Source organism: Podarcis pityusensis (genome assembly GCF_964106645.2).
Source record: "Podarcis pityusensis genome assembly, chromosome: 10".
NCBI classification, from domain to species: domain Eukaryota; kingdom Metazoa; phylum Chordata; class Lepidosauria; order Squamata; family Lacertidae; genus Podarcis; species Podarcis pityusensis.
In genome coordinates, this window is record NC_138035.1 from 31,066,755 (window position 1) to 31,210,933 (window position 144,179).

The following is a 144,179-nucleotide window of genomic DNA, read 5'->3' on the forward strand; positions in this document are numbered from 1 at the left end:
TCTTAAACAAACACCCAGAAATGCCAGGAATTCAGCCTAGGACTGAAATCACTTCAATATATTTTATGGGAAGTGACTCATAAGTGGAGTTAAATAAAGAAATACTCTGAATCACCCAGATGTCTCAGGGTCTGTAATGTTTGAAAGCACACCAAAACACTCTTTGCTGGGCATAAGGGGGGGGGGGGCAGAAGGTTAATCACTAGTAGATCATCAAGGGTTTATGACTCCCAATGGTTTAACAATATTGACCCTCCAAAAGCCCCTTTCCCATTCTAAATGAGGCTGCTGAACAAAGTTTTAACAAATGCTGTGACCAAGCAGTAATATTTCCTATTCATTTGTATGCAGCTAGGGAAAATATTACTATATTTCTATGCTGCCCTTCCTTCAAGGAGCTCAGGGTGACTGACATACATGGTGTCCCCCATCCCTCTTTATCTTCACAAGAATCCTAATGATGGAGGTTAGAGTGACTGGCTCAAGGTCACCCACTCATAGATGAGTGGGGTTTTAAATTGGGCCCAACACTCTTCATATTTACACCACACTGCCTCTATTGAATGTTAGACGACCACAGTGGGTGCTTCCTCCACAAATAGTCATGGCTACCCGAAGAGAGGAGAGTTGGGGTAGCTTAGCTAGGTGTTTGAGAGGGAGAGGAAAAATAAGTTCTGGTATAATTTGGTCCAGTTCTCTGGGGGAGTTGGAGTGGGTTCAGGTGGGGATGGCAAAACCTGGATCCCTATCCAAGTTTTTCAGGCACTGACAGTATGACTTCATTATTATAAATATTTCATTTTTCTCTCCTGAGTACGATCTAACATTCTGTAAGAGGCTTTGCACAATGTGATGCCAAATCTGACTCCATCCTAGACACATTACTGTCATGTGCTTCTGTAAATATTATCAACTGGAGGTGGAGAGAGCAAAAGAGGAAATGAAAAAAAGCATGGAGAGGAACAGGGCTGCAGGAGTCAAGACAACAGGGTTATCATCTTTACACATAAAATATACACAACAGTGTAACATTATCTTCCTCATCCTGTTTGGTAGTGAACAAAAACAGATGTGATAAAAATCAGCAATATCGCTGTCTGTTGTTGGAGGTAATTGTGTTGACTAATTTAAACCAGATTTTTTGGGGGGATAAGGTGCTATGTATAATGCTGGCTAAGGAGATGAGAACTGCAACCTGAACAGGCATTAAATTGAGAACAAGAGGATGAGTGATGAATTATTAACTCTTCTTTTCACGAATGCAAGGTAATGTTGAATGCAAGGTGTGCTCTCTTAAGCCTGTGCAGATCGACCACTTTGAAACCACTTTTCTAGCCAAACTTTTAATTCAATCATCCTACTCTTAGTACATACAGATTTATATCTTGCATTTTGAACCATTTTGTTATCAGTTGTCATGGATGGCAAAGATTAAGGTTTTTCTTTAAACCAGGCATCCCCAAACTCGGCCCGCCAGATGTTTTGGGACTACAATTCCCATCATCCCTGACCATTGCTCCTGTTAGCTAGGGATGATGGGAGTTGTAGTCCCAAAAACATATGGAGGGCCGAGTTTGGGGATGCCTGCTTTAAACTGTTCACTTTTCTATTTATAATGTTATGCTGGTATATTCTAATGCTAGTATCTTATAGGAAGTATGCAATAACTTAAGGTATCAGAGTGCTACTCCAGGTTTTTGCTCTGCTATTCCACAATAAATCATGCACATTGCTCAGTCCCACTAATCTATGTCTCTCTCCCATCTAGAAAGGGAGAATTCTAAGTAGCATAGCTCAGCCTTTAACCTGAACAATAAAGCATATATTTTACTAACCACAAAACCAGACCTGCCAACTCTTTCGCTTTGGCTGGTAAACACCTGGTTTTAAAACTAATTTCTACCATTTCAGAAAAAGGAGGTTATTGTTTTTCATCTTTTTTGGGAAACTAACTTCTAATTAATTTTAAAAAGTGATCTTCAGTCTTTCCCTGTCTTCTGGTCGGTTTCTACTGTGAGACTGCTCCCTAAAAGAATGCTGTTGTCCTCTAAGTCTAAAGCAAATTGCCCAAGAGCTGAGTGAATAAGCACGCACTTCAGCATGCTTGCACAATAGGACTCATAGTCTCTAACTAAATTCAAAGACTGTGCAAATTGGTTGGCTCTGAAAAATATCTGAATTAAGTTATCATTAGCTGGACCTTAGTCAGAGCCTCTAGTAGCTGAGCAGAAGAATGTTTCAAACTACTGATCAACCTTAAATCGTATCACATGCTGGCTTGTAGTAGGCCCTGCTGCTGTGTATCAACAGCAGCCTGACACGCAGACATTTAACAGGCAAAGTCCCCCCCTGTTAGTGATAAATGGAGGGGGGGGTTGGATTTATGTGTGTCATTATGCTATTAAAAGCAGAGGATCTGAGCCAGTAAAAACTGGCAAATCTCTGCAGGGGCCACATCAGTTTGCAAGACAACAAATTAAGGTCTTTACTTAATACAATTTTAAACCACACATGGGTGTAGCCAGGATTTTTGTTGGGGAAAGGCTTTTGTTGGGGGGGGGCAGAACCTCAGATTTGTATTGTTTTGTATTGTTTAGTAGGGGCAGCTGCCCCCCCCAGCTATGCCCATGTAACCCCAATCATGTTGCACATTGTATGTATAACTTGCCAAAGCTGCCTTTCTGAAATTCATTATTCTTTTCTGAATGTAACAAGATTGAAAGACTGACTCTTTCCTGCAATATCCTTTTCGCTTTACAGTTTCCACTACGTGCGTGGCTTACAAGTCAAACAAAATATCTTTTTCCTATTAATACAGTCTCTAACATCAGCTAGAACTTGTCTCCTGAGTGTACCAGTGGGGGACCCATTTCATAACGTGAAGGCATGCAGAAAAGTATTTTTATTGGCAGCTCTAGAGCCATTGAATTTTCACGTACTGAAGACTTGCAGCACTTGTTGGGTCTCTTATTTCAGCGGCCCTTCAAAGAGCTGGTGCTAAGCTGGAGGATGTAAAAGTGCTCTTGTCCTCTAGATGTAAAAGATAGATGCATTTATTTTTAATGCTGCATGACCAGAATTGGCAAACTGTTTTTCTCCAAGTGTCTCAGCAAGTACCTGCTGAAACATGAAACAAAGTCATCAGAAGTTTAAGCAGCATTGCTGAGCCAAAGCTAATCTGCCCTGCTACATACAGACATCATGCTGCTGTCATAGGCAAAGATGTACAGGACAGAGTCTGTGACATCAACACAGGAGAAAAGCAACACACAAGCATGCAATGCCAAGTACTGTACTTTTTTTTTTTATAGAATAGCTTTTAACAAGTGGTTTTTTTTATCTTTGATGAAAAGTGAATGTTTAATTTACTAAACAGGATTGCTCTGTAACCCTCCTTTTCCAAAGAAGCTCTAGTTTACAGACAGCACTAATAATATCCTGTTCATTTACCTGAGAGCAAGTCCCATTGAATTATGGTGAACTTGCTTTTGGAGTAAAAATGCAAGGGTTCAGGTTGTTAGGTGGAGAGACCCCAGGCAGATAAGGGAATTTCTTCCTGTCCCAAACGAAATAACCCTGGATAGCTGTTCCTTGTTTAGCTTTCAAGCCATTAGGAATATTAGTCACACAATTTCAACATATGAACTGGTGTTTTTCTTCAATATGGGGTTAGTTTTATGATTTTAGCCAGTGTGGGGTAGTGTTTAAAATGCCAGAGTATTCAGTCATGAAGCCCTTTGGGTGACCTTGGGCCTGTCAGTATCTCTCAGCCTAAACTACCTCACAGGGTTGTTGTGAGTATAAAATGGAGAAGGGGAAGTAATAGACCAGCTTTTAACACTGTGTTAAAAACGTATTAATAAACAAATAAATATTATCAGCACACACTGCACTACAAAAAGCAGCTGCATGAAAGAAATTCAAATAGTGTCTCCCACTGGGTTCAGGGGGGTTTACGTCTATGTAAGTGTGCAAAAGCTTTAAAGCTCAATCAATGCACCTTTTGGCACGACTCTGGCGAAGCCTGTACTGTATAAGCATATATACCCCCCGCCACGGAGTCTCTGAGGTGCAGAAGCCCCCAGAGGCCTGCAGAGGCCCACCCCCTCCCCGCTCCCTTCGCCCCGCCCTCCATGTTGCCGGGGCTGCGCGGGCAGGGAGGCGCGCGCGCTCTCTTCCTCCGAAGCTCGCGCCAGCCCCATGACTGCCGCGAAAACGGGAGCGCGCCTGGCTTGCCGCTGAGCCCAAGCCTGCCGCTGGTGCCCTGGCTGCGAGCGTGTTGCTCTCTCCTCCATCGCCAGCCAGCCAGCCAGGCAAGCAGGCGGGGCGGTGAGCGAGAGGCGAGCCGGAGCGCGGGCTGCCATGCCCAGCTAGCCTTTCCCTTGCCTCGCACACCACCCTTGCGGCACTGCCTCCGCTAAGGCTGCCCCTGCACGGCGCGCCCTCCTTGCCGGGCAGCGCGGGCTGGCTCGCTTCCCCTTCTCCTAAGCATCCCGGCCCGCCAGTGCAATAAACTTTTCGCTGCCGACAGAGCGACCAGCAGAGAGGCGGGTCTTGCCCCGGGGTCGCTCCCAGGATGGAACAGGGCGCGTACGGAGCGGGCAAAGCCGGGGGCGCCTTTGACCCTCAGACCTTCATCCGGCAACCTCACACGATCCTCCGGATGGTTTCTTGGGTAAGGACTCGGAGGACGCCTCCCTGGCCGCGCGGGGGAGGGAAGGCCATTGGCGTGGGAAATAACAAAAACACGTGCAAAACAATCGGCACGTCTGAAAGAGAGATCTGCAGAGAGCCCTGGGCGGGCTTGGCTTGGCTGTGGGGTTGATCCCTATCCTGCTGACTGAGCACCCAGGGCAAGCTTTAAATGACACTCAGCGGGGCTTTAAGGAGGAGGAGGAATGTCCTTCCCAGCGCGCGCGCGCGCGCACGCGAGATCGTGGAAAGGAAGATTAGGAAAGCCCAGCGCCGGGTGGTTGGATTTGGGGGACCGACTTCTCGGCTTCCCCTGCCCCGTGGGGCGAAGGAGATCGCGGGGTGGGGGTGCCGGCCAAGCGGGCAACTGGGGGGGGGGGGAATCCTGCATCGCCGCCTGCCCAAAGTGACCTCTAAGATGGGAGCAAGGCCGTGTCTTCGCTGTCATGGAGCCCCCAGCTCGGCTTGCTTCTTCCATCTCCGTTTTCCGTCTCTTGTGCAGCACCGCTTCTAGTCAGCGGCGGGGCGGCAGTGTTTGCAAACTGGTGTTCTCTGTGTGTTTGTGTTGTGCAGACTGTGGAGCGCACAGCTAGCCCGGCAAGCAAGGTGTAAAATGGCATTGTGAGCGCCCTTCCCCCGCCTCTCTCCATTGCCCAGATCTCTCCGGGTGAAGGGTTTGGAAAACTAGGAAACATGCCCTCCCAGCCGCCTTCTGTATTGGAGCCTCTCTCTCTCTCTTGTTTCTTTCCCTTTCCTCCTCCAAAACTACTGCCAGCTTCCTTTGAAAGATGGAAATGGTTAAGCCGGTCCTCCAGCCTCGTAAGCTTGACGCTGCTATTATTAAAGGTTCATCAAAACATGCAGAAAATGAGAGAGTTTCCCATAACCTGCGCGATGAGCTGTTAATGGTGAGGCAGTTGGACGAGAGAACTGCAAAAGTGATTCTGAATTTCAGCTGCCCTTTTCCTACCCCTTCCCTTAATTTATTTCCGTTGGTTCCTTCTTATTTCATTTACAGAGGATGGGGGGCGGGCAGGGAGAGAAGGGTGCAAATGCGTGGTGTCCTCCTCCTCTTCCAAATCCCCCCCCCCACCGCTGCTCCACCTTCAATTTTACCGTGTAGCAAATTTTATGTAACGCCGTGCATGTGTGATGGAGGAAGCGAGTTGATGGGATCCGTCAGCAAGAGGAGGGAAGGAAGGCTGCTCTCTCGACTGTGCGGCTCCCTCGGGGTGGGGGGAGGTCACTTATCTTGTGACACTTTCGCCATGGCCGCCCGTGTGTGCCTGGAGCATTTGCAAGAAGGTCACTGGGATTAAGGGAGCAGGCTGCAAACAATAAGCTGGAGGGCGGGGGAGAGAGATTTGTCTCTTGTAGGAGTCTGTAGGTAGAGAGGGAAGGAGGACACAGCGAGGTAAAGCAGATCTTGGAGCTGAGATGCCTTCTTCTCACCCTCCCCCAGTAGGCCAAGAAAGAGAGAGAGGGGGAGAGTAAATGTTGGATAGGGACAGGGCATCTCTTGTTGTGAGGGTTGATGGTGTAGGAGTTTAGCTCTCCTATTGCAGCCATTAAGGCAGGGGTCAGCCTGGTTTATATTGCCTGGGCCAGATTGGTCCTGCGGAGAACCCTCCGTGGACTGGATTCTGCACCCACGTGAGCACTCACACCCATGATTTTCAGCATCTGCGTGCGTGCAGACATGGTTTTCTGCGTCTGTTCAGATGCCATTTTCGGCGCCGTGGAAGTGAGTCCCTGCACTGTGCTGCGCCAGTTTAGCACAGCGCACGAGCAGGCAACTCAGTTCGGGGCCGGTCAAACGACCTCCGCAGGCCACTTCCTGCCCATGGGCCTTAGGTTGCTGACCCCTGCATTAAGGTTAGCCCAGGAAGTTGTCTTTAAGTGTTTTGTTCATCTCACCCACTATTTGTCTACCTTTTGCAAGCACAGCATTTGTCTTTTACATTTATATCCCACCTTTCTCAAGGTTCTCCCCCTCCCCATATTCCAAATAGTTGTTGCTTTTGTGCAAAGAGAGAGTTAGCAGCCTCCCCAAGCACAACCAGTGTGCTTGCCACCTGTTTTTCTGTCGACTGCTGGCTCCCCTTCCCTTCCTGTGCTGCCTGACTGCATGTGACTTGGGGGAAATGTTTGGAGATGAGAGGAGGAGGAAGGAGCTCTGCAGAATTGCTAGCAGTGCCCTGAAGAAGGGATTAATATGGTTGGCTGGTGTGTCTGCCTGGGCTCATTTTGCAGTGCTGTATGCTAGTGTTCGAACCAGAGGGCGGAAGACATTCTAGCAATAATCTCCTGGCTTTCACATCCGCTGGTGAAATTCAACATGATGTGGTGGAAGAACCTTTTTTGCTGTTGCGCAAACACTTGAATGAGGCAAAGCAGCAAAGAGCACAGGTGACAGCGCTGGCCCAATTATGATTGACATGACGTTAGATGGGACACTTCTGTCCTTGATAATCTGGGACAGAATGTTCTCCCCTTTAAAGCTGTGACTTCATTCTGTTACTGCAGGGCTTTCCAAGTACAGGAGAAGAGAGAGGGTTTCTGCAGTCTGCTTCTTTCTGCTTCAGAATATCACCTTATTGGCTCTCTTCACGAAATCAGATGACTTCCCAGCTGCAGAAAGAAACCCAGCATCCAAATTTTTCTTGGATGTCCTCCTGTTTCCCCAAAGCCACCAACTGTCTACTGCACCTTGACCTTGGAAGTGACTTTGATACCCTTCTATTTCTTGTGATAGTGTGTTACTTTGCTTTGCAAAAACACGTGAGTTGCAGAATAGTGGAAACTCTTAAAGACCATTCCTGTGCATGTTTGCCTAGGAGTAGGTCCCATTGAATTAAAGGGGCTTACTTCAATGTGCATGAAAATCTCAGAAATTGGAGTAGTGGCTTAGCTGAGCAAGTCAAGAGATGGAGAAACTTAGAGCCTCATTCCTCCCGCATTTGAATGTTCTTCTCTCCCATATGGTAAAAGTTCATTCTTTGTGCCTCTCACTCATTTTTCACTCCTGTACTATAGGTTACAATTTCACTTGCAATGCAAGCTTAAGCACGCTTACTCGGGAGTAAGTTCCACCAAGTTCAGTGGGACTTCTAGGCAATGTATAGCTGTACATGTTTGAATCCAGTCATATCATTAGAAATGTGCTCGGTACATTAACTTTGCATGGTAAAAAAAATCCCCCCTTTCTCCATCAAGTCTGAAGTGCTTAATAGATGAGGCACACAATATTAAATTTGTTAACCTATTTTTTCCTTTTTTGTCTCAAGTATATTGCAGTGGTGGCCAGAACAGAATTTGTACCCTCCATGCTGTCTCCAAAACTTTCAGACTCTTAACTTAATTATTTTTGCCCCCCTCCCCCCAATTACTGCGGCAACATTTTAGAACTTTAAGGTGCTTGTTTTTTAAAAGCCATATTCTAATCCTCATGGCAATAATGGCAAGGCTGAAAATGCAGTGGCAATGCCTGCTAATGGAGCCATCTCCAACTTGGTGCCTGCCAGGTAAACACCGCCTTGCTTGCTGGGGCTGATGGGAGTTGTAGTCCAAAACATCTGGAGGGCTGTGTGAACTAAGTTCAGTTTTTTCAAGTCCCAGAACCTCCAGATGTAGTTCATGAACTGCAAGGGAGTGTTCACTACTGGGGCTTCTGGAACAATACATTGCCGTGTAGGTACAATCTATTGATCAGTTGTGGCTGTACCTGCAGCATTCCACCTTCGAGATGAGCTTCATGACAAGCAAAACAAGCCAACCCATACAGATTCCCAGTGTGGCCCTAACCCTAGTCCTCAAAGGAAAATAATGAGATACCTCAATGGTTAGATGTGCAGACGCATCCGATTTGCAGATTTCTGATGTTTCAAGCTTTGTTTGTTTATACGGAAACTCATATGGATGCAGAAGTTGGGAGATTTGTAGGCCCATTCTATCCACAGTTAAGGAATCTCCAGTTGGGAACGGTAGTGACTAAAAGAAGACAAGAAAGAGCTTCTGAAATTCCTGGCGCTTTTCTAGAATGCCACTGTAGAGCTCAAATCTCCACAAGAATCTGGGGGGCAAAGATTGCGGGACAGAAAATAACATTAACAGACCAGCCCTATGTATGCTTACTTGGAATTAAGCACCACTGGGCTCAGTGAGGCTTAGGACTAAGTAATTGGGCAAAGGTCTGCAAGAAAAGACTGCACACTCAATTAAAGGCATTTTGAGCTAATAGTGACTTCACAGCTGCTCTGCAGTTGCCAGTTTCTCAACCAGCCGCTGCAGCTGTGCCTTTAGCAATAACTTGGTGTGCAGATATTTAAAAAGTAATAGTGTTTTCTCTCCATCGTGTGAAAACTTGCAAATGCTGGGATTTATTCTGCACCTCGAGCTGCACAGGAGCAGACCACATTGATTTTCATGGTCATTTGGCAACCCTAATGCTACACCTGTCAGATGCAGTGCAGCATTTAGAAGCCCATGATCAGGAATACAGAAATAACCCCACTCTTCTGTGAGGTGTCATTGGTGGCAGCAGTCCAATTTGAACTGTGTTTGGAATTCCTATTGAATTCAATGGGACTTCCAAGTATAAATATATTTCAGGCTGCATCTTTAAATGACCAGGCCTTGACATATTACCATGCTGGTGGTACTAACACTGTTGGAGTGATAAGATGCCACAGAAAGTAGGGCTCAATATCCTAAGTGGTTTTTAGAAGAAAGGAAACCTGTCTTCTGTTACACCTGCGCATCCTGAATGCTAGGTGAGATTATATTTGGGCGTGAAAGATACCTTTAATTAACTGTATAGGTTTTAGTTTAATCCAGTGTTTCTCAACCTTTTCTTGACCGTCTACCCCTTCTGACCTTGTTTCCTTCCTGTGCCTCCCCCCCCCCCATGTGTAGCCAGGGGGAATATAGGGGGGCAGCTGCTCCCCCAATAAGTAAAAATCAATACAAATCAATGGTTCTGCCCCCCCCCAAATATTGACTATGCCTATCAGGTAAATAAGGTAGCTATTTAAGTGTTTTATTTGTAAATAGAACTTGTTTTATTTATAATTTTTATAATTTATACAACATACAATTACCGGTTGTTGTTGTTTAGTCGTTTAGTACAGTACATAAAAAAAGGAACATAATGAAATATTGTTGAAGCAGAAAAACATAGATCACAGAGCTGGCAGGGACTCCAAGGTAGGAAACTCAGCTAAAACATCCATGATAGATGGTCATCCAACCTCTGCTTAGAAACCTCCAAGGAAGGAGAGTCCAGAACCTCCCAAGTGAGAGCCATCTTCCATGTATTATAAAAAGTAAACAACACTTATTTGGCCCCAGTTATTTGACACAGAGGGTGAAACCTACAGATACAGTCCAAAAGGCACATGGGGAGTTCTGTATATATGGGAGAATTTTGAAAAGCAGGTGATCCTCACTGACCTGGTGCAAAAAGATGATGTCATCTGGAGCAGCCCTGGCTGCCTAGATAAAACACTATAGTCCCACACGCCCTTACCTGGGAGTAAGGCCCGCTGAACTGAGTGCAGCTTTCTTCTGAGTAGACACCTAGTTATTTAGTAGATGCAAGTCAGCTGCACCAGATGACCCCGCTCAGCTAGGCACTGTGGTGGATTTCATCCTGCGCCTTGCAGAGCCGGGCTGACAATGCCAACGGGCCTAGCACCCACTGGCAACATCTAAAGGCACCGATCCAAGAAATGCACATGGCAAAAAGGAGTGTTAGGCCCTGGTGGGCTGTCCCCTTACCTGCTTGTGATTGGCCAAGCAAATAGCCAGCCAATCAGGATTTTTTTATTTTAAAAATGTGGTTTCCCCCCTTCACTTCTCACTTCCCTCTGTGGCCACCTAGCCTTGTGCTGTGGCCTCCCATTTATGCGATTTTCACCTGTGCCCCCCTTGGAATATCCTGGGGCCCCACAGGGGGCCATATGGCTCCTGGTTGGGAAACACTGGTTTAATAGTGAATTAGATCTGCACAAGTCCACTTACGACCAAAAATAGTTCTGAAAAGAAAACAAAAACCCTCCATTTTTTGATGATGTACATTTATGCCATAGCAGGAATTACCTTAGTAGAGACATTCCTTACTGCATAGGAGAGGAGCAGGATCTTAAGAAGGCGATCTGCAGTATTTAAAAGTATTAAATACCGGTATATATTTAAAATAACTTTTTTAAAAATAATAAAGTGCTGCCTAATTAACTGAGGGTGGTTCTTTTTAGTGAATTAGCACCTTATGTACAACCAATTGGAACTGCCTTCCAGATAAGCCTGCAAAAGCTGCTACCCTGCTCATTCCCACTTACTTCATAAGTCACTTGTAGAGCATTCATGGCCTCAGCAAACGAGTAAAATAACCAACACATTTTCACATTTGCAAATGCTACTCTGCTTGGTCACCTGGAGGTAATTCTTATCTTGCTGAAGGTGATCAAGCAGGAAAGCGACTGTTTCTAAGCCTCAAATAGATCAGCTGCTATTTATGGCACTAACTTTTATAAATGCGAATGCTCATGGCCAGTGGTATACCACTGCTCCCAGTAGCCTTCCTGTTAACGCTACACACACACACACACACACACACACACACACACAGCAAACAGCACTTGCTTTGAAGCTATCTGGGAGGGCAAGTTTTCATTGTTTACCTTTCCGAATCGGTTTTTTTTTTGCATGCAAGGCTATACACAAACAGAATAATATTGGCTGAAGTCATAGGAAGAAACAGGCCTGCCTTCCAAATCTCCCTTCTTCAGTGTTGAGTGTGGAAGTCAAAATGTGGCTAGCAAGATCCTTGTAGTGAGGTGTGCCTGTTGCGTGTGGTTCAGGTTTTCCAGTTTGCCTGGGGAGCTCTTTGTTCACCAACAGCTGCACTCTTCCTTTTAATAATAATTGAACAGCTTTGTGGTGTGTCTTTGTTTTCTGAATGCAGTGCCTTTTGAAGTGGCATATGTTCAAGGAAGCTAGCACATAAGACAACTCCGTGTAACAGGGGAAGCTATGCTTCAAATCATGTGGGAGTTGGCAACCTTTTGGTGCATATTTGCAAACCAGAGAAACTCTCATGGGCACTCCAGAAACTGCCACTTATTCCACTGGCTACAACAGGATACATCCTTCATGCCTAATTTCAACAGGGGTGGCAACCCTCTGGGAGCAAGGGAAGGCCTCATTGGGCCCCTTTGTACCTGTGGCTGTCATGTTGCCAACCTCTATTAAAACACAACATGGCCCCTAATCTTCAGAAGAGGGTTTTTGTCTTTTTGTGTTAATGGAGCCTTACCTGAGAATAAGCCTCACACAGTGCAAATTAATTATGAAGCCTGGAATTGTGATGCAAAGGGCAGACTTGATAAGCTTTCCCCCCATAGTGCTTTCCCCATTATTATCAGGAAAATGTTCCTCCACCTGCCTTGCACATGTTAAAAAAGGCATGGGAGCTCTGGTGGAGAAAAGATTTGGCAGCCTTATTTGTCACATGATCTACAGCAATCATTCCTGTCCCCTCCATTTTGCAATTTGTCTCTGGGTACATCAATATATCTGGCACTGAGCAAGCTGTAGCTTTATAGGTTACACATTCACATTTTATTATAGCATTATGTGCTGTTTCATGAGATCTTATTCTGGACATTCATTTAAAAGTTCTTTGACAGGAACTGCATCATGTGAGTAGGAAAATGGCTGTCTGGAAAATCGTAATAATTGTATGGTAATGATTGTTAACAAGCTGCTGCCTGTTTAAGGTTTTTTGTTTTTTGTTAATCTGCTTGCAGAATAGGGCTTTTCAAAAAATAGAATCCAAGCCATATTTAAAGCCCACCTTTTTCACTTGGAAGTATTTAAATGTAAAAAGACCTTTGCAAGCTGTCTATAAAATAGAGCAGAGCTGAACTTTCATTGCAGCGCAGAGGGAAATAGCACGGAGGGACGAATCATCGGGCAAATGGGGATATGCTGTATTTGTTTTCGGGAAATGACAGAGAAAGTGCTCCGAAATGAGAAGGGCTCATGCATGAAGCTTAAATGCTGAGAAAGATTGGAGGTGGCAGCTGTACTGTGAATTAAATGTGAGCTTGCAGCAAGTTGTGGGAGAAAAGGTACCCCTCGTTATTTCAAGCAACATATGCAGAAACACAGAATGTTTGTTAACGTTGTGAGACTGTTGCATTCAAACCGAACCTCTTGGTTGCAATCCTATGCACCTGTTAAGAGGGTTTTTTTGGGGGGTGGGTAGGCAGTATGCCTGAGCCCCTCTTCTAATTCTTGGATCCAGCACAATTGCTGGAATAGCCAAGCCAGCATAGTAATGGCCCACAAAGTGTGGGTCATTAAGGGAACAAAGGGAGTGGCTCTGTGCTAGAGAAGAAATGGGTGGGCCTCTCCCTTCTACAAGTCAGTTACTTAGAAAGATAAAAGGCCAGAATGGAGAGTTGAGTTATGGGAGCTAGAAGCTGGAACAGCAGAGAGAGAGAGAGAGAGAGAGAGAGAGAGAGAGGAGCGCGCCATAGCCATAGTCATACCTGATTTCTGTTTGAATCCAAGGCTGTGACTATCTGAGAAGCATGACCCTCTTGGGTTGTTAATGCTATGAAGCCTTCCATCGTAGGCTCAGGTTGTGCAAATGAACCATATAACCTATTGACACTGCAGTCTCCGCTGTGTCTCATTCCAAAAGGAAACAAACCCTGAGTAAGCGCCTGGAACCCCCGGCATCTTGCGCCACTCAGAGGTTGGGGTGGCATGCAACAAACCTTTATCTAAGTCCAATTGCACTTGATAGGATTTACTTCTGAGTAGACATGGAAAAGATTGCCCTGCTAGTAACAGAAACATTATCGGACATTCCAAGCCACATAAGCCTTCATATTGCCCTCATGAACTTCCCATTTATGTGGAGGAAAATTCAAAGATTCAAAGTATGTCTTCGAATGACATCACATGGAAGAGGGAGGCACCATGAGTCCCAAAGTAAAGAGAATAAGTGGTGTGCAATAGTCTGTTCTGCTAGTGCAAGATACTTCTGTTGGTGGAACAGGACTTTCCTCTCTGTAGCTCCCACCCACCCAAATCTGCTCTGGAGGGTTGTAGAGCTTTGTGTACAACCCAGTGACTCCGATGGGTTCAGCAAGCATTGTTAAGCAAAGCAATGATCCCAGTGAGTTATAAGCAACAATCCAGGGCATCTTCTCCAACCTGCTGTGTTCTATATGTTGTTGGACTACATCTTCCCTCACCCCTAGTCAGCATCGCCAGTGGTCAAGGATGATGGGACTTGTAGTCTGACAACATCTTGAGGGTACCACATTGGGGAAGGCTCCTTCACTGAAATGTTTTCAGAGCTTTGGGACGTGGGTGGCAGTGGAGCACCCTTTTGGAGCAAGGGAGCCACTGTGGTGCAATGGTTAGAGTCCAAGAGGAGGAGTGGAAGACCCGGATTCAGAGTCTCCGCTCTGCCAGAAAGCTTTGGACCAGGTTTTATCTCAACCAACCTCATGGGGATAGTGTCAGGATAAAATGAGAAGGGAATCAAACTGTTTTTGCCATCCTGAATTTCTTGCAGGAAAGGTGGAATAAAAACACCAAATTGAGAGTTCTAAAATATTCCCCAGTGAAAGCTTGAACATTCAAAACTCAGGATCATTGTATTTGACCAATACCACTTCATATTCCCACTAGGATAGTTCTTACTTTGTTTGAAAAAATAAATAGCAAAGAAGTCATTGTTCCCTCGTAATGGCATCAGAATCTCTCCAGCATACGGTTATTGGGTCCAGAGCTCAGGATTCCTCCAGGGCTTTGGTTACACACAAGGCAGAAATGACAAGTTGTCTTGTGATACCTTAAAGGCCAACAAATTTGTCAAGGCGTAAGGATTCATGGATTTAAAGTATATTTCCATCAGATTCAGTAAGTGTTATCCTGAGTTGCAGGTACATTGTTGGAGTTCATTAGGCTCTGCTTTTTGCAGTGCTGCAGAGACAGGAGAAGCCACGCCTGCTGAGATCCTACACCTACCCCAAATGAAACTTTTAAGGTCCAAGAGCTCTCTTAGTGTCTGAACCTTGTACACCATTTAGCATTGTATCAGAAATACAGATCAGCTTCCAGACTGCCATCAGATGCAATAAGAGCTGATGGGTCTCTGATTTAAAAAAGAGAGAGCAGCAAAGCAAACTCTGTTCCATGAGTAACGTTGACTTTGGAATTATCAACACAAAAGAAGGGGGATTGAGAGAGACTCTTGCTTTAGTCAAATCAGGCAGACAAGTCTCCAGGTAATGACTATCCTTGAGGACTGCCCAAGGCAGCTGTATGGGTCATTAGCATCCATAGCAACAGTGGAACGTACCTGCAGTCTTATTTTTCCTGCAAAGCTTTCTGCCAGCTATATGTCTTGTGCTGTTGTCCATTCACAAAAGTCAGCCAATTACGAAAACATTGCAGTGCTTTTGAGAAATATTATAAGCCTTTCCTGCATCCCACCAGCTGGAGCTATCCTGGGGTATAGGGGCAACTTCTGTGAATCTTCCCTGAGGTTTTATGAACAGCAGCAGTAGAGCCATCAGATCAGACCCCTCCAGATGTGTTGGTCTAAAGCTCCCATCAATGCCAACCAGTGTAGCCAATGGTGAGGGATGATGAGAATTGTGGGACATTAACATCTCCCTTACACTGGGCCAGTTGAACATCTGGACAAGGGGTGGGGAACATTTGGCCTTCCAAATATTGAACCACAACTCCCATCAGCCCCAGCAAGCATGGCCAGTGACCTGAGATAATGGGAGTTGTAGTTCAGCAACAGGTGGAGGGCCAAAGGTTCCTCACATGTGATCTAGCCCACTGGGTTGGGCTGTACAGTTCAGTCTGTCAGGATGTTAGCTGTGCTGAAGGAAGGAAGCCAGGCAGCAGCTCTCCGCAGGCTCAGACAGGGGTCTTCTCAGTTGCCTGATTCCTGGTCGTTCAAACCAGAGAAGCTAGGAGTTGATCCCGGGACCTTCTGCATGCAAATCATGTGTTCTGCCACTGAGCTCTGCTCCCTCCCTGCAACTCGCAATCGAGATCTCTTCTGCGGAGAGGGATATTATTATTGTTCCCCAAGGCTGACAGGTCCACAGGGCTCTTGTCTCTTCCAGATTTGCATGGAAAGAACAGTTCCTCCGCTGTGCCTTTTTCCATCTTAGAGCTGCAATGATAGAAGTCCTGCCTGGTAGAAATTATTCTTCTGAGCAGCTCTTAAAGGTACAAGAGCAGACTTGGGATCGGACCACCTTACATGCTCCCTCCTTGTTTTTTCTTCTTCTCTCTGGCTAGGTGTGGTAAAGATTGCTTAAACGCAGCCTTTCCCAGCCTGGTGCTCTGCAGATGTTTTGGGCTGCAAAACCCACCAGCCCCTGCCGGCACACCTGTCCCAGCTAGAGCTGATGGAGTTGCCAAAAATATCTGGAAGGTCTCAGGTTGGCAAGGGGTGGGTCACAGTAAAGCAGCTGCTTTTGTAAACGTAGCCTTAGACTAGGCCTTTGAGAGGCTACCGCAGTGGGATCTAGTCATGGCTCCAGATGAGTCTCCAAGGGAACAGAAATGGCTCTGTGTGCTTCCTTCATTGGTGCTGATCTCTTCCAGCGGGTGGTAAACCAGCTAATGCTGTGGGATCAGCAGTTAAGCTGGGGGAGTGGGCAGGGGATAGGGGCCAGATGCAGCAGCTTGTAAATACCATTCAAAGGCAAGGAACAAACAGTGGAAGGAGAGTAGGCAGCAGTTCACATCCTTATCAGTTTGCTGCAGTTCAGTCGCTTGCTCTCTGCGGGCGATGAAATGTTTTTACTGTTTGCCTGTTTGAGGGGCGTACTGTATATCTGAAACAACTACCGTATTTTTCGCCCTATAGGACGCACTTTTTCCCCTCCAAAAATGAAGGGGAAATCTGAGTGCGTCCTATGGGGCGAATGCAGGCTTTCGCTGAAGCTTGGAGAGCGAGAGGGGTCAGTGCGCACCAACCCCTCTTGCTCTCCAGGCTTCAGGAACACATCCGCAGCCTAGTCAGTTCCCGCAGGGCTGTCTAGGCTGCGGATAGCAGCCTGCTTCCCGGAGCGTCGGGCGCGCTGAAAGCAGAGCGCCCGGCGCTTTGGGAACACATCCGCAGCCTAGGCAGCCCTGCGGGAGTTCCCGCAGGGCTGTCTAGGCTGCGGATAGCAGCCTGCCGCCCAGCGCGAGGGGTGCCCTGAAGCAGAGCGCCCCTCGCGCCGGGCAGACATCCGCAGCGTGTTGGAGCCCTGCGGGAGTTCCCTGCAGGGCTCCCCACGCTGCGGATAGCAGCCTGCTGCCCAGCGCGAGGGGCGCCCTGAAGCAGAGCCGGACAGACATCGGCTAGCCCCACAAGCTCGGGGGACAGCAAGGAGGTGCAGCGCCGCCATCCCGCTTTTCTTCGACCTGGTTCGGTTTCCCCGACCTGGTTTTGGGGGGGAAATAAAGGGGGGGGAATTTCCTTTATTTCCCCCCCAAAAAACTAGGTGCGTCCTATGGGACGGAGCGTCCTATGGGACGAAAAATACGGTAATGGCTTTGAAGAGCAACGGTTCAGATTGAGAAATGGAACTTGCATTAACCCTGCCTTCTCCTGGCAGCCCCACACGTGAACTATGGTGGTTCCACATAGTGGTGCAAGCCAAGTAATTTTTGACTCTGGACTTCATGGTCTCGCCAACGGAGGGGACAGTTTTCAGTCGGTGCCAATGTGTGTTACTTCATTTCCTTCTAAATGTTGCAAGGCAGTCCAGCTGTCTTTGGGGCTCCTTCTGCACATTCTGCTGAGTGGAACCCCAGACTTTTGCCCTGAAGTCTTGCCCTTATGGCACCATTGGCTCCACACTGGCATTTGTTGCAGCAGTCGCATAATTTGGAAGGCTGTTGTACGTGTGTCTGGATCAAAGCTGACCCTATGCATGTACTCCAGTGTATGCCACTCACAAGTTACCTATTTGCTTTGGGTAACCTCAGTATTTCCAGTAGTGACTGTAACGTGTGGTGAACTGGCCAGCGTGCTCCTGCTGTTTGAGTTTCTTGGCGCTCGTGCTCAGTTCTGCCACCAAGCATGTCTCTGGGGGTGTAATACGGAATCCTCTTATCTTCAAAGTCCATATGGCACAATTTTGGATGGATGCAGCATAGATGTTTCTGAGAAGCATAGCTTGGGTTGGTTCTGCTCTCTTTCTATTCTAAAAAATATGCACTTAACAGCATGGAGTAACTTAAGAAATCTGAAAAGGAGGATTGGGGCTGGAATCTGACCTCGCTTCCTCTCTCTCTCAGGTTATTCCAGGTGATGGCTCAGACGTATTATCAGGGAAGCGTGTGTGAAGCTTTGCTGGGGCACTCCGACTGATTCTGTGTGCATAATGGATAACATCATTTCTTAAAACAGTTAATCCAGCAGCATTTTTATGATAACAATAAAAGCTTCTTTTTTAAGCATATTTTTGGTGTATATGCCTTTGAGGTCTTTTTGATAATACAGTCGTACCTTGGAAGTCAAACGGAATCCGTTCCAGAAGTCCCTTTGACTTCCAAAACGTTCAAAAACCAAAGCATGGCTTCTGATTGACTGCAGGAAGGTCCTGCAGCCAATTGGAAGCCCCGTTGGATGTTCGGCTTCCAAAAATAGTTTGCAAACCAGAACAGTCACTTCCATGTTTGCAACGTTCAGCAGCCAAAATGTTCGGGAACTAAGCTGTTCGAAAACCAAGGTACGACTATATATGTTTTTAGGGAGTGGCCCAGATCCCAGATCTTCTGTGGTGGACCCCATATTTCCTATCCTTCTTCTCCTCTCTCCTTTATAAAAATAATTTTTACTTTGCTTGTAGGGTGGCTGGACACCATGCTAATGAGACCCTAAACTGCCCACCAACTTAATTTCCCAGTGGCATCTATACATCTAAATTGGCTTATGGAAATGTTATGGAAATTCAAGGCCTTTGCCCAAAGTGCTTCTAAGTACCCAACAATACCCTTGCTTCTAATAAAAGTGTGTTTGTTGAACTGCTACCAAACACTTTCATCACCCTTAAAACAGTACTTGCTTAATAGCCGCTCTTTAAGTCTGAAACTTGTTTTCCAAGAGATCTGCTAAATTCTGAGCATGGGTGTCACCCAGAAGGGATTTATAACTTTTTAAACATTTTGTTTTCAGTGGTGGGGAAACGCTATAAGGATGTGTTAACCATTAAATGTTAAATCTACCGTATTTTTCGTTCTATAGGACGCACCGGCCCATAGGACGCACCTCGTTTTTTTGGGGGGGAAATGAATAAAAAAAATTATTCCCCCCCCTGCGGCTGCCGCCCCAAGCCTCGCGTGCTTCGGGCTGCAGGCTACCGCCCCAAGCCTTGCGCGCTTGGCGGGACCTCTTGCCGGGCGCGCAAGGCTTGCAGACACTCGCCCGAAGCACGGGGAGCCCTCCGGAGGGCTCCCCGTGCTTCGGGCGACAAGCTGCAGCCCCAAGCCTTGCGCACTCGGCGGGACCTCCTGCCGGGCGCGCAAGGCTTGCAGACACTCGCCCGAAGCACGGGGAGCCCTCCGGAGGGCTCCCCGTGCTTCGGGCGACAGGCTGCAGCCCCAAGCCTTGCGCGCTCGGCGGGACCTCCTGCCGGGCGCGCAAGGCTTGCAGACACTCGCCCGAAGCACGGGGAGCCCTCCGGAGGGCTCCCCGTGCTTCGGGCGACAGGCTGCCGCCCCAAGCCTTGCGCGCTCGGCGGGACCTCCTGCCGGGCGCGCAAGGCTTGCAGACACTCGCCCGAAGCACGGGGAGCCCTCCGGAGGGCTCCCCGTGCTTCGGGCGACAGGCTGCAGCCCCAAGCCTTGCGCGCTCGGCGGGACCTCCTGCCGGGCGCGCAAGGCTTGCAGACACTCGTCCGAAGCACGGGGAGCCCTCCGGAGGGCTCCCCGTGCTTCGGGCGACAGGCTGCCGCCCCAAGCCTTGCGCGCTCGGCGGGACCTCCTGCCGGGCGCGCAAGGCTTGCAGACACTCGCCCGAAGCACGGGGAGCCCTCCGGAGGGCTCCCCGTGCTTCGGGCGACAGGCTGCAGCCCCAAGCCTTGCGCGCTCGGCGGGACCTCCTGCCGGGCACGCAAGGCTTGCAGACACTCGCCCGAAGCACGGGGAGCCCTCCGGAGGGCTCCCCGTGCTTCGGGCGACAGGCTGCCGCCCCAAGCCTTGCGCGCTCGGCGGGACCTCCTGCCGGGCGCGCAAGGCTTGCAGACACTCGCCCGAAGCACGGGGAGCCCTCCGGAGGGCTCCCCGTGCTTCGGGCGACAGGCTGCAGCCCCAAGCCTTGCGCGCTCGGCGGGACCTCCTGCCGGGCGCGCAAGGCTTGCAGACACTCGCCCGAGGCACGGGGAGCCCTCCGGAGGGCTCCCCGTGCTTCGGGCGACAGGCTGCAGCCCCAAGCCTTGCGCGCTCGGCGGGACCTCCTGCCGGGCGCGCAAGGCTTGCAGACACTCGTCCGAAGCACGGGGAGCCCTCCGGAGGGCTCCCCGTGCTTCGGGCGACAGGCTGCAGCCCCAAGCCTTGCGCGCTCGGCGGGACCTCCTGCCGGGCGCGCAAGGCTTGCAGACACTCGTCCGAAGCACGGGGAGCCCTCCGGAGGGCTCCCCGTGCTTCGGGCGACAGGCTGCCGCCCCAAGCCTTGCGCGCTCGGCGGGACCTCCTGCCGGGCGCGCAAGGCTTGCAGACACTCGGCCGAAGCACCGGGAGCCCTCCGGAGGGCTCCCCGTGCTTCGGGCGACAGGCTGCTGCCCCAAGCCTCGCGCGCTCGGCGGGACCTCCTGCCGGGCGCGCAAGGCTTGCGGACACTCGCCGGGGCTGCAGGCTGCTGCCTGCAAGCCTTGTGAGCCCGTGGGAACTCCCACCAGGCTTGCAAGGCTTGCGGATAGCTTCCTGAAGCCTGGAGAGCGAGAGGGGTCGGTGCGCACCGATGCCTTTCGCTCTCCAGGCTTCAGCGAAAGCCTGCATTCGCTCCATAGGACGCACACACATTTCCCCTTCATTTTTGGAGGGGAAAAAGTGCGTCCTATGGAGCGAAAAATACGGTATATGTATGATTGAGTATATTACTTTATATTGATAAAATGGCTGTTATCCCAGCCTGAGGGATTAGGCTAGAAATAATGTTACTTTTATAAATGAAGTAAGAAATAAGAATATGCAAAGGAAGAAATAATCCCGTTCCTGGCTCTCTGGAGGTACCCAAAGCTTGCAACTGTGAATGGCTGAATAGAAATGAAATGGGAGTTGGATAATCTGTAGCCAGCAGCTTCCTCGTTTTTCTTGCTGTGAACTTGGAACTCTCTCTATATTTGGCAAGTGGTCCTGCAAATGCAAGAAAAGCTTTTGCTTTGTTCCATCCGGGGTAGATTTGATTATAAATCCAGCGAGGAATATTATGTAACAGAACAATTTCCTTTTCATAACTCAATTTATAAAATTTCAGCAAGGGAGATATTGTAGCAGCCTCGTGACTGACGGGGAATCATGGTGAGTTAAGGGCTGGGAGCAAAGAGGCATGCAGAGCCTAACTGAAAAACAAGATGGGCATCGTAGGATGGCGAGGGAGAATGACAAGAGTTCTTCCCATGGTGCTCAAGGAACATTAATGGGCTGAGTTGCAGAGGCATCACATGATACTCAGGAGGGCTTAATAGCCTGCTCCAAACGGGTATCATGCTGCAGGCATCACATGGCACTCAGAAGGTTCATCTACGCTAACTGCTCAGTTTACTGTGCAGTACTGGGGCCAGAAGGGGGGAAATCGCACGTTTGCAGGCCTTGATTTCTGGAGGTGGCAATGCAAGGAGAATACAGTGGTACCGCGAGTTACAAACGCCTCAGGTTACAAATGCTTCAGGTTACAAACTCCGCTAACCTGGAAGAGTTACCTCGAGTTGAGAACTTTGCCCCAGGATGAGAATGGAAATCGTGTGCTGGTGGCGCAGCAGCAGCAAGAGGCCCCATTAGCGAAAGCACACCTCTAGTTAAGAACAGTTTCAGGTTAAGAACGGACCTCCGGAACGAATTAAGTTCCTAACTAGAGGTACCACTGTACCTCACCATAACAGTTTGCTTTAGGGAAATAGATGGATATGCAAAGTATTTTCCAAAAGAGTTGGCAAGCAGAGTAAGGAAGCTATGGGGGGCAGTTAAAATGGTAAAGGATGCTTAAAATTGCATCTTCTGGACACTGGAATTCTTCCCCAGACCTCATCTGAATTTAAAGTCTTCACAATGTACAGTATTCACATTCACCAGGTTCCTGATCCGGTGCGTGTTGTGAGAAGGGTTTTTCTTCTTTCCCATGTGCACTGATCGGGTCAGGAGGCAGGCAGCCAATTCATTTTGCTCCCAATCAATAGCTAGAAGTTCTCTTTTTTATTATTATTATGTGGCCAGATCATTTTTCATTGCTAGAAACAGGGTTTAGAAAACGGTTGCTTCAGGCAGACAGCTTCAAGGGGAGCACAGTTTTTCTCCCTTCTCTCTATGAATAGAAAAGGAAAGAAAACCGCAGTCCAAAATTGAGTGGAGCAATTCTGACTTCTTAGTTCAGGTATGGATGAACCATTATCAGTAGTGTTGGATTCTGTAAGCTCTGAGAAGCCTTGTCTGGGTTCTGGAAATAGACTCTTTCCATATCAAGGTATACCTCGGATTGTTCCTTTCTGCACTTAAAGTACTATTGGGCATATTTATTTAAGGAGTTTTATACCGACTTTTACCAAACAGTTGACAGGGCAGTTTGCAAATTCAAAGCAAAATACATAATATAAAACTAAAATAAGAACTAGATTCAGGTAGGTAGCCGTGTTGGTTTGATGCAGTCGAAATTAAAAATTAAAAATTGTCCAGTAGCACCTCAGATGGCATTCTTCAGATGGCATCTGAAGAAGTGTGCATGCACATGAAAGCTTATACCCAGAACAAACTTAGTTGGTCTCTAAGGTGCTACTGGACAATTTTAATTTTTTAAAATTAAAATAAGAACTGTTTCAGCAATCACCTAATTTTGCAATTCTGCTATTCCTCATCCCATTTCCTCTCCAACAAAGGCCTGGTGTGTGTTTACCTGTTTCCTAAATGAAAGCAGTGATGCAGCAAGGTTCACCTCCGTGGGGAACTTATTTCAGAGTTTCAGAGATGCCACTGAGAAGTTGCAATTACAGAACCCCTTGCTCTAGATCATCAGTGGAACACCAAATGTTTCCCCTCCACTGTTCTTAAAGGACAGCAGATTGATATGGAATTCTATGGAGTTCTAATTGTATTAAATATATATATATACAATATAAGAAACAAAACAAGCAATAACAATACAGTTACAGCATCTAGCACAGCACATTGGAAGGCAGAAAAAAAACACATTAAGCAGTCTATCAAAACAATCAGCAATTTCCAAGTGGTCCATGGGGTTGGGAGAGTTGGGAAAGTGCAAATGCATTGCATTGGTGTGTGATTTTGGGGAGCCAATGTTTCAGAGGAAAATGTTTGCACATAGATGATCTTGTTGACTACTCCATGATTACGATGCTTGCAAAACTATATCTGAACGTTTTCCAGAGGTACAGTCAGGTTGTCTGTATACTGGGATTGCTGAGTGACTGCAGATGGGGAGGTAGAACACCTCCCCAGTTTTACAATTACTACTCTGGGTCTTAATCTTTATAAAAAGCCTTAAATAGCTTGGGAGCAGATTACCTTAAGTTACCACTGGCTCCCAAACAAGCCCGTCCTGTTATTAAGACGTTCCTCAAATGGACCCTCTTCCCCCACCCCATCAAATATCAGGCCATTGGAGGCCTATGTGGAAGCTTTTTCAATGGCACCGCCCTGACTTAGTAACTGTCCCCACAGAGACTCTTCTGGTGCTGAGGCTGATGCCTTTCCAGTGCAAGGAGACTTAAAAAAACAAAAAACCACACAGCAATAGTTGCCGTGTGTTTTAGCATTAAATAAATGAATGGGGATTGGAGAACTGTAGCAGTAGTAGTCGTAATATTCAGCTAAGCAAAGGAAAGTAGGCGGTTGGAGGAATACTGAGCTAACAGATGGGAAAATAGATGGCAGAGATGGCAGGTGGAAGCCTGAGTGGGTGCTTGAATCGTGGTGGCGAATTACTAGTTCTGGGTGACTTAGAAATAACACTGCTTCCGTTCTCAGGGATCTTCCAGCTGGATTAGCTACCAGCAATGGCTGAAAGCAAGGAGGGGCTGTTCAGATCCAGGGAGCTTCTAAAATAGTGCATTAAAACACCTGGGGTACAATCCAGCCACACACTGCAGCATAGTTAAGTCTTAGTTTGGCTTAACTTTGCCCAAGCTTTCCCTCCACCATAAGATCAGACCCTGTCTTATGTGTTTGAACCTTCCGAATTCCTGTTCTATAAGCTATTTTATTCATTTTAGGTTGCATTTTTGTCTTGGCTGTCTTTTAATACTGTGTACTGTGTAGAGCAGGCACAGGGAAACTCGGCCCTCCAGATGTTTTGGGACTACAACTCCCATCATCCCTAGCTAACAGGTCCAGTGGTCAGGGATGATGGGAATTGTAGTCCCAAAGCATCTGAAGGGACAAGTTTGCCTATGCCTGGTGTAGAGACTGGGGGAAAATACTAAAGGCTTTATAAATGATTTTGAATAAATCTTCCATTTAAATGAGTTGGGTTTTACAGGTGCTTCTGCCTGGCTGGTTTGTATCCCCAGCGTGTAGAGTGAAATCTTCTAAACCCCTCTCTCACCTCCCCACACCCAGCTCTTCTCCATCGTTGTGTTTGGTGGCATTGTGAACGAAGGCTACGTCAACCGGCCGGATGAAAAGGAAGAGTACTGCATCTTCAATCGCAACCAGAACGCCTGCAACTATGGCATCACCGTGGGAGTCCTTGCCTTCCTCAGCTGCCTTCTTTACCTGGCGCTCGATGTCTACTTCCCACAGATCAGCAGCGTCAAGGACCGCAAGAAAGCTGTGCTCTCTGATATTGGTGTTTCTGGTGAGCTCTCCAGCAGATCAGTACCGCAGGGGTTTCCATACGGATGGTGTGTTTATACCATGGTTCTTTGTGAAGAAGGCTGCAGTCCTGTGCACGCTTGCTGAGTGTATGTTTCATTGTCCACAGAGGGGCGTAGTAATGACGCCTAGGATTGGGCTGCACAGAGGCCTGTCTTATTTCATAAACTTACTGATAAGCCACCACAGTTGGAAATGCCTCTACCTCTTTTCCATTATCTTCATTTCCCCCTTCCAGTTTTTATTACTGGTTTTTCTTCCTGTTTCACCCAATCGGGTTGGGGAGGACCCTAGTTCAGTGGTGAATGGGGCAGTTAGGTAATTTATAGATTTGATTTAACTGGTTTTATGGTCCTGTCCTTTCCTCCCATTTAGATGCTAATGGTTCAAAATAGGGTAAGCCAGCCCTGCTGCATTTGGGAAGGGATCAGCTGCTCATTCTGTTGAATGAGGCCCTAGATCTCTGCCCTAAAGCCCTTTCCTGACGGCAAAATTGTCCATGATAGGACACAGCTTTGGCATGCAGAAGGTCCTAGGTTCAGTCCCAAGCATCTGAGATGGCTGCTGTCAGTCCAAGGGTCTCAAGTGTAAAACTGCTCCATACATCCCTATTTATTTAATTGTTTCCTATTTTATCATTTATCTGACCAGTTCTGTATATGTTATCTGTCCAACGGATGGCAAATTGGTTCATGTCCTGGCTGACCTGTCTTCAGATAAGCCACTTGACCTGCAGTGTAACTTCTTCTGTGCTAAAGGACAAGGATCGATATCTGTACAGAACAAATTGATTTAAATGACGCCCACGTAGATCAGGATCTGTCCCTGCAGAATAACTGCAAAATGTTAGTTCACGCTGCACTACACTAGTTGGCAAGACTGTCTTAGGCTCAGTAGTTTGCACCTGTCACTAGTAAGGTCACCAGTGAGCCAAGATTAACCCACAAAATGATCATTGATTGGTCATGTTCATGTAAGCAAGAGTACACAAATAATTCCTGCAGAGAAAGGCAAAATGACCTACAGGGGAGTTGCATGTTAGTTTTGGGCTTGTTTCTGTAATGAATAAAAGTAGTTCGAGAGGTTTTGCAATCACTCCCTCTCCCTATTTCATCCCCCGCCCCAGTTAGAAAGTTCATGTTTTGTGTGAGAGCTCTTGGACAAAACCAGAAATGAGAATGGCAGCTTTCCAGATATTTTAAGTGCAGGGTGGTGGTATGTTGGGTTGCAGAATTACCTCCTAATTGCTGGTGAGCTTTTTCCAATCAAAACAAATATGAATCCAAAGTCACTTTCGAATTCACCATATTAAAGCACCATTGAAACCAGTGTGCCATGCACTTTCTGGGGGCTCTGAAGGACTCTGTTGAACTCCTGACTCTCATAGCAAGGCCCAAGTTATTTTCTGCTTCCTGTGAACCATAAGAACCAAACTGAAATGCAAGTGCAATGGGGGAGCAGAGAGGCAAGAGTCAGCCTGGGGCTGCGATGGCAGTTCTCTCTCAGCACAGGGAATAGTCTGCCAATGCAGCCACCAGGATCCTTGAAGTGGAACAGAAAACCGCTGCAAGGTTTTAGAGCTGGAGCAGCTTATGTGCACCTAATATTTTCAGCCGGAGGGTTGTAGAGCCAGGAGGAAAATCCTTGCGCTCATAACCACATCATCTTTTGTATGCCTGGCTTCTCTGGCTCTCGCTCTTTTCTCTCCCATCCCCTCCATAATTAATGCAGAGCTTCTTGTTTTGATGCTTTCCTCCAGTTCTCTCTTCATCTGTGATTTCATTATTATTTCTAGCCTGTTGTATGCGTCTCCTTGATCCACTCTCTCTCCTTCTCTCTCTCTCTCTCTCTCTCTCTTTCTCTTTCTCTCTTAAGCCTAGTTCTAATTCGTGGGTGAGTTCTTGCTATGATTCATCCATCCTTTGTCTCTGTGAGCATCAGTCATACAAACAGGCAGGTGATTCTGACAACATGGTAAAAATGCCCATAGGATTGGGTTGGACCCTAGATCTCCTTTCCGGCTAGCTCCTTTCCGGCTGTGCATTGTAGGGGGAAATTGGTAGTGGTGAGCAAGTTACCTTTCAGAGAAACCAGCCTGCCATTACTGATCTTCTCAGTGAAGAGCTGGCAAAGATCCAGGAATCCTCAAGGTTCCCTGGAATGCCATTTGGAAACTGCAAAAAGCGCTTCTCTGCCTCTTAGGCCTTCCATCACACAACTTCCAGCTATGAATATAAAGCTCTCTAGGGCATTAAACAAAATGAGTTAAACATTCTCATTGCAAGAGGTGAATCACAAAGAAAACATGGTTTTAAATAAATAAATGTCTATATAAAAAGAAAGGAGTAAATATATATATAGAAAAAGACTATACATGAACACACACACACCCCTTTCAGTTTATCCTGGCCTTTAACAGATATACATTGGCCCACCCTATTCTCCTGATGTAAATTGTTTTAACTGTTTTTAATGCTGTATTAATATATTCTTGTAATCTGCCCGGGGACCTTATGGGTTTTCCAAGAAACCATAGAATCATAGAATCATAGAGTTGGAAGAGACCACAAGGGCCATCGAGTCCAACCCCCTGCCAAGCAGGAAACACCATCAGAGCCCTCCTGACATATGGTTGTCAAGCCTCTGCTTAAAGACCTCCAAAGAAGGAGACTCCACCACACTCCTTGGCAGCAAATTCCACTGTCGAACAGCTCTTACTGTCAGGAAGTTCTTCCTAATGTTTAGGTGGAATCTTCTTTCTTGTAGTTTGGATCCATTGCTCCGTGTCCGCTTCTCTGGAGCAGCAGAAAACAACCTTTCTCCCTCCTCTATGTGACATCCTTTTATATATTTGAACATGGCTATCATATCACCCCTTAACCTCCTCTTCTCCAGGCTAAACATGCCCAGCTCCCTTAGCCGTTCCTCATAAGGCATCGTTTCCAGGCCTTTGACCATTTTGGTTGCCCTCCTCTGGACACGTTCCAGTTTGTCAGTGTCCTTCTTGAACTGTGGTGCCCAGAACTGGACACAGTACTCCAGGTGAGGTCTGACCAGAGCAGAATACAGTGGCACTATTACTTCCCTTGATCTAGATGCTATACTCCTATTGATGCAGCCCAGAATTGCATTGGCTTTTTTAGCTGCCGCGTCACACTGTTGGCTCATGTCAAGTTTGTGGTCAACCAAGACTCCTAGATCCTTTTCACATGTACTGCTCTCAAGCCAGGTGTCCCCCATCTTGTATTTGTGTCTCTCATTTTTTTTTGCCCAAGTGCAATACTTTACATTTCTCCCTGTTAAAATTCATCTTGTTTGTTTTGGCCCAGTTCTCTAATCTGTCAAGGTCGTTTTGAAGTGTGATTCTGTCCTCTGGGGTGTTAGCCACCCCTCCCAGTTTGGTGTCATCTGCAAATTTGATCAGGATGCCCTTGAGTCCATCATCCATGTCGTTGATAAAGATATTGAATAAGACCGGGCCCAAGACTGAACCCTGTGGCACCCCACTAGTCACTCTTCTCCAGGATGAAGAGGAACCATTGATGAGCACCCTTTGGGTTTGGTCAGCCAGCCAGTTACAAATCCACTGAGTGGTAGCATAGTCAAGACCGCATTTTACCAGCTTCTTTACAAGAATATCATGGGGCACCTTGTCAAATGCCTTGCTGAAATCAAGGTAGGCTACATCCACTGCGTTCCCTTCATCTACCAGCCTTGTAATTCTGTCAAAAAACGAGATCAGGTTAGTCTGACATAACTTATTCAGAAATCCATGCTGACTATTGGTGATCACAGCATTCCTTTCTAGGTGCTCACAGACTGTTTGCTTAATGATCTGCTCCAGAATCTTCCCTGGTATTGATGTCAGACTGACTGGGCGGTAATTATTTGGGTCCTCTCTTTTCCCCTTTTTGAAAATAGGGACAACATTTGCCCTCCTCCAGTCTGCCGGGACTTCGCCTGTTCTCCAGGAATTCTCAAAGATGACTGCCAGTGGTTCTGAGATCACATCTGCCAGTTCTTTTAAAACTCTTGGATGCAGTTCATCTGGCCCTGGAGACTTGAATACATCTAAACTAGCCAAGTATTCTTGTACTATCTCCTTGGTTATTCTGGGCTGTGTTTCCCCTGCTGAATCATTTGCTCCAAATTCTTCAGGTCGGGCATTGTTTTCTTTATTGGAGAAGACTGAGGCAAAGAAGGCATTGAGGAGTTCAGCCCTTTCTGTGTCCCCTGTTTGCATTTCACCATCTTCTCCTCTGAGTGACCCCACTGTTTCTTTGTTCTTCCTTTTGCTACGAACATACCCATAAAAGCCTTTTTTGTTGCTTTTAACCTCTCTAGCAAGCCTGAGTTCATTCTGTGCTTTAGCTTTTCTGACTTTGTGTCTATACAAGCTGGCTATTTGTTTGAATTCCTCTTTGGTGGTTTCCCCCCTTTTCCATTTTTTGTACACATCCTTTTTTAATCTTAACTCAGTTAAAAGTTCTTTAGATAGCCACCCTGGCTTCTTTAGGCACCTTCCATGTTTCCGTCTCATAGGTATTGCCTGAAGTTGTGCTTTTACTATCTCCCTCTTAACAAACTCCCAGCCATCATGAACTCCCTTTCCTTTTAGTATTACTGTCCATGGGATCTCACCCAGCACTTCCCTAAGTTTTATGAAGTCGGCTTTCTTAAAGTCAAGAAATTGAGTCCTAGTATGCTTGGCTGCTCCTTTCCGCTGTATAGTAAACTTCAGAAGAGCATGATCACTCGCGCCTAATGATCCTTCCACTTCTACCCCACTAACCAGGTCATCAACATTGGTTAGGACCAGATCTAAAATGGCTGTTCCTCTTGTTGCTTCTCCCACTTTCTGGACAATGAAGTTGTCTGCAAGGCCAGTGAGGAATCTGTTTGACCTTATGCTCTTGGCTGAGTTTGACATCCAACAAATATCCGGGTAATTGAAGTCCCCCATTACTACTATCTCCCTTCCTTTTGCATGCTTGGCCATCTGTTCCAGGAAGGCATCATCTATGTCCTCCGTTTGGCTTGGGGGTCTATAGTAAACTCCCACAATGAGGTCACTGTTATTCTTCTCTCCCTTAATTTTGACCCAAATGCTCTCACTTTGGCTTTGAGGTTCTAAATCTTGGATCTCTTCACAGGTATACACATCCCTGACATATAACGCCACTCCTCCTCCTTTCTTGTCTGGTCTGTTTCTCTGAAATAGATTGTATCCCTCCATTATTACATTCCAATCGTGGGACTTATCCCACCAGGTTTCAGTGATGCCTATTATGTCATATTTAGTTTGCTGTACCAAGAGCTCAAGCTCATCTTGTTTATTTCCCATGCTTTGCGCATTAGTGTACAGACATTGAAGTCCATTAATCATTCCCCCGTGTCTCTTATTTAAGGATTTTTTCCTCCCACCACTAGGTCTGCGTGCTGTTTGCTCCATTTGGTCTATGACATTTGGATGATCATCTTCATCAATTGATAGACTCCTACCTTCAGGAGTACTGTCTCCCTCCCCCACATTAGTCAGTTTAAAGCCCTCCTGATGAGGTTTCTGAGATTTTTGGCAAAAACATTCCTCCCAACCGTTGTGAGGTGCAGCCCATCTCTTGCCAGAAGTCCATCTTCAAGAAACTGCAGTCCGTGATCTAAGAATCCAAACCGTTCCTGTTTACACCATTTGCGAAGCCAGCTGTTCACTTCCACTATTTTTCCCTCTCTCCCTGGGCCACGTCGTTCAACTGGGAGGACAGATGAGATGACAATTTGTGCATTTAATTGCTTCAATTTCCTGCCCAGAGCCTCGTAGTCTCTTTTGATCTTCTGGAGGCTATTGCTTGCAGTGTCATTGGTCACAGAAGGAGCTTGGCAATGCCCATGTCTTTCTTAGGTAATACAGAGGACTGATTTATAAAAAGCACTTGGGTTCCAACATAGGATGGTGCCTTTTGAGAAATAAATCAAAAGTGCCAGCAGGCAACACACATTATTTCATTAATGTTACAAATTGTTTCACTTATTGTCCTTTAAGTAAATTGTCTGCTCGTTCTTAAGACATCCTCTTCATTCAATAAACTGGATTCTAGCTCTCCTGCAGTTAATGACGTCAGCGTGAAAGGGACATTGGCTCAGTGCTGGTTCATTTTTCTGCTTGTAATTAAGTTTGCAAGCTTATCCAGGGACAGTTTTCTTTCCCTTTAGCAAGTTCCTTAGTGCAGCAAGGCAGCATACAGCCAGGAAGAGACTATATTAGTAAGGAGCACTCGGACACAGTGAAGGGTAATAAACGGAAGCAAATTTTAAGCTTAATAGCTCAATCCTCCTAGCCATCATTACTTGGAAGTTAGTAAGTAAGTACACTTGCTTGTGAGCTAATAAGAGGCTGAATTAAGAAGTTCCCAGTTAAAATCAGGCCTCTGCTATGAACTTTAAACAAGTCCATATTGATTTCACTGGTCTTAATCTGAGTGAGTTGGCTGGATACCCCTTGCAGTACTTCATATGTTCTCAAGAACAATATGAATGCTGAGCTTTATTATTATTATTATGTAGTCTCTACTTTAAGACTGGAGACAGAGATAGCTTGGAAGGAAGCTGAAAGTGGTTTCAGAGATTCCACTTATAATGGTGTACCTATACGTTTCTTTTGTCTTAAGGTGTACCTATATGTTTCTTTTGAAATACTAAAACCTGCAAAACCTGTTTACCAGTGGAGGACGTGGGAGTGAGGCAGCCACTGCTCTTCTAAACTGCCTTCAGTGCTTTGAAAAACACATTGGTTTGGAGCTAGACTTAGTAATATGTAGAGTAGATCCACTGAAATCAAGCAGGCTAGCAAGTCCAGCCCATTGTCTGTCTCATCATACACAAGGCTCTGTTTCTATATTTCTAGAGTGGTTTTCTTTCTTACTTACTGCTTCCTGGTGTTGCTTTTCTATGCATTCCTAGTTCATGTACAACTCTTCTGGGTATAAAGCCCAGCAACCAGATCATACCAGGGACCATTCAAAAGTATGAAAAGATTCAATGACACATTTTCTCCTTTAAAACAAACAAGCAAGTCCTGGGCTTTTGGCAAGAGTCCAGTAGCTGTGTCTGCAATCTGGTGCAGTTGATTTTGGAGCTGTTCATCCTTCAGCTTCCAAATACAATGTTTAATTGTATGGCTCAGTTCTGCAGAGATGCTGCATTTCAAGAATAAATGAGCAACTGAGGCTTCTTTTTTTGATGCCCGATGAATTAAGTGGACAGACCCATTGGCCTTACTAGGTACTTAAAGACTGGGGATGGTGCATTGGACCCTTGACCAAGATTTGCAATAAATAAATAATGCACATGTTAATTTTTAAGCAATAAAGATGGCAGGTGGCTGGGGTGTAACCTGCACTGTGCTTTGCAGTTTGCCCAGCAGTCCCGTAAGCAAAGGGGATTTTTTTTTTAAAGAGAAGGAATGGGTGACATATCTCACAGCTAGAGGAGGAGCAGGAGGACACAGCCTTCCACGAAGCCCTGCGTCATCTGGTGATGAAGAGCCAGGATCCTGCAAATAGGCCAAGGAAGGGCCATCCATACACAAGGGTGAGATCAGCCTACTTTGAGGCTGAACAGGTCCCAAGCCTGAGGAAAAGGTGGCGCCTCAAATGCCAGATTAAACCCTGTCTCTTCTGGAGAAGTGCTCAACTACAGGCAAGGGATCCTCAGGAGTAAATAGATAGATGTCTCCTTGGGTATAAGGCTCTCTTTTCTGGAAGCAAAGGGAGCCAAGAGAAGTGGACAAAATGCCAGGCAATTCCTTTGGATAAATCCACTGTGCTGTTCACTGCTGCTGAAACTGCCTTCCCTCATCACTCCAGAGCATGGGTAGGCAAACTAAGGCCCGGTGGCCGGATCCGGCCCAGTTGCCTTCTAAATCTGGCCCGCGGACAGTCTGGGGATCAGTGTGTTTTTGCATGAGTAGAATGTGCCCTTTTACAGTATTTAAAATGCATCTCTGGGTTATTTGTGGGGCCTGCCTGGTGTTTTCACATGAGTAGAATGTGTGCTTTTATTTAAAACGCCTCTCTAGGTTATTTGTGGGGCATAGGAATTCGTTCATCCCCCCCCCAAAAAAATATAATCTGGCCCCCCACAAGGTCTGAGGGACAGTGGTCTGGCCCACAGCTGAAAAAATTTGCTGACCTCTGCTCCAGAGGATGTCACTTCCTTACTTCTTTCATTTATTATTACATTTATACCCCGCCTCTACTCTGTGGTGGTTTAACAGTCACTCCCTCTTCCCAAGGAACTCTGGGAATTGTACCTCTATGAGGGGACTGGGGGTTTCCTCACAACTCTCAGTTCCCTTAACAAACTACACTTCCCAGTATTCTTTGGGGTAAGGGGAGCCACATCTGCTTAAAGTGATACGATGCTGCTTTAGATGTATAGGGAAGTTGGGGCCTAAATGTTATGAGGGAACCATGAGACTGAGAAGGTGATAATTTTGCCTTTTAACCTGCAGTTCCATATCAGATGCTCTTGCATAAGGCTACTCAATTGGACTTGGTCCCAGTATGCGAAATAGATTTGTAGGGCAGCCTTCCTCAACAAGATGCCCCCCAGATTCTTTGGACTACAACTCCCACCAATTGACTACAACTCCCATTCAGCTGATGGGAGTGGTAGTCCAAGCCTTCTGGAGGGCACCTGGTTGGCAAAGCCTGCTGTAGGGTATTTGTTGGCTGGGGGAATGCAACACCTTCAAACTCACTTAAACCTTGTCCTCCTGCTTCTTTTGATGGTGGTTTTTCACAGGCTTGTGGGCCTTCCTCTGGTTTGTCAGTTTTTGTTTCCTGGCCGACCAGTGGCGTGTTTCAAAGAAAGAAAACAACCCATTCAACGAAGGAGCAGATGCCGCCCGAGCAGCCATCACGTTCTCTCTCTTTTCCGTCTTCACCTGGGTGAGTAATACAGGCCCAGACCTGGCTAGCAAGCTATGGATGTCATTCGCAGACAACCCTGTTGTCTCCACCTCCAGTCTTACTAGATGCAATGCAGTTCCCTCATTTCAGGCTCCAGCTCCACCAACTAGGAAGTCACCTTACAAGCCAAAATAATCACTGGCCAGAAAAACAAACAAACGTTGGGCAGTTTCACCGGCCATACATTTAGTTGCCCACATCTCTTTGAAACCTAACAGTCCACAACCACATAGGAAACCCAAAGAAAAGATGTAGCCAGAAACTGCACACCAGGTGCCTCAAGTAACTATGGCAGGGAGGTCATCAGAACATGAGATGAGCCTGCTGGATTTGTGCCCCACAGACCTCCAGGCAGCAGCCCACCTGACAGGAAACTAGCATAGTGACTGCTCCCTACCAGGTGAGCTGCCTCTGGATGAAGGGAGGGGGTTGGTTGCCCTTGACAACTATATGGATAATGCCAAGAGCGAAAGGAGGCCCTCCAGCGGCATCCCAGCCCTTCCCCTCTGCCAGAGAGACCTTAGACACCTTTCCCCTTTTGTTCCACAGGAGTCCTTATTTCAGTTCCAGGGCCTTGCTTATGTTCCTTCACCAGCTCTTTTCTCTCACGCCCACCCACCTCTTCCTTCCTGTTCTCTCCCTACAGGGCATCCTGACCTTTCTGGCCTTTCGGAGACTCGGAGAAATTACTTTTCAGGAAGAATACAACACACTGTTCCCTAGCTCTCCGCCAGTGCTCCCCTAATCCCAGTCCCCATTAAAAATGGGCATATCGGGGAGGAAATTTTGGAGTGAAAGTATTTCTGACTTTCAGTCTCAGGGGCAGGAAGGAAGATAAGAGAGAAAGAGGAATAAAAGATACGCAATTTGTGCAGCTGATGGGGTGAGGAGAGAGGGGGAGAAAGAGAGACCACCAGCACCCCTTGGAATTGTGGAGGGCTTCACCTATCCCCTACCTCTTAAATAGTTCAAAGTACACCTGCGTACTGTTCAGGGTTCCCTCTTTTGTGCCTTCTCTGCTGTGCCTTCTCCCCAAATAACTAATGCCAAATAACAACCATGTGCCTTTCTCTCTGCCTCAGTCCTGTCTTAATATGTTTAACCATGATGGGTCACTGCTGAAATCAAACTTCTGTTTCTCCTCATGTCCTCTTGGCTCTCTCTTCTCCGGGCACAATCTTCAAGCTGACTATGTCACATCCACACCAAGCATTTAAAGCACTCCTATACCACCTTAGCTGTCATGACTTCCCCCAGAGGATCCTGGGAGTTGTGGTTTACCAAGGGCTCTGACCTCACAGACCTACAATTTCTAGCATCCTTAGCAGACTACAGTTCCCAGGATTCTCCATGGCTGTTAAAGTGGAGCAAGCGTGCTTTAAACCTGTGGTGCAGATGTGACCTGTGTCAGAGGGCAGCTGAAGAGCCACAATCCCTGCACCTCCCACACTCTTTGTTTTGCCAAACAGCATTGCACAAACGAAGGTTTAGTGATGGAGCCGGGCCTCTGCACAGCTGCCTTGAATGGCCGTGCGGTTGTGTGTGCGTGTGTAAAATGTCAGTCTTCCTCCGATCCCTAATCCGTAGTCACCCAGGGCAAGTCCTTGGAAAAGTCAGATATCTTTCCCCCCAAGCCACTGCTGCCGTTCCCACGCTGATGCTGCCAAACTGGCTACCCAGCCCTGCACTGAGTCTGCCACCCCCTTTAATGAGCAGGAAATTGGCCTGGGCTGAAGCCCTCAACAAACCTAGGCTTCGTAGAGGCCTTGTGTGCACTAAACAAGCACATCCAATCCCGGAAAGAGGTGCCGCCTTCCGTGTGGTGAATTGGAGCACCCACATTAGTGCTGCCTTGCTTCTGCCAGACTTTTTCATGACGACAGCGAGATACATACAACAGGTTGTGGAAGCAAGCCTTCTGCCAAATCATCTCCCACTGAAATGAGTTCCTCTCCCCAGTTGCTCTCTCTCTGTGGCTTCTTTCCTGAACTTGTACTCTCTCTAGAGTGTGCCAAATCTTCTTCTTGCTGTAGGATGTATTTGCGTTTTAACTTGTTAATTACAGTATGTCTCATGCGCTAAGTTAATGTCTTGTGCACTAACCACTACTAATCCGGCTTCTGTTTGTTTCTCCTCGGTATGCTTCCCTTTCTCTCCCCTCCCCCGCCCCCACCAAATGCTCTTTCCCTTCCGGAAACCTCTCCCGCACTGCCGCATCCTCTCTTAAAGGTGGGCCAGTCGTTCCTGGCATTCCAGCGATACCAGCTTGGCGCCGACTCAGCCCTCTTCTCCCAGGACTACACGGACCCGAGCCAGGAGGCTGGCATGCCTTACGCTCCCTACACAAACGAGGATGACACTATAGATAGCATGGGGACGTACCAACAGGCCCCTTCGGCAGATGCATTTGATGCTGAGGCACAGGGGTACCAAGCCCAGGACTACTGAGAGCCGGTGGAGCCCTCCCCCCTCCCTCCCCCCTGCCCGCTCCCCTCTGCCACCAACAAGACAAGGTGCAAAACAAGACACAGGTGCATCAGAGTCAGAGGGGGCTCTTGGCCGCTCTCCAGCCTTCTGGGGTCTCTGTTTTTATTTCTTGTTTTTTTAAAAAAAACAGGGCGGGTGGGGAGAAGCAACAGCCCTGACACCTCTTCCCCACTTCTGAATTCGCCACCCAAACCAAATTGTTGATTGCAAAGTGTTTTACGGTCCATTCTGCAGCGCAATGTCGCCCTCTCTTTGTAGGAGAAACTGCCAAGGGCAGGAATTCACCCTTTTCTGTAGGGGGGGATGGGGTGGGGGAAGCATGGCTGCAGGGCAGGGGGGGCGGGGAATGACTGGCTGAGGTAGTATCCGAGGTTGACATGTCTGTGTGTGAGTAGTGAGAAGAGAGAACAGGACTTAGACGGGTAGGCAGACCTGGGAGAGTGAGTGAGCATGCAGGCATGCAAGGGCGAGTGATGTGTAAGCTTTGTGTGGTATCAGTGATATCAAATAGGACTGTGATTTGCCCTTTACCTGAAATTTCAAAGATTCACATCCATTCCTTGCCAGAGTTGACAGTATTGAGCTAAAAAAGGATACTCGCTTCGCTAAATTTCACAAACATTTTGACCCCAATAGGAGTACTTGTTTTTTCTAACTGGCTATGTAAAGCTTTCATAACAAGCACGTATTGTGCTTGGGTGCTCGCTCAGCTTGCATTTTTGGAGAAGCCATTGGGAGCACCCAACTGCAGTCTGAGCCTGTGGCAGAGGTATCATACGACTGCATCACTAAGAGCAAAGTGCAGGTCAAAGTTAATCCCAGTTGAAAAAGTACAAAGTGGCTGTGAGCATTTGTTTTGGGTATGAGGCAGCTCTTTCTTCCCAGGAGAGGAATATAATTCCCTACCCATTCCATGTCAAGCTAACACATGGTCTGATGAACTGAAATAATTTGCTTTTGATTTTTTTTTTAATGGAGGAAAAGTGTTGAGAACCTGCAAGGAAGTCTGCAAGGAATTTTTTCCGGCACAACCAAAATCCACAGGAACATGCAGTTTTAAAGGAACATGCAGTTTTAAATGTTACTCCGGCTGTGTCTTATTTATGACTCAACACAGGGTTGGACTAGACTGAAGTGGGATCCCAAATCCAGGGCAGAGGCGATTACATGGAAGAGATTGCCATAGGCTTACATAGTGCAGAGCAAAGTTCAATTGGGAAAATAGCTACCTACAATGGTTTGGAAGATCTTGGCAAAAAGGCTTAGATTATTTGTAATCTGGACACATCAGAGCACTGGCAGAAATGGTTCAATGTGCCAAAATTTCCGGAAAATATTAACCCATCTTCACCGTGTTGTAAATCAAGCTTCCGTTGATCAAAATTACTATAGCTTTGTTGTAGCTCATTAGAAAGCTCCCTGCTTCCAAAGCTGATTTTTGCTCTCGATTTATATGAAATTTGTCCTTCTGTACAAAGTATCGGGGAGAATAAGCCACACCTACAGCTTGATCCAATACACGTTTACTTGGAAATAAGCCTCAGTCAATTCAGGGAGGCTTACTTTTGAAAAAATGTGTCTATTGGATTACATCCTAAAGGTGTTTTTGCACATACACGTAATGATGAACTTCTAAAAAGAGGTGTATCAGAACCTCCCTGCAGACCACATGTAAAGCATCAGTTAACACAGGACCATGTTAAGATGTCATGGTCAGCTGCATTGGACTAGATGATCCTCAGGGTCCCTTCCAACTCTATGATTCTATAATTTACTTGGTGTGCAGTGTAGTAAAGCAGAAATTATTTACTGTAGGGTCTTCCCCAACCTGGAGCCTTCCAGATGTTACGAGCTACACCTCCCAACATCTCTAGCCGACATAGCCAAAGATCAGCAATGATGGATATTCCAAAACATGCAGAGGACTCTAGTCTGGGGAAGGCTACTTTACTACATGTTAACTTGTCATGTAGAAGTACCCTCTGTGACTGCAATCCTTGAAATGAACAACATCATGGAAGAGAAAGAATTAATGGGACTGGCTTGCATGGACACTGGGCTATTCAAGCTTACAACCATGGCAGCCTTTGCCAAGTGGCAAATTTGTCCACTGGACAAATTCCCTAGCTTTCCTGGAATTAAGAGGGAAGCCAATTTAGCTCCAGGGCTGAGCAGACCATCTGTCACCCTGCTATCTTTGTGCTCAAGAAGAATGAAACCAGAGTTTCCATTTGGTGAACACATTGCCATGCTGGGAGAAAAGACGGTTGTGTTAGTAAACTAGAGCCTGAATATTCTAGATTGGGTGAGATAAGTGAAAGTGCCTGCCCTGTGTTATGCTCATCTTCCGTTACCCCTTCATGAGCTAAGCATTCAATAAATGGTTGAGAGAGCTGCAAAGAGAACACACCCCTTGCTTCTAAAAGCATCTGTGGAAGCATATTGACATCGCAGCACTCTCTTATTTCAAATTAATCTATTTGAAATAGTTACAAGCTCTCCCATTCGCTTCTTGTTATTCCTGATCAGATGAATAATCATTCAATCTGTAGATAGCAATGCATTAAAACATTTGGTAGAAAAACCTCCCATAGCTCTTTCTATGTATCTGATCCTTTCAGCATTACCAGAAAAGAAAATGAAAAAAGCTGTCTTGGCCATTTGTGTTTTCACACAAATAGGGAAATACAATGTGAAAAGTGACCCAAAGTGAGTAGGGTGGTGGCATTTGTTTGCTCTAGACTCTCTGCTGCCTTCTGAATCTTAATCTCTTGGTTCCTGATAGCTGGCACTCGGTTCATGTGGCTCTAGCTCAGGCATGTTACATTAAGAGTTTCATGCTTTCAACATCCCAGGAGATAATTTCCTTGCTGGTCAGCTGGAAGACTTAGTGAGCTAAGGACTCTATAGTTAGGATGAGATCTATGGATTTCTACACCAGAACATCACAAACCAAGGCACTACATGGGCCCTGTAAATGTTTTAGTCTGCTCTGGGTGATTGCTTGCCAGTGGAGTATATTAATGCAACAAGAAGTAGGCAATCTTGTTAAAAGAATGTTTTATATGTGCTCAGAGCCACAGTGGCTGCATAAAATCATCTGTGGAACATAATTAGCAAACACCAACTAGTTCCAAACTTATTAATCATCCATTTGTAGAAATGCCTGCCTGCTTCTAGTTGCATCATCATGCCCCAGTGACAAGCATTTTCCCAGAGCCAGTCTAAAGAAAACAGTTTTGCAGTTGACTGGTAAGAAATATATCCTAGAGGAAGGCACACAACAGGCCTGAAGAACATTTTGATTGTAGCATTACAATGTAGAGATCAGGAACAGAGCACTACCTGTCAGGAATGCAGGGAGTGCATAGCTCTGAGCCCAGAATGAAGAATCAGTGCTCACCTGAATATGCCACACTAGTTCCAATACTACATAGTCCTTCTCCTATGTAAAGAGAAGCCTGCTTTGGGTCTTCCCATTGCTGAAAGCATCAGATGCAGTCACCTGTATTTTATGAAGCTCCCACAATCTTGGTATTTAACGTATGTGTAGTTGGCCTTGCCAACATGACAGGAATAGGTTGGTTTGACCAATTTGTAGTCGATTCTCTAAGCTGATGCCCTCCAGGTGTTTTCGACGCAGTGCTGGCTGCGGCTGATGGGAGTTGTAATCCAAAATACCTGAAGGATACCAAGTTGGAAAAGGCTGCCATACATTTTTTAAAAATGTAAGCGAAGAACAGTGTTTGGAGTAGATGTCATTTGGCCACTGTTTCACTTTGCCAGGACCCAGCTAGGAAAAAGATAACTGAAAAAGACACAGCTGTGGCATCAAGAGAGAAGCCTTCCTTTAAATAGCATGTTGTTATTTAAATTGAGAAGACATGGGACCTCTCTCAAGGGATGCAATGGGAAGGAGCCAGTGTAGTGACAATGGGTCTTCCTCTGGTGTGTGGTTTGCATGTTGGTGTGAGTGTGGGTGTGTGGAATTGCCTCTAGATCCCCTGTTGGTACCTCCTTTCTAGAGATCCACTAAATACTGTGTGTGGCTAGAAGCCGGCAGGGAGTGAGACAAGGGGTATAATAGCCTGTTACTCATAAAGCACAAAGAGGAACAAAGTCTCTCGCTTTATGGTCCCAAGAGAAAGCAATATTGTACAGGGCTTGAGGGAGGGGAAAATGTTCTCCATCCCAGAGTTCCTCTTCTATTGGGATGGCCTAATATTTAGGCTTGCGGGTGGGTGGGTATTTTACTGAGTGGGTTTCTTTATAACTGTGGTCAAGGAGAGGTCTTTTCTTCACTCTCCCCCTGGAGGGAAAGAGAGAAACATGGGATTGGAGGGTAGGGAGGGGGGAGGAACCCAGTGTTGCAGCAAAGTTTTATGGGAGTCCATTGCATGCTTTTCACGTGGGGGTGGAAGGGGAGATGGTCCATTTTTCAACATCTGTTCCGTTAGCAGATTTATAAATGGGTTTTGCCTTGGGGAATAGACAAAGACTGTGTTAAACTACATACGTAAAAACTGAATCCTAACTTGTGCAATGGGGATTGTTTTTACATCTCCTTCCCTGTCACATATGGATAGATTCCTAAGACCAAACAGAAATGCTTTTCCTGGTTATGCACAACACACTCACAAAACTACGAGAATACCCTGCACATAACTCTGGTGGAACATGTCAAGTTCAGGGGGTCCCAGTCCAAGAAGAAAGCATGTGAGGCCATGGATTGCAGTTAGTGCTGGCACACCTGTAGAATTGTTGTCACCATGTGTGATAAAACTTTCACATGGAAAGAAAACTAGGTTCTACTCCTGTCCTGGCCAATGGCCCATCTTGGCCTTTTCTCCTTGCTCTTTGATGGTTCCCAGTTAGTATTTGTTGGTATATTTTCTGTTTTATCTGATTGGTGCAAGAACAGTTGTTTTGGGTGTGTTCACAGCAGTTTTAATTGCACAAAGAGTGTCCATATAGCCAGAAAATGTGTGTGACGATACTGGTTATCATGCTGTGCAAGCCCGTCTGGGCATCCTTCAGTGGGCCAGGCATTCCATGCATCTGAGGAGATAATTCTGGAAACCCAGAAATTGCACTCCAGCGATTGGTATTTGATTATGCTGCTGGAATACCTTTGTATCCTGTGAAGCTACAGTCTAGCACTGTGTTGCACATAAATATTTGCCATATATGATTACTGCAAACCATTTCATAGTTTATAGAGCAACTGAATTATACCAGTCTTTCCCTCAGTCAACACGTCAAGTGTGAAGGACCAATGAGCATCACTTGCACATAGCGGACATGCAGGGAGCTGGGATCAAGTGTTGCTTCCTGATACATCCCCGTGTGTGTGTGTGTGTGTTACCAACACATACCTGCCTTTCACACTTTGTGTTTCCCATGGGAAACTCTTGACATAATCTGCTGAGTCAAATGTGAAGCAGTTCTAAATTGATGTTATTAAAAACCCATTCTCATTGTGCTTGGATACTGCATGATGCTTCTGTAGTGTGACTACAGCTTTGAGTTACTCAGACTCATGGAATGTAAGCCATGCACACAGAGAGAAATATTGTTAAGCACATGAGACATCTCCCTGTCAAAACAGTACTGTCAACCAGGGCCGTCCAACTTCTGACCCACCAATCCAAATGTGGCCCACCACCAGCCCGGTAGTGCGCCCTTCAGGTGTTTTGGGTCCCAAGCGGGCATCAAAACCAAGAGTGTTTATTGAACCTACTGGCTTGAGATCTGTGTTTACTGGTTGATGAGTTGGAAGTTCTGTGTGTCTACTGTAGTCTTGTATGTGCCCCACACACCCATCTCTAGATAGAGGACCTTCTGATGCACCAATATCCAAGAGTGCAAACCAGCTCGGTGTCATTCCAGTTCCTTAGCCAATGCAGCAAAAATAAGGTCTCCTTTTAGCTCCAGGTAGGCATATGAACTTACTTCATTCACTTCTCACACATCTTGGGAATAATGGAAGAGAGACTCGCTATTTGATGCTGCCAGTCCCCCATAGCTTCACATACACGTGGGCAGAACCTCGTATGCCTAGACAGGCAGTCTGGTCTTAGGAATCTAAACTGGAACATATTTGAAAATACGAAATCATAGACCTCAGTTCATTTTGCCTCATGCGACGCACACAAAGACTTGTTCTGACATTCTCGTTGCTCCTGGGGCATTTGATAACATCGTGGGGTCTCTACAGCCCTCATCTACAGCATTACTGCCTCTGTATAGTATATATATTATATATGTATAATATAAAACTATGCATATGTATATGCATACATATGTGACAATGAAAGGGTGGCCTGCTCCATACAGGATCTACAAAACGTCTGGTGAACTACAAGCCCTACCCCAACTGGCCCATTTTTTCCTCCAGTATGTCTCCCTCAACTAACATAAACCCTGGCACCTGTGTTTACGACGTCCTGTATATTTGTGGTTAAAAAAAGTGAAGGTGGTAACTACTGGTGTGTCTTATCAATAAAGTTATTACATTCAAAAACAATTGTAATGGTGGTGTTACGATTTCTTCCCCCTGGGTTTAAACGTTACATTGATCATTTATATCTGCATTTGAAAACCTTGTACAGTGTGTTTTTCCACACATCTGCACCATATAATTAAAGCACTGGTTCACCACTTGTAACGGTTGTGTTTCCACTGCCCACCCCCACATTCTTGGAAACTATAGTTTGTTAAGGGAGCTGGGAGTTTCTTAATTCTTGCCACTGGATTTCCCATTGAAAGAGCTTGTCCAGTGAAGAACTTGCTCTCAGAGAGCCATTCTTAGCATAAGTAGACAGCATTGGGTTAGTCAATATGGTTTCCTCCAGATGACATTGGACTCCAACCCCCATCATCCCTAACCATTGGTCATGCAGAAAGGGGCTGGTGGGAGTTGAAGTCCAATAACATCTGGACAGCACCATGTGGGCTCCCTTGACTGATGATCTGACTCAGTGGAAGACAAGTGCATATGAAGTTGAGCAGTATCAAATACTTATGTACCCACTTTAACAGCTGCTGAAGGAAAGACTTGGTTAGGTCTGGAACAGGAGGAAGTATTGAAAAGTGACCCTCTGAGTACGTGCAAAGTGGATTTCTCTTAACTCTGGAGCAGATTCACACTATACATTTAAAGCATATTATTTCCTCCCAAGAATCCTGGACACTCTAGTTTGTTAAGGGTGCTGGAAATGGTAGGTCTGTGAGGGGGAACTTCAGTTCCCAGAATTCTTTGGAGGAAGTCACAAGCTTTAAATGTGTGTTGAATATGCTTTAAATATAGAGTGTTGATCTGCCCAACAACTCATACTCGGCTGGTATAAACAGATTTGAGTGCCACCTACCCCTTTCTAAAAATTAGCCATGAGTTAAGGCTATGTAATGAGTAGTCTTCCCATATAGCCTATGGTTGCTGCTGATTAATGCCGCTAGCAGTGACATTAAGATGTCCTGTACATACCTATTTTGGGAATTAGCTACATTGAACTCGGTGGGAGTTTGAATAAGCATGCAAAAGATCAGGCCACACTTCTGCCCGTTTGTTTCTGACTGCTGGCTGGCTGTTTCCAGGCATAATTCATAGTGCTCATGCTAAATGATTCAGGCCCCAAATATCTGAGAGACAGCTTCCTTCTGTGCATTGCCTTCAGGTGTTAAAATCAGTGGAAGGGGCCCACTTGGTAGATCCACTACCCCCAGAAGTTCAGAAAGTGGTGGCCCAGGAAAGGGCATCGTTCTCTGTGGCAACCCCTGTTTGCTCCCCACAGAGGTGCTTCTGGTGCCTTCACTGCACAGCTTTCAGGGAATGCTGAGGTAACATGTCTTTACCCTGGCCTTTGATGTGTGTTTTCTGAACCCACCTTATTCCTGTGACTAATTTGTTCTAACTGTTTTTAATATTGAAGGGCAGGCAATAAGTTTATTTATTTAGGTATTTATTTTATATAATCTCCCTCTCTACAGTTGCTTAGCAGTAAGCCCTATTTACATCAGTAGGGCTTGGTTCTGAGTACACCACCTTAGGGTCATGCTGCATAGGACACAGGTAACCATGGTAGCTTCAGAGTAGCGTAGGCTTCGCCAGCTCAAAACTTTTTGATCTCCCAGTAGGTGACACTTATATAACCCAAGTGAAGTAGCTGAGTGCAATAAACTTTATATGAACCATGGGTTTGCACAAGAACAATTTCTCAATTCCAGGCTTCATTGTACTGGATGCTTCTGAGTTCATTGTGTATGGCTGGAACTGCCTCATAGATCACCTGCCTGTATCACCACTGTCTGCTCCTTAAACCTACCTTTTTCCATGAAGACCATGAGACACACAGAGAGAGAGCTCCCATGCCCTACGGATTCTGTTGTCAAGTCTAATTATCCATCATCGAAATAAGCTTATATTCTTCCTCTGCTTCCATCTTCCTCCTGTATCAAATGTTAAGATTGTAAGCTCCTCAGGGCAGGGACACTCTGCAGTAGTGCCACACATATTGATGGTGCATAGGCGGAGCTACAGCACAGCCTGTCACTTCACCACTGATGACGTCCACCACAAGTATGGGACAGACTTGTACAGCCACAACAGCTCAGTGCATGCAAAAGATTCAAGATTATGCCTTTGCTACGTTCAGGGTCACAACCAGTCACTGCACACTGAGCCAGTGGTCTGATTCGTTATAAGGCAACTTTCTTTGTTTTCGGGTGTGTGTGTGTGTGTAATTAAGATGCCAAAGGCAACTGGCACATTGCTGCCCACTGCACCCTTCCATCACCATCGAGAGCCTCTCTGCCCCCTAGCCCACCCCCTTCCAAGAACGGCTTGGAGAAGTGGTTGTTGCTATTCAACGGCGGTCTTTCTGCCACCTCCGGGATCACAGATGCCTCCCTTTGGAATACTAGCTGCTGGGGAGGAGCAGCAGGATGCGGAAATGGAGCTCACGTCCTGGCTTCCCAAGAGGCGCCTGTTTGGCCAGGGTGGGAAATAGGATGCTCAGCTAGGGGGCCCTTTGGTCCGATCCAGCAGGGTCCCTCTTATGTTCTGTCCGGAATACGCGTACAACCCACCCGCCGCGTCCCCTGGAATGCCTGCAATTTCATTTTTTGACCTGACACAGAACAACTTCCAGCAAGCAGGGAAGAAGATGGGAGAGTCAGTCGCCTGCGATGCCTCCCTCCGTCCTCCTGGGGGCGCTGTGACCGGACTTTTTGTGTTTTGTTTTTTAAAGGCGCGACGCTACGCTTCCTGTCCACCCGACGGACGCTCTCGCCGCTTCCTCTCGCTTGCTCCTCCTCTCCCTTGCCAGGGGAAGGGCGGAGGTTGATGTTGCTTCTGCGTAAAGATGGCGGCGGCGAGGAGGAGTCTCCTGCAGAGCGTGAGCAGCCGAGCCTGTTTAGGGGGGCGCTATGGGCGGGAGCTCTCCGGGGCCAAGGGGAGGGTTCGGGGCCCCTGGGCTCCCCTCTCGAGGATGCGGCTCCCGTCTTGGGAGCACAAGGCGAGGGTGGCAGCCTGGGAGCGAGAGAGGGAGGGTGCGAGAGGTGGGTTCGTGTATCTGTGCAAAGCAGGCATGGGGAGCCTGTGGCCCTCCAGGTGTTTTGGGACTCCAGTTCCCATCAGACCCAGCCAAAATGCCCCATGGAGAGGTATGGTGGGAGCTGGAGTCAACCAGCCTGTGGAGGGCCAGGTGCAAAGAAAGAGGCGTGTTGCTCTCCTGCCAGAGCCAAAGAAAAACAGGGCGCCTTGTGCCTTTAATAACGAGATCAAGGGAAGGTATTTGGGACAGGTGCAGCTCACAACGGGAGCATTGAAAAAAAGCTGCACTTGTCAGTCACTCTCTGCAACACGGTGATATAAGTTCTGCTGTCCTCTGCTTCTGGTTAACCGGCTCCAGGGATGGGAGACTATGACCCTCCAGAAGTTGTTGGACTCCCATCACCCCCTCCATCCCCAGTGCCAGCATGGCCCATGATGGGAGCTGTGGTCTCCACAAAATGGGCGAGGCAGGAGGACAGGTTTTCTGTCCCTCTCCTGTTCCCTCTACCATCATCATTAGCACCACTAGCTGCAGAGAGTGTAGGACGGGTGTAAGGATGCCAGTGCCAAACTCCTAAAGGGTTTGTTGAGTTGCATGGAAGAAGTAATTTCTTCAGAGGCTGCTGCTTCTCCAGTTGCCATACCGTGATGGAGAAAAGCTGCCCCTGGGAAAATTTTCTCAGCCTGGGGTTTGAGATGTGTGTCAGGGGAAAAACACCGATGTAAGTCAGAAGTTAATGGTCCCCAGATAGGAAGTCTGTGGTTGTAATTATTTGTCAATATGTATCTGGGAAGAGCAGAGAGGTGGTTTCCTCAATTCCTGATGTTTTGATCAGCCGAAGATGGTCTCTTTGAGGGGAATAAGATCCTCCTTTCCTCAATTTTTTGTGGTAGGGAAAGGAGGGCATAATAGAAGAATTGAAATCAAAGTGTGATGCCCACAAGATGTGCTTATTTAGTACTCCTGGTCCTCACCATTCCCATATGCTTTGCTCAAGTCCCCTTGCCTGTGACTTCTCATCTGTCTATACTCCAGAAAAGGATCACAGTAGGGTTCCTGAGGACTGCATGGGGTACCCCAGCATATCTGTGCACTGGTGCCTGTCCAACTTTGTACCAGCTTTTCAGAGCCCCTCTTTCAAATTTGTGGATTAATGCTAAAATATTGACCCTAAAGCAAAAGTATGTGCGACTGTGTGTCTCTTGAATGTACAGAGAGAATTGTGCAGGTGTTTCCAACCCAACCCAGTGTGGCCCACCAAACTGAATGCATTCATCAGCTACGTATGGCAGTCTGTCAGAACCTAGATCAGGGACCCCAAATTTATGTTCACTGCCGTCCCTACAGGGTTTAGTTGGACGTTGGAGAGCCAATCAACTAAGGAGATTTTCTCCTTCCCAATAGATGTAGGGAGGAAAGCAGGGACACATTCATTGGCTTGGTAGATAGAAGACTGACATGTACCTTGGCAAGCAGTTTGTGAGTCTCATGGCTAGATCTTTTGGGCTTAGTGGGCCTTGGAAAACAGTGTTTCTCAAATCTCTGGTGAGCCACAGTACAAGGTGGGATGTGTTCATTTAGTGGGGTGTGCAGACCTTTTTCAGATGTTGGCTTTCCTCAGCAAATCATAGTCTTTCCATGGATGAGCAGCATAATGACATGCCAAATATCCACATGCGAGCAGGAAATTGGGCCACTCTGCATCCCAATCACTGCTGGTCCAAAGGTACTAAAAAGATTAGTATGTAGAGAGAGTAACGGTTGTGCAAAATCAGTGACAGTAGCTCCAAACCCATGCAAAACAGGTACCTCTTGTACAAAATTCTTCCTATGATTCTATCTGGATGACCCCTTATAGTCCCATAGTTCTGTAGAAGGACAGTGATGTCACTTCTTCCTCAGACCATGTATAAGTACAGAGGGATGGTACAAGTTCCCTACTGCGGGGGTGGGGGACCTTTGGCCCTCCAGATGTTGCTGAACTACAGCTCCCATAAGCCTTGACTATTGGTTGTGCTGGTCAGGGTTGAAGGGAGATGTCGTTCAGCAATATCTGGAAGGCCAAAGGTTCCCCACCCCTGCTGTACTGGGAAAGGAATGTTACCCTTTCCCCTTGCAGAGAGAGCTGGTTTACATCCCCCCGCTGCTCTGTAAACAAGAGTTGTGGCGTCCTGAAAGGCAGCTGTTTAGAAGGCACAAGGAAAGTGTTCAGAAATATGTACCAAAATAATCCGAATTATGCTCAGAGAAGCATTTATGTGGCAAGAAGGCTTTACTTCTCTAGTTGCAGTCATTAAAATGCATCAAACGTATCTGGCTTTGATCTGCAGAACCAGCTATGTATCTGAAATATGTTTCACATATCTTTTGGAACCTAATGCTAGATGAATTTTGTGTGTGCTTAATTTGTGGGGAGAGGTATGAGTGAAGGAAGACAAGGAAGCTGGGTTAGCAAAGAAGTAGCAGGAGGAGAAGTGTGGGCAGGTAAAATAAAGTATATAACTGAATAAAAAAGAAAGGCAACAAAGGGATCAGCTGCAAGTGGGAAAGGGGACTCAATAAGAGTTTGTCAGCTATCTTAAAGTAGCACCCTAATTGGGAGGCTAACTCTTCAGCTGATGTATAGTCATTATCCTTGTGGCTTTTGCTGGAAGAAGTTCATTGGGGCTTCTTTCTTACTCTGTTATTCAGGAGCAGCAACCAAGTTGGACAGATGACTTGCCTCTTTGCCAGGTCTCCGGTGTGGGTTCAGCTCCTAACCGTTCCTATACCACAGATGGAAAGGGGACAGAAATTCACCCCTTAGAGGATAACTGGCTGAAATTCAGGTAAGCAGCCTGTAGATTTGGGTGGAGCAGGGCAACAGAAATAATGGCATTCATTCAACAAGCCCACTTTAACCCAGCAATATTTTTTGTAGGGGACGCCAAACTCCCATCAGCCCCAGTTAGTATGACCAATTTGGCAATGATGATGAGAGGTGTATTTCTGCAACACCTGCAGGGCATCACATTAGAAACTGCTAATTTATTGAATGACCTGTGGGCCAGGTTTTTACTCCCAAACCACAGGCTGAATGCCATGCCTTTAATCGTCCCTTTCCATCCTGACCCTCTTTGGCAGGAGTGAAAATGACTGCTACCTCTATGGGGTCTTCAATGGTTATGATGGCAACCGGATCACCAATTTTGTGGGAGAAAGACTCTCCGCAGAGCTCCTGTTGGGCCAGCTGAATGCAGACCATGATGATGCTGATGTGCGCAGAATACTGCTGCAGGTAATGGAGTTTTTTCTTTGGAAAAAATCAGTCATAAATTGGTACTTGTTGTTGTAATTAAAAGCTCCTGAGTGGTTTGTAAAACATGCAAAGTTTTGATGTTTTATGCAGGGAGAAATAAGTTTGGGAGATTCTGTGCAGTTAGCAGTTCAAAGCTTCTGTTCTAATACATAATTTTGTGTTGCCTACCTTCTGGGCCTCCTCAGGCTTTTGATGTGGTGGAAAGGAGTTTCCTAGAGTCCATTGATGATGCACTAGCAGAGAAGGCCAGCCTCCAGTCCCAGCTGCCAGAGGTAACTTCTCTTCCTAGCCTTAAGGAAACATCATTGAATTCAGGAAGCGGTAACAGTTCATTTTCTTCTTGGAAGGACCTTGGAGCCTGCTGAACGAATTTGAAAGTGTGTGTTGGGAGGCAGGTGGCAGCAAAACAGGCTTACTCCCGTTTGCGGCATTTGATGTTTCAAACTCCCACCTTCATTGGTGCTTTTTGAAGAATTGGTGGTGGTCTCAGAAACACTTAATGGCAGAGAGGTTAAAATTGGGACCTGCCAGAGTTGATGTGGCTCCTGCAGTCTGGGGTGAGAAACAGTCAGTGCAGTGACCTCATCTGTTCATTTTGCACAATAGGCACTAAACTGCATCCTTGTACTGCTCGCTGAATAATACAGAAGGGATACCACTCCTTTGGTTTCCTGGTTTCAAAATCACTAAAGTGAATTTCAGTCCCCACTTCACCTATAAAGCGTGCCTGTATGGCGAGAAAAAAATCCTTTCACAACCCTGATGAAAGTATTTTAAGGAGTGGCTGATCTATGTTGAATGAAATACGCTCTGTATTATTTAAGAGCAGGCATAGACAAACTCCGGCCCTCCAGATGTTTGGGACTACAATTCCCATCATCCCTAGCTAACAGAACCAGTGGTCAGGGGTGATGGGAATTGTAGTCCCAAACATCTGGAGGGCCGCAGTTTGCCAATGCCTGTTTAAGAGTAATCTGCCTAGAGCCTGTCATGACACTGTACAGCTGTTTTAATGTGAAAATGACAGACTCCTGTAGTCCCTTAAAGACTACTGCATTTGTTATGAGACCAGCTTTTGTAGACTAGTGCCCGGTTCACCAGATGCCTGAAGCTGGCAGGTATCTATACACCTGGGTGGAGGTGTGCAAAAAGTGGGATCAAATGTTTTGGGTATGTCTAGAGAAGGCTTCAGAAATGCTGCACTGATAAATTTTTACACAGGCTTCCACAACCCTGTATTCTAGGGGGTGCCCCATCACCAGTTGCCTTCCCAGTACCAGAAAATCATGGAACGGCTGAAGGCTGTAGAAAAGGAGATCTCTGGAGGGGCCATGGCTATTGTGGCAGTCATCCTCAACAACAAGCTCTACATCGCCAATGTAGGTGTGTTCCTCTTCAATGCCGTTTTTTATTTGGGCACTTCCTGGTCACAGCACTGAAGGATGAAGAGTTAGAGCAGTTGCAGTTGGGTTACTTTATCCTCTTTGTACAAGAGTAATGCTTCACTGACATCCTTACAGAGCCACTAAACCTAGTTGCCTGGGTAAATACAACCGGGAAGGCAGGAGAGATGAGATGTTGGCATTGACAAGCACTGCTTCCAGGTTTTGCTGGAGAGGGGTAGTACTGGGTTGCACTTAATAAGCGTATGTATTTCCTCAGGTGCCTCACTTGTCCCCCTTTCCACCTTTGCAAAATGCACTCCTTCTCCACAGGAACAAACAGGGCACTCTTGTGCAAATCTACAGTAGACGGGTTGCAAGTGACACAACTCAACATGGACCACACCACAGAGAATGACGATGAGCTCTTCCGCTTTTCACAGCTGGGTGAGTGTTGCGTTCCTGGAGCAGCAGAGAAGTAAGTCTGGGAGAGGATGGGCCTTGGTGAGCCAACAGAGTAGGGGTGGCTTTAGCTGTGGCCCTCCAGGTGTTATTGGGCCAGAACTTGCATCATTCGCAGCCAGTGTGGTCAAGGGTCAATGAAGATGGTTGGTGCCATGGGCCATGGGTTCCATGCAATAGTTCCATTGCAACCGTGCAATAGAGAAAAGGCTGCCAGAGAGGAGACTTTTGTGGTTATTTCCCCACTTCTGTGGCACATCACTATCATTGGTGGCTTTTGTGTTTAAAAGTGTTTAAATGACCAAGTTACAGTGTTAATGCCGCCTCTTCCCCATAACAGGGAATACATGCTGGATATCAGAAATGATCAATAACTGAGGGATGAGGTAGCTTTCTTACTTTTTCCTCATACTGAATCTGGGTGGGGAATTGAGTTGGAGAACAAATAATAAAAATAAAAACTGACAAACAATATACAAAAATTTCAAAATTATATAAATAGATGTAATCAGCAACTAAACAATTCTGTTGTAAGATAAACAAGCAAAACTACAGCAACAAATGTTAATATTTCCAATTTAACTAACTTTCTAGGTAAAAACAAACAAAAAATCTGTACAAATTAAACAGCCAATGCTTTTACCAACAGTTCCCACCCCATTTTTTACTTGCAACAGCCCACTGACTCCATCTCTACCTCTGACACAAGGAGGGCCCCAAACTGTGGCTTTTGAGTAACTTAACCTCTTTTAGCGCAGGCTGTCCAAACCACCCTGGCTTTCATGCTGAGCTGAGTGGTATGTACTGTTGCCCACAAGCATTGATTGCAAAAAAAACCAAACCCCTCCCATGCCTTATCCACTGTAGCAACAGTTATGGGTTGTTGCGCATTAACTGCCCCCTAGAGGGCGAGCTGCTAATAATTGGTGCATGCTTCAAAATAGGACAGTGGCTTACTCGCTGCCCTAATCAAGTTTTTTACTCTTCAAAATACTTGGCCACCTGCACCAGTTTTTTCACCAAACAGTTATGAGACCAGCTCTGTTGGAATCCTTGTCCAAACTGAAATCCTCTTGAGGCCCATAATGCAGTAGGGGCTCGTCAAGGAGAGCCCTCCAGACTTTCTTCTCTTCACCATTGCAGCCAACTTGCACACCTGCATCACACTCTAGTGGAGCTGTGAATGTTACTGCTTTCTTGCCTGCTTATTGGCTTTCTGCAGCAGCAGCTGGTGATAACTGGTGATGATTTGCAAAACTCACTGTAACGGGGGGGGGGGGGGGGGCTGTCTTGCCCATGTTCCCTCCCAAACCTAGAGCCAGCACTGCAGCAGACTCTTCTGGCACCTTAAAAACTAACGAGTTTTTAATAGCATAAGCTTTCATGAACTAGATTCCACTTTGTCAGATGCAGGACATGTAATCCTCTGTTGACATGGGTGTAGGAAAATAAAATTATATAATTATTATTACTTTTACATGAAATCTACCTGTGGACTGAGGGTAACTCATCCTGCACTGTATTCCCAAAGAAAGCTTAAGCCAAGATGGTGGTTGATACTGAATCATTCTCATAGCGAGTTCAGTTATGAGTCCAGTGCCTATTAAAGAAACTGAGATTCTTTCTTCCAAGGAAGAGCTGTGACACAAGTAGAGTTGAGTGCAGTGGGGATTCATCTGGCTGGCTGTCTAATTCTGTTTTCACCAAGTGTAAAAGATCTCAGGCTGCATCAAAGCACCCTGACCACTTCTGAATGCATGTGCAGACTTCCTTTCTTGTGTGAATATATTACAGATGAAAAGCTCCTCGCTGTCCTCCATTCCTTAGTTGAGTTTATTCTGTCTTCCCTTGTTCATCTGCTTTTTGTTCAGTCAAAATGCCTGTTTAGCTGGGGGTGAAGTGGGCTTCCTCTTCTTGCCTTGGAATGTAACTATAGGACACATTTTGGATCTGCCCTGAAGTCAGTGAGCTGATTCTTTATCTGCAGGTTTGGATGCAGCAAAAATAAAACAAGTAGGAACCATATGCGGGCAGGAGAGTACCCGGCGCATCGGGGATTATAAAGTCAAATATGGCTATAGTGATATTGAACTGCTGAGGTGAGGCAAGACCCAATACTTGGTCTTACTTTCCTTTCCTGTCTTTGCTTTTGAAGACATAGCTGTCTCTGACACTCTGTCCAGTACTAACTTAGTTCTTCTCCCTTTGCAGTGCTGCGAAATCTAAGCCAATCATAGCAGAGCCTGAAATCCACGGAGGGCACCCACTCGATGGAGTCACGGGCTTTCTGGTTCTGATGTCAGAAGGGCTCTACAAAGCTCTGGAAGCAGCTCATGGGCCTGGGCAAGCCAATCAGGTAAGAGTGCCAGGGCAGCTTTAAATTGACCTTGGAATCCTGTGCAGGTCTTCAGGTTGACTCTGTCTGCACAGCGTACATAGATGCACCCATTATTAGATTTCAAATTTGCCCCAGAGTGTTTTTGCTCTCTGGGCTCATAGTCCCCTCTGGGTAGCCCTAGGCTACAGAGATGAGCAAGGCTCATAGTTATAAGTACATAAAATCCGTTGTGCGGGAGAAGGCCAGAGAGGTGAAGAGGATTCCTAGGGACAACTTTTTTCAGGGAAGTGAAATCACGTTCCTGCAGAAAATGTTCCCTCTACTTTCCATCCCTGCTGCCCCAGCCAGTGGCTCTGCCAGGGAGGAATAAGGAGTAGGTTCTGGTCTGCCTGCTACATCTATTGAACATTGATTCAATAGCTGAACTATGGGATTCCCTCCTATAGGAGTCAGTGACAGACACCAACTTGGAAGGCTTCAAAGAGGTTTAGACAAATTTATGGAGGAAGATAAGGCTGTCAATAACTACTAGCCACAGAGGCTACGTTCTGCCCCCACAGTTGGAGGCTGGATGCCTCTGGATGCCAGTTGCTGGAAATCACAGGTGGGGAGAACGTTTTGGACTTCCCGTAGGCATCTGATTGGCCACCTTGAGAATCCTGGGCTTTAGGCCTGATCCAACACCTGATCTTCCGTTCTTATCCTTACATTTAAGTCCACCATAAAAAACTGCAGGCTTCTCCTTTCCTCCACTTCCAGTTGCAGGACAGGGAACGGAGGAGACAAGAGAAGGTAGTATTTATTTAATGCTGCTTTAACCTCCCCCCAAATAAGCAAATGTAAAAGTTGCAACCCACAAGGGTGGACGTGAAAGCCGCCTGTAGGAATGCAATGAATGCCTTCACCATTTAAACACAATGCATCTTTCAAGTAGTCGAAGAAAGGCACCCTAGAGGGTGACGTGTTGCAGCCTTTCCCCTAAGGCTGATTACTTGGGTGCCCTTCAGATGTTCTCCCAGCTGTTTAGGAGATGCTTATCCATCAGAAGCTTCCAAGCAGCTTCTGTGAGAATGTTTGAAGGGCCCATGCGCATGGGCAGGGCCACATTGCATGGTTCTTTCCCATGGAATAAGTCAGCACAGACTTGCTCCACCTGGTAAGATGCCACTTCCGTGGCTGACATCTGCCCCAGTCAACCGGGAGGTTGGGTCCTTTAAACATTAGCCCAGCTGCGCAGGGCCTGCTTCTGTACATGGCTGGGAGAATATCTGAAGCAGCAGCTCCAGTTTCCCCACCCCTGACAACTCTTTCTCTTTCTAGGAGATTGCAGCCATGATTGCCACAGAGTTTGCCAAACAAAGCTCACTGGATTCCGTGGCTCAAGCAGTCGTGGATCGAGTGAAGCGCATTCACTGTGACACATACGCCAGTGGTGGGGAACGGTCCAAGTTCTGTGCTCGGCATGAGGACATGTCGCTGCTGGTGAGGAATTTTGGGTACCCGCTGGGTGAGATGAGCCAGCCCACACTGACTCCGACGCAAGGTATGGGGGAGCTCAGTGTGCTTGTATGGGAGAGGGCGCAAGGCAGATCAAAACTGTTCTGCCCAACTGTGTGTGTGACAGATAGATAGGCAGACAGGTGTGCCTGCATTTATGGTGAGCTTGTGGGTGCTGTATTTGTAGTCTCTCTCACTGTGTGTGTGTGTGTGTGTGTGTGTATGGATGCTTGGGTACATTGGCCGTGCTCTTTATTTGCATGTGGCCCTTGGGGATGACTGAGCATTAATGAGTCAGAAAAGATTCATCATCCTTGTCTTGGAGAGTGATCTTTGCCCATGGTGTCCCAGGAAATTCTTCCCACTTGTAGAGGGACAGAGGTATGGGGTTTTCTGAGAATCTTGGCCTTCCTAGTGCTTACAATGTTTTATTCTGCATGTTCAGGAGGTCGAGTTTATCCTGTGTCGGTGCCGTACTCCAGTGCCCAGAACACAAGCAAGACCAGCGTTACGCTATCCCTTGTCATGCCATCCCAGGGTCAGATGGTCAATGGCGCCCACAGTAGCTCCACGTTGGATGAAGCCACGCCCACCCTCACAAAGTAAGTGCCCCTTGCTCAGACCAGCTGTCCTTTTGCCCTCCTTTTTGCTGGAGGCAACATTCCACTTCCTCTGTTAGCTGCTTCTTAGGCCTAGCAGTGGAGGCCTACTAGCCGTTTCACTTTTAAACCCGTATGATAGGGGCAGGCAATCTGTGGTCCAATGGCCTAATCTCAGAAACCCTCTTTAGATGATGAACAAGAGTGTTCTGTCCCTCCCCCTTGAAAACATAACCAGGTCATTCATATCGGACAAAGCTCAGCTAAGAACAAGCTGCTGCCTTTTAGCTGCTTCCCAGAGAAAGAGTGGGTTGCCTGGTTGTTGCCCAGAAAAATAGAGCGATGGTACTGCTCTTGGCTGATCTTAAGTGTTGCCTCCTTTGGCTGTTCAGGGATAGGGACAAAAATATGAGCATGCAAAAAAAAAAAAAAAAGGACCCACCCTGTATAGTTGTAGAATGAAAAATCAAATCTATTAGCAGTATTTGCTGAAAGTTCCTCTTCATCATTATAAAAAAGCAGAAGTGGCTTGGATAAGAAAGGAGAAACTTCTCTGTGTTACACAGAGGTGCAAGATGAGAGGCTTTTATTAATAGACTGTATATGCATTTACATTTTTAATGCCCTCTTCACACTTAAAGACGTTTCCAGTGGGTGCCTCAAGCCTGCATTTTGCAGGTTTGTGTACTGATACAGGTGCTCACATCAGGCAACCGGGATTGTCTGTGATGCTCTGTGACAGTCAACCTGGGCCCTCCCCATGATGTCGGACTGCAACTCCCATCAGCTCCAGCCAGCATGGCTAAAGATCAGGGATGATGGGAGTTGTAGTCCAACATCATCTGGAGGGCTGCAGATTCCCCAGAGTTGAGGGGAGAGGCCTTAGGTTGCATTTGCTGTGTCATTTGTGCTGACTGAAGGTTGCTTCTCTTTCTCTTTCCCTCCCTGCAGTCAAAGCCCAACAGTGACCCTCCAGTCTACCAACACTCACACCCAGAGTAGTAGCTCCAGCTCAGATGGGGGCCTCTTCCGTTCTCGCCCTTCCCACTCCCTCCAGCCGGATGAAGATGGGCGTGTGGAGCCCTACGTGGACTTTGCAGAATTCTACCGCCTCTGGAACATGGACCACAGTGAGCAGGGAGCACTTACTGTGCAATAATGCGCCGAGACCAATCCCTCCGAACCCCTGTCAGGTGGGGGGGAAATGGAGCCTGGCAAGGCAGGAACAGTTCACCGCCTGACAGCCCACCTTCTGCCATTAAGGAATGAGGTCAATGCTGGGACTGGTCGCTCATAGCATTTGTTTCTCATCAACTTGTCAGGGCATGTTAACACGTCCCTTTTCTAAAGGTCCCTTCCACTGTGAAACCTTGTGGGCATTAGAGAGGGTTGTGACCAACCTCTCCTGTACCTCCAGTATTACAGACAGTTGCTCTGTTGCGGAGAAGATGACAACTCAGATGTCTGGCAGGAGAGGTACTTTGTGTGCATATAAGCTGCTGCTGGAGATTTAGGTGTGCCTCATGATACTGATGTGTTAAGTCGATGAAGGATACCTCTGTTCTGCAGAATAAATGGTAACTTATAGCAAATGCTCTGGCCAGTTATGTGATGTTAGTTTAAGAAATGGTATTAACCTCAGCTACCTTAGTTTTTAGTTGCCTTTGGGGCCCAAGACCTAGATGGAACAGGGTGGGCAGACACACACACACACACACACACACATGCACACACACAAAAACACAGACAGAAACACAGACAGCTCCTCTAATTCATCATCTACAGGTGATCCAAATGTCATTTGCAGTTGTTAGAAACGAAGGTGGGGATGTTGTCTTCTGTTTTGGTATCCAAGATGCCACAGCCACTGTTAAATGCTTCCTTTTGTATCCAAGATCACAGTCAGGTGAAACAGGCAACATTAGAAAGATTTGGAGCCAGATCTAACCTCTCTGCCTCTTATCTGGGTGTTCAGAAGATTCTCCTGACTTGCTTAGAAGGAGTGGCATGTTTTTCCCCATCATCATATACAGGTTTTGGAAATGCTTTGTTGCTCTCAGACGGTCATCATGTAAGAATTCCTTCTGGGAAAGCAGCTTAGCAGACCCACCATGCATGCATGCTAACAGGAAAAACGGCAACAGAAGACTACTGTTGTAGACTTCATGGCACCAAGTACCCTGGGCTCCTCTTGAAGAAAGAGCAGGATATAAATTTCATTATAAATAAAACAGTTTTAATTTTTTCTTAGAATTTCTAAACTACTGTTAATTTTCTTTGCTGGTTCTATTCTGGTTTGTTTTACAAGGTATTTGTTTTTTTAAAAAGAATCTTAGATTTTCATTATTCTTTGCGTTTTACAGTTCTTACCTTTACTGCAGAGGTGCCTAGCCTGCACCCCTTCAGATGCCATCAATTGACCCCACGAGCCACAGCCAGCATGACCAAGGGTTAGGGATGATGGGAATTGTAGTCCAGCAACATCTGGAGAGATCCAGGTTTCCTACACCTCCTTTACTGTAACTGCCCAGAGAACTTTTGTTACTGGGTGATGTGGAAGTGTTGCAAAAAAAAGCTACATTTAACTGCAACAAAACCCAAACCAACTGTGTGCATCCCGCAGAAAGGTGAGGCCAGAAGGAGAAAGCGCCAGGAGGTGGCACTAGCAAAATATGCTGAAGCTGGATTCGATGCAGTTTACAGGAAGGCTGGAGGTTGCTTTAGCAACACCTGCCTGGAACACGGGAGAGTGGGCGTTCTTGGACTGGGATCAGGAATATTCTGATAAGCAGCACGTGCTGCAGGGTCAGGATCACACGAGTGGGCTGGACTCCCACATTGTGGCAACATGCCCTCAGTGCCTGCGTGGGTGGCAGTTCCTGCGAGTGGCAAATACGGACGCAGTTGGCTGCACCTTACTAAACTTGGACTAGCCCCAACACTTTGGCTCACGGCCTCTGACTGCTTTCGCTGACTCAGTCCTGGTGAGAAATCCGCTCCACTGCCTCTCCTGAATGGGACAGGGACAGCTGGGTGGAGCCAAGAATCCCTTTGCGAATTCTTTGGAACCCAAGGGGGGAAGTGGGCTTGAGCAATGTGCTGAAGCAAGCAGGGTTCCAAACAGCAAAGCAGTGAGGGCTGAGCCCATGGATTGACCCACCGTCAGATTGAGCCATCTTGGTGTGACCCTCAGGGTCAAATCAAAAGGTGAATTGTTAAGGAGGAGGGTTGTGCAACTTGGGGTTTGCTATAATTAAAAAGCTAAGCCGTAACCAAGGCTAAACTGCTTAACCTGTTGCATTTCCAAGGTGCTGCCTGTGCAGTCTCTCCACTCTCAGAGACTAGAAATGGGCATTGCATTAACTGAAAATTTAGGGGTGCACCTCTTGAAGGACGGCAGAGCAAGTGCTTGTTCATGGATGCACAGACTGTAGATTCAGTTTCAGCACATGACAATCAAGCCACCTCACCCCAGGAAAGTTTTCTAGCTGTCTAATGTCACTGAAGGCCCTACAATGCTATGCTAAGCCCTAAAGTTCCAGATTATGAACCACCTTTGTTGATGAATTGGACAGACAGATAGAAGCTAAAACAGAAGAATGTGAGAAGAGGCCCAAAGGCCTACCTACTTCAGTGTCCTGTTCTCACAATGGGCAACCAGAGGCCTAGATGGAACCCACAAGTAGGGCATGTTGCATTCAGTCTGCTGTGTTCCTTGGACGGATATGGTACATTACAGAAATTCCCAGGCAGAGAATTTGCTGCTGGGATCCACCAGCTGCCACTGTGTGGCCCTTTAGATCAGGAGGCAGTGGTGGAAAGCTCCCACAGACACCATTGGGGGTGTTCCTCCCATTGCAAACAGCAGGCATGGAAGGGGAGATTTCAATCGAGACTCCCATGGGTACAATTATTATAGCTCCCCTCCCTTCCTGCCATTGTCCAGATTTGATTTGGCCCCTTTCAAAATAAAGCAACTGCAAGGGTAGACTATGACAAATGTCAAGTTTAAGGCTTAATTCCAGTTTGGATATGCATTTGCTGGGTGGCCTTCCCTGAGCCATCTTATTTATGGTTCTACATCAATAAGAAGGCATAGGGACGGCACAGATGAGTCACTCAATTGCCTTAAAGGTAAACTATACAACGACTGCAAAGCATTAAAAAAAAAACTGAGACAGAAATGGTTAATGAACATGACAGATTATCTGTGTTTAGCAACTTAAATATTCTACTTCCTCAAACTTCTAGGTCGCTTTCCAGAACTTGCATATTTATTCACTTCCTTGCTTACTCTCTCTGTTTAGCACATGCCCCATAAAAATTGTTCCTAGGATGATGTACAGACATAAAAGAATAAAATAAAAGCACAGTTCTGCAGGAATGACCCAAGTGACTAACAGAGAATCCTGGAGTTATTTCTGTCTTCTGTGCTATGACCAATCACCTTGTTGCCCAGCTGGACAAGTCCCTCCCACCCGCTTCTAAGTACAGAGGAACATGTTTTACCAAATTAGCATTTTGCCTAGTCTTCATCTGCATACTTTTCTACCACAATTTCTGCTCACCCTGATGATGGGCTACAGATTTCTGTAAAAAATAAATTTGAAGTTGAATTCTATCAGCTGCACCAGTGGGGAATAGCTTTCCAATATAGAGAGATACGAGTATGCATGTGGCTTTCATTGAATTCTGGCTTGTTTTCTTTTGCTGCCAAACTTCCTAAAATTGGTATTATGCAGGCTCCAGATGTTTTCACACATGCATGCTTCACCCACAATGATCAATCACACTACAGTGCAGGCTTTGTAGACTGTAACTGATGCAGTTCATTACTGAACATATAAAATTAGCAAACATGAAACCAGCCTAATTGCAGAAAAAGCAAGTTTGGTATAGTAGAAAACCCATAATACACCACAACTGTGGAGGAACAACAAATGCATGAACTCTGCTTATTGTCAGATAGCAGTGCAGTGGAGATCAGCCAGAATCTGATGGAAGCCATACAGATGCCAGTATGATTTAGATAAACCATTTTAATTCCTTACTTTTTACCAAAACTCACCAACAACCCTGTTACCTTTCCCTGGCCCATGTCCTGTCTATCCTTGTCCTTGCCAAAAATACTGTGGAATCTTTGAAACCTCAAACATTGCGATCACGGTACGGTGTCTACTTACGCACCACCCAAAAAGGGAAAAAAAGAGCTGCAGATCTGAATACAATTTACATCAGCTAATTTATATTTTAAAGCAGAGTCATTACCTTGCCAACAAAGGTCCATATAGTTAAAGCTATGGTTTTCCCAGTAGTGATGTTGAAGAATTGATGCTTTTGAATTATGGTGCTGGAGGAGACTCTTGAGAGTCCCATGGACTGCAAGAAGATCAAACCTATCCATTCTTAAGGAAATCAGCCCTGAGTGCTCACTGGAAGGACAGGTCCTGAAGCTGAGGCTCCAATACTTTGGCCACCTCATGAGAAGAGAAGACTCCCTGGAAAAGACCCTGATGTTGGGAAAGATGGAGGGCACAAGGAGAAGGGGACGACAGAGGACGAGATGGCTGGACAGTGTTCTCGAAGCTACAAACATGAGTCTGACCAAACTGTGGGAGGCAGTGGAAGACAGGAGTGCCTGGCGTGCTCTGGTCCATGGGGTCACGAAGAGTCGGACACAACTAAACGACTAAACAACAACAACAACAACAGCAATTTATATTTATAGATGCACATTTAGAAACTTCGTTATTATTTAAGTAAAAATATAATTCCTCCCATCATAGAAAACTGAGCAGGTGAGCTGTGTGCCTGCACAGTTTGCTCTCTAGATGCTAACCATTGATGGCAAACTTTTGAGGGTTTTTAATATTTCAATCTAATTTGGCCCAGCCAGCTGTTCAAACAGAGGATCCCTCCTACAGAAAACAGTCGCCTGCAAAGTAGGACAAATGGCCGCCCTGATTCAGAGCAATGTGTGCAAATGAAGATGTATTTAATGACATAATTTCTCTTGAGTGCAGATTGGCGATTTCCTTTTCATAGAATTTGGATACCTTTCATACGGAAAAGTACCTCCTGTACCAGCCGCTCATTAGGTGTGTTGCTCATGTCTAATTAATGTGTCTTTATTTTTACTTTAGGCTAGTTCCCATTGAAATAAGGCAGCCGGTGATTAGCAGTTCCTGACAAGGTGCAAGAACTGTTAAAACACAGAAGGGAGGGAGGTCAGGCTGCACTCACCGCTTTGGCGTAATTGCCTGCTTTAGTAAATATAGGCATTAACGTAGCTGTAATACCAGCATGGGGGCCTGCGCTGATGTATTCATGCAGTGCCATGAGAAGGAGAAAGATCCCTTCCTTTAAATGCTACAGAGGGGTTTACAAATCGAAATAATGGGCCCACAGGGAGGGTGTGGGTGAGGTGTGGAAAACAGGATACCGTAAGTCTAGAGGTCCATGTTTTAATATCGTTCATTAGAGAGGTACAAGGAGAGACAGACAAAAGGAGCGATCAGATTTCCCAACGCCATTCCAGACGTATCGGATATGTATCACAGACGTAGGCGGGTGGACCCGAAACGACAATGCCATCCCGGGGAGTCCAGAACAAGGCCTCAAAATGCAACGTGATGAAACCCAACCCCGACGAAAGATGAATGTCCTGCTCTGGAGGGGGGGGGGGAGAGAAAAGGCCCAGCTGGGAGGTTGGGGACAGCTTTGCAAAGACTGTCGAGAATGCGCCAGCGAAATGGGGAGCGCGCAGGGCAATGCAGGTGCAGGAAGATGAGGAAATGGGCAGGACTTTCCATCGCCAACTAGCTTCATTGAGCAATGTCAAAACAGCCCAGTCAGTAACCTCAGGATGGTGTGGGGAGCAAGAGCGGGAGTGAGGTCGAATGCAGTTCTTCTGCTCTTCAGAATAAGGCCTGGAGTGGAAAAGGCGAGGGGGGGGGTGCAAATTGATATAAGGCTGGGAGATGGAGGCACTAAATGCCTGTAATTTAAAGCAGATGCTTCTGGAGGGGAACCTCAGCACAAAGATATATGCATTCTCAGAACACCTTGAGGGGACGGGGGGGGGTAGGCATAAATCAAGAAAAGTGATTGCTCCCAGACACACACATACACCCCTGGGTGGGTGGGGTGGAGCGTGAGGCTAAAAGAATAATGTGCCCAAAGCAAAAACCATGTTGTGGGAATGTAGATATCTGAAGATGGATTATGAAAGTGGCTGGGACCCACTTTTAGATCCTGGAAGGGGGAAGGGCCTGTTCGCCCCAGTCTCCCTCTCAGCCTGGTGAGCTCATCTCTGGAGTCCCCAGCTGCAGATCAAGCTGGGTCCCAAATCAAGCAGGGACTTGCCAATAAGTGGCTTCCTTTCCCCGTTGACCTTTGAGCAAATGTCAGCCCCATCACTTCAAGGTATGGATTTGCTGAGCTCAGGTAACAAGAGAGTAAATTCACTGTGGGGTGGGAGTCGTGTTGCTTCTCTTTTCTCTCGTTACCTTTTAAAAAAATCTTGCCCTTCCTTCAGAGGTGAGCAGCATCTTTGTCTCAGTATAATCCTGCACCGAAGGTCCACCATGAGAGCTTCATGCTTGACATATGATTTGATCCTGGCTTTTCAGTGTACTCCCTTAATCACACTGCATCTTGACTGTTTAAATGGGCACGGTACCACTTTAAATGTCTAGTGCAGGTGGGCCATACGGGTGGCAACCATTATGCATGGGGGTTTTGTTCCTGGCCCCCATGTGCGCCAGCAAAGCGTGGAGAAGCCCACCCTCGTTCCATTCCACCCTGCCCCAATTCTGCCCTCTTCCTGGACCAAAAGGACCTGTGTCAATTGGATGCACGCAGATGGTCGCCACCTGTACTCTCATCTCTGTATAAGCTTTGTGCAAGCAAACCAGGAGGAGTGTTCAACATAAAGGTTGTTTGGAGCATCCCCTACTCTCACGTATAGCATCTCTTTCCTCAATATAGGTACTGCTTGCTGCTGTGTATCCAACATTGGCACACACTTCCTTGCCAGTTGTAACAATTTGACCTTGGAAAGTTTTTCACAACTTTTCGATCCTGCCCCCCATTTTTATCACAAGGAACGGTTTTGTGCTTCCCTGCCCAGATGTATGACATACAAGAAGTGTTTCTTTAACCTCAAATATGCTCTCTGGGTTGCAGGAGGCCCAGCAGAGTAGCCTGTGGAGACTTCTCGCCATCCCCCAGAAGAGGAACACAACCACATGTGGGTGAGCCAAAGGCTGACAAAAACAGCAGGGGCCTAATCCCAACGAAGATGGGATCCAACACAAACAGAGCGAGACGATGCGAGTGGTTTCATCTGAGTGCTCCCACCCAGCAGTCTCAGGTCCAAAATCAATATATAAACAAAACAAAATGTGTCCACTCGCCTTTCAGAAATGGCACATCTCTTTCCAAAGAGACTGAAGTTCAATAGTTCACTTGTTCTGGAAGCCAGGTATTTAATCTGGCCCCTATCTACTTCATTGTTTAAGCCCACTGTGATGTGGTGGAGGGTACTTTTCTTTTTAATTTTATTTATTTTTCGCCTTTTTTTTGCTGTGCTGGAAGAAGTAACTTCTCCAGACCCAAATTAGATTGCTTGCTTATTATTACTTGCACAGGGGAAGGTCACAAGAACACAACCACACTCTGTGCACATTCTTCTTCTTTGGCGATCACTCGTAGCCAAGTGAGATTGTCTTCCATGAACACAGTCTTAATAGTGAGTCCATAAGTGACTGTGGAGGCCAATTCTGGATCCACACATCCTTCCACAGTGGGGACATAGGTTTCTGGGCGGGAGTTGATCATGGTGAGGGTTTGCCAAACGTGCCTTCCTCTTAGCTCGTTTCTCCCTTTCATCTTGAATTTGAGCATCTTCAAAGTCCATGACACTTTTGGTAAAGGCTGTTCTCCAGTTCGAATATTTGCAGACCAGTGTTTCCCAGTTGTCAGTGTTTATACTACATTTTTTTAGATTTGCCTTGAGAATCTTTAAAACTCTTTTGTTGCCCACCAGCATTACGGTTTCCATTTTTAAGTTCGGAATAGTGTAGTTGCTTTGAAAGACGATAATCAGGTATCCAAACATTGATGTTGAAGAATCATCGCTTTGACACTGGTGATCTTTGCTTCTTCCAGTGCACTGGCATTAGTTTGACTGTCTTCCCAAGTGATATGTGCACATGGCAGGGCTCTGGGGCTCTTCCCCCTGCTCCCCAGCGCTGCAGCTTCAAAAATTAGGATAGCATCAAAAACAGTCTGTGATACATCAGACGGTCTGCCAGGCACAGAACTAAAAAAGAAAACCTTAAACACACATATACGTCCTCAGTAATCTTGCAACAGCAACGTAATTGGGCAAATGTGAAAAGCAATTGCAAACTCATAATCAGTTGTATGTGGAAGGGGATGCAAGCCCCTTTGAGAGAAGTTAGCTGGTGCTGGTGGCACTGCATATATCCTGGAAATCCCATCACATGTTAGAATATCATCTAACATGAAGCTATTTAAACAGATGCTGGATTTTAGGCTCAGTACACAACACAAAAGTGGGTCTGCTACAGGGCCCAGGAGGTGGGCTGAGGTGGTGGACACACTGCACACCCCGCTGTTGACAGAGAAGAGGTGACAGCAGTGAGTTCTGGCAAGATCTTGCCCAAATCTCACAAGAACTTTGTGCTCTGTGAGAGCTTGTGAGATGTCTCCAAGATCTCACCGGAACTCACTGCTATCACTTTGCGTGCATCACCACACAACCCAGGCAAGGGAGGCATTTGATGGTAGCAGGACAGCAGCTTCCCATTTTGCCTCAGGCGACAAAACAGGACATACTGCCCCTGGTCCACTAAAAGGTTTATTATATATTTATTTATGTCACCATCTTTGGGTTGGATCCATACCTAGTCATGCTTAGAGGATACTGGTTGAAATTAATGGAACTTCAGTTAGTCATGATGACCGCTAATTTCAAGCCTTCTGCTCTAATTATGACTAAGCCTTCTGGATCCCACCCTTTTCCAAGAAAGTATTTTACAGTTTTCATTTTGTTTGCTACCCTTTTCACACTTTGCTTTGCCCGGGTTACTCATTCCAATTCTTTCTTTGCTGCCAACAATAGCAAATATTTTGGCAAGATCCCAAGCCACAAAAATGTGTTCATGATGGGGATGGAGTGTGTTGTCAGGGCAGGTCAAATGCATAGCGGCACCTCATAACTTTACAGATTAATACAGAGTCAACTTTGGATCAAAGACTTGGTAGAGGACCTTATTTAACAAGAAACACATTGAAAAGTAGTTTTATCAAAATGACTATCACCATCATTTGTTCCCCACCAAAGGTATCTGTACACAAATCAATAAAATACATGTAACAGAATAAGAAATACAAACCTGGAGGAAAACAGAACCAAAAATAATCAAGCAGCCCCTAAGTTGTGGAACTGGTTTCCCACAGAGGTGCGTCTTGCACCTTCCTTATACAGATTTTCACAAATGCTGGAGACACACCTGTTCATCCTACTTTTGAAATCTGAGATGCATATTTTTAAGACCCACCTAATTTTTGTAATTTTAAGTTGTTTTCAATTGTTTTTAATATTGTGTTTTAGTATTAATGTTGTGTTTTGATTGTTGCAACCCGCCCTGGAGCAAAAGTGTGAAGGGTGAGTAATAAACTGTAGCAGCAACAACAACTTAACAGGAAATATAATGTTAAACCACAGAAAGGCCACTGTAACCAGACTTGAAAGCCAAGTTACAGTTTACACCAGTTTAATTAATTGTCACGATTTTCCAGAGAGAATCCCGAGACTATGGCTGCATAGACACCATGCATTTAAATAACATCCCCACCGCCACTAAGAATCCCAGGAACTATAGTTTTCCCCTCACAGAGCTACAATTCCAAGCACTCTTAGCAGACTACAGTTCCCAGGATTCTAGGGGCCGAGGGCAAGGAATGCACTTTAACTGTGCTTTAAATTCATGGGGTTGTATGCAGCCTGCAGTCTGTGGGGGACAGGGGAGATGCCCAAAATTCTGCTGCAGAATGTTAGCCCTCCCTCCTCCACCCACTCCTGGCAGAACTACAGTTCCTTCAGGCTAGGGAATGACTTGACTACTAAACCAATTCAAGTTAGGATAGAAAGATACGCCCTATGTTTTCTCGCCTTCCATGCTTCCTCAAGGGAATCAACTGCTTACAATTATGTGCCTTCCGCATTGGAGGAGAGAGGTATTTTTGAAAGCCTCAAGCACTCTCACTTGTTCCTAAGAACTGTTTAGCTGCTAATCTGAGCGCTGTGGTTTGTGCGTGTGTGTGTGTGTTTATTTTTCAGCCAAAGGAGGGCTTGGTTTTACTCCCGCTGCAAACCACAGGAATTTTGCCATGGGGTTCTATGGAAATAACACCTGCCTCCCTTGATGCAAAGAACAGAAACCAAGAACGATGATGTAAGTTCAGAAATATAGCAGGAAAACAACAAAAGTGGAAATCCATCCCATGAATCCCAGTCACAGTAAAGACTTGCTTATACAACCAAGGCTCAGGACTGAATTAGGCTGAAATAACAACACTCATTCGCACAAACAAGGGTTTCTTGGGGATTTCAGCTGCTCATCCTTGCTGTCTTGGGTCATTCAAAGGTGGTGTGTGCTTCTCCAGGGCTGTCTATTTCAACCTGGCTCTTTCAGTGCTCCTGGACTATGGCACACTAACCCATTTGGAGTAAAATAATGTAGCTTTTCTAAGTCCAATGCCCTTCATCCTCACCCTGCTGCTTTCAATCTAGATTGATCCCAGGTCTTGCAACCCACAAGCGTAGGTTACCTGAACACATTTGAAAACCCTCCCCTCAGTTAGGCTCTCCCTGCCCTTTCCTCCCAGAACATGCCCCAAGTGAATGAAGTTGGGAATAGTGATGGCGGTCTTTGTGTATTTCCAGCCACAGTGTCTTTGGGCAGGTGTAGATACAGACCCCATTGCTAATGTGCCAAATACACAAAGAAAAACTGGGGTTTTGTGACCTGTTTGCAATGTAAGGCCCCCATCAGCAAGCAGCCCAAGAAAACACATGTATTGCAGTGCTGGCTCAGACTTAAGGTCCCTTTGCTCTAGCCTTCTGTCTCCGAAAGCGGGCAGCCAGGTTAGGAACATAGGAAGCTGCCTTATACTGAGACAGAGCATCGTTTCATCTAGCTCAGTAGTGGCAACATGGATTGGCAGCAGCTCTCCAGGGTTTGGGGCAGAAGTCTCTCCGTCCTACATGGAGATTCTGGGGACAGAGGGGGACATTTGAACCCAGGAACTTTTGCGTGCAAAGCAGTTGTTCTGCAACCAAGCTACAGCCCGAGTGTGCTTAACTTAAATAGAAGGCTACATCTAATCTATCTATTTATCTATCTTTAAAAAGGGAAGAAAGCACCACTGCTCCTGAAAAATGCAGCTCATTCAAATTCACATCACTGCACCTGAAAGAGACTGTTTCACTACATCAAGGTGGGAGGGAGAAGAGGGAGAGAGAGAGAGAAAAGCTGAAAGGGGAAAAGAAATTACTGGCACAGACTAGGATCCAAAGAATCTCAGAGGTATTTGATGCCTGAATGCTCGAATCAAAAGCCATTGTCAGCAGCCAAGCAGTCAGAGTCAGTTATTTATTTAAACACAGAACTGGAATGTTACTCAGGTTGTCTGCCAACAGCTGTCAATTGGCCCAAAGCTTCTGATGGGGATGAAATCCTGCATGGGGCAACAGAGGCAGCCCCACGTGAGAAAATGCCAACTTACAATCTCCCACTTCAAAATAAATAAATGAACAACCCTCAGAGACATTTCTAATGCATCCATAGAGAGGAGACCATGCTTTAAGACTTGTAACTGTTTAAACGTTTAGTTTTGTAGGATAATGTCTTTTTTCTTCCATACATCTTTACTAGTGAGGTGCCCGTCCATCATTTTGACAGGCAGCTTGTTGGGGAGCCTGTATATTGCAAGATTCCCCAAGCGGTGTATATATGGGGACTAACCACGCCTAGCAACCTCACTGTTAAGTTGTGGGTAAACATATCAGACGACACAGCGATTCTTCAAACAGCTCTTGTTTATTCACAGGCCAGAACAGAACTGAACTGAAGGGTTCAGTCAGCCTGCTTATATAGAGCTCCAGTACAACGTTACTGTAACAAATTTCTAAAACTATCCAATCACTGAACGTCACTTTTGATCCTTCATTTGCATAACTATCTACAGTATCCCCCTGCTGGCCCAGGGTGAGAACTTCAGTACATAATACACACACTATCATCTGACACTTTCAGTGTGCCAGAGAAGAGGCTCTAAGTGTGCTCCAACAAATACATGCAGAGATCTTCCATTTGAGTGGATCATGTCTGAGCCAGGATTCTCTCCACCTGCCTCCCAATGGTAGTGTAGTATTTAAAGATGGACAAAGATGCACCTAGACACCGGAGCAACCTCTGCCACAATATGAAGTGCTGGGTAAAATTGCGCCCCCAAAGTCTGAATCTGATCTTTCATGGGGAGTGAAACTTAAGACTTCAAAACATCTGGTGGCAAAGCAGTGGCCCCATGTATCAAGCTGCTTTGCAAAACCAGTTCAGACTATTTACTTCCGTAAGAGAAAACAAGCCCTTCAAGATGTTGCTCCAAACCTAGGTGAATGCCTTCTTGAGCAAGGAGGGGCACTGGGCCAGAACCACGCTATTTCCTAAATATCTTCAGCTCCAACACCAATGGACAGTCTTTGAATGCCTGCCTTGACCACTGTAACCCTCTCAAGTCTCCAGTGAGGATTAAGATCAGGGTGAAAATGAGCCTAGTTTCGTCCCTGCCTACAGCACAGAAGACAAACGTAGCTTGCTTTGAATTGGAATCTAAACCATTAGGGCAAATGGGACATTGCCCCACCAAGCCCAGCTTGCCCCCACCTGCCTGCCTTCTCACAGTAAGTCAGGTGGTGCCTCTGCCTATCATTGGCTTGGACTTTGCCTGCTGTTCGTCTCCCTTCTTTCCGCCCCACCAGGCTCAATAATCACTAGCCACCACTGTTGGGACCTCCTAAGTTGAAATAGTTGGGTTTAATGTCCTTTTCCAACAGAGCATCAGAAAGACATAGCATTTTTCTCCCACTGAATAGGGACCAAATCGAGGAGCATTATTAAAATGGGATTGTGCCATAACTGCTCCACCACCACCATAAACACAAACCATCAGGAATGTTCAATAAAAATTACATCTGGAGGAGCCCTCCCGCACCAATTTAAAAGAGAAAGGGTGGGAAAGCTTGTAGAGAGAAAGTGTTTCAACAAGAGAGATGGGATTGGGGTGGCTGTGAATCGATTTGTACTATGAACCATTGATTTGTACTGTGGGCTGCTAAGGCAGTTGAGAACATCAACGATAAAAGCTGAACTCCTAAGTGGTTCAGAATAGTGTGCAACAGCCAGGCTGCTAGCTCCAGAGACACCAGATATAACACAGTGGTACACAAAAGTCTGGAATATAACTTTTCTTTTTACAAGGTTAACAAGATATTCAAAGCGTAAAGAAGATTGAGCTGGTAACAAAATTATTGGCAGATAAGAGTTCATTTTTAAAATTATTGGAATCTTAGATTTCAAGGTAACATTCAACAGTATGTTTTGTTCAATTTAATTTAAAATGAATCAATAGTAGGTATTTTACTAATTTTTTTCTTATTTTCCTTATTTCCTTACTATTCAGAAACATGTAGCATTTTGATTATTAATTACATATTATTTGATTGTTTTTATGTACATAGCAGCCATTTATTTTAAAACAAAAGAACTACTACTATTACCAATAATAATAAAGCGATCAACCTACAATTTGGTATAAACATTCTGATCACATTTTCCAATGCTATTTCAGCTGCATGGGCTAACAATGGTTTTCCAGGCTCAATTAAAAATGCTAACCATAACCTTTAAGGTCTTGGACTAGAATTCCTTAGGAAACCTCATCATTCATACAAACTTGCTCATATACTTTGTTCAACAAATGAAGCCCTGTTGATTTGCCCCCATCACCCGATATATGGCAGGTAGTGTCCTGAACCCCAAGCCTACCTGGCAGCAAGTCAGTATGTCAAGTATCCAGTCGGGGGTCAAGCCACATGTCCAAAGTCCAAAACAAAGTACCATCTCACAGTGGTCCAGGAGCATCCAAGTCAAGGTCCACCAACCTGGGCAGTGGAGCAGACACAGCCCCTCAGCTCTGCTGCCCTTTTGTACTTCGCCTGCTGATTGCAGCATCTGGGCTTGATGAGACATGTGACCCTCACCTGCTCCAAGCCTCCTCCAGCTGAGGAGTCACACACCTCTTCCCAGAGCTAGCAAGACCCACCTGGCCAACTAGGGAGCTGGGCTGTGGGCCCTTGCCTGCCTCAGCCTCCTGCAGTGCCCAGCCTGCTGCTCCCTACACCTCAGAGCCCTCCGTGTTCATGAAAAGAGGGGCCTCTCTGGTAATGGGTCCTGCTGTTCTGGTTCCTGTGCACTGACCCCCATCCCCTCATCATCCTCCATCACCTCATGAGTACTTCCTACACCAACCTCTCCTTCCGCATCCCCAGCTTGCTCCAGTGTGTCCCACTCCCAGCTACACCCCTTGCCAGGATCCTCTGCCTCTGCCTCCTCATTGTCCTGCCAGTTCAAGACAGGTGAGGACCCAAGGAAGGGTCTTTTCAGCTGCTGCAGCATCACATCCATGCCACGCATTTGAAGCATATTGCTTCCCCCAAAGAGTCGGATGAACTTCAGCTTGTTGATGGCAGAGGCAGTTTTAGGGTAGCATAACCAGTTCAGCCACACTGGGAGCTGCAACAATGATGTAGAACGGAGTGCAAGAGGCAAGGGTGGGTGGGTGTGCTGAATGTTAATGTCACACGGGGTGCTGCTGAAATTTGAGGACCCCAAGTCTGCCACTGTTAATGGTGAACTGTAGTTCCCAGGATTCTCTGGGGGAAGCCACATGATTTAAATACATGGAGTGCCTTCCCCAAAAAGTTAGCTTTCCAGCGAGCAGCCAGAACTAGCCTTTTTTACTCAGTGGATTGTGTTTTTGTAAAATAATAACAAATAAAAACAGAAATGTCAGTTTATGGCCTCTTGTCAGCTATTTTATATGTTTGTTTATTTGTTTATTAATTGATTTGAACCCTAGTCTCTCAGGTCTTAGTGCAACACTCCAGCCACTATACCATGCTGCAGAAATGTGGGGGACTGAATTGGAAAAAGTAAGTAATGGAGAGAATCTGACACCGACAGATTCAGCCAGCCCTAACGTCTACCTGTTGGCATCCAAAAGTTGCTGCAGAAACTTTCTGGTTCCCATTACCTTTTCGGGAATATTTTGAAGCGTCTACTACCTGCAGCCTCCGTCTATGGAAATGCTCTAGGTCGTGTTCCCCTTCTCATCAACACACAGCAGACAGGATTTTATGTCTTAGGAGCGTTAAGAAGCTTCAAAAAATATATGTAGAAGTGTTACCGTTGCTGAAAGCAAACTCTGCTATTAAAATGTGGAAGGGAACACATGAAAGATGAGATATGGAACAAATCCCAGCTTGAATCAGACAGTTCGGGGACCGGTTTAGAGCCTATTGAGCACCAGCTAATTTGCTATTCACAACATGCAGAAAACAAAGCCAAGCCAGAATGGCCCTGAGGTAAAGTTACTCTGTGCTGCATCCGGAAGAGATACTGACTGCCGCATCTGCTCAGATGCTGATCTGAAAACTTTCTGCGCCTGCTGTCACTCCTTTGTGTCACCACAGGAAGAGAGGGACCAATACAAGAAGTCACTGTTGCACGTTACAAGAATGCAAGGGTTGCAGAGGTAGATGACTGAAGTGTGCATTGGCTCCTGAGAGGTTTTGGACCAGGTGTCTAGATTTGGAGGAAGGCAGCAGTGGTCACAAGAGGTAGGGATGGGCACCAACTTGGAGGACTTTAAAAGAGGATTACAGTGGTACCTCGGGTTACATACGCTTCAGGTTACATACGCTTCAGGTTACATACGCTTCAGGTTACAGACTCCGCTAACCCAGAAATAGTACATCGGGTTAAGAACTTTGCTTCAGAATGAGAACAGAAATCGTGCTCCGGCGGCGTGGCAGCAGCAGGAGGCCCCATTAGCTAAAGTGGTGCTTCAGGTTAAGAACAGTTTCAGGTTAAGAACGGACCTCTGGAACGAATTAAGTACTTAACCCAAGGTACCACTGTATACAAATTCATGTAGGCTATGGATGCGGGTGGAACTGTGGTCTAAACCACAGAGCCTAGGACTTGCTGATCGGAAGGTCGGTGGTTCGAATCCCTGTGATGGGGTGAGCTCCCGTTGCTCGGTCCCTGCTCCTGCCAACCTAGCAGTTCGAAAGCACGTCAAAGTGCAAGTAGATAAATAGGTACCGCTCTGGTGGGAAGGTAAACGGCGTTTCTGTGCACTGCTCTGGTTCGCCAGAAGCAGCTTAGTCATGCTGGCCACATGACCCGGAAGCTGTACGCCGGCTCCCTCGGCCAGTAAAGCGAGATGAGCGCCGCAACCCCAGCAACCCCAGAGTCGGGCACAACTGGACCTAATGGTCAGGGGTCCCTTTACCCTTTACCTTTACCAATAACACCATAGGCTTCTTCCCTCCCATCCTTAAATTTCTCTGCTCTTTACAGTTGGGTTAGGTTAGATTCAGTTAGGGAGGTTAGGTTTGTTAAATTTATACACCATTAAAAAACTGAACTGCCACTAACTCCGTGCAGAGACAGTGGAATGCTCTCCCCTGAGAGGCTTGCCTGATACCAGTGTTTCTTTTTCTATGTACCAGACAAAAATGTTTTTCTTTGCTCAGTCTTTTAAAAAAAGGAATGCAAAAAGCATTTTAAATATTCTTGACTGCTGTTTTATCTGTGGGCTCATCTTTTATGTTCTTGCAAACCACCCTGGAAACAATTTTGATGATGGGTGGCATGAATATATTTCAAAATAAATATTCTCAAAAGGTTTGCATGATACAAGTCTTTGAACTGGACTTGACTGCTGGCAGGTCAACTGTTCCCAAGGTTATACTCAATGTCATAAGCTCTGTCCTAAACCCATCACTTCATAGCATCACGTAGGACATGACTGTGTCCCAGCTCCCAGATGTATACTGAAGACACACTGGATCAAAAGAGAGATTTCAGACTGTGGAAAGTCTAAAAGGTCTAGGCTTTTTAGGAGAAGTCCATGGATGCATAGACCAAGACATACGTCAGTTTCCAGCCATGTTCTTCCCTTTTCTCTGTTGCTCATCCCATCCTGCTCATTACCTTCCTGTTTCCATCCTGCTAACAATGTCCCCCCGCTGTGCAAAGTACTAGATATTTAATTTTAAAGTTTCCATCATATGGATTCACTGCAATAGCCCATTCCCCTTTGAGGAGTGATACCCATGGCGACACCCCCAAGTTGATCTCTCAGGTTGATCTGTAAACCTGCCCCTTGTATAGCAGCTCCAGAGGACCACATCTTGCAAGAGCATAGATGTCTCTGGCACAGTCAACTGTGCCAACAGCGAAGTTTCGATGGCTTTACTTATCTGATGTAAATGAGCTCACACTTACTACAAACACCTGATGCTTCAGGTGACACCCCTTTTATGCCTTTAACATGGTGGTGGAGAACCCAGGGGCCACATTGCATTGTGGGAAACCTTCCAGGGGTTGTAGGCAAAGTAGGTCTGGCCAGACACACAGTACTCTTCGCCTTTCATCCAAGCAAGCAAGCAAGTGGCATTTATCACCATTCAAGGACATATTCCAGCCAGAGAAAATCACTAGAGAAGTACAGAGAGCAGAACAAGTGAAGGGTGTGCCTGGGAGGGGACTGGCTAGATAGAAAGGTCTCCAAGGTGACTGAGGTTGCATCACTTGGAGAGACCCAGCCAGCGAAGCTTTTGCCCATCCGTGCATCTCTCAGCCAGGAGAAGCTTCGCTTGATTCATGCCCGTTATGTGCAGCCCAAGAGCCTCTATCAGCAATAAAGGTGGCAGCACTACCTGTCAGTGACCTCGTGTTTTGTTTTTTTCCGATGGTCCACCAGCTATTCATGGCTCTTGTCATCTGATAGCTGTTCACTGGCCTGTGTGAAATGAATTAGTGGACTTTGCTTATTGCCTAATGGGATTCATGTTTGCATAACACAAACTACCAACACAATTAGGCCTAATTGATCCCACTTGCCAGCAGTCTCAGAAGAGCACTCAAGGATGAAACAGGAAAGAAAGACCACGATGACTAAAGTTGCCCCTTTGTCTTTCTGTGGGTGATCCCCACTGAACCAAGCCTGAAGAGTTCATCCTCTGTTGGGCTATGCAGGGAATATGCAGGCCGTGAGGTCCAAACACACCCTTCCTTTATCCTGGGGCCATTTCTATTTTCTGGTGTCTGTCCCTAGTAAATCGCTATGGGCATTATTAAAGGATAGTTGAGTGGACCTGAGCCCCGGGGTACTTTGCGCCAGAGATCTCTTGTCCACCCACCACCTTAGTTTGCCCGGAGATATCTATGCATATAAATTACACCTGCAGATTTTATGAAAATTTGTGTTAGTTTGGGCCTAGCAATGAATTGGTCCCTTCAACTCTTTTGCTTTTAAATAGTCATCACTGTCTGTTCCTTTTGCATTTCATCTCGCTCTCTCTCTCGGGTTTCCACCTTTGGTTGGGCAAAATAAAGAACAAGTTGGGCCCTAAAAATTACTTTACCTGATACAGAAATGACTTACACATGGTTTCCAGTGCTTCATTCAATGAAAGAAACAAAAGCACTATTATTTACAACTGTAAGAAGAATATTGCATATTACATGCATAGCTGGCCTTTGTAATGCCAATTCGTTTGACACAAACCAGCACAAAACATCACAGTTGCATGGTGTTCACCCCAACTGGAGAGCAAGAATTTGAGTTGACTCACCACCACCTTTGCAAGGACGGAGTTTTAGGGGGTGGGCAAGTGCCCTCGCCTTTTAACTGCTACACTCTGCTCAGTGATTTCTTTATCTTCTGATCTTGCTGTTGGGCTGGCCACCCTTCCTTCTCTCTGCCCATGCAGACTCTCCATGGGACTAGATGGGCCAAGTTTGTGCAAAGTGCAAATCCACTCTTGCTCTCTGCAACCCACCTCTGCTCGCATCCCACTCTCTCAAACACACTCTCTCAAACTCCTCCTCTTGGTCCCTTCCTCTGCCCACATGCCATTTGAAGTCCAAACAGGACTCCCCCACCAAAAAAAAGGACGATCATGTTTTTCTAGGGATGGGTGGCAACAACCCTACTGTGACCACTTTCCCCTACTTCCCCACCCCCCCTGCACAACCAAGTACATAGGTGCCAGTCAATCTGGGGCTACACTTCCTGCAACTGATACAGTAGGCTGTAGTCCGCAAAAGCTTGTGCTGTAATTAATGTAGAGTGGTACCTTGGGTTAAGTACTTAATTCATTCTGGAGGTCCATTCTTAACCTGCAACTGTTCTTAACCTGAAGCACCACTTTAGCTAATGGGGCCTCCTGCTGCCGCCACGCTGCTGGAGCACGATTTCTGTTCTCATCCTGAAGCAAAGTTCTTAACCCGAGGTACTATTTCTGGGTTAGCGGAGTCTGTAACCTGAAGTGTATGTAACCTGAGGTACCACTGTAATGTGACTGGTCTGAATCCCACTGAACTCAATGGTGCTTACTCCCAGGTAAGCAGGGCTAGGATTGCAGCCCCAGTCTTTAAGCTATCAGAAGACTCTGTATCTTTTTCCAGCTTGTGGGATCTGGTCATCCCTGGTAAATCACAGTCCAATTTTTTTGTCTTTTGAAGATCAGTTTGATTATTATTTTTGTTCCATCCTTTTTCAAGAAGCTCAGGGTACATAAGTAGTTCGCACATCTCATGAGGAAGGGTAGACCAGGACATAGTGACTGGCTGAGGGTCACGCAGTAATTTCACGCCTAAAGAGGGATTTGAAGCCAATTCTAGTCCAACACGCAATCCACTACACTGCTTGAAGTTTTGTGAAGGTGAGTTGCTAGCATTATCATCCCTCAGGGATCAGCTCCTAATTCAGGATCTTTAGAGCAAGGGCTGGGGAACCTGTGGTCTTCCAGATGGCATTGGACTTCAGCACCCATCATCCCTGTCCATTGTCCACACTGGCAGGGACTGATGAGAATTGGAGTCCAATGGTATCTAAAGAACCACATGTTCCCTATGTGTGCTTTAGAGGTTAAATCTCTGAGTGCACCTTGACTCTAGTGTACATGTAGGTAAAAGCATGAACATGAATGCTAAAGCACCATGTGCAGTGCACAGCTTGCCCTTTCACACTTTGAAGCTGGTATATTTGGAACAGCTGATAACTTATTGTAGGTGAGTTTTATATTCTACTGGCATGCATCTACTTGAGCTGTGCCTACATGGTCTCTTGAAACATATTCTCCAGAGAAATGGACACAGAAATAGGTGCGGAAATACAAATTTTCACTTAATTTCTCCAGGGGGAAGAGAAATTTTCTAACAGGTTTTCAAGGGTGAGGTATCTAGGGAGGAAATTGCCCTTCTTGAATTCTAAAGTGGCCTTAACTTGATCCATTCAGGATAAATCTTGACCTAGGCCAGATTGTATCAATGGTCTTCTTCAGAATCTGCCATCCAGTAGATTTGATTTACAAGCTGGTCCAAGGGTTCTGCAATGCCCCCGTTTCCAGTCTCACCCAATGGTTTCCTCTTTAAACCTTCTAAAACCATGTATCCAGCAGCCCACAGCCTGAGCAGCTAGATCACAGGCCTTCTTGAATGAGCACATGCCTTGCATGAACGTACAGCAAGCCCCCTAGGACCAATGCATTGCTCCTGGAGGGAATTCACTGGGGCAGCCACATTTCCTCCATACAATTCCCCCTTGGAGTGATGGGAAATCATCAAGTCCTGTCACTCCCAGAGGGATTTGCTTTATGTTCATTCAAGTCATGTGGCCCAAATAATTCCTGCAAGCTAGCTCTGGGCAGTCAAATACTTGATTTCAGCTCTGCTCTAATACTTATCAAAATTGCAATTGGCATTCTTGGCTTTTAAATCTGTGAAGGAAAGGCTTTTGTGGAACTAGTGAATTTAGCACTCAACAAGTGAAGGAGGGCTGTCAGGAATGTGTGTGACCAACAACCAAGGGAGGGAGGTGCTCTCGATGTGATCCTTGGAATGGGAATCAACATGCCTTTAGTTTCATCTGTGATATGTTGGAGGGCATGAGCTAATAACTGGAGCCCTACATCTTTGGACAGATTCATGTAGGCATGTGCACCTACGCATCATGGGTTGAGTCACACAGCTAGAAGTGGCAGGTCACCACAACCTGGCAACACATTCCCTGCCAATCTGTCAAAAGGAACTCTACACAGACATGCAAATACACAGAGCAAAAAAAAAAAAACAAAAACAATATATTAGAAAGTGCTTCAAGAAAACAAAACCCAAATCACTATAGAAATGGGGGAAAGTTCCGTGAAACTAGAATCATATATGCCTAACAAATAACTTAGGTATGTTTGTTCTGGTTTTTATAAAAAAGTTTTGTATCTCTTTCTAACATTCTGCAGGGGCGGACTGAGCTTCAGTTTTCTAATTACTTATTTCATTCAAAGCATTTTTATCTCACTTGCCTCCATTCCAAGAAGGGTTCTCAGAGTGGCTTATGAAGATCAATAACAAGGCTTCAAATCTCAAAGACACACCACAAAAGGAAGAGAGTTTGGAAGGAAGGAAGGTAGGGGAAAAGCAAACTCAGGCATTAGCCAAAAGTTGCTGGTCTCTCAGCGGCATTGATGGAGTGGTCCTGCTTACCTTCCTCTCCCACCACTTCTGATGGAATGGCTGCTGTCAGTTGACAGGTGAAGGAGGGAGGAAAATTCCTCTTCTATGAAGGATAAGTTCCAGAGCACCAGGGCCAAAGCTGAAAAATCTCCCCTATCTGAAACACTCATCAATCTTAAATCAAGCGGGCCTCCAGGTTTGTCACATAGCAGGACTGGAGAACCGGTACAGCTGCATCTTCCATTTAATGAGTAAATAAAAATGTTAAAGGGTTAGAATCAATTGCTGGGTTGAGTTCTGGCAATCACAGCAGCAGCTCAGGAGAAACTGCTATTTTCATAACTCAGGTTCTCTTCCAGAATGGCTTTTTGTTGCAGGTGTATTCTGCAACAGAATGCATTAATGGTAGATTTATCCCGCTTTACTAGTTGTTCTGTAATGTTGGGAAAGATGGAGGACACAAGGAGAAGGGGATGACAGAGGACGAGATGGTTGGATACTGTTCTCGAAGCTACCAGCATGAGTTTGACCAAACTGCGGGAGGCAGTGGAAGACAGGAGTGCCTGGTGTGCTCTGGTCCATGGGGTCACAAAGAGTCGGACACGACTAAATGACTAAACAACAACAACAACAACAATGATGATGCTCCAGTGCTACCACATTACTGCTATCTGGAGGGGCCCTAGCACAACAAGAGCAAGAGAAAAATATACCAAAATTTGCAGTATAAAAAGTTGCAGGATTGCAGGAGGAAGTTATGGGGCATGCACTGGTTGGAGATGAAGCAGTGTGATCACCCTGAAACAGTATTGAAAGTGGGATCACTCACACAGATTGTTGTTGCTGCTATTGCTGGAGTAAAGACTTCACTACTGATCTATGGTAAACCCCACAGTATCTGCTAGGAAGTAGCTCCAGATCCTCCTACCTCTAGTTAGTATGGTTCTGTTTTCTTATATTGATGTCAGTTCAGTTGCTCTACTCAGAGTACAGCCCAATGTCAATGGGCTTACTCTGAGCAGGACTAACACTGGCTCCAAGCCTCTGTGCATCACTTTCCTCCAAAAGCGTTGTTCCAAGTGGTTTACAAATATAAAGCCTACGGTGATGCAATTGTGAAGACACAAATTGTTCCACTGGAAAGAGCAGCAAAAACACAAGAATGGAATGAGCTTCACCCATGGACAATACCTGATGCAGCAACAGAATCAAAGCTTGGTTAGAAAGGAATGGCTGAATACAAACAAGGAGGGAGACAGCTGAACCTTTTGAGGTAGGGGGTTCCCCTGAAAAGGGTTGGTTCCCCACTCCCATCTCCACACCATGTGTGTCTAGCCATGTAGGAAACTATTCTAAATCTGAAAACAACTATTATTTTCCAGAATGAGCATGAAATGTGGAGATTTCTTTTCTTTGATCTTTTGGTTTTGCTTTCCTTTATCCTTTGAAGGCTATGTGCTCAGTTGTTGTTTAAGGTTTTTTTATTACATGCTTAATAATACAAACATAACCAGCAGCAGAAAATAAAAATCTAAACATTGTTTAGCTCTCTACAAAATATAACCTATTTTTAAAATGTCAGTGCATCCGAAGTGTGAACTGCTTAATTTGATCTTATGGTAATTTGCTCTTACGTTCAGTATGTAAAACGAAGAACATTAGCTCAAAGATGAGTGCATTTTTAAAGGCATAAACATTCTGTATAACATTAACTAAGAATACTGAATAAGACATTAGGTCTATGGCAGTGGTGTCCAAACTTTTTTCAAAGAGGGCCAGATTTGATGAAGTGAACATGTGTGAGGGCGGCCAAAGTTGTTGAGTTTTTTTAGGATTTAAGTTGTTGAGCTTTTTTTTAAGAATTGCTCCCCACAGAAATTGTTGGGTTTAACTTACATTTACACTTAGGTGTTGAGGAGACAGAAGAGAACAGTGACTGTGGTCAAACTTCAAAGAAACAAGCTCTCCATTATTATTGGCATCTCCTTTCCTGGGCTGCTTCAACTCCTGAGACTCTACAGCAGCCTTTGTCAACCTGTTGCCCCAGATGATGGAGACTACAACATGCAGCAGCAACAGCAACAGATAGCATGAGAGCTGAGGCATGATTTGATGAAGTGAACATGCGCGAGGCCTGACCATTTTGCCTGACATTCTTAGAATCATTAAAATTAAATGCAAATTCTATGCAACGATTTTATGCAAAGTTTATTGCAAATGGCATACTTTTCATTTCGTCACATGGATGACAAATCTATACAGGTGTTAAATCACTCTGAAGGCCAGATGAAAAATAAATCCAGAAAGTTGAAATATATGTCAGGAACATTGTAAAGTACATTACACAGTAATAAAGGTTGTCTGCCAACTTTTAAGTTCACAACATATGAACAGGAACATAATACCAGGTATACTTCTTGTGTCCAAATATATTTAGACCTGATTTAGACAAACTGACATTAACTGAGATTTTACAATGTATTCATCTCAACTGAAAACAAAACAAAACATGCCTACACTAATACAAAGGGTGAAACTGAGATCTTCTGGACTGCAGCTGAGGGGACCCCCCCCCCCCCGCTTGCATGCAAGTAGGAGTGGGATTGGGGCTGCTCTGATGGGATCCCTGTCCCCTCCTGCTTGCAAGCAAGTAAGAGTTGGGATCGGGGTTGCTCCATAGGCAGTACAAAGGCTCCCTTTGCCACTGAGGGATCCCCGCCCCCTCCTGCTTACACGCAAGTAGGAATAGGATTGGGGCTGCTCTAATGGGAAGGGAGGCATTGCTACATATTGGGTGTATAATTCAGCGGATGAACGTACAGGTTTATGGCCATGCTGTAATGTAGTGCTTATGCGACTGTGAATAAAAAGTGGCTGGGCTCATTGTCTCGGGGTTTGCGGGGGGAAGAGGTGACAAAACTGATTTCCAATAAGTGCCCCCCCCTTTATTTCCATAATAAGTCCTTGAGTCTCTACTCTGAATAGTGACACCAGGGACCTAGAAGGTGCAGAGCATGTCAGTCTAACCCCTGCACAGTCTCATCAGGGCTGACCTTAAGGCAATTGGAGCAATTGGGCCAAATTGGGCCCCACGTGCCGCTCCTAAGGGGGCCCCTGCACCAGGGCAATCTAGATGGATTGTATTTATATCTTTAAGATTTTGCAGACTTTGGCTGTGAACTGGGGCCCTACCCCCCCCCCAAAAAAAAATTCAAGTTGCACCCCACTGCTTCAAATTGGGCTCCACTGGCTAGCCCTGAGACTCATAGTTGCTGGGCTTGAGTTGCCCTGCCCTTGCATGAATTCTTGGGTTTGCAATTTTGGGAGAGGGGAGACTGCCCACTGGGGAGCGAGCTGGCTGGCAAGGCCCCCTAGATTTAGAGGCCCTAGGCTTCAGCCTACTTAGCCTATACATAAATCCGGCACTGGGTCAAGACAGCAGCTGCCCTTCTGCCACCGCCATCACTGTTCTGAACGTGTACTGTAGTATTTATTTATTTAGCCACACACACCCCTGGCTGACCAGATTGGTCAACCCAAGGAGTGACGCAGCCAGGGACTCCCTAATGGCGCAGGGGCTAGCCACGCCCCCCATGCAGAGGGGAGAGCTCATGACGAGCCTGCAAAAAGGAAATGGCTTTGGTGGGCAGGTGCTTGGGGGGCGTAAGACATTGCTTTTTCAAAATTGCCCAGAGGGCCATTTGAAACCAGCCCAGGGGCCGCAAGTGGCCCCTGGGCCGGATTTTGGACATGCCTGGTTTATGGGTATTGGGGGTGAGGGAACAACCCCTCCTCCCCAAAATCCTAAATGTATTTCATTATTTTGATGTACAAAGAAGCACACGCATGCAACTAGTCAACAAGATATTTGGGGTGATCTCTGACACCACTCCCAATGAGAGTGGTTGCCAGACTCAGACTGTCTGATTTTTCTGGAACAGAGCCTTCCTAGAGATGAGAGGGCTATTGATGGCTTTAAAAGAGGATTAGACAAATTCATGGAGAGGGTTATTGATGGAGGCTGCAAGGCTTCTGAATACCAGTAGTTGGAAACCACAGAAGAGGAGAGTGGTCTTGTGCTTGGGTCCTGCTTGCAGGTTTCACATGACCTTGCTGTTCATGGTAAGACCAGCACAACAGGTAACATGATAGACCTTTTACGGTTTTGTGCTGAGGCAGGGGATGAAATATTTAAAAATTGGAAACTGGGGCAGGCAATGCTAAGTATACATCTGCAAGAATGCAGAATGAGTTAGTGAAGTAGGGTGGCCAGATTTTGAGGGGAAGATGTTGCTGTGAAGCCTAATGCTTCCAATAAATTCTGAATTTTAGCAGCTGAAGCAGCAGATATTTACGGCATTGAACAATTGTCCCTAGGTGTAAGAATTGTTGAAGAAAGTGGTGGAAAGGCATTTGTACATGAGGAGATCCTTGGGTTCATTTAAATCTCACACCAGCAGGCATAGCCAACACAATCTGATCTGCTTGTTCTGATTTTGGACTAAATATCTTAGTTGGGCAAGGATACAATGGTTGTTCAACCATGGCAGGAAAAGAAGGTAGGGTTCAACCACAAATTTCGGCATTCTGTCTTCAGGCAACCTTTGTCCATTGCTCATCCCATAAACATAGTCTCACTGCAAATGATCTAACCGTGTAAGTGATGTGTGCAATAAAGCTAACACATTTAAGCCACCACAAAAAACCCCATGAGAACATTCAAAGATGACATACTCAACATATTAATGCAATGTGAAATGTGGTGGACTAAAAAAAATAATAAATCCATACCTTTGTAGAAAATTACACATTTTCTCACAGCCTAAGCAATTAGCAGGATCAGACAAGACAACTTTTGTATCAGTTGTTCTGTGCATCAACTTTTATTATTTATCTTGTGATCCTAAGCAAACATTTTTTGATGCTAGAACCAAGCTCTACAAACTGTGAAGTTAAATACGATTTATATGAAAGTGCATATAAAGGCTTTGCTGGGAATAATGGAACAACACAGGGACGCTTACGAGAGGACCATCAGCACAATAATAGAGAAGTGCAAGAAACTGGCCAATGAAGTAGATGTAGGATTTACAACACCTGGACAAACCATAGGACAGAAAAACCATGCCAATCATTACAACCAATCCAGAGAGGAATGCTACCTGTGGTCCATCAACATTCTCTACCTGGATTTGCTTATTACCTCACTGAATACTTTTTTACAATTTGCTGAAACAACATACATCTGAAAGAAAAAACTTTCAAGCCCATGTCAATTCCATTTGGGGGCTTTAAACATGTGAAAACTATGGAGATGAATCGGTTACATGGTATGAGTGCTGAGATAAGATGGCGCCCGGCACACTTCCCCTGTACCGATGGACGCTTGTGCCGATAGGAAAAACTTGAGCTCTTAGCAGAATTCTTAGCAGAGTTCTGCAGTGGTAGAAAGTGTTGGCTTGTGTGTGGATAATAAATCAGACTGAACGCAGGCTTCTTGCTAATCTCTAACAGCCTTTAATGAGAAGAAAAACATCATAAATCAGTCCCGGCGAGAGAGCAGGCATCCTTCTCGCCTCTCAGCCAAAAACGAAAGGAAACTCACACACAAAGAAAGATTCCCGTATGTGAACCAAACCACGCCTCAGAATGTGAGATGTCACACAGAACTGTTTAACCCTGTAAGTTCTGATTCTCCTCACAATGAGTTGTGGCCAAAAAGGCATAACAAAGAAATGCACCTCTCATTGTGTGACATAAGCAACATCAGCCTTACTGAATTGTTGAACCACCTAAAACCGTTCCTTGTTATTAAAATGGCTGTCCTTGCAGCACTTTCCCTCCCAGTTACAACAAGCGCAATTTGAGTGAAAACTGACCACCTGGCTTCTGTTTGTTGAGTGTCCACAGAGAAAAAGTTGAAGCCTGGCCCAAAGAGAAATTTATAATTTTATTGGCCCTTTCGGCTACAACCCTCAAGGACTCTGGTTTTCATTGAAAGAATGGCCCACTTCGTACTCTATTTTCCATTATATTACGCACAGACAAGCATTAACAAAAAGTCTCACTGTTTTAGACCTTATGTCTGGCATTTAACCAAGGCAATTCTGTGCAAAAGGTGTGACGTACAGCCTTAATAGTTTTTAATTTGCCTTAGAGTCCCACAGTATTGTTCTTTAATGGACAAACTGAAGCTGTACGTCTTTCTAGTACTTATTCTGTTATTGTTAAATGAACAAACAAAACAATTTGTTCGGAGTTAGTTCTGAAATGTATGATCCCACACAATACAGTAAATCACCAAGAGCACAGACCATAATTGTTTCTCCTGGCTTCTCTTCAGCACCATATAATGGTGTGGGAAGTTCAGTCCCATGAAGACTGAAAACAGTCACATCAACAACCTGTAGTTACCAAGCATACACTTCCCGCCCTTCTCAATTTTTTGTGCAGACACCCAAACATTGGTCCATCTATCTCCACACTAGAGATTGAAAGACCTTGCCCACACCATTTTGACAGATGGATGGGGTCACCCACCTGTCAATCACCTGACATACCCATATAATATCAGGTGACCTAAAAAGTTCCTCTCCGGGCATGGGTTAGATTCAAATGGCACCTGTGGAGTCTGAGCTTACCGCCAATCAGCTGACCGGTGATGATTTCAAGCCATGCTTTTGCAAGAATCAGATACACTTGGAGTATAGATGATGCCAGCACAGCTTTGGGCATTTAGTGCCAAATTTGAAAGGCTTTAGGATTTTCAGTTAGTCCTTTGCAGTCAAGTCCTTACCTGCCCTACACCTGACATCATATATTCTATCCGACATGGTGTGGATGGGTGTGGTTTGGAGGAAACTGCCTCTCAGGTTGGAGGCTTCCCATGGCTGGCCTACAGACAAGAGAGGCCAAGGTGAGCCATTCATTTCAGGCGGCTTCATATGTACCATTAGAGATGTTGCCTTTCATAAAGAGATCTTTACATGCAAGATTGTTTGCCTGAGCCTATTCCTCTCTTCAGCTTCCAGCCACAGAGCTGTGCAAAGCCAACACGTTACAGGATAACAGAAGATCACTGACATTGTATCATCAGCCGGCACATTCTCCCTTCCTGGCCTCTGAAGTTTCCAGCGTATCGACAGTAATAGAAAACCATAAAGGAAGGAACTGATGCTGCCTTTCTCCCATGACCTCTTCTGTGCCTTGCTGAACCTCTGTTTGATGATGCTCTTGCAACTCGCAAGATCTCATCCTTCCCATTTTCTGTTCCTTTATGCAGAGGCTTATCCTATATTAATATGAAACTCAAAACTGAAGGAATCTGTTTGTATTTAAGGCCTGGATTTTCTCGTGGTTCAGTTTTGTACTTTTGTCTTGCAGCTGTTCATTTGTGGCCTCAACTTCTCATCTATAATAGGGCAGGAGTAAGAAATGATTTGCTAATGTAGGAAGATGGGTGGTAACTCTTTGTTCCATTTTTCCCCTATGTTTTCATTTATAGTGCAATATATATATATATAATTCAGATCACTACAAAAGAAGTCAAGTATGTTAACGAGATACATGAACACAAAGCATACATATTATTTTATATTATAATTTATTCATGTACAAAAAGTCAATTATGGTTTAAAGAGCATCATAAGCACTTATTAGGTGCCCTTGGCTACTGCTGTATTTTAAGGAGAACATAAAATTATATGCATGAAAATGATATATAAGGTTGGGCATTGCCTTGGAATTTTACATTCTTTAACCAACAAACTCTATTTTTCATTAATTTATTTGGTGCACTTCCTTGAATGTCTCTTTTATAATATGCAGGTTTTGCCAACAGTGCTATATCCCATACATTTTTATGCCATTGCACGTCAACCAGTTTATCTGATTTCCAATTTCTTGCTGTGAGAAGTCTGACTACAGTGATAATAGCTGTTGCAAGTTCCATATTTTCCTCTTTTACTATGCCTTTCAGATATCCCAATAAGGTATATTTTGGTGTTCAGATTATGCTGCTACCAAGAATTTCAGTTACAATCCTCATCACGTTTTGCCAAAAAGAATATAATCTAAGGACAGCTTCTCTGTTTTCAGTAGTTGTCTCCTTGTGAATTATACATTTTCATTAAATGGTCTGATGCAATATACTATCTGTCTATCTGTCTATCTATGTTTGAAGAAACTTTCCTTCAAAGTTATAGGGATAATATTTGGCTGCATTTTTATTTTAATATTCATATTATTACACCTCTTTGTCACTAAGGCCCAAGTGTCCTAAGAAGAAGCTCCATTGAACTGAATGGAACTTTTTTCTGAGTAGGCATTTATGTGATTGCATTTTTAATCAGCTAAAAACGTGTTCCTATTAAGTGGGCAGCAAATTTGAATGTATGTATTTTTAAAAAATAAAAAAATGCTTCAGTAAAATGCTCACAAGCACCATCTTCAAAGAGGCATTCTCTCTTCTCTCACACACAGGAGGAATCTTTCTTCTATGACAAGGGAACCTGTGACCTTCCGAATGTTGCTGGACTCCCAACTTCCATCAGTTCCAGGTACCATGGATGATGAGGACGGTAAACCAGGAACATCTAGACAGCCACAGATTTCCCTACCTGTCATCTAAAATGACGTGTGCTATGACACAGGTGTGAACCATTTAAAAAACAAAGTATGCTTCTTGTTTCAGAAAAATTATTTCACCCGTATGCAAATGTGACCAACAGATTGACTATAACTCATAGGATTAGACTAAATTTCATTTCATTGGGTTGCAGCTGTTACTACTACTAGTAGTAGTAGTAGTACTACTACTAGTACTATTACCGTTTCATTCCTGAACCAACTGCATTTCATATGTGTTCTATTGAGAGAGCCCACTTTGTAGATTCTGGTTAAAGCTATCTTTGGAATGTGCAGTGAATCCATTAAGTGCTTATTTGTATTGATTGGTCAATTATCGCTTTCAGGCTGTGTACCCAGATTCACACAGCGCCAACAATAACAGAACACAGAAGGCACAAGTGACATCCATACATAAACTCCAGTGGGAAGCTCTCTGTGAAGTGCACAAGCAAACATTTAATAGCATCTTGGAAGAGACAGCTGCTTACAAGCATTGCTTTTAGCATGGGTGGGGGAGGGAAGAAAAGAAAAAAGAAAAGAAAAGAAAATGCCCAGCAGTCAAAGAAGACAAGGAGGGGATGAACCTCCAGCACCATGGCCAGCCTCACGGTCGACAACAGCTGTCGTGGACTGCAAATCCCATCAGCCCCAGTTGCAGTCCAAAATAGCTGGAGGGCACCATGATGTGAAAGGTTGTCCTACATTGAGCTCTGCTCCCAACAGCTATTGGCCTTGATGAGTACAGTATATAGAAGTGGGATGGGGGAATGTTGGCACTCCAAATATTGTTGGACTACAAGTCCCATCATCCTTGAACAGTGACAATGCTGCTTGGAAGGGTCCAACAGCATATGAAAGGCCACAGGTTCCCTACCCTTGTCTTTGAAGATGGCACTAACTTTCTCTTTTAAAAGTAATATACATTCAAATTTGCTGCTTAGTTAACAGAGGCACATTTTTAGCTGATTAACAATGCAATCACATGCATGTCCACTCAGACCACCACTTACTGAATGGGACTTTCTTCTATTTAAATTTCAACGAGGTGGTTGTATGAGAAGTTGGAGTCCAAAACAGTTGGAAGGCACTAGGCTGATATCTACAGCACTACCCATGCAAATACCCAAGCTTTAACCACATATCAACCTGCAAAAATTTATCTTTCTTTCCCCTTAACATTAAAGATGCAAATGTCTTCCCTGTTGTTCTTCTCGTTTTGTGTGCTGCATCACAGCGGTCATTTATGCATCACCAAAAAAAGAGGATGAAAGAAGGTATTGATTTGCAGAAAAATTGCATGTCCTAATTTAAATGTACAGTTAAAATGCTTTTCCCAGAGAATTGGGCCTAGTACCATCACTATCAATCTTTAGGCATCAGGTGAAAATATTCTTATCAGGGCTGGCTCACCCATGAGACAAGGTGAGGCAACTGCCTTAGGTGGCAGGATTCACAGGAACAGTAGATTTTTATTTCCTGCCTTGTTCCTGATGAAGATGTTCACTCAGCCCTTCTTCCCTGGTGGGGATCAGGAGGCTCCATTTTGTGGTTTGCCTCAGGCGGCAAAATGTATTGGGCCAGACCTGATTCTTATTTACCTATTATGAGTTTTTTGTTAAAGTTTTTCATAATACAATAAAACAGCTGCTTCAAAAAGTACAAATAGAAAAAGTAGAATATGGAGTCCCCTCTTAAAATTAATTCTTAGCCCATAACACCCACAGAAGATAGTAGCTCCTCCCAGCTCTCACCTGGGATCCTTCCTTTCTCCTCCCAGTCTCTCACCCTGGAAGACCGACATTTCCCTGTCTCTCACCCTGTGTTCTCCATCTACCACCTGCCACCCCCATGAGTATACACCTGATTCTCATTTACCCAGGGATCTTACTCCTACTGGGTGTTCCTCTTTTAGCTGGGTGAGGTATGTGGGATGTGTCCTTTTTATGTTCTTGCAGGATGAGCCTTTTTAGCTAATAAAGATTTTAGTTTCATTTGGTATTGTGGGCTTTTCTTTTTTTAAAAATGGAAACCATTTTGAAACAATAAAATGTAGCAAGTGACAAAATAATAATAATAATAGATACAAATGTAAAAAAAAATAGCTAGGGTTAAAAGTTAAAATATTTAAAACAAAAACTATACCCCCTCCCACTATAATTTAAAGAGAAATAAATACAGTGGTACCTCGGGTTAAGCACTTAATTCGTTCCGGAGGTCCGTTCTTAACCTGAAACTGTTCTTAACCTGAAGCACCACTTTAGCTAATGGGGCCTCCTGCTGCCACCACGCTGCTGGAGCACGATTTCTGTTCTCATCCTGAAGCAAAGTTCTTAACCCGAGGTACTATTTCTGGGTTAGCGGAGTCTGTAACCTCAAGCGTATGTAACCTCAAGCGTCTGTAACCTGAGGTACCACTGTAGACCTCCACATAATGGGGAAGACTGAGACAAGGCAGCCTATGTACCTGCTCAGGTGCAAACTGTAGATCTGCACTCTCTTTACTTCTGGCTCTTTCTCATTAACGGAGACATGAACCAGACAAACAAAGGACACCTTTAAACAGAGAATTCTCTCTATAAAGTAGGGCAGATGGCCACCTTGTCTCTAGTGTCCAGAATTCTGCTAAAGTCGTTTCCCAGTCCTCCTCCCCCAACCCAGCCCTGCTACTGCAGGCAATCCATCCCATTTTTTTTAGACTGGGAAGTACAAGCCGTTCCCAGTTGGGGCATGCAAACAATGTCTGGCTCAGCACAGTCTTATTGCAATGGGCATTGTAAAGAGCACTTAGGCAACACAATGCTTGAACATAATGTGCTTTCCAAAAGTTATGCTCTAAATCAAGGGTTGGGAACCTCAGGCGGGGGCTGGTCTCTTTTTCTGGCCCTTCCTAGGCCACACCTCTCTCCAGCCTTACTCTGTGCTCTTTGCAAGTGCTTTTGCCTGGTTGGGATATGTAAACAGGCCTCTTGCTTGCCTGGATGCAGAGAGATGGGTTTATGTAGAAACCATGGGCTTTTGCATAGCTGGAACACAGGCAGCCCAACAAAGGTAGAAGCCATACCTGTTGCTCCACCCACTTTTGCCTCTGGCCACTCCCACCAGTGGCACCTTGGGAAGTTGCCCATGAGGTTATGCAGCCCTTGGGATGGAGGGTAGGAATCCACCACCCCTTCTCTAAGTGCTTTGTTCTTGTGCTAGAACAACAATTTTCATCTACAGGTTATGAATAAAGACAAACCCTGAGTTTTCACACAGCTTTTTCGGAAAAACAGAAAAGGATTTAAATACTGGCATATCAGAACACAACCACAAAAACATAATATCTAGCACATTGCTCTAGCTTAGGGGTTAAAGGCTGTAGAAAAGAACATGGACAGCTGCATTTCCAGGGTCCAAAGGAAGTTATTAATTGTTCAAGGAGACTTTCCTTCACCCAGACAGAAAGTCCAACAAGTGTGCAAGACTGAAGAACAAAAAAGGAAGATGAAAGGTAGTCAGAGGCAACCCTTTTATTGTGGTGGCAGGGTGTGTGTCTTCTGACATTATAAGCCCATGAATCAATCAAAACACATTTCAATTGTGTTTTAACACTGGCGACGCCAACACTGGCAACGCACCCAGATGAGGAAGCAATTGTGTGGGATTAAGTTCCCAGTCACAGAAAGGATTCTAAGCCTGTTCAGCTGAATATGCAAAGAAGCTCTTTCCAGACTTTGTCAACTTGAGCCAGTGGGGACAAGGGAAAGCCAGCTCTCCTACAACCCTTATTCTCACATGCTTCTGAAGGTGGCTCAGTAGAGTTTGCCACTCAGCAGAAAGTGTCCAGTCTCACAAGAGCCTATTAAAAACAACAACAACCAGGTCTACAACCCAATTAAGGGTGAAGGGGGACAGATTTACTAATATGGTTTTGTTCTTAGAGCTTTCATTTTTTGTGTTTTGTTCTATTTTCATCTTATACGATACTTCTGTGGCTTCATGCTATGAAGCAGCTTATAAATTTGTTAAATAAAATACAGTGCTAACTGGCACTGGACTGAGGCTTGCAGGGCTATCCTATGAAGACTAAAATGTGCTTGGAAGCTTCCATGGCTATCAATGGGACCCAATCCTACTTCCGCACAGACAATTCACTCGTAATGGTAGGCCTGGACATTATCACCTGTCCCATCCCATTACAAGATTACTGTTACTATTACTATTAGGCATGAGCCAGTGAAAGTTAACTACTTTTCACTCCCATTCAGTTCAGTGGGAAAGCAAACTGTGTGAGCTTATTTCAAACCCATGGGATGTGCTACAGTGAAAGGATTTTATGCTTTTCTTCTTATTTTACAGCTTCCTAAACATTTTAACCTAAAGCACGCTCTCTCATCTTTATCAGCAAGCCTTCCCACGTGATCCCTCAAAGCATTCTTCAGCTGCATTTCCCTCTCAGCCTGCAAATGTGGTGCCATTTATGGCATGCAGTTTGCATGGGAGTGAATGTGCACAATTGTGTGCCAGAAGCAGTGCAAGTACTGTAGGTTCTTCCCTTTGAGGGTGGGGAGTTCTTTGGCTGCTTGCCCTTTGCCACTCCTTCGGCTTCTTCCTTCTCCAAACTGAACTGCAAAACATGCAGCCCGTTGTGCAAGTTGCTGTTTGCACAAAGATTCAAGCTGTTGGTGCTGACATGCCCACTGCCCTTATCTTTAAGCAACAGGAGGTGAGCTGGAGAAAGAGATTAGAGAACTGAGTGATAGGAGTTGGGGTGAGGTGAGGGGATCTCTAGAAATGCAACCTCCTCTCTCCCAGGATGCCAACCACCACAATTCCATTAACCACCCCACATACATGCGCTCACATGTATATGAAAGCAGCCAAGCCTTGTGGCACCTTAAAGACTCGCAAATAAACTGTAACAGTGAGAAAACATATGCCACAATGCAGTGCCATGAAATCTCTGTGTTGTTTGTGTCATATGGCTGCCCTTGGGAACTTATGTGCACCCACCCACTTACAAACATATTTCTCATCCAGATCCTTCCTATTGATTTATTATGCTTTGATCCTGCTGTTCTTTGAACAAGTTCAGATGCAAGCCTTAAAAGCCTAAGAGGTGCAACATCAGGCCAAGCATGATAGCTTTATGCTGCTGCTCCAGACAGAGATCCCTACCATTAGACAAAGTGAAGCAATTGCCTCAGGCGGCTGATGCTGGAGGGGCTGGTTCTCCTAAGCCACCCAACCATTCCCCCTGTTGGAGAACAGAGCTGTGCATGTTACACTGCCTGTTCTGCCTAAATGTCTAGACTAGCCTGCTATGCTATAGAGATGCTATCACCTCATTTATATTGAAATAAGACTCAACTGCCAGTCCAGTGGGTTTCTATACATGGAATGGGGTGGAGGTAGCATTTTCCCTTTCACTTCAGGCAGCAAAATGCCTTGGGCTAGTCTTGCCCTGCTTGAAGACTTCCCAGAGGGATCTGAATGGTCACTGTGGGAAACAGCATGTTGGACCAGATAGCCCTTTGGTCTGGCCCATATTTTTCTTAAGAAGATTGACCCACAGAATTAACAAAGGATGCTGTTGGTCAGCCCTTGCAGGGCTGCTTCTCATGCACAGCCACACAGCAGACATGTTTGGTTCATCCATTTCCCTCTTTCTTCACTATAGATTCTTTGTCTCCTTGTCACTTGAGCAATGGCCTGTAATAAGCACAGCAGAAAGCCTGGACTGAAGAAGTGGGAAGACGTGTTATGTCAACTATAGGGAACTTTCTGAACAAGCTGTTCCTAGTTCTTTATATATGTTATTGTTGTTGTTTAGTCGTTTAGTCGTGTCCGACTCTTCGTGACCCCCTGGACCAGACCACGCCAGGCACTCCTGTCTTCCACTGCCTCCCGCAGTTTGGTCAAACTCATGTTCATAGCTTCGAGAACACTGTCCAACCATCTCGCCCTCTGTCGTCCCCTTCTCCTATATATATATATATTCTCTTTCTATATATATATATATATATATATATAAATTTATTAGTTTTTTAATATACCATTTTCAAAAGTAATTAAACATACTTTTACATCTTATTCATTTTTTTTTACTTCCATCAGTCCTGTCTGAAATTTTTCCAATCTAGTTTCTTAGTATGCATTTCTTATTTTCCCTATTACATTTCAAACTCATAACCAATATCTCTATCTTTTTCTACTTTGTAACACTTCATATAGTTCTCCTTACAAAACTTCTTGTAGTCCTACTAGCGTAATTTGTTGATTACAGTTGCTCTTCAATTAATTCATATACTTCTTCCAATCTTCTGTAAATCTCTGGTCCCGCAGGTTTCGAATCCTTCCTGTCATTTTGTCCAATTCTGAATAGTCCATTAATTTCATCTGCCATTCTTCTTTCATCGGAATTTCTTCTTGCTTCCATTTCTGGGCTAACAATACTCTTGCCGATGTTGTTGCATATAAGAACAGTTTGACATTTGTCTTTTAATGTCTTGGCCTATAATACCAAGTAAAAATGCTTCTGGTTTTTTTAAGAATGTACCGTATTTTTCGCTCTATAGGGCGCACTTTTCCCACTTCAAAAATGAAGGGGAAATGTGTGTGCGTCCTATGGAGCGAAGATGCCATAGCCCCGCGACCCTCTCCCGGCTGGAGAGGTGACGCGCGGCTATGGCAGGAGCCTCTTTAGCCACGCGTCACCTCTCCAGCTGGGAGAGCGCGCTATGGCAGTGACGTGCGACTATGGCAGCAGCCTCTCCACTGCGCCTTTCTGCTGTTCCCTGACCTGCTCTTTGGGGCTGGTGGTGGGCTTCCCCCCGCCAGCCCCAAAGAGCAGGTTGAAAGGAACCTGAAGCCTGGAGAGCAAGAGGGGTCGGTGTGCACCGACCCCTCTCGCTCTCCAGGCTTCCAAGGTAGCCGCCTGAACGCACCTTAAACGGCACCTTGTTTTAGAGCGGGAAAACAAGAGGGGGAAAATTCTCCCTCTCTCTGCGCAGCGCCTCCTGCCGCTTCGCTGAAGGGGCGCTGGGAAGAGAGGGGGAGAATTTTTTTTCCTTGTTCTCCCCCCTCTAAAACAAGGTGCGTCCTATTGTCTGGTGCGTCCTATGGTGCGAAAAATACGGTATATTTCAACATCTTTTTCATCTCATTATATATCATTTCCCAAAAGTTCTTTACTTTATTACATTCCCACCACATGTGATAAAATGTTCCTTCTTTTTCTTTACATTTCCAACATTTATTATTTGTCTTACACATTTTAGCTAATTTCACTGGTGTAATATACCATCTATACATTATTTTCATCATATTCTCTTTCAAAGCATTACAGGCTGTAAATTTTATCCTTTTATTCCACAACCTTTCCCATTCTTTAAGTTGTATATTATATCCAAAGTCTTTTGCCCAGCGTATCATTATGTTCCTAGTTCTTTATTATACCCAATAAAGAACTTATCAAACTAGGAAGTAGAAAAGATCGATTTATTATATGGGGGGGGGGAGGGAGTGTGTGCTGCTTTAGAGGATAAGATACAAATATGTGGGCAACACACACCTTAATCCTGCACACTTTAATCCCAAAAAGAACTACCCCAAAGGTCGGTGAATGAGTGCAGCTACGTGCCACAGACTCACAGTAAAAAGAAGAAAGGAATACCTGATCTTGGAGTTTCATGGAACACAAAGTCAAGAGATCTGTGCCTTTTTCGAAATGTAAGTGTTTACCTTAAACTCCTCTATCAGCCATGCAACAGAAATCTCTCAGAGAGACATAGGGCTGATGTGTGGCAAGAAGGGGTTCCATGGGAATGGTGAGTTGACAAACCACTGTAAAACCTTGGGTTTAAATATAATTGGAATCTAACTTTTCATGAGCAAAGGGAAGGGGCTTGCTCAGTGAGTGAATAATATGACACCAAATCCTTTCAACTGTGGTTTGTTCTCCCTGGTTTACTATTGTGTTTCTGCAAAATAAGTATGAAGTGAGGATGACATGAGCTTAATTTTGGAAAGGCCACATTTTATCTTTACAGTTCTTGAATCATAAATTTGCCTTAAAAGTGATCTTTCTTGTCTTCTTCCTGCTCACGGGAGGCTGATCACTAGATCTTCCTGGCTAATAAAAGGATTAGAATGCTGATCTTTGCTGCAACTATTAGGGGTCAGGAACTCAGCTGTTCTCTGAGTCATGTATGAGATAGGTGCTTGTAACCAGGGTCAGAGATAGTTCATGCGGGATATCTTTCATATTAAACTTATGCCCGCTGCACTGATGCCACGATCCAAAGAAATACAGTAGTACCTCGGGTTACGAACAGTCCTGCTTATGAACGCTTCAGGTTATGAACTCCACAAACCCGGAAGTAGGTGTCCCGGGTTGTGAACTCTGCCCCGGGATACAAACGCAATCCGCTTCCAGGGCCTATGTAGGCCTATGTAGGGAATGCGTGCCTGGGATTAAGAATGCGTCGGGTTAAGAACGGACTTCCAGAATGAATTAAGTTCATAACCCAAGGTACCACTGTAAACCATGTACAAAGTCCAGAATAGCACCCATTGTTACAGTAAGAGAGCTGCTGCTGTATTTGTGGTCCTGCCTGCTCATTCTGCTAAGCAGGGGCCCCAGACTTCTGCCCCAAAGTTGTGTCTGATGGCACCACTGTTTAAACACAATATCTGTTCCCAACTAACAGAAGGAGACAGCCTTACTGTAGAGGGAATTCACACTCGAAACCACTACTTGGTGGGGGGAATCAAGAGAATAGTGTATTATTCCAACACTGGAGAAGAGGAGTGTGCAATTTCCAAAGAAATAAGCAAAATGAATAAACAAAAGGGTTTACAAAATGTAAAGGAATTGCTAGGTGGGGTGAGAAGCCTTGCTAGCATTTTCCTTTTTTTAAAAAAAAGGTCTGCATAAGCATTCCTGGGTTTGAATGGTACCGTGGAGACCCCTTGAAAACAACCCTGCTCATGGTGTTTTCCCCATGAAACTGCTAATCGTTAAAGGTGCTGGTACTGGTTTCAGAAGCCCCACACTGCCTGGAGCCAGGATACCTAAAAGACTGCTGTACCCTTTATATCCCCAACTATCCCTGTGCTCTGCAGGAGAGGGCTTCCTGAATATATAATCTCATCAGGAAGACACTTCTGTAGGAACTGGGCCTCCGTGTGCTGTACCTACCCTTTCAAACTCTCTCCAACTACATATGTAATGTAATATGTAGTGTCAGATTATGGTATCAGACAGATGCCACCCCCGTTCTTTTTTTCCCCAGCACCTCCTGAACACCTCCCTGCCCCCGGACTTATAGGTGGAGATTTTTTATCTCAGTCTGCATTGGATTTGAGTTTTTTAAAATTGTTGGTGTTTAAATTGTCAAGTTCCTTCAATGTGTTTCCTGGGAAGCAATTTAAAAATGGAATGAAAGGCCTTGGCCCTGAAAGGCAACTTACAAATTCCTTTAATAAATGAACGAATTCATAGCTAAAAGTAATCAGTGACTCAATCAGTGGATGAATACAGCTTGAAAGGTCCTCATGTCTTCGTCCCTTGCCATGTCACAAGCCTTGCCCAAGAGGGACTTGTGTAACTGCACTGCCACATAGGATTCATAATTGCATTTGCTGGATTGCTGCATTTTCCCAGTGACAAAATAACCCAGTCTGAATGCTGGGGGAATATTAACTTGGCACAACAAATGTTCCACTTTGTAGGGAGGGGAATAATTTGTATCACCGGCAAAACAAAATGAACAACGGCTGCTAACCTGTGCATGATTACTTGCGAGTAAGATGCACAGAACTCTGGGGCTTGGTTCTGAATAGAAATGCTGATGATTGTGCTGACCTATACATTTATTGCCTAGAGGCAGTAACAGGGTAGCCTTTCCTTCTGCTTCATAGAGAGCAATTCTCTCTTTTTGAAGGGATATTGGAGGATAGTCCTGTGTTTGAAATCCTCCACCCAGTCTAAGGCCAATCTATAGATCAAGATCCATCAGGAGGGAGAGCAGGGACCTTGAAGGGGGGTCCATTGACAGCAAACTGAGCAGCCACACTGGTCAGATGTACTGAATGACTGCATCAATGCTTAAATTTGCATCCATACATATAAGTTAGTCTATGTAAATTTTAGGTAAATATGTGCCTTCCATTTCCTGTTCTTTGGTGATAGATAGGTAGCAAGGAGGGTTTGCTGGAAGGCTCCTAAAATGCGCCCCCCCCCCCGCGCATCATGGGTCTGTCAGTCTGAACTATTTTTGCCACGGCCCTCTCTGGAACAGGGTGTCCGTTGTGCCCATTTTACAGACGGTGCCTTGAACGCGCAGCAGATTCAAATCCAGGCCCCGCCGGGTCCACTCCCAGCCGTCCGCTGCACCGTCCTGGCAGCTTTCCCTGCCCTTTCAGGTGCCTTGGGAAAGGGCCTACTCCCCACCGCCCGCCCCCTTCGTTCCCGAGCTTGGCGCATTCCTTCGCCCAACACAAGTGGTCGTGCCCAGTTCAGACACTCACCGAGCCCACCCCGCCGTCTCCTCCCCGCCCTCCCGCCGCTCCCACCCCTTCCCAACTCGGCTTCCAAACACAAGGCGTTCCTTTGTATTGCCTTCCATTGCAGAGGCAGAACAGGAGCGCCAGTGCACAAAAAGACACACACACACACACACACACACACACACACACACACACACACATCTCTTTAAGCTGCAAAAGCCGCCACCAATTGCTAGGCGTAAATTTCCACACTCAAATATCCGTCCCGGTTTTTTGTTTTTGTACTGTGAGGGGCGTCGGGTTGAGCTCGCTTTGAAGATGGTGGGGAGCCCACCCTCGACTCCTACCTAGATGCAAAAAAGAGAGAGCGCCTCTGGGGGTCACGATGATGCTCGGATGACTTAATCCCTCTCCTCCCGACGAGTCCTTTCTCTCCTCATTCCCTCCCCCGTCCGCTCCCTTCCCTACTTTGCGTCGGGGTAGGGGGCGGGATATTTTTAAACCGGAGGAGGGACGGGAAGGTGGGGAAGGAGCTGCGGCGATCTGGCTTGGCGGGGGCAGAAGGAGGTTGGGGGGGCTGAGAAGGAACCTTTGGGGGCAGAGCGGCGGGCGGAAGGGGCACGGATGGACCCCCGCTCTCACGCACGCAGGGCTTTTGAATGACTGCAGCAGCAGCAGCAGCAGCATAGAGACCTGCCAGGCGAGGCGAGGCGAGGCGAGGCGGGAGGGAAGGAGAGCAGCCCTCCCAACCTGATCTCTCTCATCGGGCTCCCTCCTTTGGCGGCTCCGAGGAGGAGGAGGAGGAGGAGGAGGAGGAGGAGCCTCGGCCGCATTATTATTAGAACTATTAATATTATTCTTGCGCGAGGAGGTGATTTCCTCCCCCCCACGCACACATTCCCTATTTCTGCCCGGATCCATCGCCTGCCCCGCCTGCCTCTCTCTCTCTCTCTGCGCCTTCATAATCACCACCATCTTCATCATCCTCCCCTCTCTTCATCCTGCGCTCCCTTCGCGTCTCTCTCTCTCTCTCTCTCTCTTCCCCCAAACCACGCTCCGCACCCCGGTGTGTGGGTCGCTCGCCTCCTCCCTCCCCTGCAGAGGCTGCTGCTGGAGGGGGGAAGGAGGAGGAGGAGGAGCAGGGAGGTGGAGGGCTTTCGCCCCGGCTGAGCCATGCCGGGGGGCGGCCACGGCTGCCGGAATCAGGGATGGGGCGAGAGGCTGCTGCGGAGTCCAGCATCTCCCCACCGGGGGCCCGCGAGGCAGAGGAGCCGCCGCCGCCGCTGCCGCCGCCGCTGCTGAAAAACAACGGGCGATGGGTAAGTGGGAGAAGTCCCCCCCCCTCACTGCCCCCCCACCCGCCGTCACGCTCTCCTCTCCGGCCCTCCTTCCCCGCTGCCCCCCTTCCCACTTGCACTCCGAACCCCCCACTCGCCATCTCACTGCCACCCTTCCCTGCCCCATTCCACCCATCTTCCCTTTTGACGTGTGTTCCCATTCCACCCCACATCGCTCCTGACCCCAAGGGTCTCCCTTGCCACTTGTGCCTCCTCGCTTCGTCCCTCCCCCCCACCAGATCGTCAGATCTTTGTGTATGGTTAGGAAAGTGGGGGGGGGGGGCTTCTTTGGAGGCACAATTATTTTAAGACTGTAGGGGTGCGGGAAGAGGTCACAATCAGTCCATTCTTTGAGTCAAGGAGCTAATGGTGTTCTGGGGACCAGACACTCTGCACCATCCATCCAGGAGGAAACTCCCAAGTGTTTTTGATCTTTCACTTGCCTTACTTCACTCTGAGCCTTAGAAATAATGGGGGGGGGGTTGCAGATGTGTGTGTGTGTGTGTATGTGTTGGGAGGGTAAGGGGTAGCAGGGACCCTGCCGTCGCTCCCCCAATCTCTGCTGCTGCTTGTGATTGTAGTATGGGGAAAAGAGGGAACTTGGGGGGGGGGGGGTTGGGTTTCCTTCTCCTCCTTAGCACTGTAGGGAAACAACCCACCTGTATCTGCAGGGATGGCTAAGACATGACCAGAGAGAAGATGCTGCCCCTTCTGAAAGACCATAACCCCAGCATCTCTCTCTGTCTGTCTGTAGAGATGGGGATCTCCTGCATTGCAAAGCCAAGGCTAGATTACAAGCCCACTCTGCCTTTCCCACCCTACAAAGAGAGAGAGAGAGAGAGACACCTCAAAGCAAGGCTGGGAACCTACAAGCGCAGGCACTGCAGCAACAGCCCATCTGCTGCCCAGCTCTCAATGCCAGGAGGGCACTGATGGTGTATTTGTGCCAAGCCTGCACCGTGCTATAGGCAGTAAATAAGGGGGGGGGGAGAGATGAGATAAAGAGAGGTGCGATTTGGAACACTTATTCTATAGAATAAGCACAGAGGTTTTCCTTTCCGATCCACTCCCTCAAGCATACTGCTCATTGTGTTGTTGATTTTAAATGATCCCTAGACAGGGTTTGATACAGAAGCTGGGCTTCTTTCCCTTGGCTTATACATAGGGCCACTGGCAATGTCTGAAGATGCATAGCTAGACAGACAGAGCTCTGCCTCTCTGTATATTGTGGTGAAGGAGGGACCATCCGGTGCTGCTCCATCCCAGGGAGATGTGATTGTCTGCAGGAGCACAACAAAGGTGTTGTGGCGGGGAGGAAAGGAGCCTGTGCTGCAGATGTAAACCTACTTAGGCAGTATTATGGAAAGAAGGGGTGGGGAGAGCAAGCAGGAGGGATGGAAGAGAAAGAAGACTTGGACCCCCGCAGCTTTCCTTTCTCCAGGGATTTGTGGGTTCTACCTGCTGGGTTTCCCTCTTGGGCCACATTAAAGCTGTCCTCTTGGCACATTTTAAGGACCACTAAATAGATCAGGCAAGAGCAAATATTCCCCCAAAGTAGAATTTTCACAGTTAGGAAAGCTGTCCCCATCAGCAGCAAGGATAGCATAGCAGAGCTTTTTGCCTGTTGAAAGTTCTTCACACAAACCATCTCAGTAATATTTAGAACAACCCTGTTAGGTAGGCCAGTATTTTTATCCCCATATTTGTAGGTGGAAGGCCAGTAGTGGCTTGCCAAAGACAACCTGGTGAGTTTGAGTTAGATCTGAACCAGGGACATACTTGGCAATCATTTATAGGCTGCTTTTGCACATATGTACATCACATGAGCCAATGCACCATGGCTGGGAGTGGAATATATGAACTTGACTACACTGAAAAAGTATAGATTCTGAGTTGGAGCATTTTGTGATATAAATAACCATGTGTGGTGATAGATTGCAGCTGACTCTTTCACACATGCCAGTCATCACTTGATGTTGCAGTCATCATGGGATGAACTTGCATGTTGAGCTAGACCTTAGGCTGAGAGTGTTACTCAGTTAACCAACAAATTTCCTGGAGGTTCAGATGTGTTTATGCCCCTCCGCAGTCACTGCTGAGAGTGGAAGGGGCTGACTCATCTGTAAATCCCAAAATATACATACATTTCAGCAGAAACTGAATCATCCACAAGGCTCACTACCTTCCTATACATAGGAGCACAGGAAGATGCATCCTACCAAGTCACACTGGCAATTGACCAAAAGGTTGGTGGTTGATGGCCACCCAGGGATGGTGGTGGGCAGGATTCCTGCATTGCAGAGGTTGGACTAGATGACCCTCAGGATCCCTTCCAACTCTACAATTCTCTGGTTCTGCATGCAATGATCTACCATTGACCTATGGCTCTTCCCTGACCTACACCCCCTCAACTCCCTATACAGCAGAGCTCAGATCACGAGGAATCACAAATATCAAGAAAAGCAGCCCATTCCCCCATTCCTTGGAACTGCTGTGCTTCTCCCTCCACACCAGCATTTTTTTTAATGGCACAAGCTTTAATGGACTACCACCCATGCCATCAGATTCATTATGTGCTAGTCCCACGCACATGCTAGAGTGGTGGGATTGTAAGCAGAAGAAAAAGTAAATGCAGGAAAGCAGAGAGGCAGTGATAATTACGTGATGAGCAGAGTGGCCACACATTCCCAAACAAATCCTTGTGTCACCTGGAAATTCTTCATTTAATTTTTCCTATTGATTATCTCTTTTCCATCTACGTTATCTAATCCACCAAACTCTAGTCACTATAATCTATAGTACCTTCCCCTTCCCCCTGCACTGGATGGCAGGGCATGCCCTAGGGTATGTGATCCATGTGTGCTGCAAATCTGGGGTCAAATTTGACATCAACTAGGAACTGGGTGACATTTTTTCAGAAACTTGAAAATAGTACAATAGGGCTATCGCCGCCTGTTGGTACATGTGCTCTCTTTTTTTCTATCCCATTGGCCTTTGGTCCAGCAGAATTTGCATTGCTTGGAAAATCTGCTTTGCCTATAGTGGGATGGATTTTTTTTTAAAAAAAAATATGCATGTGGTTCTTCTGAACTTCATTCAGATTTCTGAAAGACTGTAGTCAGTACTCAGCCTGGATAGAAGAGGGGAACATAGGAAGCTGCCTTATATGAAGCCAGACCATTGAGCCACCCATCTCAGTGTTGTCTTCACAGACTGGCAGTGGCTCTTCAGGGTTTCATTGCAGGATTCTCTCCCAGCCTGACCTGGAGATGCTGGGGATTGAACATGTGACCTTCTGCATGCAAAACAGATTCTCTACCACTGAGCTATGGCCCCTTTCCCTGAAGCCCCACCTCCAAAGATAAGTTCCATTCCAAATAGAGAAGTAAAAGTGGGGATAATCTGTGCAGCATTTGGTGAGACAACAGAGACAGGGGCATTAAAAAACAAACCAACCCTAGGTCTAGGAAGATGGCATTTCGTCTGTGTCTTTTGGAGGGGAAAAATGCCCAAATCTTCCCTTCCCTGATGCCCTTTGAGAATCCTTGAGTCTCTGCAGTGAAGTCTTGTTGTAAACAGTAGACTTGGACCGAAGCCTACAATTACCACAGGCTGTGGCAAAGCTCCCAGCCTAGTAGCTGGACCGACTGACTCAAGGTAGCTTTGCAGTAGAGACAGGAAGTTTGCTGCAGGTGTGACATCCTTTCCTGCTGGGGCGCTGTGCCAGAAATCTATATCCCTTGGTTTGGATTCTGCAAATATGCAGACGACCCAAAACTGGATGCAGAGTGCACCCAGCCAAATACGGAGAGGGAACCTGACCAATTTTCCCTGCGGGTGCCAGCTCACATTAAGAAGGCCCTTTCCCAGATTGCTGTCCAAGCAGCTGCTTCTAATACCATCATGTTTCTTTGCATCTGTGATGCCTGCTTGAAATGCCACCGTATCCCTCAAGCACTTTGAGCTGCTTCAGGGACATGCTATGGCCTCTTCCTTATAGAAAATATCAGGCAGGCAGACAGAGATGCAGCTGAAGAAATAGGTTTTTGTTGTATTGCATCCTAGGATTTATTTTGATATAAACACACACTATACTCATGAAAGACAACCAGGAGACTGGAAACTGAACACACCTTGTCAGAAATCAGAGTCTCTTAGGTGTAATCATTTTCTATCCAGAGTTCATGTGCTTATCAAAGTGCTGGTTTAGGGTTGTTTTTCCATTTGTCCTTATTTGCTCCTTGTGCCTGTATTTTTGTGGGCATGCTTGCATAGTAAGCTGAAAGTGGTGCATGCACATTACTATGGGATGTACACAAAGCATACAGAGTGGCCAGGGACTAGAAGACATTTTAGGGTTGCCAACTCTTTCCTGCACGGTTTCTATACCTATTTCAGCTTTGGGAGAAGCAAAATTTAGCTGGTGAACGGTTAGTGCATCTCCATGCTTTTCCTGCTGAATTTCTGTTTGCTGTTAAAGGCACAGGAGCCATGACAAAAAGAAATTTGGTAGCCATGAGAGAAACTCAGCAACAAATAATTTTAAAAGCTGGTGAAAGAAATTCTTTTTTTTTTTTGGATCTTTTAAAAGAAAGGTTGGATAGATAGCCAATATAATCTCACTTTCTCTGTTCCTTCTGAACCAGAAGAGGCAGCTGAGGTGTTAGAAAGGTGCTTGGGGGCTGTGATGGGCTGAATGTGGGCCAATAAGTTGAGGCCGAATCCTGAAAAGGCAGAGGTGTGTTTTGTCCCAAGTTCTCACACCCAGAAGGTGGGAAGACAGTCTGTTATGGATGGATTTGCATTGCTCTGGAAGGGCTGGTCTGTTGGTTGGGGTGCTTCTGGATTCAACACGGTCACTGGAGGCTCAGGATACCTCAGGGGGGATAACAGTGCCTTTTTGCAGCTGTAGCCAGTTCACCAGCTAGAGCCTCTTTTGGACAACAATGATTTGTGCCCCATGCTCTAGTCACTTCCAGGCTGGATTATTGCAGTGCACACCTATGTGGGACTGCCATTGAATACAACATGGATTCAGCAAATGCCAGAGACACACCTCATTGCCCTGGACTTTGACACCTGAGATGTGTGTTTCCATCTTATTTTTGCAACTGTGAGCTGTTTTGAACTGTTCTTAACATTGTATGTTAATTGTTGTAACCTGTCCCGGGACCTTAGAGAGTGAAGGGTAGGTCATAAATTAAAATAAAGTAGTAATAGTAATAATAATAATGATGATGATGATGTGTGAATCTATATCCAGAAAGTTTGCAGCATGTTCTTGCAGGTGGGGGACTTTTGTAAAAGCAGAACCTCCCTTTGTTTGATCCTTGGTCCATCACCCCCACTTGACTCTCCCCTAGCCCATCATGTAGCACGATCTCCCTCAGTCTGGTGCTCTCCAGCTGTTTGGGACTACCACTGACTGGGAACTAATGGGAGTAGTATAAAACAGCTGAAGGGCACCAGGTTGTGGCAGACTGAGGAAGGCCTCTTCCTCCTTTCTTATATTGTACCTTCTGGGCAGCCACTGCAACCGTTCTGTGGAGGACTTACACACTACCAGGCCCTCAGAAATGCTCCATGCTTCTATTCGCCCTTGACCTAAAAATGGCTAAATATGCATATACCCAAGATCTACAGTTTTACTTATTTCACCGCATCAATACTGCTTAATTAAATAATAACAATCTCTTGAGCGTATCTGAAGAAGTGTGCTTGCACACGAAAGCTCATACCAAGAACTAACTTAGTTGGTCTTAAAGGTGCTACTGGAAGGATTTTTTTATTTTGACTATGGCAGACCAACACGGCTACCTATCTGTAACTGAATCTCTTGAGCGGTTTACATAAAATAGTAGGAACGTCTGATATACTTGAACAGTTAAGGAGTGTGTATATAACCTGATTGCAGCTTATGCCATCTCTCTCTCTCTCTCTCTCTCTCTCTCTCTCTGTCTCTCACACACACACACACACACACAAACAGCTGTGTGTTAATCTTTTGGCTGGGGGATAAAACTCTGCACGGGGACAGAGGTCTTATCAAGCTGCTGCTGGATTTCCTGTCACAAGCTTTCTTAAGAACAACATCTTGAAGATTAAAAAAAGAAAGAAAGCCAGAATAGGCAGACTGGATGAAGGAATGGAGTCGGGGGGGGGGGCAGGATAAGTGCCAGTGGGGACTACCCGCCCAGGAAATTCTCCTGTAAAAGCCCCATTGAAACAGACAGGGGCAATGGGCAGAGCTTCCCCAGAGGGCTGTGACTAACGGTTGCCAAGGCTGGCAAGGCTCGAGGTGGGGCCGCGCTCTCTGAAATGGGCTCTTTGTACATTGTTGGAATCTGTGACCCAGTCAGAATGGGATACGGTTTGAGGAGGAGGTGGCAGTGCTGAGGAAGCCTGGCACAGCCTGCAGCCATGCCAGGGTGGGTGGCCGGCCATTGCCTGGCATATCAAGCCCGGCTCATATCTCTGGGTCAGGTCATGTGCACCAAGGCTTACACTCACTGCGCATCGCCTGCGGTTGCACACTGGTGGGTGTGGGCAGTGCTTTCTCCTCTTCCACCTTGCTGGGGGTGAGCACAAAGCAGGGGGAGAAGTACTTTCCGCTCAGTGTGCCACCAGGTTGGCAGGTGTGTGCTGTGAGTAGTCAAGCCATTCTGCTTTCCCCTTAAGGTTGTCATGAGAAGAATGGCTGCGGGACATTGTGTCCCCTGTTTGTTTGCTTTTTATTTATGGACATTTTCCAGCATACAATACAATAAATAACAAACTAATCTTAATAGAAGTTAAAAACAAAAGCAAAAAAGAGGGAGAGGGAGAGGGGAAGAAAATATAAAGTCCCCTATCGGAGGTAGATCTTAACTCTTATCACAGATAAAAGCTGGCAAATGCTCCCAGCTCTCACCTGGGAGCTTCCCTTTCTTCTCCCAGCCCCCACCCTGTGAGATCTTCCCTTCCCTGCTTCTCAAACAGGGTCTTTCCCCTTCCACCCATCACCTTCCTCTGCATTCCCTCATTAACTCAGAGCATCAAGAAACAGAACGAAACATAAGGAAGAATAAAGTGGATAGAAGAAGAAAGAAAAAGAGAAAACTCAGGAAATTTAAACCAGGCACAGCCTAGAAGGACACAGTCCTGACCCCAGTCCAGGTAACCATGCTGATGTGCCAGCATGGTGATCGCTTCAGTCTAAGGTCCTGATCAAGCAGATTAATTGTGTATTGGCTTGAATCCAAGATAAAATTGACTAGTGGAGTTGCACTAATGGAGACAAGCCCTCAGGTGCTCATACGGGCCGTAGGTCAGTGGTAGAGCATCGGCTCTGTATGCCAAAGGTCCCAGGTTCAATGCCCTGCAGTTCCAAGTAGGGCTGTGAAAGAGCCCAGACTGAAACCCTGGAGAGCTGCTGCCAGTCAGTGTAGGCGGACCAATGGTCTAGCCCAATATAAGGCAGCTCCCTGTATTCACCCAGGACATAGAGCTGTAGGTTCTGAGGTGTCTCTAGACTGGCCTTTCTCAACTTTCCCAGCTGTAGTTGGACCACATCTCCCATCATTCCTAGCCAGCATGGCCAGTGCTCAGGGATGATGTGAGTTGTAGTTCAACAACATCTGGTGACCCAAAGTTGAGAAAGGCTGCTCTAGACCATTCATTCCCAAACTGGGAGAATTGCAGGTGTGCTGTGAAAATTAAGGGAATTAGGTTACAATCCTATGCTCACTTTCTTGGGAGTCAGACAGAGGGGCTAACTCCTGAGTAAACATGCAGAGCCTTGTACTGTTCAGAAAAAGCTCCTGTGAGTCCGAAGTACCTATGCAAGAAGGAGGCTACCTGTTGCCTCTCTGATGAGTCACTGCAGAATTACCTACTCCTTGGAGGAGAAAGCTTCTTGGGCCATGCCACCTTCCTGTCAGAAGGAACACCCAGAATAATGACTCACCCAGAAATACAGGGAGTGTGCGTCCTCTGTGCACAAATAATTCTTGCCCTAAAAGAAAACATTTTCAGGTGTAACCTCTTAATGTTGTAAGAGGAGTTGATCTCTTAACTGTCATCCAGTGTGCATACATGCATGTGCTTGTGTGTGCCTCTGTATAAATTAACAGAATTGTAGAGTCAGAAGGGACCCTGAGCATCATCTAATCCCTGCAGCAGTGGAGCGTATTTTTATGGTGCTTGGGGCACATGTGTGTGCCAGGGGGGCATGGCGCAGAGCACGGAAGATGAATGGAGCCTGCTGCACACCAGCCCTTGCCATCCACGTAGTGACACCAGCCCCAAACCACTTTGCAAGGTTGGAATGATGCCAGCCTCACAAAGTGGCACAGGCCCTGCTTTGCAAGGCTAGGATCTGGGGAGGATGGAGTGAAAAGGATGCCATGCAGCCTTCCATCCCAGCCCCTCAAGGGCAAGGCTGGGATCAAAGGGTGCTTGGCATTCTTCTCACGCCACCCTCCTCGAGCCACGTTGTGATGCTGAGATCTGATCAGAATCAGTGGCATAGGGCTGACTCGGCCGGGTGGGTGGTGAAAGTTGCGCCCCCCCAAATGTACCCAGGGCGAGCACCCTGACAGTCCCCCACCCCATGCTACGCCCCTGCCCTGCAGTGCTGGTGTGTGTGCATAAATCAGCCTACTGTAGAAAGGTATGATATGCATTTGTTGCTCCACCCACTTTTGCCTGAGCCCCACCCACCACTGGCCTGTGGCCCCTGGAAGATTGCCCAGAATGGGATGTGGCCCTCAGGCTGAAAGATGTTCCTCACCCCTGATCTACACTGACTGCCAGCTGCTCTCTAGACTTTTGGGCAGGAGTCTGTCCCAGCCCTACATGGAGGTGCCAGGGATTTACCCTGGGACTTTCTGCAAGCAAGACAAGTGCTTTAACCTCTGAGCATCAGCCCTTCCCCAATGTGCCACCTTCGTTCTCCACATCTACGGAAGTATTGCTTCTGGTATATACTCTGCTCCTCATGTCCAAAGAAACAATTCCCAGTGTGTGAAACGTACAGCTTCCATAAGCCAGCTGAATATTATCTGCTGCAGCAATGCTGATTGTTGTTCTAAGGACAACGCGTGTATAGTTCATTTTAGAGTATTTCTCTAGGAAAGTGCATCAGAATAAGCAACCCCGTTAATTAATGTGAAATAGCTAAGGCGGCTAACAAAATCAAAAGAGCATTTAAAAAGGAAGTCATCAGTTTAAAATGGCATTTAAAGCATAACATAAACCTCTTAGACCTGACTTCTGCTGCATACAAACTTTACCTTTAAAGCACATCCCCGGCCCAACCAAAGTATCCTGGAAACCTTAGTTTGCTAAGGGTGCTGGGAATTGTAGCTCTGTGAGGGGTAACTCACCATTCCCAGAATTCATTGGGGGGTTCTTTAAACGTATGGTGTGGGCAGTCTCCATCTCCTAAGCAGCAGATGAGATGTCATGCCTGGATTATCTCATGTCTACTTGAGACTGCAGGTCGGAGCTCACACGATTGAATGGTTCTCCATCCAAAGAAGTCCTAAAACTAAATGTCTGATAGAAGGATGCTAGCCTAAGCCTTCTTCCAGCAATATTCTTTTTCTGTAAGCACAAAATCCTTTTTCTTCATCATGCCATCAGCACCCTATCATGTGAACTCCCACTTGTATGCCAAAGTCATAAACAGGTTTATGAAAAGTAAATAGCCCTTCTAATGATGCCTCTCCCTGGCTGTTGTGGCCTTTCTGAAAATATAAAGCTCAAAACCTGATGCCAGCGACTATTGGACTCCTGATTCATTAGGGCTCACTTGAAAGTTATGGCTGCTGTAGGTTTCATAATGACAGCAAATATTTAACATACACAGAAAGGAGCCTGCAGTATAGATACACTGTCTAAAATGTCTTTAAAGTCAACAATCTTTTTATGTTGGCTTAAGCCTTGCTGGTAAGGATACTAAACAAATAACTGAAAACGAACAATATGAGGAAAGCAGTGCATCTCAAAGGGAGAGGAACTCGGAGAATAATAAGCAATTAGCCCAAAGACAGACGTCATCATGGCAGAGATTGCTTTAAAATAAACTTCTATTGTTATAACTATTGTTATAACTTGGAAGCTATTGTTATAACTTGGAAGGCAGAAATCCATGCCAACCTGCCGCAACTCACCCAGATATCTACCAGGAGATCCAAGGATAACTTCAGCCTGCTCCTGACTGACAAGAGTTCTCTGCTTGCTGTCTCACCCTGCCCCCCTCTAGACCAGCCCTACCATTAGGCAAAAAGTGGGCAGTGGCCTGTCCTGGGGCCCCTAAACTAGCCTGCTGACCAGATATGCTATCCTGGACCACCGACCTTCTGATCGGCAAGCCCTAGGCTCTGTGGTTTAACCCACAGCGCCACCCACGTCCCTATTTTCACTGAAGTAATGTTGGAGGGTATGCAAATGTATTTTAGGAGCTGAGTGAACAAATAAATGACTGCAAGCCTGATAACGTCTACTCAGCGGTAACTCCCATTGAATTCAGTGGGCCTTACTCTCAGGTAAGCAAGTTTAGGACTGTCACCTATGGTAGTTTTGAAGCATGGTAATTATCACACTGAGGCAAGGAAAGTGGGTGCAGAAGAACTTGGGCATTCTTGGCAATGCTCTTAAGTATACACTCCACTTCTTTAGGGAATGCAAAGCAATTAGCAAGCACTGGGGGAGGAAGCGTAATTAGCTAAGGAATCTCATGTTTGTGGCCAATTTGCATTAATCAGCCCCAGGTGGGAAGGAAGTAGCACTACCACCATTTCACAGAATGGGAAACAGAGGCTCTGCAGAATGTAATTTACTCTTCTGAAGAATACCAGAAGGGACCAACATCCAGTCTACTAACAGTGTAATGCTATATGTGTCTGTTTAGAAGTATGTCCCATTGATTCCTGAGACATACAGTACTCCCAACTAGGTGGGGAAAGGAGTGTAGCCAGGAGTTTCTGGGTAATGGCTTAATCAAAGAAGTAGAAAAGCAGCTTCTCAGTAGGTAAGAAGTGGGTTTGTTCCACTTTAACCTCTCTACTGTTTTTATTTCTTTTTGTTTCTGCTCTTATCCATTCCTGTATCTTCCCAGAGTTTTGTTTCTTGATCAATGCAGCCTTACATTAAGTAATTAATTATACCCTAACAGTGAAACCTATGGGCCATGTTATTGAGGGAAATTAATCTGCAGTGAGGATCCTCTTCCTGTATTTTTAAAACATGTTTATATACCATATATTTATACAATCAAAAACCTAAGAAAAGAAATAAGCTCCAATTGAGGGGGGGGGGGATACAACTGAATAAAAATAACAAAAAAAGAGTACAAATTTGGGTGGTTGTGTTTCTTGGGAATAATAATTAGTAGTGTTGGAGGATAGTAAATGTTCCTTTTTAAAGATTTGTTTTGCTTGCAAGTATCAGTCTTATGTTATTCACAGTTGAGGCTGATGGGTGCATTTTTGACTATTGTAAAATCTTTCCAGGTATAGGACTGAAGTTGCTGTATACCCTTTGCTTCATAGTAGTCCCTATTGACTTCAGTGCATAACCAGCTGCCTTTTACTGCCCCATCTAGTTCAGTACCGTCCACGCCAGTTGAAAATTGCAGAGGGTCTTGGCAGAACACTTAATGGTTTGTGTGCCTGTTGTAGCATTTGTAATGTACTATGCTAAATGCTGTGTGGTTTTAACTGTATTTTTATTTCTCATGTTGTGCTGAAGGGTGGGGAAATTCCTTATTTCTTGGCGTCAACAGATTGCCACCATTAAAAACAAATATATTAAAACTGAACCTCTTGATCCTAGCCTCCCATTAACTTTTTTAGATAAAAGATGACAGCAGCTTATTAATGAGTTTACCCTACAACAGACAAGCAGCAGCTGGGTGTAACTACCATGTACAGTACAGACCTATTAGAAAAGGGTTTTTTGCTATCCTCCTCCTCCTATGACTTCAGGTTTGTTCTTCTCACCTTTGTTCCCATTTATTGGATATCTTTCTCACTGCTTCCTTTCAAATGCCTCTTCCCCATATCACTTCTGATCCATTCTTTTCACCTTCCCGGAGGACCTCCAGGTTCTAAGAATGACTAGCAGCCGCCGCACCCACCGTTCTTCACAGACATGTCTCAGACCACCTGAATGAAGCTCACAGACTCCAATCCCTGGCCTACACTGACTGGCAACAGACAGTAAGAGTGCATGGAGGCATGGGCTGCAAGATCTGAAAGCACTTGCAATGCAGTCCTGTGCACTGACTTAAGAGCAGCCCCATTGAACTTACTGGCACAATTCCCAATAAAACTGCAAAGGGATAGGGAGCTCAGGGGGCGGGGGAAGCAATGCAGAATGTCAAGCCCTCTTTAGTACTTGCATTTGTAGAAATGCAACTTTTGAAACAAGAACTCTCACTCTCTCCCCTATTAGCATATAAGGAAGCAAACGCCATTTATTTATGTCATTTATGCTGCCCTACAACCAGAACTAATGGGTAGCTTACAATACAAATAATAAATTAAAGCACAAAAACACAAATGCAGCATAAAATTAAGCATCAGAGATTAAATCAATGGATTAAAACCAATAAGAACTGAAATTCACCAACAGTACATCTTAGAAACACTTAAAAAAATTTTTTTTTTTAAAGATGGGGAGTATTTTCTTGATGCCAAAATCTTCACCTGGTGCCAGAACAAATACAGAACCTCCCGGCGGAGGATATTCCGTCACTAGAGGTGCCACCTTCCATCAAGATGGCTCTGTCTCTCACTTCTTTCTGCCACAACTTGCTGGGTAGGCAGTGCCCTCTAAAGATGACATTTTGGCTTCAGTGGAATTTCAAGTAATGTACTTAGACTCTCAGCCAAGAAAGTGCTTTTGCAATTTGCTTTTATTCAGAGTTAGGTGTGCTTAAGCCTCATTACATTGACGGTGTTAGGTGCACCTATCTCTCCACATGCGCCCAGACTTCTAGAAATAGGTTTTGCTGAAATGAGTGGGATGGACTTACGGTACCCATGAATATGTTTGGGACTGGAGAAGGTTCACCTGGGGTACACCTGTTGTTAATTTTTAAAAACAAACAAAACCGCAGTGTTAGAGACACTCCTTTAAGTGGCCACCCTGCATAAAATCTCTTGCTAGTCTGCAATCTTCCTTGTGTAATTGCTGTGTTGGTTTTAGTTACAGTAAGATAGTTATCGTAGCACTAAGAATAATTAGAATGGAACTGAAAACAAGGCTATGAAAACAACTGTCTTGCAAATGTTGATGCCTTGAGAAGCCTGTTTCTCCTTGTGCAAGAGTGGAGGGTATTGACTTTCTCTCCATTTGGGCACTAGATCTGCTTCAAACCTATATACTGCACTTAATACCACTTTAACTTCATGGTTTCCCCCCATGAGTAGGGAACCCTACTCTTCGATGCTGGTAATTTTTTAGAGATTCCTTGCCCATCTGACAGAACAATGATGCTGTTGCTTCCTAGGAAGAGGTTGTTGCTAAAACTGACTTACATCTGTGATTGTGGATTGAGGTGTTCAGGACTGGTGAGTGTAGGATTATTGGGATCAAGAAAGGGTGAAACTTTGGGCTTGGACTGAGCTGAGTGCAACTTCAGGTGCTCTGATGTGCCAGACACTTGTAAACCACATGGGAATTAAGGATCTTTGCTAATCCTAATGGCAGACTAGTACATGAGCAGAATCAGGACAGGTAGCATACGGTTCATAATAATACAACAGACACTGCACAAAACCCTGTCTTAATCGGTGACCTCCCTTTTCTGGCTTAGCACTATAGTACTGAAAAGAGGTGCCAGTTCTCTGAAGCCTGAAACAAAAGGGGAAGAACCTCTTAGGGAGAGGCAGAGGCTGGCAAGAGAGAGAGATAGAGCCTGTTGCACTTTATTTAGAATAAATAAACGAAAAGCAGAAAACGAGATTACCCTTGTTCTGGCCCTTTAACATGAGAAGTAACCGAACAATTTAACCCCTGTGTTGCAAACAATAGTCAGTAATAGCCAAGGCAACACGATGACCAAATACAATGATACGATATCAATATACACTCTTTATATAATATGAAATATATGAAAACACATAAACAGAAAACTTATGAATCTCTGAAAGTCACAAAATATGCACCCTTAATGGATTCTCTTGAAAACATAAAACCAGATAACCATAAGTCTTATAAGTCTCTGAAAGTCTTTGAAGACTATGCAAGTCTCTGAAAGAAGCAATGTATCAGATTCTTATCTGGTGAAAACAGGCTGTAAAGCTTTGTTTATGGCGTCCAACACTGCCGAAGTAGTTCACAAACAGACGTTGTGAACAGTGATTCCGGATATACCCACTGTTTCGTGGAATTTCTTCGTCAGCACAGCAGAAGGATACACAAATGCTTCATAAGCCCATCTATATGGTGAAGTATAACAACAATTGCTATGGAGCAGTGGTCATAAAGTTATGCCCAGTGACTACATAACTGAAGATGCCATAAACAAAGCTTTACAGCCTGTTTTCACAAGATAAGAATCCGATACATTGCTTCTTTCAGAGACTTGCATAGTCTTTAACATGAGAAGGCAGATTAAGAAAAACCTGGAAGAGCCAGTTCGCATTTAAAGGTGAGTCTATATTATTTTCACTTTCCAAAATGATACATGAAATGAAACACAGAGCCATCTTTCAAAATTTGCAATTCTCTAAATTTTGTAGTGCAGCTCTCCAGTCAATGACATGTACAATAGTGCATATACAGAGGTGAAGTCTGCATTAAAATACATACAAGGGTGAAAATACCTGATACGGAAGGGGGGGGCATGTCTTCTTCTTCACCTTCTTTGCTACAATATATCCATTTATTTCCAATTGCCAATGTCAAAAGGGACTAAAATCTATAAAATTCATAGAAAATCAACTTGCCAATTTGCTCAATTTCTCTAGGACTCCATGACACCTCCCCTGCCCTCCATAATCCCTCAAGCAAGGTGTCAAGACCCTAATCCTGTCAAATCGCTCTGCCAAGCCCTTCCTCCGGGGGATGCCAGGTGACAGACTATGCATACATGGACCATTGTCTTCTCAGGATGTGCTTATCTGCGCATATCTCCAGCTCTGCATATTCCCCCCTCCCTCCTCCATATGTTAATCCGGTGTAACCCAACCTCTTCCTAATGTATTCGTGATGTAATCTGTGTAACCCAACCTCTTCTTAATGTATTCATGATGTAACTGGGATGTATTTTGCACTGTATTCTGGGACATGGAGGGAAATTTCAAAAGTTCATGTCACCCCTTTCTCGCTGTTCAATCTCGCCTTGAACCTGTTGCGCAATAAACTCGGATCTCCTGGAACTTGCTCCTGTCTCCGGCTGAGCTCATTTTCTTCCGCAGGGACCCGCGGACTTAGTCCGACGAGCTGGGTGGCAGAGTAACCCTGCACCCAGATTTTACCGTAACATACCACACCAAAATGCAATATATATGGGGAAATAGCTTTCCAAAAATGAGTCTACAGTCATACCTCGGGTTGAATACTCTTTGAGTTGAGCGCATTCGAGTTGCGCTCCGCGGCAACCCAGAAGTAACTGAGCGCGTTACTTCCGGGTTTCACCGCTTGCGCAGACGCTCAAAATGACGTCACGCGCATGTGCAGAAGCGGCAAAAAGTGACGCGTGCGTGCGCAGACGTGCTGTCACTAGTTACGTTTGCTTCTAGATGCGAACGGGGCTCCAGAACGGATCCCGTTCGTATCTAGAGGTACCACTGTATTTGGAGAAATTCTCACTTAATGCTAATTAGTTTTCATGAAGGTTGTTGTTGTTTTTTAATGCAAACAGATGTGAAAATATGAAGAACTGAAATAAGAATAAAAATAAGAAACCGAGAGAAACCGAAATTGACACATCCCTGCTAGTGAGAGAGGAAACAGACCAAGCACATTCTGGCTGGGGTTACGTTGGACATACGAGAACTACTTAAAGGGGTACCCCTTTGGGGAAAGGCAGGATGCTCTGTGTTGACTATTTGCCCAGCACAAAAGAGCAATGTAGGCATCGCCATAAAGGAGGCTAATTACGAAGGTCAGGCCGGTTCAGGGATAGAGTCAATCTTTTATGCCCCAGAGGAAGTAGAGTGAAGCAATGTACAGTTATTAATTAACAATGTTGTTACATATTCCTCTTTCTTTCTTTCTTCACTCAAAATATCTGGATCAGCAGAGATTGGGAACAGTTTTTTTGGTGGGAGAGATGCTGTCAGTTTGTGGTAGAAATGTGAGGAGGGTTATTCTCTTCTGCAATGTGTGAACTGGGCCTTGTGCAACCTAGGTGGGTGGTGTCTTATCTTGAATACCTGGTATAGTTATTTTGTCTTCTTTCAATGAGACTGAGAAGAGATATGATGAGACAGTCAATGAGACTGAGAAGAGATATGATAGTATCTAAAGCGCTATCACTTGGAGGAGGGAGCCAGCTTGCTTTTTCCTGCTCCAGAGGGTAGGACCTGAACCAATGGCTTCAGGAATAACATTAGGAATAACTTGCTGATGGTAAGAGCTGTTTGACAGTGGAACGGACTCCCTGGGGAGGTTGTAGGCTCTCCTTCCTTAGAGGTTCTTAAGCAGAGATTGGGTGGCCATCTGTCATGTATGATCCAGTTGAAATTCCTGCATTGTAGGGAGTGTGACTAAATGACCCTTGGGGTCCCTTGCAACTCTACAGTTCTGTGATCCTGTGTGTGTTGTTTCCATCATCCTAAACTGAAGCGCTAGGAGAGAGTCTGAAGAGAGATGTTTGCTACAATCCAATGTTCAAATGACATGTGAATCTGGTGGGCAAATGTGTCAATTGTAGTTTCTCACTTTTCCAGTCTTTCGTTCAGTTTTTGCACATTTCGACATCAGTTTGCAAATTATTTTTAAAGACCTAATGGAACTTCACCAGCAAATTTCTCCTAATATGTCTGTATGTACCGTAATTTTGCAGAACATACACATTTTTGCAAAGCAATTTTCCCCAATATAATGCAATTTTATGTTACGTTTGCTAATATATTCATTTTTGTGCACACTTTACTGCATCATGTGCGTTGTTGTACACATTACTGCTTAGCAAAATTTGGGGAAGTGCAAATTTGGAAGGATGGTTGTTTCGGGTCCTGAATTGCTTCAGAAAGTGCAGATTAAGCAGCTTCACCTTTAAAGGTGAATTGAAGCAAATCTCTCTGCCATTCCTACTTTGAGCATGATTTTTTTTTTTAGTATTACAGGCTTGTGGCTAGCCATGTCTATTTGCAGCTGCAGCAGCTCCTTGATTGTAACGGGGGGGGGGGGGAACAGGATCTTTTTTAAACCCTTTGCCATATGGCCATTCCTCACTGCTTACTGGCCCTGTTGTCATTTTTTAAAAGTCTTTTTGTTTCATGAGTGCATGATCCAAATGAATCCTGCTTTCCCACCAGTTCCTGCCATTGTTTTGTGGCCACACCTGCATTTGGAACGGCCAGGAGAGCTATAGGATGGCTTTTGCATTATTAAACAAGCTTGTGCATCATTTATAGACTATTTGTGCAGTGGAACAGCATCTCCTGGTTTCCTGTAAATACTGGAGCTAGTGCTATTTGGTTCTGGTGATTTATATCTCAGCAGCTGAAATCAGAGTGGCTTTACAGCCTCTTTGCATTTTCTCCCGTCTCCCCATTCCTTTGCCTGGTAGATGCTCTTCAAAGAATTCCCTTGCTGGCTGGGGCTGATGGGTGTTGTGGTCCACAACATCTGGAAGCCACCAGACCGGTGGAGACTGGGCTGGTGGCTTGCAGACAAGCTAGGTGTACTGGCGGTGCAGTGGTTCAGACTGGCTGGTTTAAGACTTTGTTTTGGCACAGTGGGAACACACATTTCCTGTCAACAGCTGAAGGGCATTTGCACATCTAAAATTAAGTAGTGAACCCACTCTCGGGAGATGCAGTTGGCTTGAGGCTTGGTGCGTACATTTCACCACAAGTTTTCTGAAGCACAGATGTTTTTAAGCCACTAAAAGACTAGTTTGCTGGCCATAGAAATGTGGTGTTTTTTCACTTCCTGTAATGTATGAAATGGCCTCTGGGTACACTGCAGCAAAATATCAGCATGCCGTGAGACAAAAGGCTGCTTCCATTCTAGATTCCTTTTCCTGTGTGCTGCTGAGGCATTGCTTTTCCTCAATTAGCTGGAAGCTGGAATTAAAATCGGAGGTTCCACACAAGCACTTGATAAAGCACCCAGTTGTCCAGCAGGGCCCTTCCTTATGGCCAAACTCCTTCTGTATTAATTCCCAAGTACAGTAAGTCCCATTCAGCAAAGGTTTCCAGTAATGCTTATTAAAGCTTCTCCCTTTGTAGAGCTGGCCTGATTTCCTTCTCAATGACTGTAGGAGGGGGATTAGTGATAACCTATCCCCACAGTGTCAGTTTCTGTTCCTGCGTGAGGGGAGGACTTAATTGCTAGTTTCTTTCCCCCATCTTCTTTTTTGCTATTAAAAATTGAGAGGACAGTAGTAATTGAAGTCCCCCATGCATCTTGGGAGAACAGAAACTGAAATGGGTCAATTGAGAGGCTACCCAAGGGTCAATTACTGTACTATAATCTATCATAAATTCCCCATTTGCATTCATAAGGAAGCAATAAAATGGGCTTAAAACAGGTGCTTAAAAAGAGCATTTGGAAAACTTTTTCACCTTTAATTATTTAAGTGATGCTGTGGAAAAATAGAAACATAGTATCTAATATAATTTATGTTGATTTCGTAAGCTCTGTAAATGTTGCTGCTCCATTGTTGTAACTCCAGCCTTTTTCAGATCTGTCAAAAGGGCTAACAAGACTGGATTGTAACACTTATGCAACTACGCTGTGTGAATGTTATGTTTGAAATTCCTTTGCTCAAGTATGTCCACCTTGGTATCAGTGGCAGAGTGTTCTGGTAGGCTGAAATGTTCTGAAGGTTTGACATGTTCTCCTTTCTCAGTCTGTCTTGTTCAGTATTCTCTAAACTGCCTGACAGCGGCTCTCCGGGATTTCAGAAAAAATGTTTTTCCCCAGCCCTGCTTGGAGATGCTGGGGTTTGAACCTTTGGCTTCCTGCATGTTCTCTTCTACTGAGCTGTGGCTGCTGCCCTTGTAAGGCAGGTTCTGGTATAAGGCGCTGCAGGCTTCCTAGGTTGTAGGGTGTCCATTGTCTCCAGAAAGTAGTTTGTGCTTAATGCTGGACAGACTCACGGGCAGCACACTGTGAACAAAATCTGACCACAGCATTTCCTGCCACTAAAACTGCACTTCCACATCCCTGCCTGAAGGGTGGTGGCGCATGACAGCTTGAAGCCCACCCTGTAATGAGGCTGATCTTGAGTATGAAAATTAGCCACATTAACAATAGATCCCTCTTCAAAGGAAACTCCAGGAATTGTGGATCTGTGAGGAGAATAGGGGCCTCCTAACAACTCTTAGCTACCTTACCGAACTACAGCTCCCAGAATTCTTTGGGGGAAGCCACAACTGTTTAAGGTGGTAAGAGAGTGTTTTCAATGTATGGTGTGAACGCGATCCTAGTCCTCCTGGCTTTCTCGCCACCTACTATTAGAAGGTTATATCTGAGGTCAAAAACATACATCTCTAGAGGAGGCAATTCTGAGAAATGTCCAAATTTAGTGTGCTGAGAATGTAGATTCAGGGGAATCTTTGCCAAATCTGCACTCGGCTTGAATCATATGGAAGATACTTCTATCATAGTTCAAAGACCCTCAGTCTATATCCCCCCTTTTCCTCTGAAATTACCGTATTTTTCGCTCTATAACACGCACCAGACCATAACACGCACGTAGTTTTTAGAGGAGGGAGGAAAACAAGAAAAAAAATATTCTAAATGAAACAGTGGGTGTATGATTTTTGTGGTTCATGCTGTGGCCGCAGACATGTGATCTGACAGTGAGTTTGGAGTAGCCCAATGCAAAAATCCTGAGGATCCATGTGGATCCATGCTTTGTAACCACGTTTTTGCACCATTGCAGCCCCAGGCAACAGTGGGTGCGTGATTTTTTTGGTACAGACTGTAGCCATGGACATGTAATGTGATCTGATGGTGAATTTGGGGTGACCCAATGCAAAAATCCTGAGGATCCATGTGGATCCGTGCTTTGTCACCACGTTTTAAATGGGGAGGGAAGGAAAGCAAAAGCCCCCACCCCACCCACCCACCCAAGCCAGACAGGATATACGAAGTATGATTTCTTTTTTATTTACGGTATTTCTTTTTTGGCCACCTCTGTCACTGCAACCTTTGCTCTGTGCTTGCACACTTTTGGGCAATAGGGCATGTAACACACTTTTTTTCATCTGCCAAGATGTAGAAAATCAATTTTAATGTCCCTATATAAAATGCCTAGTGAAGCAGAAGGGTATTACATCAGCCACTGTATTAAGGCTAAACGTCTGAAGAACAGCTCTCTATGGGGGGGGGGGGGGAGACTAAATTCCATTTTCAATCAATTGTTATTGTGGCAGCAATTATCAGTGTATAGCGCACAATGAGGAAAAGAACTTTAAAAAATATATATAAAAAACATTCTCACGTTATACTTCTTCAAAGAATAATGAAGGGGAGAGGAGAGATGCTGTAATCCTCCTGGCTCAGGAGATTCTGATTTACCAGCCGCGTGTAGAAAGTATAGATTAAGATATTTGATATACAGCATATAAATCCAGAGATTTCCATGTCTCACTCTGCAATCCAGCCTGCTGTTACTTACGAGCAGGGAAGCAGGGTTTTTCTTCCAAACAAGCATACTGTCTCCCTCCAGCAGTACATTGCTTGGAGAAGCTGTAATTTGGAGGGGGCCTGGGGGCAGGGCTCTCTGCTTTTGGAAAAGAAATGAGAAACCTACCATTGTAAAGCAAAAGTCCCCCCCCCACCCACCCAAGCCAGCCCTCTCTCTCTCTCTCTCTCTCTCTCCCACCTGCATGCTTTTGCTTTTCGGCTGCCTGCGAGTCCCTAGAGCACGGAGAGGAGGAAGTGGTGGGCTGGAGCCTGCACGCAGTGTGACTAGGAAAGAATTAGAAGGGGGGACTCGATCCTTTCCTTAACCCTCTGCTTGCCAGGAGGGCAGGGGATTCCCTGCTCTTTGTTGAGTTTGAGCAAACGCAGCAACAGAAGCCGGTGGGCAGTAAGACCCTGAGGCAGAATGCAGGAAAGCTTCCGCCTTCCCCCTTCCCTCCGCCCGCCCGATCTTATTTTTGCTTGATTTTTGCCTATTTTGCCCCTGCGCTCCGGCAAGTGAGCTCCAGGGGACCACACATTCGCTCAATAACACGCACAGACATTTCACCTTACTTTTTAGGAGAAAAAATCTGCGTGTTATAGAGCGAAATTTACGGTACTGAGAGGTTTCTTAAAACTCAGTGCCTAAGCCTTGCTTATGAGTTTAATATGCTACAAAATGTTTGCTTTAGGTTTAGCAATTGTAAAACCTGGTTTGGGGGTATGTTGTGCCGGTCACTACTCTCCAGAAACTGTTAACTAGCTAGCTTCTACAGAAATTTAATCCTATTGGTTAGGTCCTCTAGCTGCAAGGCCATTATTTGCAAGAAGATGGATATCGCCCAAGCAGAAATCTACTAGGTGGGCAGTACATCCTCTTTTAAGTCAACTCATCAGACTTTGTTGGTTACATATGTGGCAACACAGGGAGGGATGGAATTTTTGCAAATCTCAAATGACGAGTTTATCTGCATGGATTTTTTTCTAATTCCTGTCTTGCTTCCTAATCTTGATAAGGACCCTTTTGCTAAAAAAATACGAACAGTTCTTATATATGAACTATTATACATATAATGATGTACACATATCCACTCCTGGCTTCCTAAAATAACCAGCACATCACACAATAATATGTATAACTGTGTGAGTGGGTGGAATTGTGCTGGAGAAATATAGTACAGCATGAAACTTTAGATCCCCCCCCACCATTTAATTTTGCACATAATTAGTTGGACTTTTAAACAACCACAACAATGCACAAGCAGCTTGGACATAAATTGCCATATTACACAAGAAGCAGTGATGTGAGCAAAACACAGTCTGATCAGAACCTCCAAATTCCATGTATAAATAAATCCGTTTAAAAACAGATTCCATCTCCATCCCTAGTGTGGGGTATTTCATTATTTCTCCCATTGGCTAACGGCATGATTCTTAAAAATGTGCGTGGGGTGTGTGTGTTAATCTTATAGAATTGCTGGGGATGAGGTGATTTGCTGGGTCTTGCCAGAGCTCAGGAGGAGGAAATGGAGAACAAAAGAAGGCTGGAAAAATAAATAAGGCCACTTCTTGGATCAAGTGAATCTCCCTCGAGCAAAAGTAATGCATACTGGAAGGGGCTTTGCTCCCCTGCTACCTTTGGATTGTGATTAGAGGAAAGGGTGGGGGTGGAGGAAGAGAGAGAGAGAGACCCCCTTAGATTAAAGTGTGGAGTCAGGTTTCCCCCTGTCTGTCTGTCTGTGTGTGTGTAGTGAGTGGGAGGGGGGTTCAGAGAGAGAGCGACAGGGAATGCTTTTTGCATAGGATTGGCTTATCCCCAAACATTCATTGAAGCAGAGAAGGAGCCAAGTTGGGACCCGTGCAGACAGAAAGGGAGGGGGGATGAGAGGGAAGGGGAGGTGGAGTGACTGCTCTATTCCAAAACAGTAATAGAGCTGCTACTGTGGGAAAGTGATCCTGCTGCCAAACCTCAAGTGACCAGGGTATGTGTGTGTTTGTTGCCACCGCCGCCCCCAGCAGTGATCCTGTCATTTGTGCTTTGCAGTGCCTTCCTCTTTCTGAGCCCCTCTTTCCAGAAACCTGCCCCACAGAAAAGCCATCCATTAAGAAAACTGCTTTGCTTTCTAAAGGCCATTTTTAAAACATTCCCCCCCCCCCCCCCGCAAAGGTGCCTTGTAACCGTAGCAAAATTACAGGAGCTACTTGATCTAGGAAATCATTGAAACTGTTGAAACTGCATCATTATGCCCTTTAAAGTGTCTTTGCGCCTCATTCCACTGCCCCCCTCCCCAAGTCAGATTCTTTTTGTGACTTTTGGGTGGTTACGTCCCAATTATCCCAAAGAAAGTTGCTACAGCAGCAATACTGAAGTGGCCTGATCTGGCTGGACCCAGCAGAACCCATTAAAGCCAAGTTGGTTTGCTTATTTGAAAAACAAGCACTAAAGTATCTTTATGGGCATTCATTGGGAAGTAGGGCTTAAACAAGGACAGATAACTTCCTGCTTTGTCTTTAAGAACAGCTTTTTTAAAATGTTGTATCTGGCCCGGAGGATTAGTCTTCAAAACACAACTAAACATTCCGTACCAAAACGAAGATATATGGCCTCATTAAGTCCATAGACCAGTCCATCAAATGCAAAGTGAAAAATAAAAGGGCATAAACATGGAGTTCTTCAGAGAAGAAACGGCAGTAAAAGAAGGATGTGTTTTCAGCCTGAACTGACCTGCCAGGGTGACATAATCCAATCAAAGACTGACTCTCTGTTAATATGACAAAGGAGAATTTTACAAGAGAGAACCGGTTTGTATTTAGATTGTGCACAGAAGGAAGTGACTGGATGGGACCAACTCCACTTTGATCAAACAAAAATGTATCTTTTTCAAGGAAGAAATAAAGAAGGTGGAGAGTTGTAGCAGAAAAATAGTGGGTAATAGGGAGTTAAGCATCCCTGCCCTCTGTTTCTCCACTTCACATCGTCCAAAGAGGCTTTTCTCTAGAGCAGCAAGAGAGAACCTGTAGCCCCTATTGGACTGCAACTCCCATCAACCCCAACCTGCTTGGCCAATGGTCAGGGATCATGGAAGTTGTAGTCCAACGCATCCAGAGAACCACAGAAGAAGAAGCCATCACGATTTTTAATACACATTTGCATGTAATGTGTTGTTCTTTGTCCATTGTTACCTTTGTTAGTCAAACAGTTTTGGAGTTACTTCAGGGCAGTCAGCTAAAACTGAAGAAAGGCAGGCCTGTTGGTGACTTCATTCTGGAAGGAAGTATATTTATATACAGTGGTACCTTGATTTAAGAACAGTTTAGTTTATGAACAACTTGGATTAAGAATGCTGCAAACCTGGAAGTAGGTGTTTTGGTTTGTGAACTTTGCCTTGGAAGCAGAACATGTTTCGCTTCCTGTTGAGTGTGTTCCATTTGTAAATTGAGTCCCCTGCTGCTATGGGAAAGCATGCCTTGGTTTAAGAACGCTTTGGTTTAAGAACAGACTTCCGGAACAGATTAAGTTCATAAACCAAGGTACCACTGTATTCTTTTTGGCTTGGGGTAGAGGTGAAGTTCAGAACCCGGTCTCTTAGTGTGCAGAAACATAATAGAACTACATATGGTTGTGTTGCTAGTGTAGAATGAATTTGACATTTAACCTGTATGTTCTTAAGAATCATTTCATTGCACTGGAAACATGCAGTTGCCATTTGTACAATACACATGTGATATTTTGAAAATTAGCACAACATTTGTGGGGTAAATTCATTTTACCAGCAACCCCACCCCAAGGTGGTTATTTCAGCAAGGTAGGGTAGGAAGAGATAAGTAGAGCATCACTTACCCTGTCACTATGATCTGTCCTCATTTCCCTTTGAAGGACAGGGCATACTGGGTCTGCAGACACCCACTGGCATCACTGAAGAGGAAAAACCCATTCCTAAAGCCATTTTGAGACACCCTTTTTGAAGTTTAAAAGGTAAAGACCTACAGCACAATTGCTCAAAAGTCTTACTATGTTCAGTGGGGCTTATTCACGAGTGCATAATTGCACTCCTAATGTTTTCATTCTTATAATTTTAAGTTTTATTTTTCTAAGGCAACATCTGTTATGCCAAAAGGAGTCCTCAAGCAATCTTTGGAAACTAATGAAAAAGATCATAGGTATTTTTATGATTGTCACTACCGGTGGGCAGCAGGATGAGGAGCAAAGCCTCTCTATATTTTGTGCCTCAGGTGCAGAAATGTCTTAGAACATAAGTAGGTTCTGTGGTTCCCAGGTTGCTGTTTCATTTTTCAAGTGTCTTGTACTGGTGTGCACAGACATCTGAGTGCAAGACACATCCCAATTACTTTCTTGTGCTTCCAGATCACATATTGGAGAATGTCTTGTAAGGGCAGTTTCTTGGTAAGGAATAACATCAAGTTGTTTGCATCCTCTGTTTGTTCAGCTCCCAAGGTGAACATCAATGTCAGTAATTGTTGACCTGTTTACTAAAGTTCCATTATGTTTCGGATGTGAGTACAGGATGGTATAAATCACTTGATAATTCTGAACAATAAGAAGGCCTAATTCTAGGGAAGGAGAAGATAACCTCTAGTGTATTACTGCACTTGGCCCCATTTTCTTACTGCTTAGGAAGATGACAATAAGCACAGATTTATAATAGCTTAGATCTAAAATAGCTTAGATCCAGTCATTTCCCCATGTACCAAATAAATTACAGCTGTCTGTTGAATGAACCTGTAAAATGGTTTAATTTTCAGAAGGAGATTTAGGTATCTTAATTCAGGCAATAATTTGAAAAGAGTTTGTTTCTTGAAAAATTATTAGGGAATAGCAGCTAGCAGAATACCAGCCATTATGTTGGTTGGAGTAGTCAGTATGGTTCCCTCCAGATGTTTTTGGGCTACAGAACCCATCATCCCTATTGGTCTTTCTGGCTGTGGTTGATGTGTGTTGTACTTCCAAGTTATCTGGAGGGCACCATGTTGGCTACTCATACTAGAAAGGGTATGATGGAAAGTGAATCTATGTATTGGAAGGGCCCTACTCAGTGGGACTCAGTGTCACAAGTAGAAGGCAGGCTTTGCCCTACCTTGACCATGTCTCAAGTGCCAGAACCATTGACTTAAGTGGGAAAGAAAATCAAGGATGCATTCAGGGATGCTAGTTGGAGAAGTCAATCTGCTCCCTGTGATTGGTGACTCCAGTATCTTGAAGTTGGAGAAGATGTTTACTCATTTCCCAGTCTCCTTACATTTTTATTTTTTTACTTAATAAATTTCTATACCACCCTTCATCCAAGGATCACTGCATTTTATTTACAATAGAAACACACAAAACATAGTAATGAACCAAAACAATTACATGCCCCTCCCATAAGGTTTGTTTATGTTGTGTCCCATAGAAGTCATTGGGAAACAACCCAGACTCTTCTCTGCCATAGCTTAATTTTGGCTTCTGTTTCTTGGTTACCAGGTAACAGGACTGTGTTATACTATTAGCAATCAAAATTCTGCTACAGGAAAAGGTGCTCATTAAATTGCTGACCTTAAAAAAAAAAGCATGGATTTCTAATCTCTTAACTGGCTCAGTTGATTGTTACATGCTGAAATCACTAAATCAGGAATGAGGAACCTGTGGCCCTCCTTGTGGGACTCTAAACCAAATCAGCCCTAACCAGTATGGCCAGTGATGATCAGGGATGATGGAGTCCAACATCTGGAAGGCCACAGATTCCCCATCTCTAACCCGGCTGTGTCTGCGTGGGTGCTCAGTACAACACCACTCTATAGATCAGAGAGGCAGGGAAGGGAGGTCACTATCACCCATTTTTTTAAAAATCCATCTCCCTCACTATGAGACTGATACACGCTGTGTCTGGGTTCAAGTGATTGTTTGTGGTGTTTGTGGCCAGTGAGACAGAAAGGGGATGTTGTTAGTGCACTGTCCACCTTATTGTACTACAAACTCCTTCACCAAGCTGGCAGAATGTAATATTGAATGCGGTGATGGAGAACGCTTTCAAGATTGTATTGAGGGACTTCCAATATTTGTTCTGAGGCTGGGCGAAGACTTCATGACAACCATGAAACTGTCTCAGTACATCGTTGACCTGACATATAAACAACTATTTTACTTTTAAAAGACAACTGAAGGCAGCCCTCTTTAGGGAAGTTTTTAATGTCTGATGCTGTACTGTTTTTAATATTCAGTTGGAAGCCGCCCAGAGTGGCTGGGGAAACCCAGCCAGATGGGCGGGGTATAAATAATAAATTATTATTATTATTATTATTATTATTATTATTATTATTATTTTATTATAATATGTATCTGAACATACCACCTAGTGTTCGCCACAGTGCAAACTAGTAATATTTTGCTGATTGCGGGGCTTGTTGTGCCTTCCCCACAGGCTCATTTGTTTGAAGACAGGCAGAGGGGACCCTTCTGGTAGTTCCACTGCCTTCAGAAGTTTGGAGGTGATGGTGGCTCAGGGGAGGGCAACCCTTGTGGCACCCCTTAAACTGTGGAATCCCCCCCTCCTCACAGAAGTGTGTCTGGCACCATCATTACGGAGTTTTCATTGAATGCTGAAGATGTGCCTCTTTACCCCTAGCCTTTGACACCTCATGTATATTTTAGGACCTACCCTTTTATTCTGTTATTTGTCTTAACTGATTTTTATTTTAACAATTGCATTTTTAAAATTGTAGCCCACCCCAAAACCTCCATGGTGAAAGGAAATAATTACCGTATTTTTCGCCCCATAGGGCGCACCGTCCCATAGGACGCACCTAGTTTTTTTGGGGGGGAATAAAGAAAAAAAATTTATTTCCCCCCAGGCACGGGGCTGGCGCGGGGGAAGCGCGAGCTTCCCCCAATCCCAGCCCCGAGAACAGCCTGCTATCTGCAAGCCTAGGGACGCTAGCGGTAAGTCGCGCCGGTCTCCCCAGGCTTCGGAATGCGACTTCGCGCCCTGCTCCGGATGGCTGCGCAGAGCTGCGCTTGCCCTGGGACTGCAGGCAGCTATGCGCAGCCATCGGGAAGTGGGCACGACTTCGTGCCCCGCTCCGGATGGCTGCGCAGAGCGGCGCTCGCCCCAGGACTGCAGGCAGCTATGCGCAGCCATCGGGAAGTGGGCACGACTTCGCGCCCCGCTCCGGATGGCTGCGCAGAGCGGCGCTCGCCCCGGGACTGCAGGCAGCTCTGCGCAACCCTCGGGAGGCGAGCGCGAAGTGGTGCCGGTCTCCCGAGGGTTGCGCAGACCTTCCTGAAGCCTGGAGAGCGAGAGGGGTCGGTGTGCACCAACCCCTCTCGCTCTCCAGGCTTCAGCAAAAGCCTGCATTCGCCCCATAGGACGCACACACATTTCCCCTTCATTTTTGGAGGGGAAAAAGTGCGTCCTATAGGGCGAAAAATACGGTAATAATTGGCAGCCAATATAATATGCTCAAACTATCTTGCCCCCATGAGCAACCTGGCCGCCAAATTTTGTACCAGCTAAAATTTCTGAACCACCTTCCGAGGCAGCCCTTGCATATAATGTGTTGCAGTAATCTAACCTAGCTGTTAGCAGAGCATAAACAACATTAATTAGGCTATCCTTGTCCAGATAGGGGTGCAGTGCCTCAGTCTTACCTGGATTGAGCTTCAGTTTGGCTTTCATCCTAGTCCATTACCAAGGAAAGACATAGGTCCAGCACATCCATACCTGCAGGTGTAAAGGAGAAATAGAGCTGTGTGTTGTCATCGTATTGCTGACAATGTACTCCAAAACTCCAGATAACCCCACTCAGCAGTTTCATCTAGATGTTATAGGAGACCTCTGGTTTCCATAGTGATTTTGGGGGGTGGGAAGATCCTTTAAGTTCTCTGATTTTCATAGGTTCTGTCAGGACTGGTTTGGGTTCAGGCAGCAGCTCCTGGAGGCAGTGGTGGCAGCCTCTTTTCCAATCTCCCTAAACCTCCCTTACACAGCTCTGTCCTCCAACTGAGGGGAAATGGTTGACTACTACATGGCATGTCCTGGTTCTGCTATACTAGCCCGTTGCTTTAGATGCACTACCCCATCACCAGTGTTGAATTAAGAGTCAGCTGGCAGCTTCTGTGTGTGGAACAGAAAAGGGCACCATCTCCTTTGTCTCAGACAACAAAGTGACTTAGACTAGCCCTGCGGTCTGTTGTCTCCTTTCCACCTGTGCATTGTTTTTCTCTTAATTGTGGGTGAAGGAGAAATGTGTTGATTGCTTCATTGGATGAACTTTGGCCTCACGCGCCTGTAATTCAGAGGCATTTCTTGCATTGCAATGTTAATCTCAGGAAATGGAAAAAGGAAAAATGGGAGAGAAGGCTACAGAATGTCAGCCCACCCAGAGGCCAAGTGTTTCTTCCTCTCTGAGATGAGGAATCTCTGGTATGTGAGGATGCAGAGGTGACTCTGTGTGTGGTTAGGAGCAGGGCAGGCTGATCTTAATTTGATAGCTTTGGGGTGCTATGACAAATAGTTTCTATAATTCAAGTTTCCCCAATGAAAGAATTTTTTATTGCAGTGATGTCTCTCACAGGGGAGAGAGACAACTGGAACCCTAGGATATGAATCCATCTGCCAGTGGGTAGGTCAAATCCAGATTAGAAACCAAGGTTTCTAGTGTGTGCTACCTGCTATATATACTCCCAGAAGTGAATTCAGATTTAACAACAAAGTTGCCCACCAGGCAAGTTCTCTTTAAGAACTTGTGTGATGGTTAAGAGTACTGTTGCCATATTTCAAAAAGTGAAAATCTGGACACAAAGGTCTGGCAAAGTTGTTAAGCCAATTTCCGGAAATTACGCCAAGGACATTTTTGACGGATGAATCCCGGCTATGTCCGGGAAATTCCAGACGTATGGCAGCCCTAGTTAAGAGTGTGAGGTATATGCCCCAGAGCTTTTTCCCAGCCGTAACTCAGTTCCAGCACCTCTCAGGTGGGCACCATTGCCATTATAAGAGAACAAGGGAGGCGTTCATGATGAGTCCTGGCACCTCTTTTTCTAGAAAAATGGCACCGACTATGCAGAAGCATTTTTCGGGGGCTTATCAGTGGAGGCTCCTATATTTAAATAAACCCCAAGCTGAACTGCCAATTTATGGATTTTAGTGCTGTGCTTCTGTCTTTCTAATTATCCACAGGCCCATGATTATTCAAGTTTTCAAAAACCTGTTAATTTAAGGTAAGCAGGCCCTTCTTTGAACAATTGTGTATCCTCATCAAATAATCCTATTTGGGCCAGGGTCTCTACTCATGTGTTGTAAAATGTTGTGTGTGTGTGTGTGTGTGTGTGTGTGTGAGAGAGAGAGAGAGAGAGAGAGAGAGAGAGAGAGAGAGATTGCCTCATATTTTTAGACCAGTGTTTCAACAGTCATGACCCATAATAGTGTTCAATGTTTCGGAACGCAGAAATAAAATCCTCAAACCATCCATTCTAGCATGCGGGGGGGGGGGGGCTACCTAAATTATATAATTCAGTATTTGAACGACTGGTATTAGTAATTGGATTATAAATTGGTATTGTTATAATGAGGCTATTATTGGATAGTGATTGAAAACTAATAAAAATTATTATCAGTAGTGTTCAATGCTGCGGCTGTGAAAAGGGACTTCTGGGCTTTCTTCAGAAGTCCTCATTGTGGTATATGTGTGTATAACAGAGGGCGAGATACTATTGCTACCAAGTTGTGAAAGCTTCTGCTTTCCTGTGCTTCCCAATGTCTTCAAACTTTTTAACAAAAAAAGATTGCAAGCAGGATGCTATGAAAAGAGTCTTTCACAATGTGACATCCACGGGCCTAGGCCCAGTTGTAGTAATAAGGAAACAGTGGGGAAAGTTTGAGGCCTAATCACCACCAAGCTAAGCGGGGCTCATCTCCTGCACCTGAACTACTTGGTGTCATGTGAGCAGCACTCCTGCCTTCCCGTGGAGCTCCATCAAGGCTTCTCTGCTTGGACCAGCTAGCCGTAAGTGAAAAATGGGCCTTCATCCCCTTCATAGCTGAGCGGCAGACTGAGAATGTGGCAGACTCTCCTGTCCAAAAGATGATTTCTGGGAGACTTTAATACAGGGGTAGGCAACTTAAGGCCCATGGGCCGGATGCAGCCTTCCCAATCCGGCCCACAGACGGTCCGGGAATCAGCGTGTTTTTACACGAGTAGAACGTGTCCTTTTATTTGAAATGCATCTCTGGGTTATTTATGGGGCCTGCCTGGTGCTTTTACATGAGTAGAATGTGTGCTTTTATTTAAAATGCACCTCTGGGTTATTTGTGGGGCATAGGAATTCGTTCTTTGTTTTTTCCAAAATATAGTCCGGCCCACCACATGGACTGAGGGATGGTGGACCGGCCCACGGCTGAAAAAGGTTGCTGACCCCTGCTTTAATACGTTGCCTTGGTGAACAAAGGGGTTTGTGTGCGCTGTTGGAAGCAATGTTTCTTGGCCTCTGAGGTGGCTCGGGTGAGGTTATATTTTGTGTGTGCGGGAATATCACTAATTGGTGGCATGGAATGAGAAAGGTTATTAGGAGGGACACTTGGGTGGACAGAAACAGTGCGGTGCTATTGCTACCTCGTTAGCAGGAGACTGGACAAGAGGAGCTATGGGCAGAAATAAATTTTGTTTGGGCAAGTGGATCTAATAGTTAGATGCAGGGCCAGAATTGGAAGCCTGTGGCCTCGAGCGACGCTTATATCCCAGCAGGAGTCAACTGGCAGTCCCCTGATTCTGCTGCTACTCCTTGCTCATGTTGCTGGTTCACCTGTCCTCTGATGAGTCCCGACAGGAGAAGCAGCTTGGGTCACCTTGCCTTCTCTTTTTGGGCAGTGGCACAGACTGAGCTGAGACACGGAGCAAGAGAATGGGCAGCAGCAACACTGATAGGGCTACTTGGGCTGGCAAGCCTGCTAAGGTCATCTAGCCAAAGGGTGCCCCAAAGCTTGGGGCATGGATAGGCAAACTAAGGCCCGGGGGCCAGATCCAGCCCAATCACCTTCTAAATTCAGCCCACGGACAGTCCGAGAATCAGTTTGTTTTTACATGAGTAGAATGTGTCCTTTCATTTAAAATGCATCTCTGGGTTATTTGTGGGGCCTGCCTGGTGTTTTTACATGAGTAGAATGTGTGCTTTTATTGAAAATGCATCTCTGGGTTATTTGTGGGGCATAGGAATTCATTCATTCCCCCCCTCAAAAATATAGTCTGGCCCCCCACAAGGTCTGAGGGACAGTGGACCGGCCCCCTGCTGAAAAAGATTGCTGACCCCTGGCTTGCGGTTTTAGGTGAATAGGCAGTCTTGTTCTTATTGGCAATGCTACTTACACAAACAACTGCTGGCATTAGCTGTCTTGGCTTCAGGAAAGAAACTTTGTCCTTGGTTTTCAATAACCACCGGCTATATAGCTCAGATCACATTTTCACACACATTCTTGGTCAGCCCTATGCTAGCCTTGTAAGATAGGCCAGTTTTATGCCTGTATTGCCAATGGAGAGCTGAGTGGAAGAAATAGTGCCTTGTCTAGAGAGTTCTTAATGGAGGCAAACCAAAGACTTCTATCTGCTGTGCAATGCTACTTCTCTTTTATCTGGAAATAAATTGCTTCATAAGGTAGAGGAAGGAGATGTAAGATAACTTTAGTCTCTGCTTCTGCTGGTCATCTTCTGCCCTGTCCCCTTCCTTCCTCATTTTCTGACCCCTAGCTTGCATAGACCTCGCCATACTGTCCACTGCCTTCATAATTAAATGTTGTGTATAAAAATAATTATGCACATAATTAAATGTCGTGCATAAAAACTTCGAAAGAAACTCTGGCAACTTGTTCTTGACTCCTGAACTGGAGTTTAAATAAGCAGCCTCACACCCTCTGGCTTGAAACCTATTACATCTTAGAGATCTCTACTGATTTATGGTTTTAATTTGACATAACTCATTTAGCCTGCAATCCTATGCACACTTATTGGATCGTACGTCTCTCCTTTTAAAGTCAATGAGCCTTTCTTGGAAGTTGCCTATTCACATGCATAGGTTTGTTGCCTTTAGTTACTTTGGAAGCAGCATTTATTTCACTGGAACATTTTGGTCTGCGTTTCCTTTGATGCCCAGGGTTGTCATTCTGAAAATCATTCTGAATTTAATGGCCCAGGTGTATTCCTACTATGATAGCTGTGAATGCACTTTGCCAAAGGTCTTCATGTTTCACAAGCATTAAGAAACAGAACAAGGTTTTCTGGTCTTTTTTGATAACCTCTGTCTGGGTCTCTTTATTAAACCTACTTCAAGCTGCTGCCTTTTTATTATTAAAGCAAATTCTTGTTTTGTTTTTTAAAAAAACCTTTGTAATAGGATACATTAAATGCTTTCCACTTGATAAGTTTTACTAGTTGCAAATTTAGAGGGTTGTTTTTCTTTTCTTCAGGCATAGATAATTGTGTCTGGACATGAAGGAATTTCCTTCATCTTAAAAACTGCTGAAGAACATCTATGCCTGAAGGGCAAAACTCCAACTTAGAATTATCCACACTGACTGGCAACCGCTCTGCAAGGTTTCAGACAGGAGTCTCTCCCAGCAGATGCTTTACCTGTCTTTTCCTATGCTGAGTATCTTCTTAATCACCATAGTTCTTGGGCCTCCCTCAGGTTAATACATGAATGTAATGAACCCTTCTCTGCCTGCAGATGTAGTGGAAAGAGTATTGTTATAGATTTTGGGGGGTGATCCCCCTAAACCCTAGAAATTAGTAAATGGTAGGATTTTCATTAATTGAGATTTGGGACGCGGGTGGCGCTGTGGGTTAAACCACAGAGCCTATGACTTGCCAATCAGAAGGTCGGCGGTTTGAATCCCCGCAACGGGGTGAGCTCCCGTTGCTCGGTCCCTGCTCCTGCCAACCTAGCAGTTCGAAAGCACGTCAAAGTGCAAGTAGATAAATAGGTACCGCTCCAGCGGGAAGGTAAATGGTGTTTCCATGCGCTGCTCTGGTTTGCCAGAAGTGGCTTAGTCATGCTGGCCACATGACCCGGAAGCTGTACGCCGGCTCCCTCGGCCAATAAAGCGAGATAAGCGCCGTAACCCCAGAGTCAGTCACGACTGGACCTAATGGTCAGGGGTCCCTTTACCTTTACCTTACAAGCTGTGCCAGACAAGGAATTCCTCCTATCTTATGCAAACCAGCCTGACTGGTCTAGTGAAGAGCAAATCTGTTAACATGACAAAAGGTGTTGATGGCCATCTGAAGGGAATCATTTGGCCTGGGGAGACAGATATTGCCAAGGTATTGGTGTGTCTGTTTGAGGTGATGGGATTCGCCAAAGGAAGGGGGGGGATGCATGGAACCCTCTGGGATCTTCCTATCACTGGGCAGAGGGTTGGGGTGGTACCCAACTTTTGCAACAGTATGAAGGAGGAAGGTGTGTGTGTTCCTAGTGGGTGGATTTGGAGACAATCTGGTTGTCGGGAAAGCTGGATGTTTAGGCCTTCTTGCAGTGTTAAAACCCCTTGTCTGAGTATTGTATAGTACTGTATACCACTGAAGGCAGAGGGCTCACAGGATTACTGTATGGAGGATCATTTAGTCATACAATTCTCCCACTTGAAATCTTACCACTCAGTGAGAACTAGGTCGTAGTCCCAAGGGCTGTTGTTATTGCACTGTTGGAGGTTTGCCATAACCTCTTCTGAAGACCGCTCCTTGTTTATCTTCCGGCAACTCCTGCTGATAGTGCCTAACTCCTGACTAGAAGATATCAGATGGAAACCCATTAACAGCATGCTGTTTTGATCCTGGGGAGACTGCAACCTAGGCTGCCTGCCTGAGTAGAGCTGGTGGACTTTGGCTCTTTCTGCTTCATTTTCTTGGCAACAAGTCATGGAGAGACAGATAAAAGAGGAAAATTATCGGTTCTGCTTATATCTCTTTGATTCTTGCACCTATTAATTTCTAATTGCATGATGCTTCCAAGCAAGGAAGATGGGGAGGAAAGGGTCAAAGTGGGCAGGCTAGCTTTCTTGCTCTTTAAGCTGTCATAGTTTGTATGACATTGTGGCTGAAATAAAATGAGGGCCATTTGCAATGATTTCTTAGAAATCTTGGAAAGGTGGACTTGACCACAAAGGGCAGGAAACATGTGCAAGGTAAAGAGCCAAGTGGCAGTAGCTTAGCATCACTTGTAAACATGTAGAAGCTGCTTTCTACCAAGTTAGACAATTGGTCCATCTAGCTTTTTCTGGTCTTCGCTGGCTGGCTGGCTCTCCAGCATTTTGGAGAGTGGTCTTTCCAGTTCTACCTGGAGATGTCAGGGATTGAACTGGGAACCTTCTGCATACTAAGCATGGGCTCAACCACTGCTCTATGGCCCATCCCTTCCATTAGTGTACCATAAGAGGAGTCAGAGCATATTTCCTAAGTAGTTTAAGGTGCATTCCTGGATGCATCCATCACTCTTTGCCTCTTTGTGTAGACAGGGACTCCACAGAGTTTCCTTCACTACCCTTTCTGCCACTTTATGGGCTGTGGGCGACCTCATCTAAAGGCGGGCATAAGCTGTGATGTGGAGCTAGTGGCGCCTCAGAGGTTGCTGGGCTGTAACTCCAAATATCTCCTACCACTGGCCATATTGACTGGGGCAGATGGGAGTTGGAGTGCAAACACAACCGTTGGCCACACGTTCCTCATCCCCAGTGTGAAAGACTAGCAGGAATTCCCCAGTGCAGCCCATGTGACACCTGGAGGGTATGAGTGAATTCTAGAAGCATCAATAGAAATCATGGCCCTGTCCCTGACCGGACAAAGAATGATGATAGGCAACAGTATATGAAATGCACTGAATATCCAAGCAGTATTCCTGCCCATGGTTCTGGGATCAAATTAAGACAATGTATACATTTACCCTTTATTAAAGTTTTAGGATGGAAATTCAATTTTGATCAAAGAAAAACGAAAGAATTAAAACCCTGTTCCACAGGTATCAAAAGTTTGGGAAATGCCCCAGGGATGCCAGTGCATAAATATTTCAACTTGAGTCAGCAGTAATTTGAAACTGTTGCAAAACACACCAAAACCAAAATCCAATTTAAGCAGCATTAAGAGAAGAACTATCCACAAGATATTCAAACCCTTTGCTGCAGTATTTCGCCTGTCTCCATCATCAGATTAATACTTATGTGAAGAGTCCAAGGAGGTCAAGAAGATAAAGAATAGTCTTTGTATTATGCTTTTTATATTTATTCCCTTTCTTTAGAAACCTAGAGGCTTTCAAGTACTCACCAGGCTGAAGGAGACGAGCTCTCACCCCCACAAGTGATATAGGACCCAGCAGAAGCTCTGACGTAACTCTTATTTGCCAGATTGTCTGCTGTTCCCAAAGCCCTTTGAGCCATGAACCAGAGCAAGTAGGAAGGTGCCTCTAAATTAGGCAGATTACGTGGCACTCCCAACAGATGGACGCCAACAACAATAATGCAGAATTTCATATGGGCTAAACATAAAATGAAGAGATATGCTGATTAAACAAATAAATCTCTGAATAAAATGTTTCAGTGACATTTAAAATAAAAATATGTTGCTAGAATAACCAGTAGATGTCTAGCCAAGCATATTCATACAATACAACTTCATTCCTAAGCACACATACTGGGAAGTAAACTCTATTGAATTTACTGCATAGGATTGTCCTGTTACCCCATGACAAAAGACTAATATTGTCAAGAGAAGTTTATAAATGATTGTCAATTTTAAAAATCATGAACTGGTCATGGGGACCCAGTTTCTAGATATAGATAGGATGATCACTCCACTGGTAGGTTAAGAATCAACTGACCACTTCCTGGATCAATTTTTCATTGACTAAAACTACAGTGATTCAGAAACTTCCACTGGTGCAAAATTCAACAGCCAGGTTGCTCATGGAGGCAAGATGGTTTGAGCCTACAGGTAGTGACCATTCTGCATATATTTCATTGACACACAACCACCTATGCACAGGTCATTTTGGACCCGGAAGAGGGCAGAACGTGCTTGTGTGCACTCCGCTGACGGGTGTGAATGTCCAAAATGCAACCCCTGCGCAAATAAAGAGTTGCCTGCTTTATACTGATCCTGGCCTGACTGCACTGGTTGCCAATTAGTTTCCAGGCCCAATTCAAAGTGAACTGACTGGACCCCGTGCTCATAATCTGAGGTCCTTCTTAAGGTGCCACCTGCATGAGAGGTTTGGAGGGTGGCAACATGAGAACGGGCCTTTTCTGCAGTGACTCACTGTTTGTGGAATGCTCTCCCCAGGGAGATTCGCCTGTCACCTTCGTTGCATATCTTCAGGCATCAGGCAAAAGCATGTTTGTGGGGGCGGGGAAGCTTGTTGGTTTGTTTCTATTGTTTTTATTTTATTTTGTATTTTTGATCTTTGGATGAAGTGCGCTATACACATTTAATAAATAAATAATAATAACAATAATAACTTAAAATCCAATATTATGAATATCAGTTCGTGTCTGGGAGCGTCCCAGGTGTACTGAACTAGTTTTGTGGGTTTTGTTCCATCTTCAGCCACATCCTGAAAACATTACCAAAAATAGAAAGTAAGGCCTTTTTTTTACCTTCCAATTACTGATGAGCATCCTTAAACTAGCCTTGATGTCCTTCACATTAATTGTCTTTTCTGCATTGCAGCTGGCCTGCAATTTTTGCAAATAGCAGTTCTTGCAAATAGCAGTTTCTGCCAGTGTGGTGACATCTGAAACGGGTTCTTCTTTTGCATGAGCTGTTCTTGTCCTTTCAAAGACAGAATTTTCTCTCTGACACCTAGAAGAACAGTATCAACCTTACTGCAGTATCAGTCCCCAGCAGCAAAAGCAGTACCCTCGGATTTAAACTTGTAGCCCGTTTTAAAACTGAAAAAGAAGCAGCTCACAAAATGGGGGAGGGATGGGGTAATTGGGCCCCTAAAGGACCAGGTGCGCAGCTTGGAAGTCGTTTTAGACTAAGAGCTGTCCATGGAGGTACAGGTCAATTCTGTGTCCAGGGCAGCTGTCTACCAGCTTCACCTGGTATGTTGGCTGAGACCCTACCTGCCTGCGCATTGTCTTGCCAGGGTGGTACATACTCTGGTTATCTCCACTTGGACTACTGCAATGCGCTCTACGTGGGGCTACCTTTGAAGGTGACTCAGAAACTACAACTAGTCCAGAATGTGGTGATTGGTGACTGGGAGCAGCCACCAGGACCATATAACACCGGTCCTAAAATATCTAAATTTGCTCCCAGTACGTTTCCAAGGACAATTCAAAGTGTTGGTGCTGACCTTTAAAGCCCTAAATGGCTTGGGCCTTGTATACCTGAAGGAGCATCTCCACCCCCCATCGTTCAGCCCAGACACTGAGATCCTGCTCTAAGTGCCTTCTGGCAGTTCCCTCATTGCGAGACATGAAATTGCAGGGAACCAGGCAGAGGGCCTTCTCAGTAGTGGCACCCACCCTGTGGAACGCCGTCCTGTCAGATGTCAAGGAAACAAACAACTGACTTTTAGAAGACATCTGAAGGCAGCCCTACACTGTATAGGGAAGTTTTTAATGTTTGATGTTTTACTGCGCTTAATGTTTTAATTAACCAACCCAGTCAGATGGGTGGAAGCCAGTGCAGATTATGAAAAGTTTAAGAAACAGCACCTATCGCAAATGAATAACCAGGCGGGTAGCATTTTATATCAGTTTACATTTTCCATTGCTTTTCAGGGCCATTACTGTGTAAGTCATGTCCCAGGAGTCAAATCTTTATATTATTAAACCATGAATAATCACATCCAGGTCAAAATGGCAGCATAGCAATCCCTAGATATCACCAAAAGTATTTTAGATCATTTGTTTTGGTATCTGCCCCCAACAGCAAAAAGCTTTAGTTCAGATACAGAAAGCCTTTCATTACAAGACCTTTTAAGCAGTGCGCTTCTTAAAAAAGAAAACATATACAATTGAAAACACTTCACCGAACAGCAAGACATGAAGCTCCTACCCCTGCTGTTCTGTCCAGAACTACTTGAGTCACTCACACACATGAATATCATTTACAGATGGGTAGCCGTGTTGGTCTGCCATAGTCGAAATAAAAAAATTCCTTCCTGTAGCACCTTAAAGACCAACTAAGTTAGTTCTTGGTATAAGCTTTCGTGTGCATGCACACTTATACCAAGAACTAACTTAGTTGGTCTTTAAGGTGCTACAGGAAGGAATATGAATATCATTATAATTGTTGGGACACAGGCTGATCCCCCTCAGCTAGATAAAACAGAAACAGTAGCTAATTGTGAGTTGCAAACTTAGCCAGATAAACTGCATCAGAATAAGACAAAAGGGCAGGAAAACATTATCTACACAGATTGACAGCAACCAGATAAAATACCTATCAAAGGGCAAAGACAAATAAGTTCAGAATCGATTTTCCTTCCAGTTGCTCATAATGCCAAATAGCAGTAAAACAAAATGAGTAGGTAACAACCTATTCTCATTCATTCCTTTCCCACTCCTGCTTCTCTTGTCAGTAGGGCTGAGCCCAGAGAACTAGGCTCTTTCTGAGCCTTGCCTTCACTGCTATGTACCTGGCTAGCTTCCCCAATTTGTGCTGCAGCCAAATAGTCTCAGGGGACCTTTTTTTTTTTTTTTAAGGGTGCGTAGATCAACTACAGGAGTTGTTCTAGTGAATGGTGGTCTAATGGGGGGGGGTTGATCAGATGAGTCCCTTGGGGATAGAAAGTGAACAGGAATGAAAAAGGGAATGAAAACAGGAATGAGAAAGACAAGTCCCTCTGGAAGGCAAAGCTTTGTTTCACTGTAAACCTGCCTCATTTTTAATACTTGCACTCTAGCTTTTGAAACTGTAGGCTGCTTTTTCAAACCAAACTGAGGTCTGTACCTACACTTTACGCTAATAAGCTGCATTTAAAACCTAAGCCGAGCCTACGCTGAGCTTGAACTAAAAGCTAAGCCTGTTATTTATGAATGGATTTTCCTGCCAGCTGGGGGCGCATTGTGGTCTTTGTTAATGCAGAACTTTATATAAGCTCCGCCCTGTTTTGGAAACCAAGCTAAGCCCAGGTTTCTGGGTTGTGGTTTACTGGTAGAGGAGAGCTGCAAGAACTGTAAATTTCTACAGAATTATTATCTCCCCCAGGATTGATTTCATGAGCTGTACATTTCTACAGGATTGTCGGGACTCAGTTCATGCCATGTAGTGCCCTTTGCTGAACCTTTGTTGCTTAAATCTGTGAGGAGGAAAAACGCCTAACCCTGGTTATGCTTCCCATCCTGCAACATTTTAACTGTGTGCAGTTAAGTACCGTAATTTTAGACTCTGAACTTAATAGTCTTATGGAGGGCTCCATCTTTAGATCGTAAACATGTATTCTTTCACTTTCTTCAAAAGCTCATTGACCAGAAACAAATGTCTTTGACAGATAGTTAAAAGAAGAGAAACATAGTGATTCCATTGTTTCCTTTCGCATTTTAAAAAGAACAAATATGGATAAAATACCTTTAAAAAGAAACTTTGTTGCTATTGTTTTTAAAAGAAAGAACAATCAGAAGATTTCCCCCTAGAGGGGGACTGCGAAATTGTAACTAATTCCTGGGAGCTTGCAGCTGCCACAGATTACAACCGTGGGAAAGGATTTGTGACCTTGGAGGATAATGTCTTCAGAAGCACTGTTGGGTGCTCTCTGCAAAATAAATGCCCTATTGGATCAGTTAAGCCAGAAGACGGATTTGATGACTAATGCGGCCAGAACCTTTGAACAGGTAGTGGGAAATTATATGGAGCCCACCCAGGAGCTAAAACAGGAGTGTGCCATGACAGAACAGCTGAGAGAAGAGGATGCTGCTGAATCTTGGGCGCCAGAGACGGAGGGAGCTGCGGCCCAGCAGGAACATAAATTTTTGGATTTGACAAATGAACTTGGAAAAAACCAGACTTGGAAAGATAAAGTTTGGTTTGGTTTGGAAATGGGGGGTTGGACAGACCCCCCCTATACAGGGAGATTTGGACTTTTCGAGTCTGGCAATGGGCCGTCAGATGTTTGGAGCTGTGGGGGCTCTCAATTTTGGAGGGAATCTGAAACGTGTTTTTAAATACCACATGGAGTCTAGTCTGGACTATGGAAAAGGGGCTGATTTGTTGAAAAGGGTCAAAAACATTACCAAGCTGGAGTTCCCACGAACGAAAGGAAAATATGAAGAAGAGCTGCGGAAGGGACATGGAAGAGACTTGAGGGCTTCGGATATAAGGTTACCAGGTTAATGTGCTAGATTAATAAGATAAAAAGGACTGACAAAACCCGGGACCAGGAGGAAGGGACGCTGGATGAAGATTGGATTGTTTATTTCTTTTTTTTATCATTAGGATTGTTCTATAAAATTGATGAATTCTAGAAAAATGTTGAAATGAAATTACTTGGCTCTTGTAAAAATGTCTAAAGAATTTGGTTAGAATGTTATGGCTAGGAGAAGTTGGTAAAAATAAGATTTAAGTTTTAAACTTTAAGGTTTTCTATAAGATAAGATGAAAATAGATTAAGGTAATGTAATGACAGAATACTATGAATTATGGAAAGGATTTGCTATGATTATTATTAATCAGGATACAAGAAAAGGGAGGAGGAGGAGGTCAAAGAAAGAAGGTATTGAAAGTGGAGAATTTGAGAATGATGGTTTTATTTTTTATTTTTATTTTTCTGTCTTGTCTTTTTTTGTGTGTAATTTAAAAAAAATTTTTTTCCCCCAATAAATATCATTTTAAAAAAAAACAAAAAAACCCAAAATGTGGTAATCCAGCTCTCGTGTGTTAGGGGTGTGATAGGAATTTTATGGTCTTAGATATATGGTAATGTTCATAAGTGTACCAACCAAGCACGTACATAGATCAGCACAGGAAGACCAACCTGGAACCATTTTGATTCCTAAACTGAGCCAATGTTTTCTCCACAAGGTCAAAGTGGGAAACCTCCCATTGTCTCTTTTCTCACAAATCCTGTCTTAAGGGCACATTTAAGATATGAATAGGGTGTGAGCCTGTGACATGGCCCAGGAACTAAGTATTTATTACTACAAAAGAATGGCCAGGCTCCCCACGCAATCCAATCAAGTAACCTGCCAGACAGGAGATAAACAGGAACAGGAGAGGGAAAAACAACATTCAAATTTCTGTTTAGACCGCCTTTTCTGTGATGTAGGTATGATGTATCTGGGGGGTGGTCTTAGGTTTGAAGAGGTTGAGCCCAGTCGGTGGCACTGGCTCAAAGGCGAAGCTGACAAGGTTACACTCCTTCTGTGATGTATGTATGATGTTTCTGGGGGTGGTCTTGATCTACAGGGTGGCAATTTTAAAAGTCTTTATAAGGCATTGCATGCCATTTTTCTGGGTTGCTCCTTTCTCCTGCGGGTGAGGGGAGCACCCTGTTGCAACAGATCAATAAAAATCAAGCTTACTAGCTGTTTTGCTTCTCAATATTTTCTGGTTGGCCTCTGTTATTCTCTCCTACCAATAGGGAACCTATGTAAGGACTCTATGTGGGCTCTTGGATACCCCATAAGGGAAAAGGGCAATTTTTGTTTATAACAGGGGGACCTCTAGCTCATTCTGCTGAGTGGGGTGGTGGTGGGGGCTTGGCTTCTGCCCCTGATGGCACTGCTGCCTTTTGCCCAACCAATGATTAAACAATCTCTGTGGGCTAGGAAATATTTAACCCAACTTCTCTCTTTCTTTCCCTTTGTCTTCCCTCCTTCCCATCCCAGGATGAAGATGAGACGCCACAAACTCTTTTTGACTCTGTGCATGGCTGGTCTTTGCCTCATCTCTTTCCTTCACTTCCTGAAGGCCCTCTCCTATGTCACATTCCCCAGGGAGCTGGCGTCGCTTAGCCCCAACCTGGTCTCCAACTTCTTCTGGAACAATGCACCCGTCACACCTCAGGTCAGCCCTGAGCCTGGGGGCCCGGAATTCCTCCGTACTCCGCTGTACTCCCACTCACCTCTGCTCCAGCCCCTCTCCCCAAGCAGAGCTGGCGAAGAGCTGCATAGAGCCGAGTTTGTGCTGCCTGAAGACACGGCGGAATACTTTGTGCATACCAAAGCTGGCGGTGTCTGCTTCAAACCAGGCACCAAGGTGTTGGAAAAGCCACTAGTGGGCCGGCCAGAGGAGAAAATAGAAGGAGCTGCTTCGGGGCGGACAGGCCGGAAACCTCTGAGCACCAATGGGACAAAGCGGCGCAAGTGGGTGGAGTGCGTATGCCTGCCTGGCTGGCATGGGCCTAGCTGCGGGGTGCCCACCGTGGTCCAGTACTCGAACCTCCCCACTAAAGACCGGCTGACCCCGCGGGAGGTTCCTCGGAGAGTCATTAATGCCATCAACGTCAACCACGAATTTGACCTCTTGGACGTGCGTTTCCACGAGCTGGGAGATGTGGTAGATGCCTTTGTGGTCTGTGAGTCCAACTTCACCGCATATGGTGAGCCACGCCCCCTCAAGTTCCGCGAGATGCTTCTCAATGGCTCCTTTGACTACATCCGCCACAAGCTGCTCTATGTCTTCCTGGATCACTTCCCCCCAGGTGGGCGCCAGGATGGTTGGATTGCCGATGACTACCTGCGCACTTTCCTGACTCGGGATGGCATCTCCCGCTTCCGCAATCTGCGGCCCGATGACGTTTTCATAATTGACGACGCCGACGAGATCCCGGCCCGCGACGGCGTGCTCTTCCTCAAACTCTACGATGGCTGGACGGAGCCCTTTGCTTTCCACATGCGCAAATCCCTCTACGGATTCTTCTGGAAGCAGCCCGGCACCCTGGAGGTGGTTTCTGGTTGCACGGTGGGGATGCTCCAAACTGTTTACGCCACAGATGGGATTCGCCTGCGCCGGAGGGAGTACTACACCATGCCAGGCTTTCGGCAGTATGAAAACAGCACAGGTCACATCCTGGTGCAGTGGTCACTGGGTAGCCCGCTCCATTTTGCTGGCTGGCACTGCTCTTGGTGCTTTACACCAGAAGGAATCTACTTCAAACTGGTGTCAGCCCAGAATGGGGATTTCCCCCGCTGGGGTGACTACGAGGACAAGCGGGACCTTAACTATATCCGGGAGCTAATTCGGACTGGCGGGTGGTTTGATGGCACCACCCAAGAGTACCCTGCTGCGGACCCCAAAGAACAAATGTATGCCCCCAAATATCTGTTGAAGAACTACCAGCGATTTAGTTACTTATTGGAGAACCCTTACCAGAAAGCAGAGGGGGCTGGGTGAGGGGAGTGGGGCTTGCATGGGACTTTATGGAAAAAGGGGGAAGTGGGGTACGTCTTTTGTTTTTCTTCCCCCCCTCCCCACCCACTCCTCTTGGAGAAGTGTGTGTTCTCTCCAGCCTCTGTTTGCCCCATCCCAGAAAATATACTTGGGTGTGTCTGGGTGTGGGGGAGATTCCAAACCATGTAAACAAGGACCAGAGGATGCAGGAACTGGCCCTGAGAACCAGCAGGAGGTACAGCTCCTTCACCTCTCTTGTGGGATGGAAGAAAACTCTTAAGACAGGTAGCGCCTCTCTGTGTGACATGGAGATGAGAAGGAGCACACAGCTGGATGTGTGAGGGTGCAGAAGCCTCGAGTCTTTGTAGTTTAGGTGGGCGTGATGTCAAACTCCATTGCTAAAAGCCAATGTTCATCTGAGTCATTTGAAACCAATGGGTGTCCAATTAAGTTCTGCTCTCCTAGCATATTGCCACTTGTTCAGCCCATAGAGGTTATGGACAGAGGTCAGGGTAGATGTGTGGACTCTTCTTGTCTTGGTCGTTTCAAGAGCATGTGGTGGTGTTTGGCCAAAGAGCACCGTGTCCCTGGATACAATGCTCTTTATTTGGAGCCAGAACAGGTGGCTGGCAGCTTCACTAGGAAATGTGTGTATAAGTGTGAAAGAACTTTAGTAGGTGACTCCAGGAGTCATGTCTGTCTAGGATATGTATATTTTGCCACGTGTGTTTGTTACATTTGAGTGTGGGTGTGCACACAAACTGGGAGCATGGTAGCACCAAAGAACTCTGCTTTCCACCTGATGATGATGAACATTCAGGGAAAAACTCTCTGCAAAGTGGCAGGCTATGGAGGTCGAAAAGCTGTCTGGTTTTGCTCATTAATGGATAGTTTTGGTAGCCAGTCTCTAATGTGGAAGGAACATGACAGTAGGGCTGTAGCCCACAGACTTGCAAGGGGAATGCCCACTGAGGTCCTACTTTCTCTCTTCCACGACAACAAAATGTGCTGTTTACATTTTCAGTTAAAACAGTGTGCATGTCATAATTAGAGTTGCTTTTAAGGAAAGGAGATATTAGGATGCTAAAGCTACAGCGCCCATTCTACTACTTCTGGAACAGGAGAGGTGTAAAGGTACTTGGCTCTATGATGCCACCATTTTGAGGACAGTGCTATATTGGAAGTCTAGCACTTGCACGCCTATAATGTGGTTTGCATAGGCAAGTAGAGGGGACAGGGTGTGTGGCGGATGAGGCTGATGTAAGAGCCAAGCGTTTAAGTATTCCATTTACGGTGTGCATCCTTTCTCCTTTGGTGAAGAGGCTCCACTATGTCTCTTTTAAGTTA

The 144,179-nt window shown here is 45.4% G+C and overlaps 2 protein-coding genes and 1 long non-coding RNA gene across 12 annotated transcripts in view; 2 read left to right on the forward strand and 1 right to left on the reverse strand.

Moving 5' to 3' along the window:
• The first annotated feature begins 4,196 nt into the window (after positions 1-4,196).
• LOC308457493 (TGF-beta-activated kinase 1 and MAP3K7-binding protein 1) lies at positions 4,197-56,955 on the forward strand. Of its 8 annotated transcripts, none has more exons than XM_080971375.1 (14): positions 4,198-4,675; positions 7,219-7,473; positions 24,523-24,760; positions 33,580-33,725; positions 48,479-48,615; positions 48,911-49,064; positions 49,271-49,357; positions 50,330-50,468; positions 50,801-50,914; positions 52,917-53,028; positions 53,141-53,285; positions 54,588-54,810; positions 55,210-55,366; positions 56,315-56,955. In XM_080971375.1, exons 1-14 carry the CDS (start codon positions 4,577-4,579, stop codon positions 56,520-56,522), a joined length of 2,214 nt encoding a protein of 737 aa, XP_080827501.1. In that variant the 5' UTR covers positions 4,198-4,576; the 3' UTR covers positions 56,523-56,955. The 8 variants fall into 8 exon arrangements, with proteins under 8 accessions (XP_080827505.1, XP_080827501.1, XP_080827502.1 ...); XM_080971377.1 differs by lacking the exon at positions 4,198-4,675 and adding an exon at positions 5,112-5,298; XM_080971374.1 differs by lacking the exon at positions 4,198-4,675 and adding an exon at positions 5,466-5,600.
• Positions 56,956-83,243: 26,288 nt separating this feature from the next.
• Positions 83,244-130,572, reverse strand: LOC308457520. 2 transcript variants are annotated; one of them, XR_013976958.1, is made up of 4 exons: positions 130,318-130,572; positions 127,165-127,237; positions 123,364-123,438; positions 83,244-83,779 (listed from the first exon to the last, which is right to left on the reverse strand). It is a non-coding gene; the product is annotated as an uncharacterized lncRNA (long non-coding RNA). The 2 variants fall into 2 exon arrangements; XR_013976959.1 differs by lacking the exon at positions 130,318-130,572 and adding an exon at positions 129,439-129,654.
• MGAT3 (beta-1,4-mannosyl-glycoprotein 4-beta-N-acetylglucosaminyltransferase) overlaps positions 97,960-144,179 on the forward strand; it is a 46,280-nt gene continuing 60 nt past the window's right edge. Inside the window, exons 1-2 of one of the 2 annotated variants that reach the window (XM_080971394.1) lie at positions 97,960-98,702; positions 141,329-144,179. The exon at positions 141,329-144,179 is cut by the window's right edge and continues 60 nt beyond it. In XM_080971394.1, coding sequence (XP_080827520.1) covers positions 141,330-142,835 — 1,506 coding nt within the window. In that variant the 5' untranslated portion in view covers positions 97,960-98,702; position 141,329 and the 3' untranslated portion in view covers positions 142,836-144,179. Of the gene's footprint in view, positions 98,703-129,389; positions 129,522-141,328 lie in introns of those variants that run through there. The other variant, XM_080971395.1, reaches the window with a different exon arrangement.

Excerpts from the sequence above, each read along its gene's own strand:
- LOC308457493 (XM_080971373.1), top strand. The coding sequence starts at position 6,952 with ATGCTAGTGTTCGAACCAGAGGGCGGAAGACATTCTAGCAATAATCTC. Across the intron at positions 48,616-48,910 it reads GATAACTGGCTGAAATTCAG|GAGTGAAAATGACTGCTACC; the intron begins GTAAGCAGCCTG and ends CCTCTTTGGCAG. Across the intron at positions 54,811-55,209 it reads CACACTGACTCCGACGCAAG|GAGGTCGAGTTTATCCTGTG; the intron begins GTATGGGGGAGC and ends CTGCATGTTCAG.